This window comes from Megalobrama amblycephala, linkage group LG20, assembly GCF_018812025.1.
Source record: "Megalobrama amblycephala isolate DHTTF-2021 linkage group LG20, ASM1881202v1, whole genome shotgun sequence".
In the NCBI taxonomy this organism is placed as follows: Eukaryota; Metazoa; Chordata; class Actinopteri; order Cypriniformes; family Xenocyprididae; genus Megalobrama; species Megalobrama amblycephala.
The window spans coordinates 3,853,382-3,997,560 of NC_063063.1; the positions used below are offsets into that span (position 1 = coordinate 3,853,382).

Genomic DNA, 144,179 nt, shown 5'->3' on the forward strand with positions numbered 1-144,179 from the left:
TTCCTCAGCTGGCGAAGGAAGTACAACCTCTGCTGGGCCTTTTTCACAATGGACTCAATGTGGTTGTCCCACTTCAGGTCCTGGGAGATGGTGGTGCCCAGGAACCTGAATGACTCCACTGCAGTCACAGTGCTGTTCATGATGGTGAGTGGGGGAAGAGCAGGGGGTTTCTCCTGAAGTCCACGGTCATCTCCACTGTCTTGAGCGTGTTGAGCTCCAGGTTGTTAAGACTGCACCAGACAGCCAGCTGTTCAACCTCCAGTCTGTAAGCAGACTCGTCACCGTCCTGGATGAGGCCGATCAGTGTGGTGTCATCCGCAAACTTCAGGAGCTTGACAGAGGGGTCTTTAGAGGTGCAGTCATTGGTGTACAGGGAGAAGAGCAGTGGGGAGAGGACACAGCCCTGAGGGGCGCCGGTGCTGATGGTGCAGGTGCTGGATGAGAATTTTCCCAGCCTCACTAGCTGCTGCCTGTCTGTCAGGAAGCTGGTGATCCACTGACAGACAGAGGTGGGCATGGAGAGCTGAGTTAGTTTGGGCTGGAGGAGTGATGGGATGATGGTGTTAAAAGCAGAGCTGAAGTCCACAAACAGGATCCTCACATAAGTCCCTGGTCTGTATAGGTCCCATATTGACTGCATCATCCACAGACCTGTTTGCTCGGTAAGCAAACTGCAGGGGGTCCAGTAAGGGTCCAGTGATGTCCTTCAGATAAGCCAGAACCAGTCTTTCAAATGACTTCATGGCCACAGACGTTAGAGCCACAGGTCTGTAGTCATTTAGTCCAGTAATTTTGGGTTTCTTTGGGACGGGGATGATGGTGGAGCGTTTGAAGCATGAGGGGACTTCGCACAGCTCCAGTGATCTGTTGAAGATCTGTGTGAAGATGGAGGCCAGCTGGTCAGCTCAGGTTTTCAGACAGGCTGGTGAAACACTGTCTGGGCCTGGTGCCTTTCTTCTCTTGTTCTTTCTGAAGACTTGGCACACATCATCTTCACTGAACTGAATTGCAGATGTGGGGAGAGGGGGGTTGTTGGAGGTGTGAATGGTGATTTTTCAAACCTGCAATAAAACTCGTTCAGATCGTCTGCCAGTTGTTGATTCTCCACAGAGCTGGGGGATGGTGTCTTGTAGTTGGTGATAACTTTCATACCTTTCCACACTGAAGCTGTGTCATTAGAAGAGAACTGATTCTGAAGCTTATCAGAATAATTCCTCTTTGCCACTCTGATCTCCTTTTCCAGTGTGTATTTGGCCTGTTTGTACAAGACTCTGTCCCCTTTTCTGCGAGCATCTTCTTTGGCCTGACGGAGCTGGCTGAGTTTTGCAGTGAACCAGGGTTTGTCGTTGTTGTAAGTTAAATGAGTCTTTGTAGGAAGGCACAAATCCTCACAGAAACTGATATATGAAGTTACAGTCTCTGTGAGCTCGTCCAGATTGGTGGCAGCAGCTTCAAAAACACTCCAATCAGTCCATTCGAAACTGGCTTGTAAAGCCCGCTCTGTTTCAGTGGTCCATCTCTTTACAGTCTTTGCTACAGGTTTAGCTGATTTCAGTTTCTGCCTGTAGGTCGGTATGAGATGAACTAAACAGTGATCAGAGAGCCTCAAAGCTGCCCATGGGACAGAGTGATATGCATCCTTTATTGCTGTGTAACAGTGATCCAGTGTATTACTCTCTCTGGTGGGGAAAGTAACATGCTGTCTGTATTTTGGAAGTTCACGTGAGAGAACCGCTTTATTAAAGTCCTTGAGAATGATTAGAACAGAGTCCGGGTGTTGTTCCTCGCTCTCTGTGATCATATCAGCGAGTATCTGTAAAGCCGAGCTCACGTGCGCTTGCGGAGGAATGTAGACGCTCACCAGAATGAACAAGCAAAACTCCCACGGCGAATAGAATGGCTTGCAGTTAATGAAGAGTGTTTCAAGATCGGGACAGCACATCTTCTTTAACACATCTGAACACCACCTTTCATTGATGTAAAAGCACGTCCCACCGCCGCGTGATTTCCCTGTTGATTCTGCGTCGCGATCTGACCTAAACAGCTGAAAGCCCGGCAGACTTAACACGCTGTCCGGAATGGCGTCGTTCAGCCAGGTTTCCGTGAAGCACAGAGCAGCCGAGTTCGAGAAATCCTTATTTGTCCGGGAGAGCAGAAGGAGTTCATCCGTTTTGTTGGGCAGAGAGCGGAGATTCGCCAGATGGATGCTAGGCAGCGGCGTTCTTAATCCGCGCTGTCTGAGCTTCACGAGGGCGCCGGCGCGCTTTCCCCGTCTGCGCGTCCTGAAGCGTCTAAACAGCGCTGCCGCTCCACCGACTACAACAAAACGTCTGAATAATCGAAATCCGGTAAAAGATTTTGTGGTGTGTACTGCCGAATGTTCAGCAGTTCATCCCTGGTAAAACTGATGGTGTTTGAAAAACAAAAAACAGGAAAAACTAACAAAAACAGTACAAACACTAAAGAGCTAAGCACTGTGGCTGCCATGCGCGGCGCCATATATGCCGAGTTTCTTTTGGTCTGCCACGGTTTCTTTTTCCCTGTGGTGTTCAGTAGAGTGCTGTCCTGACTCCTGAGCAAAGAGTTAGGCGACTTTCTGCAGACGTGACAGAACCATCTCCAGCAGCGCAGATAAATAATTTGAGATAGTTATCATCCCTGCTCTGCTCAGTAGATCTTTGTTGGTGATAGTATTGGAACAAAAAATCTCTAATAAGCGCCTGAGGCATTTGCTTTGAAAGATGTCAAGCTTACTCTGGCAGTAGTAGTTTTCCAAAATTCTGAGCCACAAAAGAGTATGCTGAGCACTTTGCTCTTGAAAGTCTTACCTAATGCAAAGAGTTTAGAACCCAAGAGGCGACACTTTGATACTTTTTTGCTAACAGCCACTAGATGGCGCTCCGGTAGCGAGGCCGCCATTATGGGGTGAAAATACTAACTGGACCAGAATCCTTCACATCTTACGCACCCAAAATCGGCGAATTTCACTGCCAAATCAGAAGCGCAATAGAACAGCTTTTTAAATTAGGTCACCAGTAAATTGTGTGGCTCCTACAGTAAATGTTGTATTGGCTTATATATGTTTTATTTTACCAGTTGTGGAATCCAACCATTCAACCATCTGAGGTAACATAGTTAGCCTACTTTACTGAGTATTTCCATTTTATGCAACTTTACACATTTATTAATAGTAAATTAATAATTAATAAATGTAAGATTATCATGTTTGCAGCATGCGTAAATACCCTTCCAACCTGCACTCCTTTGTATGGTCTCGTCTCTATGTACACTAACAGACGCCTTCACGATACTAACCTGTGTACCTACTTGCCATTGTGGATTCCCGTCATCTGTCTTCTGTCATCTGCTGGTTTATCTGCCTATTCCACATTGTCCATGGTCAAACCTGGGGACTGACTTCAAGACTGACCTTCCACCATCTGAAAACAATACTGTTATGGTCAGTGGCTTGGTCTGTGTCTTGTTTTTTTCCTGTTTTGCCCCTCCCTTGTTTGTCTTGCTGTTGCTCTATCATGCTCTTTGGAGCATGTATGCTCTCTCTCTCTTAGGTGGACGCACCTGTTCGTGATTTGAGAAGCTGTGATTGAGCTGACTGAAATACACCAACGAGGAGGAGAAGGTTACAGACGACAGATTTTGTGGGCTAGCCATGTCTTTATCTTTGTTTTGCTTTTTTCCCCCCCTTTTGTTAATTGTTGTCTGTTCTGTTAAATTATTTACTTGGTGGTTATGTTTGTTATTATTGTGGTGTTTGTTATGAGTGAGTGAATAAATAGATTTGATTAATAGATTCCGCCATTAGATTCCGCCATTCAGTCGTTCTTGTTTATGTTACACACTCTCTCTTTGAGCTGATATTTTTCTGAGAGGTTGTAACAATACCTGTGTTCTTCATCATTGATCATTTTCCAAGGCTTGTAAACTCATCCCTCTGAAAGGTCTGCCTACTGCATTTGAAGCTGCAGAAGCCCTCTTCCAAATGTGTTCTTCCACTTCGGCCTACCAGAGGACATTGTATCAGATTGCGGTCCCCAATTCATCTCACGGGTATGGCAAGCATTCTTCAAACTCCTGGGAATTTCTGTGAGCCTCTCCTCCAGTTACCACCCACAAACTAACTGGCAGACTGATCGGAAGATCCAGGAGATCAAGAGGTAGGCCTACCTGAAGTCCTACTGCCACCAGAACCAATATAGTTGGAGCCAATTCCTCCCCTGGACGGAGTACGGCCAGAACTGTCAAACACTGGTTCCAGCAGAGCGAGAGGGTGTGGGACTCTGCTCACGTTGTGACGATTTTGTGTGTACTAAGAGGGATGCCAGCCTGGCAAATCATCCAGACAAATTTTAAGTTCTCAGCAATTAAACCATCCACAAAGGAATCTAATAAATGTCCATATCAATTTATATGATCCCTATCTTATCCTGTTTCTTTAGTTTAGTTTAGTTTAGTTTAGTTTAGTTTTTTTCACAAATTCAAATGACCCTTCACAACCCAAAGCAAGTAAAAAAAACAAAAAAAAAACATATATTCACATATTCAAGAAGTGCAATACAAAGTTCATAATACCCATACACATATTCCATCAGTACAATAAATCCAAACATAGCAAATGAACACCAATATACAAAGCATTTACAAATTCATAGCTACTCAGTCCCTTCAGCATACTTTTACGAATGACCATTTAATGTGTAGGAAATTTTTAGCTTGGATCAAAGTCTTTTAGGAATGCCCATGGAGCGTTTGTATTGTCCATAACTTGAAACATATCCAGTTCAAAAGAAAGAACTAAAACCCACCCATAAATACAGATAAATGAAATATAATTAGCACAAAAACAAAATAATAATTGAATTTACAACATCCCATAAAGATAAACAATAGCAAAAGAAAATTAAACTTACACTTTCCCTAGCATGACTGGTTTACCGTCAGTCTCCGTTTACATCAGGATAGGTGCACATTATCTCTCCGTACACGGCTTCAACAAGCATTTCAAACATTCCATCCACAGCGGGAGATTCAAACATTCCATACATATGCAGGATATTCAATTAGTCCACACACAGCGGGAGATTCAAAGCATCAACAAGTAGAATGCCAAGGTGTCTCCTAACACCGGACATTTTCTTTTTCCGCTGGGGAAAAAGTCACATGACGTCACATGTACTCGCTCCTTATTTAAACGGGAACAACCGCTTATTAGCGGAGTTCATCAAATGAAATTCGCTACAACGTGCATATCCAACAGGCAGTGCAGAGACACAAGAGGCAGACTGACACCCGAAGAACACAGACCCCTCGCTACCAACCAGGTCAGAAGGTGTGGCTCTCAACATGGGACAACTCTCTCCGCCTGCCCTGCTGTAAGCTGAGTGCCTGTTACATAGGTCCGTTCACTGTGCAGAGGCAGATCAACGAGGTCACCTACAGGCTCAATCTTCCACCACACTACTGGATTTCACCATCATTCCACTCACTCAAACCTCACTCTGAAACTTTGTTGTCTCCCTTCACACAATTTGGTGGCGATAAGGTACCGAGAAAGTTATTTACAGGTTCAGGGCCGCCCTCAACTTGCAGCAGCGGGGCCAGATAATTGAATACCTCATTGATTGGGAGGACTACGGCCCTGAGGATCAATCCTGGGTTACCCGTGATGACATTCTGGATCCGGCTGTTCTCACCCAACTTCACACCGAACACACAGATCACCCAGCTCCTAGGGTGTCGAGGTAGGCCCCCTCGTCGCAACATCCAGCCATCAGGAGCTGCCCGTGGAGGAGGGGGTTGAGTCGCAGCCATCTCAGACCACAATCAATCCATCGTCACCAGATCATCACGCTCCGCCCACTTGTTCACTCTCCCAGGAATTCTGATTCACCGCATCAATGCACACCATAAATACAGTCACAACCTGCACTTCTTTGTCTGATCTCGTCTCTGGACACGTACAGGCTCCTTCGCGATACTAACCTGTGTACCTACCTGCCTTTGTGGATTCTCGTCATCTGTCTCGTCATCTGTCCCATATGATTTATTTTTTTCCTAAAAACCTTTTTATGTTCATCTTAAGAAGGAAAGTCGTATACATCTCAGATGGCATGAGGGTAAAAGATGAGTAAACAAGCACATTTCTGGGTGTACTGTATTTTCTTTTAATACAGAATAGCAAATGGGATTCCCTCTTAAGATTCATCAGTGGAAAGAAAGAAAAAGAGGAACAAGAGGAGGAGATAGCCAAGCAAGAGAAACAAATGAGACGTTTTGTAACTTCAAAACTGTTCTGAAATAAGTTGTTTTTCAAATAAAGGTTTCCAAGTGATATCAGATTGTTTGTGGGTTTTTTTGTTTGTTTGTTTTTTTAACTTTCCCTGTAACTACATGAAATAAGAGGGTAACAAGTGTGACACTCACAAAATAAGTTTTGTTGAGATTATTACTTTTTGTTTCCTTTCCTTTTATTGCAATAGTATTTTATTTTATTCTGATTTATCTAATTGAATGAAAAGCACATAATGACATGTTTTTCATAAAATGGACACAGGGTGGCAGTAGCTGCAAGTAGCGTCACACTGGGGCATTTAGCGATGCAGAGCAAGATGAGCTCATAATCCGAGTGAATGGAGAATGAGCAACTGTTGTCCTGCGTCACTGATTTTCTGTGTAATATTTATAATATTTTCAGGTTAGTTACACACCTTTTATGTGACTACAAATGTTTATAAGCTAATATGAATCCCCGGTGATGTATGCTCTGTAAGCTAAAAGTATGTCAAAGGTGTAAACCGTTAAGTTTAACAGTACACAGTTGAGAGAATGGCGGCCGACGTCCTCAAATTGTTTATTTTATTTGTTCCTTACGGCTCCGGGGCAGTTGTGGGTTATTTAAGTGTGTGTGAAAAACAGCTATGTATGTTGTCCAATGTTAAGAAGATAAAAAGTTAATGTGAATGTACAGCGTACGACCAGTTACGGCTGCGGCCTTGTTTAAGGGCGCATGCATGTTAGTATTACAATTTACAATAATATAATAATATAATATAATAATAATATTACAATACGACTTAGTTCATAGAACTGAGCGCCAAGTTATGAGGCAGATGCTTATTATTGAAGTTTGTTTTCCTATAGTCTGAATGTAATACAGCTTAAATGCAAATGAGAATTATTCTGTTATATAAAGTGAATACTTATAAAATGTACAGTTATTACAAAAATACTCTTTTAATAAGAGGACAAAGATGACAGTTGTTTAAAGGAAGAAGTGCAGACATGATTGAGGATAGACCAAAAATGGGATTTAAAAGGAAAATGTTTGTTTTTGGTTTCATACAAACTTTAATAAGTTAATGTTTGGAAAATATGTGAGGATACATCTATGTGAAAACAGACCTTTGAAGAATATATGGCTTCATGTTATCCAAATGTGGATATCACCTGTGCTTCAATGCAAAACAGACAAAAATAACAGAAAATAATTCATGATTGCAGATACAAAGTTAAAATGAAGTTAAAAATAAATATAATCCGAGTGAATGGAGAATGAGCAACTGTTGTCCTGCGTCACTGATTTTCTGTGTAATATTTATAATATTTTCAGAGAACTCCTGTCAGAGGATTATCTATATATCTGCCAGCGGAGACCTAGCCGGGACCCGCTACACAAGCTCCACTTTAATTTACGGCCCGTAATGTCATACTTACCCTGTAACTACATGAAATAAGAGGGTAACAAGCTCCACTTTAATTTATGGCCCATAATGTCATACTTACCCTGTAACTACATGAAATAAGAGGGTAACAAGCTCCACTTTAATTTATGGCCCATAATGTCATACTTACCCTGTAACTACATGAAATAAGAGGGTAACAAGCTCCACTTTAATTTACGGCCCGTAATGTCATACTCAAAAGAGGTGCTGGTACTCTATTATAGCCTATTTGTTTGTTTTTTTTTTTGTTTTTTTTATGACTCCCCTCATTCCCTGAGGTAACAACAACTATATTGAAGGGGTTTTATATACAGCAGACAACAGACAACCTTTTATAAAAATAATAATTATAAAATAATAAATCCTTTTATTAGTTTAAGGATTTGCTTGAGCTAGAAAGAGCTACTGAACATAAATAAAATGTGCAAAAGGATTTTGAAAAAATACCCTTAGAAAGAGCTACTGAACATAAATAAAATGTGCAAAAGGATTTTGAAAAAATACCCTCAGAAAGAGCTACTGAACATAAATAAAATGTGCAAAAGGGTATTGAAATTTTTTTTAACAAAATGTACATAAAATAAATTATAAAACATAACATAACCATAGAACAGTAGAACATAAACAAGTCTTGAAGTCTTGAAGATGGTTCATTTCTTTACCCCTGAAAAATAAACAAAAGCAGATTCAACAAAATACAATCACAGTACATCAAATGAAAAATAAGAAGTACTGTACAAATAATTTTACCTAGAAAAGGCTCCAGCACGTTTTGGGCTCCACTTTCCTTGCACTTTGGGCTTCACAGTTTGTGGATGCTGCACTTCTCCTCCCTAGTGCCAGCCATGTCTGCACATATGTTTGTGCATTAAACTGATCAAAGGGTGGTCCGTTGCGTTTCAGGAATATCAGATTTGAAAGCCTTTTGATGTCGAGAGAGTTTCTTTTATCTGTCAAAGTATCATTCATTGAGCTGAAAGCTCGCTCGCATTCACTTGTTGATACTGCAATGGTGTGGACAGCTTTAAGAAGAGGCTTCAGGGCTTCTGGTGTCTTGGAAGCTTTTAGGTCTTTATACTCCCTAAATCCTAGGACACTTTCCCTCTCCCCAACTCTGAATCTCTGACATAAACGTCTGACCACTGCATCCCCATATTGAATATCTAGAGATGCAGGCCATGAGTCAGATTGGAGGACCTTGATGTCTGAGAGGAGGTGACTATCTGTCTTTTCAGATGAGGTTCTACTGACATGTGAGGAAGTTGTTGGAGTCATCCTGCACTTAACATTTTCAGCCAGGCTATGGAAAAATTGCCCAGGGTTGATTTTTATAACCCTCTCATTTTCATGCAGGCATACATTTCTGAAGATTTTCTTCTTTTCAGCTTCAATGGCAGTTTGTGTGTAGGGACCAGGTGTGGATACCATTGACTCAAACACCCGGATTTGTCGGTCCAGCTGCCTGTCGGCTTGATCCAAAGTCATGTCCCGTCTCTGGAGCATTCTTGAGAGGTCACTGAGTTCTGTGAGAGCGTCATACATGATGCCAAGATTGACCACAAAAGAAACAGTAGTGAGAACATCATTGAGTCCTTTGTATTTTGCTCTCTCTCTTGAATCCCTGCTGGTATCAGCAGCAGCACTTGTAAAGTGTACCTGCAGAGCTTGGTAGTTCTCCCATACTGCTTTCACTGTTCTTTCACTTGAAGCAACCCAACGCACTGATAAAACACGGCCTATCACAAGGAGACGCTGTCCAACATTGTGAGCACTCTCGGTTAACTCCCTTTGGTTTTTTGGGGATGCGTGGTAGAGGGAGTAAATCTGATCTAAAAATATTTTAAAGTGGTTGATTCCTCCTACCTCCTTCAAAACATCACAAACTGCCAGTTCCAGTCTGTGATTGGAACAATGCCAGACAAACAGGTAAGGGAATTTGGAACAAAGCTGCACAGCAACTCCTGCTTTCCTCCCAAGCATCACTGAGGCTCCATCACAAGCAAATGCCAACAAATGTTCCTGTAGGTAGTGAGGGTCAAAGCCATTGTTATGAAGACATCCTAACGGTGCTTCAGTGATGTCCTTTGCTGTGGTCCCCTGCAGCTCAATCAGTTCAAAAAATATTGTGTCTGGCTGTTCACTAGAAATAGCTGACCGCAGGCACATGACAAGCACAGACTTTCCACTTATTGTAGTGGATTCATCAATGAGCACACACAATTTTCTTTCATTCATCACTATGTCATTGACTACTTTCTTTTTCATTTCAGCTGCAATGTGATCCAGTATATTTGCACATGAGTTATTAGAGCGCAAAACTCTGCCCATCTTGACCCCATTTAAGACTTGCAACTGGACATCTATTGGCATGCCTGTTAAGGGACGCCCATGCTTGCCAATCTTATAAGCTGTTCTAAACACATTGCAAGTTGAAGCATATTCAGCCTTTCTCATATCTTCAATGTGTTTTTGCATTGTATTTTGTGTTGCCTTCTCTTTTATTTCAACTGCTTTCTTGTGATAAATTGAGTCTCTGTGCTCTTTTATTTTCTTTCGTAGTGAGTTTTGTTGTGCAGCCTTGTCCCTTCCAAAAGACGATATTAAGCACCCACTCCACTCCTGCGACACTCTCTGCCCTTGCTGCATGTCCACGCGAGCACAAACTTGACTACACACACTACAACCCAACTTTTGATTTCTGCTCATCAGCCACTTGTAATTTGTGGAGAAATACTGGACTTGTGCTTGGGACCAACATTCAGGCCACTCATGATCGCTAACGCGGCTGTTGTCATCGGTAGAAGTGATGTCATTCTCGTCCTCATTCTCGACCGCGGCACAAGTGCTGCTTTCATCATAGCTTGCGTCTGACCTGCAGCGATATCATTCTGGCTTGGTGGGGTGTCAGCCAGCGAGTCATCTGATTCTGACCGTGTTCTTTTAGTACTCAGAGTCTGAAGCCAGGAGAGCATATTAAGTGTTGTTCACTGTATTTGTATTTTTACAGAGCCGAGTGTGCGCGTTTCACACACCCTCTCCGGCCACGTTGAGTTGTTGACACTGACAGCGGCAAAAGCGACGCATGCGCTTTTCACTTGTAAAACTCAAGGGTGTATGGGTAATGTAGTCTTTGCTCTCAGTGGGACGAATTAGGAAGCGTGCATTGTGAAGGGCGCTCTGAAAAGCGGCAGCGCAGGCAAAGGATTAAAACCTCTATTAAAACAGATGTCCAAATGAGTGTACCGGTACGCTAAAAGCACGTTCTGGGCGCACGGAGAGGTGGCGGTACGCTCAAGAGCTATATTTGGAAGTGGCGGTACTGAGTACCGGTGTGTACCGGCCCACTTAAAGCACTGACTACATGAAATAAGAGGGTAACAAGCTCCACTTTAATTTATGGCCCGTAATGTAGAGCTGGGCGATATGGCTGAAAACTGTATCACAATATCAGTGTTTCATATCGGTCGATATCGATAATTATTGATATTTTTTATGACCCATTTAAAATAAGGACCAGGAGAAAAATATATTACATTTAAACATTTTTATTTTAAACTTAACCTTCCTCTTATCATAATCCCCTCAGTTACTAAGACAGAAATGTCAACAACCATGGAAAACTCAAATAATTAAAATGTAAACATAAGTCTAAAGTAGGGTGACCGTCCCGAAATTAGGAGCTTTGTCCCGCAAGACTTAAGTAGTGTCTGTAATTTTTTTCATCCCTGAAATTACAATACCACAGTAAGAAATATAATGAAAACTGTGAGCATTTTGTGCAGCCGTCATATTCTAGCTGTGAAAATAACCAACCAGCGCAATCATAGAGAGAGGTTTTCCCGCTGATGACAACTGAGTGGAGAGCGCAAAGAGCAGGCCTCATTAAAGTCAGTAAACACATCTACACCAGCAAGGATTTTCATCTTCCATACTGGATAAGAACCTCAAGAGCTGCTCAAAGCTGCCCAAATTGATGATTTAAAGCATGTAATCATCCATCCTGATGTTAAATATTTCCAACGAACGGCGGCGATCAAGCACCACACGGAATGGTCGAGCACCTACAGAAAAACGAGATATTCTCCATTTGTTTTAACCAATACAAAATTGCGAAATTCAGACACGACTTTCTTCTCACGTTAATATTTCATTTAATGCGGGTTCTATGGCGTTATTATATTGAAAAATGTCAAGAGCGCATCAAATGCGCGAACAATCTCTCCACTCACAGGCGGATTCCCTTACACAAAACTGGACGCGTGCGCTCAAACTTTTGTCCTCCTGCATATGCAGCCGTGAATCTAGAATTGTCTTCTCTCCAGGATTTAATGTTGCCATAAGCGCAACATTATAGTGTGGGCACCCACCGGCAGAAACATTAATCGGCACATGTGCCAAGTTTGCCAACAAATGTAAATCAATATTTACATAGCGTAATAGTTGTAAATTTAACTGTCTAGTGTGTCACTCCCTACGTTGCTAGGTTACCAGAGAGCGAGTGCCTTTGTTAATGCAACCAAACTTGCTTCGCAACCTCTGTTTTCTTCCGACGAAGAATAAAAAATATTGAACGTTTTATCGAACATATTTTTTATTAATATCGATCACGTGTCTATCGCGATACATATCGTTATCGTTTTATCGCCCAGCCCTACCGTAATGTCATACTTACCCTGTAACTACATGAAAAAAAGAGGGTAACAAGCTCCACTTTAATTTATGGCCCGTAATGTCATACTTACCCTGTAACTACATGAAACAAAAGTATATTTCCCCATGTATTAAAAAAGATTGCAATAGTTCTTTCTACTTGAAACAACTTAATCAGTGCACTTTCTCGCTAAATTGCTCCCAAACATAAGATTGTTGTCTATCATAACATTGTAAGTACCCCTTAGTTCTAAAATACTTACAGTATAAATAATTTGATAGTTTCCTGGTTGTTACCCCTTTATTCCCAATACTTTACATATTGTTCCCCTATACTTACTGTATAGGTACATTATAATTATCGATAGTTACGCTGTAAATTCGTTGTAATTATGCAGTACTTTCCGGGCTGTAATCTAAAGCGTTACCCCTTCTTTTTTTTCTTTTTTTTTCTTTTTTTTTACATCAGTGAACCACCTCTAGGACTCATCTTCTCTTTCATTTATTGGCTTCTACATTTGACAGGTTACAATGGACCACAAGTTCTGTATCAGATTGTGCATCTTTTGTGGTAAGATATTAACTTATATTCTTCTCTATCTTTTATTACGTATTTGTTATTTTGTAACACACGGTGTGGTGGTGTGGCCAAGAACAAGCTGGACAGGAGTAGGCAAAAGAAGAAGGGTTTATTTTTCCCAACAAAAAAAAATTAAATAAACTTAACAAGGAGGTTGAAAATCATTTCCAAAGTATATACAAAAAAAAAAAAAAAAAAAAAAATCAATCAAGCAAAGGGAGAAAAAAATAAATAACCCTCCCGTTAACCAAAATAACAAACTACTACAATCAACTGCCCATGATGTTACTGTGGCTGGACAACCCCTGACTAACTCTGCTCATCTTTTCATTGCTATAAATACCCATTTTAGCACATACCAACCCAAATAAAGGTAAATATCAAATAACAACTCTACCAAACAAACAAACAAAATTACAAAATATACACTATCATACATAACATAATACAATCATTTACCTAAAATACAAGAAAAGAAAATACTCAAACCAACAAAAATTAAATGACATAACAAAATAACATAACACAAAAGATCCCCTCCAACTCAGAACATGATGGTACAGTCCAACTTCCTCTGGCACAGGACAAAAGAGGGAATTGAAACACCGCCTCTCCCTTTGTCTGCTGCCACATGGAATGCGGCCGTCACTCCATGGACTCAGGTAATCTAGGACTCAGGTAAAATTAATCAGCAAAGAATATAAGAAGTGTGCACCCTTCTATACATTCAAGATTTTAATAAACTGTTAACTTATTAAACTTGTCATGTGTTTTTCTTATAATAAGGGGGTTAAAATAAAAGTAACAAACCATATTGAACTAAACTAAATTAAACATCAAATCAAACACAATGGTAAGGCTAAACATGTGAGGTGGGCTACGCACCCGTCACAGTCTCCCCCACCTCTGGTTCCTCACTCACGTGACGGGAGAGGAAATCAGCAGCAAGATTCTCTTTGCCTGGTCGATGGAGGACTGTAAACTGATAGGGTTGCAGAGACAAGTACCAGCGAGTTATCCTGGCATTAGAGTCTTTCATTTTATTCACCCATAGGAGGGCTCTATGGTCAGTCTCCAACGTGAAATGCCTGCCCAAAAGATAGTATTTAAAAGAGTCCAAGGCCCACTTCACAGCCAAGCATTCCTTCTCAATAGTTGAATAACGCATTTCCCTAGGAAACAATTTACGGCTAATGTAGGCCACAGGGTGACGATTTCCCACTTCTCCCTGGAGTAATACTGCTCCAAGTCCAACTCCTGATGCATCAGTCTGTAAAACAAATGGTTGATCAAACCTGGGACTGTACAACACTGGGCTTTCCTGTAGAGCCCCTTGAATATCCTGGAAAGCTCTCTGGGCCGGCTCAGTCCACTGAATCTGGTTTGGGGCCTTCTTTTTAATCAGATCTGTTAGGGCAGCAGCTCTAGAAGAAAAATTGGGTACAAACCGACGATACCACCCAACTAATCCGAGAAAAGACCTCACCTGTTTCTTTGTCTTTGGTAGAGAACAGGACTCAATAGCTTGCACCTTCCCCACTTGAGGCCGAATGACCCCATTCCCCAGGACGTAACCAAGGTATTCAGTCTCTTTCTTTGCCAGGGCACATTTACCAGGGTTAATCGTCAGTCCTGCTTCTTGAATACGTCTTAAAACCACCTGCAAATGCCTCAGATGCTCTTCCCAAGTGGTACTAAATATCACAATATCATCAAGGTATGCTGCAGTAAAATCAGACAAGCCATGCAATACCTGATCCATCAGTCTTTGAAAAGTGGGCGGAGCCCCATGCAGGCCAAAAGGCATATTCTTAAAATGATGTAGGCCCCAAGGAGTCCGAAAAGCTGTGAACTCTTTGGATCTAGAACTCAAAGGCACTTGCCAGTAACCTTTACATAGATCAACAGTGCTAAGATATTTTGCACTACCCAAGCGTTCAATCAGATCCTCAATACGAGGCATTGGATAGGAGTCAAATTTTGAAACTGAATTCAAATATCGGAAGTCAATGCAAAATCTTGTAGTCCCATCCTTTTTAGGTACTAAGACCACAGGACTGCACCATTCACTTTTAGAAGGTTCAATCACCCCCAAGGAAATCATCAAATCCAATTCCTTCTTTAGAGCTGGAAGGAGTCTTTCAGGTATACGATAACTTAATCTCTTTGGCACGGCATCAGCTTTTAAAACAATGTCATGCTCTACCAGCTCTGTTCGACCAGGCTTCTCTTGGAACAGTTCAGGATGGCAAAGAGACTGAAGTTGCTGTTGCTGGGACTCTGTGAGATGATCCAAATTGAGCACCGCAGAATTCTGAATAGGAAAATACTGCTCTTCCACCTCTTCCTCATCTTTCACAGACCGAATCAGCAGACATTCCTTCCGAGGGGACCACTCTTTCAACAGGTTTACATGCAGCATTCTGCTTGAACGGGCTTGACCTGGGGTTAAAATTTCATATGTTGTTGGTCCTACTTTCTTCTGTACCTTAAAAGGCCCTTGCCATTTGGCTAAAAGCTTACTGGATGCTGTGGGTAACATTACAAGCACTTTTTGACCTGGCACAAATGTACGAGTTCTGGCCGACTTATCATACCAAGACTTTTGTCTCTGTTGAGCTTCTGCCATATGCTCTTGAGCCAAACTTGTCATTTTCTGCAATTTCTCATGCATGGCAACTACGAAGGAAGCAACATCTTTTTCTTCCCCCATTCCCTTCTGGCCGGCCCATGTCTCTTTTAACAGTGACAATGGTCCTCTCACATCATGGCCATACAACAATTCAAAAGGGGAGAAACCTGTTGAGGCCTGGGGGACTTCACGATATGCAAAGAGCAAATAGGGCAACCACTGATGCCAGTCTGAGCCAGTCTCATTTATGAATTTCCTAAGCATATTTTTAAGGGTTTGATTGAATCTTTCAACTAGTCCATCCGTTTGAGGATGGAACGGTGTAGACTTTAAGCCCTTAATGCTTAACAACTGATAAACTTGCTTTAAAAGCTTTGAAGTAAAATTTGTCCCACAATCTGTAAGAATCTCCCTAGGAAATCCTACTCTAGAGAACAGCTGAATCAAACAGGATGCTACTTGCTTAGCTCCAATCGCCCTCAATGGAAACACCTCTGGATACTTGGTAGCGTAATCACTCACCACTAACATAAACCTGTGGCCTGCTCTACTATTCTCAACTGGACCGACAATATCCATAGCAAGTCGTTCAAATGGAACTCCCATAACTGGAAGAGGTTGCAGGGGAGCTTTAGCAGGTAGTCTATTGGAGGTCAACTGACACTCTGGGCACGTTCTACAGTATTTTATCACATCTCTTCTAATGCCAGGCCAATAAAAATGTTTCCTAATTCGGGCCAAAGATTTCTGCCTACCCAGGTGGCCTGCCCAGGGAATGGAATGACCCAGAGATAGGACTATATTCTGAACTGCCTTAGGCACCACCATCTGCAAACTATCTCCCTGTTGCCGATATAACACCTCCTCCTCAAGGACAAACCTCTCACCTACTCTTCCTCCCACTGACTTCTCACCTTCTCCCTGACTTATAATAGCTTGCTGGTACAACAAAGACACAACCGGATCTTCTCTCTGCATTTCAGCCATATTACTGGGAATCTTAAATCCAATCACTTCATCCAGCTTACCACCCTCTTCCTTAACATCAGCTTCCAGGTATCTATACTTATCTTGCCTTCTCTGCCTTCTAGATTTCCTTACCTTAATTGGTCCAGCCTCCAATTCAGAGTCAAAGAAAGGGAAACCTTTAAGTGTTTCAGATTCATCAGCAATCTGCTTAACCTGAGCCCGGGTCATCACCATACTAGAAACAGAGTTAAAAGGCAACAAGTTTAGCAATGAAGGAAAATCTTGACCTAGAATAACAGGATGAGGTAATTTTTCTACTACTCCTACTTCCAATAAATAGGGTAGCTCATGTACTACTACCTGCACTTTAACTGTAGGGTAAGTCTGCTCCTCACCATGGACACATTTAATGATCACCTTCCCTTCAAACTTTCCTACGTGCTCTGGGACCAAACGACTTTCTACCAATGTCTGCATACTACCAGTGTCTATCAATGCAGTTACAGTTTCCCCATTCACTTCTACAGGAATGGTCAGGCCTTGCGGCGGAGGCAACAACTTCCCTACCCCTGTTTTTGGTACAGAACATATTTGGGACATTTTAGCCATTAACTTTGGACACATTGGCTTTTTATGCCCTTCCTGTCCACAATAATAACAAATGGGCACCTGACTAGCCTGATGTAAAGGCCTAGAGAACTGATTTTCCCTTTTGGGCTTCTTACTAGAAGAGGAACATTTTGAGTCTCCTCGACTATAGGTTGATGAACTCCTATCTTCCCCAATTCTCTTATGAGTAGCACCCCAAGAGTGTGAACGAGATCGGGCGGCTACAAAAACATCAGCCAAGGAAGCAGCCTGACAAGCTGTGCTAGGGTTGTGTTCTCTTACCCATACCTGTAATTCTGGTGAAAGCATCCTCAAATACTGCTCTAAAATAATCACTTCCCCCACAGCCTCTACAGTCTTTCCCTTGGGTTGCACCCATTTTTCATAAAGTTCTCGAAGTCGTACATAGAGTTCTTTTGGAGTCTCAACAGGCTCAATCTCTAATGAGCGAAATCGTTGACGGTAAGTTTCGGGATTAATGGCATACTTGCTTAAAATAGCAGATTTAACCTTTTCATAGTCTAAGGACTCCTCAATGTCCATGTGCACATAGGCACCCCTAGCCTTACCAGTCAATAAAGGAACTAACCTAAGGGCCCAATCACTCTTTGCCCATTTACAGGCCAGAGCCATTCTTTCAAAAGTGGTGAGAAAATGTTCAATGTCATCTGAATCTTGCAATTTCTGCAACTTAGGCTCAATCATACCTCGAGCTGGATCTGGAACAGGGGACACAGAGGCATTGGACAGATTATCAGGCATTTCAGCAGGTTGATCAGGTCTTGACAAACCTCCAGGATCAGGGTTGGTACGAAAATCCACTTCATCCCTTAGAAGGTTGAATTGATGTTGCATTGATTTCCAACGTTGCTCTTGCCGAGCTGCCTCCCGCTCCATCTTAACTTCTTGTCGTTGTTGAACCTCCATGTTTTTGCGAAACATATCTGCCAGGTCCTGCAGAGTCAGTTGTGCTGGGTCATCCGCCACCTGAGGAACTCCTCCAACTGCTGCAGGCTCATCCTCCAACAACTCCACCGAATCTGCTTCATCTTGTTGTTTGAACTTTGCCACTTTCTTTGGAGCCATATTGCCACTACTCAACACTGTCCTTTACTGGCCAATCCCACCGCTGCCACCATTTGTGGTGGTGTGGCCAAGAACAAGCTGGACAGGAGTAGGCAAAAGAAGAAGGGTTTATTTTTCCCAACAAAAAAAAATTAAATAAACTTAACAAGGAGGTTGAAAATCATTTCCAAAGTATATACAAAAAAAAAAATCAATCAAGCAAAGGGAGAAAAAAATAAATAACCCTCCCATTAACCAAAATAACAAACTACTACAATCAACTGCCCATGATGTTACTGTGGCTGGACAACCCCTGACTAACTCTGCTCATCTTTTCATTGCTATAAATACCCATTTTAGCACATACCAACCCAAATAAAGGTAAATATCAAATAACAACTCTACCAAACAAACAAACAAAATTACAAAATATACACTATCATACATAACATAATACAATCATTTACCTAAAATACAAGAAAAGAAAATACTCAAACCAACAAAAGATTAAATGACATAACAAAATAACATAACACAAAAGATCCCCTCCAACTCAGAACATGATGGTACAGTCCAACTTCCTCTGGCACAGGACAAAAGAGGGAATTGAAACACCGCCTCTCCCTTTGTCTGCTGCCACATGGAATGCGGCCGTCACTCCATGGACTCAGGTAATCTAGGACTCAGGTAAAATTAATCAGCAAAGAATATAAGAAGTGTGCACCCTTCTATACATTCAAGATTTTAATAAACTGTTAACTTATTAAACTGGTCATGTGTTTTTCTTATAATAAGGGGGTTAAAATAAAAGTAACAAACCATATTGAACTAAACTAAATTAAACATCAAATCAAACACAATGGTAAGGCTAAACATGTGAGGTGGGCTACGCACCCGTCACACACGGTCACTACCTCAATAGCTGTCTATTTCCTCTCTGTAAGCCTTCTTGTGTTGCAAATCTTAAGCCTTTTTTTTTTCTTCTTGTACAATTGTAATCAGCGAGTGGCAATAAGATACTTTAAATTTAACTAGTTACATGATCTAGCCAGGTAAAAGCTGCTTTAGATTCTCTTAATATTTTTTTTTATTTGTTATTTGTTAAAAACTAAAGCTGTGAAAAATGCATTGCAATAATCATGTTGTACATGAATAGATGGATGAGTGGTTTAAAAAGAAAACTGTCATACGAATTATGTTTAAAGCTTTTACAGTTTTGTTTTACTGTAGATTTACAGTTACTCAGAAACACTGTTGATCATAAGACATTAGACACATAAAATTTTAGACAGCCTTGTGAGTTAAAAACCTTGACAATCTTTCAAATGTTACAGCATTTGTAATATTGTGAACAGACATATGATAGGGATGAAGATAAAAAAAATGCCCTTTTTAGGCAAGAACAAACATCAATAAGTGTGAACTTTTTTTAAATGCTCTCTCATCTAATTCTGACTCATATGTTCACACATATGTTGCACACATTCAAACATGCATCTACGAAAATAGCACTGCAAAAACTAAAACTCAACTCAAACTCAACTCAAATGCACTTGACAGCTTTTCATATATTAATATGTTCCTAATGAAAAACAATTACATTTAAGAGGAAACCAAATAAACTAAAGTTTTTTTTAAGGCACAATGCCTAAAAAGAATTTTGAGTTTTTCCTTTTTCCTTTCCTTTCCTTTCCTTTCCTTTCCTTTCCTTTCCTTTCCTTTCCTTTCCTTTCCTTTCTTTCTTTCTTTTTTTTTTTTCTTTCTTTTTTTTTTGCCTTTGGCTATAAGGTGATACAGAAAGACACAAGGTGAGAGCAACATAACCACTGATAATGTTTTGTTTTAAAGTGATAAGAAATAGATGCTACTACATTGAGAAAAACCCAGATTATAGATTTCGTGCTCCATTGTCCAAATTGAAGAATTATACTAGTTATTGAAGTGTTTAGTTTGTGTGATTTCTGAATCATCATTGTCAAATTGTCTCTTTTGTCGCACCCCATGTTGACAAACATTGAACTTACAGATTTACAGTAATTTTAGACAGCCTCATAAGGTAAAAACATTCACAATCTTTCTAATGTTATAGCATATGTAATATTGTGACCAGACATATGATATGGATGAAGATGCAAAATGTCATTCTAAGGCAATAGCAAACTTCAAATGTGAACTTCCTTTAAATGACCTCTTGGTCTAATTCTCTTGGTCTCGTATGAGCTTTCTGCTTTCACACATTGCCCACATTCAAACATGCATCTGTGAGAAAAGCACTGCAAAAAAATAACTCAAATACACATGACAGCGTTCCGCATATTAATATATTCATAATGAAAAACAATTACACATTTACACACAATTACAGAGGAAACCAAACAAACTAAAGTTTTTTGTTAGACACAATGACTACATTCACAGTGTAACATGGCCTTGTCCCACCCACATACAATGGTTCCAACACCCATGGGTTCTGAATATGTGAAAATTTTAGGAGGATCTATTGACAGAAATGCAATATAATATACATAACTATGTTGTGGTGTAAAAAGAACTTATACAATGAGCCATTATGTTTGTATTACCTTAGAATGAGCCATTTCTATTTCATACACCTACAGAGCGCATTTGCTTGACTGGCTACTCTCTTCTGTCTCAGATGACGACAAAATTTACACTCTGCACCTTTAAAGCAATTTCTCATTGCCATTTAAAGAGAGTTCATTCAAACATTAAAGCTGCAGTAGGGAGTTTTTAGAAAACGTTGACTTAGCCTGAAAATTTGAACAAACACAACTCACAGGTCACTCCCCCTTGCTCTATGCTGCGCTACAGCCCTCCCTCCACAGCTCCTTCTCCATCACAACGGAGCCTGCCGTGAACGCGCAGGCTAGTAAGGCAGATAAACAGTTATGGCACATTCACTGGTACAGACGAAACATCAACAATATGATTTACATTGACTATGGCCTGCCCATACTTTGACTACAAACTTGGTCCTCAAAACATTACATATTTTGCAATACATGTAATGTAACTATATGACGTTGCACTATTTCTATAAGTAATAAACAGCTAGTATGATAATATAACGGTAACTAACGTTACAGTATGCAAGTAATTATTCTATCGATATGTAATTCTAAATAAGGTTTGCTAGTACATTATTTCAGCAACAAGACAAGCCAGTGAATTAGTAGGTTTCAATAGTTGCTTTGCACAGTGCGTGACATTTTATCTGTATGTTATGCGGCTAGAGTTTTGACACTGAGTCAATGGGCTCCGACGAGGAATTCACACCCACAGCGACTTAGAGGGGTCAACGGGCGGGGAGAAGAGGAAGCCGTGGTGTGCGCGGAGCATCAGGCAGGGGACGGGCAGGCCTGTTTTGAAATTATGTTCTTAAAAAATGAAACAAATCAAGCAGGGATACTTACTTGTCAAGCAGAAATGTGGCTGACTCTGCATCGATTTTTAATCCTTTCAGGACACGTAGCTCCCTCCACCTCGGAAAAGCCGCTCCGATATTTACCCCCGTTTTATTTCGGGCTCTATCTAATTCTTTCTTTTTGGCTTTTTTATCAATCGTCATGTGTCTTTTTCCGTTTACCCGTCTTTATTTTATGAGCAGGTGCCACTCGAGGAATTGGCAGTTTGGATTGTTTGTCTGGCATAAGCAACGCTGCGGCACACTGGTAATCTTGAATTTGAACGCCTGTACACGCTGGCGCTGTGCATGAGAGGGGTGTGATCAGCGCGCACGCGAGCTTGATTGACACTGCTAAGACACTCCTCCTGGCTCTGATTGGTTGTTTCTTACCGGGAGCGGTGTATTTCTGCAAATGGCAGTAGGACCACTGGGAGGAGCCAGAGGAGCTTGATTTTTTCACAGATTATCTGTCACATATTCTACTGTCAGGACATAATGAAAGGTTTAACAAATATGTAAAAAATACATTTTTACAAAAGTTACCTACTGCAGCTTTAATGTCATCATTCACTCACCCTCATGCCATTCTAGACCAATACTCCATCTGCTGTGGAACACAAAAGAAGATGTAAGACAAACTCAGTCACCATTATCTTTATTGTATGGAAAAAAGATGTAAAGAAAGTGACTGGTTACTAAGCCTGTCATTCTGCTTAACATCTCCTTAAAAAAAAAAAAAAAAAAAAAAAAATGAATAGATTCATCATCCGTACATTTCTATAAATGTAGAAATTCATAGAAACTTCATTTTAAAATGTGAACAATAAATCAGTCCTTCAGTTCTCCAGTTTTGCCTGCCTACTCTCCAGCTATGTGGCATCTCTGACTTCCTCATAGATCTGAAACAAGTCGCCCTCAAGCTGATCTCTCCTGTCATCCTTATCAGAAACTGAAAAAAATGCACAAAATTAGTGACATTCACAGTCCTAAAGAATCATGCATATTGTATTAATATAATAAAATTAGTGAACCAGAAGATCGGAAAAAGGTTTAATAGATAGAAAACTGAAAGTATAAGAATATGAACTGTCACCAACAAAGTGTAACAATGGGTTTGGGTTTTGTTTGTTTTCATGACTTTTATTTTGTAGTTTGCCTTAGCCATGTTTCATGATTTCCTTGCCCTCATGTGATCATGTCTTGTGCTTCCAATAGGCTTGTTCGAGATGCATCTGCGCTGCGAAGACCGATCGGCGTATGACATCAAAGTACCGCAAGAACATTTGGAGAGCATACGACTCCTTATACTTTTGAATCACTCTCACAGTACTTTGATGTCATCAGTGCAGCACAGATGCAACTTGAACAAGCCTCTTGTCTTATGTGTCATGTTTTCATTGGTTTGTCTCGTCATGTGATACTCTGCTCTGTTCTCATTGGTTGCTATCCTTTCATTACCTATCCTTTCACTACCTTTAATCCCTCTCCATTGTAGCTTATGATACTCTGAGTAATGTCTGAAACTTTCATTGTGAGCACTTCTTGTTTATTTGCCTCTTCATTCATGATGACTTGCTTGTTGTATTCCTCACTTGTAAGTCGCTTTGGATAAAAGCGTCTGCCAAATGAATAAATGTAAATGTAATCGGCTGTCAGTGAACATGTCAAACTAGCGATCAAAAGCTACAGATTTTTTCCTAGGATTATATGAATCTTTTAGGATTCTCAAAATTTGTCTCAGATGACCAAATCATGGCCAAAATCGCTCAGTGTGCACCCGCCTTAAGTCTTGTGTCAAGTCTATGTCAATCCTGTTTTGGATTATATTTTATGTAACTTTGTTTCAAAAACCTGCACCTGGGTTCAGCAAACTTGCCTACAGTGGACTATGTTACACAAAGCTAGCTGGCTTGTTAGCTTAAGAATACTTACCTTCAAAGTTGTCAATATTGAAACATCCAATTTAAAGCCCTTCTCCAACCCCACAATTTCTTTGACAACATTCATCGTAATCTGTGGAAGACACTGCGTATCACTCGCCTTCAACCACATTGATAATATTGGATAATATTCAGGAAACTTGTATAATATTCTGAAAAATAAAAACAAATTTTAATTGCAGTAGCATACGACGTAGCCTGACGTGCACCTCTTCAAAAATGTAACAACGCGTCAATTCTAAGCGGACCGTAAGAGCTCTGATTGGTCTGCTAGAACCTCTCCCTCGGGTCAAAAAACTGGCACGGAGCAATAGGAGAAGCGCGAGCACTTTCAACTTCCATATGAATGAAAAAACACTGTCAAACTGCAACAAAAGTCATTACCTATTTGCCGTTTCTGTTTGTAAGCTTCTCTGACAACGTACATGACGAGCTGCTTCTTCTTCGGCTTTTGCCTTGATCTTCAACATGAATGCGTACACTGCCTCCTAGTGGTCTGCATGCACATCAACATGAACAACAACACAAAAGTATAAATGAAGACAGACTCATAGCCTACAGCGCAGAGGCTCCGGTGTAGGTCTGAGGCAGAAGTACAAATCAGCCTTTAGGAGGAGGGCTATGTCACGATCACCTGTAAGAGTGCCCATAATTTTCTGTTATCCTGCCTGGTATCTGTTTTGGACTGCTTGCTTGTGTTTGGACCCCTTTCCTGTTTTTTGGCTGTGTTTTTGGATTACCCTTCTAATAAACTACTGCATGTGGATCCTCAATCCTCGAGTCTCGGAGCAGTATCATGACATTAAGGTTTTCATTAAGACCCAGAGGAAACATATACTTCAACTGATGCATCCAGTATCCATTGTAAACATTTGTTTTCTACATGTCCACCTCTTCTTTGCTACTTTTTCAATTCCTATATGAATTAACTGTTTTATATCATGATTACAGTCATGAAAGTGTCTGGCAGTTGGTGAACTGACGTTTTTCTGATGTATGTTTTTTTCTGTACTATAAGATTTTAGTTTTAGTTTATTGATTTATAAAGCACATTTCAAAACAACAGAGGTTGCAACCAAAGTGCTGTACAGAAAAAAGTTAAACAAAATTTAAACACACAAACACACACACACAAACCTGGAGGACAATCGAAAAATTCACAGCTGCAGGAGCTTGGTACCTATACCAAACACCAAAACACTCATAGAATGAAACATTTGACACCAGTGTTCCATTCTTGGGCTTGTTCAAGTAGCACAAAAATGTGGTCAATGCAGAATTTCTTTTCTGAACACAGCTTGATCTTGGCAAAGAATTGTATCTACTGCTTCATTGATTCATTGGAATATAATATGACTAAAGTCTTTGTTGGTGTGCGATGCCAGTGATAGTAGTGTAATATCTCTCCATCTGCCACAATCGCCAAAGTCCCCTTTCTTTGGTATTTTAACTATTATACCAGTTCTCCATATGATGAGGGATTCTTTGCTATCCCATGTACCTTGTAAAATGTCTAAAAGATGTGTGGTGTTTTTGAATCTCAGCCTTCAACATCTCAGGACATATTATCATCACCTGGTGCTTTACCTTCTTTTAGCTTACGGAAATCTTCCTTGATTTCTTCTATGGTGATCGGGCCCGTGATGATCTGTGGTTCTTTTTCTGTCTCTGAGATCTCAGCTTGTATATGTGGTTCTGGGTGGTTAAAGATTTCAGTTTAATGAGCAATTACACTTGCACACCTGCAGGTGATAGGTGTGTAGGAGAAAGGACAAAACAAGTCAAAAATTAAGAGAAAGTCCTGCACACTATCAGAGCTTACAAAAGTATCAAAAAATTTATTTATTGCAATGTTAAGATTTCGGTGAAATGTTGTTTCCAATGGCCTAGTTCAGCTTGTTCTTCTGTGATAATTGTTCAGTCTTCTAATTTTACAGGGAGATCATGGATCTGTCTATAGCAGGGATGTGCAAACTCAGTCCTGGAGGGCCACTGTACTGCAGAAATTTGCTCCTACCCTAATCAAACACACCTGAACCAGCTAATCAATGTCTTTAGGATTACTAGAAGGCTACAGTCAGGTGAGTTTTATAAGGTTTAGAGCTAAACTCTGCAGGACAGTGACCCTCCAGGACCGAGTTTGCCCATCCCTGGTCTATAGTCACCTTTTAGTGATCTGGTAGACTTTTTCATTTTTGTTTTGTGGCTGTCTCAGCAGCCTCTGGGAGCTGGTCAATGTATTTCCATTTGTCTCTTGTTGCTGAAGATTTTACTTTCTTATCTTTTTCTCTGAATTGTGCTGTGATTTTTTTTTTTTTTTAGCCTTATTGACTAAGTATCCAAGAGTTTTTTAGTTTCCTCCTTTCTTCGATGGTTTTCTGTGTTGTTTCTGAAATCCATTTTGCTTTTGCTTTTTTTTTTTCTGGGAACTAACATGGCTTTTCTGGCTTCTCTTATCACTTGATTTAAAGTATTGATGGATATTGCTGTTGTTTTGTCTTCAAGAATGGCGAAGCAGTTCCTCAGAGCGATGCCAAATTCTCTCTTTATCAGGGGGTCTTTAAGCTTTGATATGTCAAAGCATTTACACCTACTCCAGTTATCACCTTTCTCAGCTTGAGAGTCAGCTTCGCCATAAGGAGGTTGTGGTCAATGCGTTTTGCGTTTGCCAATGACAATGACAGGATCTGTTTTACTCTGGGTTCTTCCGTCTGGAGATGTCCATGTTAATTTGTGAACATTTTTGTGAGTACAGAGGTGCTGCCGATGACTTATTTATTTTAAAATATCCAAACAATTGTTTATTGTATGCAAGTTATTTCCTAAACAGAAGTTGATGAGGTGCTAGCCATTATCTGTGCATTTGCCCAGGGCATGCTTTCCCATTGTTCTTTCTGTGTCTTTATTGTTGTTGCTAACTCTTGCATCCAAATCCCCTATGATGAGTAGTATATCATGTCTTGGGATAAGAATGGAATTGGCTGTAGAATCCCTCTTTAATTTTTTCATCTGCATCATTGGTTGGTGCATATGTAATGATAATGGGCACTTGACGTTCATTCTTACCTACAGTAAACATTCATTAATTACTTTCCATTGTAATACTGACTTGACCTTGTTTTTGCTTATGATGATGGCTACTCCTCTTGATGATGGCTTCTCTCCCTGACCAGATGATATTTTCCCCTGTGCTGAGTTTCCCTTTTCTGACATTGAGTCTGTATTGCGAAGTAGGCTCAGATTGTAAAGATTCATTTCAGTCACTGTTTATGCCAACTTTCCAGAGTTTGTACATTCCAGCAGCCAATTCTGATGTAAGATCTGAGCATCAAAAGTACTGCTATCAGGGTGGGAGCATCCTCTTGGCTTCAACCCTGTCCTTTATTGGTTTATTTATCTAGTCTGCTTTACTTTGGCATCCCTAAATACAGCTATTTTCCCTTGTTGGCATTTTCATAGCACATTTTCACTTAGGGGAGATCACTTTGCTGAATTCGTGTTCAGCACAGGGAGAGGGAAGTTCCGGCCTAGAGGGTCATCTCAGCCAATGAGGACAGAGGGGCAGTGGCTCTAGCCACCAGGCCACCTCCTGTGCACATCCTTGTTATGTATATCTATAACTTAGAACACTTTCCAAAGTCCCATATTTCCTTATATTTTAGACACAGTTTTGTTCAAGACTTGAAGAATGTGCAAAAATGTGTCCTGAATGTGTATGAACAGCTTCTGTTGCCATGTAACCATGATGATGTGGAAGTTTGTGCTGCTCCTAGGAGTGGAAACTTCTAAAGAACTTCAATAGCACATCAACATTATAGGAAAAGTGCCTAGTCATGCAAGTTACTGGAACTGTGACAGTGGAACTGTGTAACCAGTTTCATCCTAGTGTGTCATCTGCAGATGATTGCGATATTTATGGCTTAGGGTATTTGAGAGTGTGCTAACTTTGGTCTGTTATAGAGTTATTTTTAAACAGGCTGCTGTATTCTTTGTGGTTGTTGGAATGATTCAGAATCAGACTCAAACATTTGGCTGAATTTGACTGGTTGCTATTATTCACCATGGAGCTTTCAAAACATGTATACATGCGACAAGGGCGTTGTTTTTGCAAATAAAAAAATCATAACACATCAAAACAGTGGGTGTTTACTGACGTCTTAGAATTAGCAACAAATGCGTTTCAATCAGATGATCAGGGACAGAGGGAAATCAAGCGTTGTATTAGTTCTGGTAGGTCACATTAGTCAAGCTTGACACTCATTTGATCCACATTGACCTATAGGAATACAACACCCATCACTGCATTCCTATATATGGTCCATTCAGTATTATCAGCAGCTTTAACGTGTTGCTCAGAAGCTAATACCCTCCTCCATCCCCACACCCTCCTTTGTCCAGTCAGGACTTGCCCTGCTGACATTCCTCTTGATCAGACTCATTTCTTCAATTATGTTGTTACATTTAATTATTGTCATTAAGAAAATGAATGATATTGCAATACTTTGGGGGATTATCGCTGCTCTCCCTGCTCTTATCCATGCTAGGCTGCATGGATGGGCTGGGAGTTCTTGCCAAGAACAGAACCATATCACCAATCCAAACTGTATGTTAACTGTGTCATGATCACCTGCTGGAGTGTCCTTGACAGCCTCTAGAGGGCACTCCACCCCCGACTATTGTCACTATCACGGACTCCATTTCCCATCACCCTCTTCCCGGACTCCTTATTGATGTTACACACAGCTGTTATCAATTTTTCAATCGATTTTGCAAGTATTTTGACTGTTTGCCTGGCTTATGACATTGATGTTGGATTCCCAAATAAACTGCAATTGGATCTCACCTAAATCTCACAGCATTCTGTGACAAACTGCCAGTCATCTTTGATGATAGTGATCCTGACAGAAATGGTTTATTATTAAATGTTATGAAATTATTACCTAATAAAATGATGTTACTTATGACCAATCTAAAAACGTATCTAAAAAATTGAAATAATTAAACTTTTTAGTTAGTGTTTTGTATTTACTAGGGATTCATAGCCTATTGGTATCGACGGTATGCGTGATACTTTTACTCATTAAAATGATCCGATACCAAAAACCAGTGCCACACACCATTTGTACAGTGTTTGTGTCCAGACAAAGAGAAACCGAAACGACAGTATAAAATTTGTTATAATATTAAAGTTGTCTATGAAGTAAATGTATTAAAAGTAATAGAAAATAAAGCTCAAATTTGATATTCACACCTGTATAGCTGCTGTGCATGAGCTGATAAGTGAAGCACGCAAGTGGATTGAGCGTGCAGCGACATAGACACACAAGTGTGTTGAACGTACATTCCTTTCTCACAGACATCGCTGAAAAGTTAGTAGTTTGGTTGGATATGTCAATAGCAAAGGAAGTAAAATGATGCACCTATTACTAACTTTACTGATGTTAAGGAGAGAGGGAGAGAGACACACTTTTGTTGCGCACTTCATTGCTGATTGCTCACTCAGCACACATGAGTCAGTTGGATTAAAACCATATTGTAGGCTACATAGCCTAAGTAAACCATGAACTGTTACATGATTTATGTATAACATGTGGTTCCCTACATTATTACAGAAAAACATTGTGTAGCTTAATTACTGTGCTGCTGAACTGGAGTGGCTCTAAATGTGCGCTGTAGATGAAATGGTACGATAGAGCAAAATAATGAGCAGTGAACGGAACAGAATATTAACGGAAGCGGGTCTAATACATTTTAATGGGCATTGTCACAAAGATACTATGTACGGACTATGGGGCACGTTCCCTCATTTCACATGTACACATACATATACATTTACATTGACTTCGGGGATTCTGGAAAGATATATGTTGGGCGCAATATATGTGGAGTTATTGTGTGTAGTGTGGAAGCCTGTACATGTTTGGTTACAGGACACAGTAATACAGGTTAAGACATTTTATTGAAATAAGTATCACAGATATACAGGTGCTGGTCATATAATTAGAATATCATCAAGAAGTTGATTTATTTCACTAATTCCATTCAAAAAGTGAAACTTGTATATTATATTTATTCATTACACACAGACTGATATATTTCAAATGTTTATTTCTTTTAATTTTGATGATTATAACTGACAACTAAGGAAAATCACAAATTCAGTATCTCAGAAAATTAGAATATTGTGAAAAGGTTCAATATTGAAGACACCTGGTGCCACACTCTAATCAGCTAATTTAACTCAAAACACCTGCAAAAGCCTTTAAATGGTCTCTCAGTCTAGTTCTGTAGGCTACACAATCATGGGGAAGACTGCTGACTTGACAGTTGTCCAAAAGACGACCACTGACACCTTGCACAAGGAGGGCAAGACACAAAAGGTCATTGCAAAAGAGGCTGGCTGTTCACAGAGCTCTGTGTCCAAGCCCATTAATAGAGAGGTGAAGGGAAGGAAAAGATGTGGTAGAAAAAAGTGTACAAGCAATAGGGATAACCGCACCCTGGAGAGGATTGTGAAACAAAACCCATTCAAAAATGTGGGGGAGATTCACAAAGAGTGGACTGCAGCTGGAGTCAGTGCTTCAAGAACCACTACGCACAGATGTATGCAAGACATGGGTTTCAGCTGTCGCATTCCTTGTGTCAAGCCACTCTTGAACAACAGACAGCGTCAGAAGCGTCTCGCCTGGGCTAAAGACAAAAAGGACTGGACTGCTGCTGAGTGGTCCAAAGTTATGTTCTCTGATGAAAGTAAATTTTGCATTTCCTTTGGAAATCAGGGTCCCAGAGTCTGGAGGAAGAGAGGAGAGGCACACAATCCACGTTGCTTGAGGTCCAGTGTAAAGTTTCCACAGTCAGTGATGGTTTGGGGTGCCATGTCATCTGCTGGTGTTGGTCCACTGTGTTTTCTGAGGTCCAAGGTCAACGCAGCCGTATACCAGGAAGTTTTAGAGCACTTCATGCTTCCTGCTGCTGACCAACTTTATGGAGATGCAGATTTCATTTTCCAACAGGACTTGGCACCTGCACACAGTGCCAAAGCTACCAGTACCTGGTTTAAGGACCATGGTATCCCTGTTCTTATTTGGGCAGCAAACTCGCCTGACCTTAACCCCATAGAAAATCTATGGGGTATTGTGAAGAGGAAGATGCGATATGCCAGACCCAACAATGCAGAAGAGCTGAAGGCCACTATCAGAGCAACCTGGGCTCTCATAACACCTGAGCAGTGCCACAGACTGATCGACTCCATGCCACGCCGCATCGCTGCAGTAATTCAGGCAAAAGGAGCCCCAACTAAGTATTGAGTGCTGTACATGCTCATACTTTTCATGTTCATACTTTCAATTTTTTCAAATCCTTTCTTTGTATTGGTCTTAAGTAATATTCTAATTTTCTGAGATACTGAATTTGTGATTTTCCTTAGTTGTCAGTTATAATCATCAAAATTAAAAGAAATAAACACTTGAAATATATCAATCTGTGTGTAATGAATGAATATAATATACAAGTTTCACTTTTTGAATGGAATTAGTGAAGTAAATCAACTTTTTGATTATATTTTATATGACCAGCACCTGTATGTACCAGTTAGCAGCATTATTGGTTTAAACTCTTGTGTATATATATATCTGATTATTTTGATGATTTGTTTTAGGAGAATTTATAGGAAAACTGTATGTATTGTGGCTTGTGTAAACATGTAACTATTTGTGGTGAATGTGAATGTGTTATGTTAGACTTGCCTGCATCATGGTATGTTCCGTAGGCGGGGCCACGACTGTGATATGGTCACCAGAACATTCAGTAGGCAGGTGTGGTGAGAGTGGCGTGAGCGTGGTCGGAGTACCACCTTTTTTAGTCTGTTTGGTGCAGCAATAGAGCGTTGTCACGAACATGTATTTTGTATAATTTTTTTTTTCCGGTTTATTTATTTATTTATTTATTTTTTGCATCATGGGATTTTTTTCTACTGTTTTGGTAAAATTAATTTTTGCATCAAACGGATTTCCTGCTGTCCTGGTTACCTCATTACCTCTAACCGCAAGGTTTATCCACAAAGCTTGAAAGTTTTGGTGCATCCCTGGTATTTACTTGATTTTGCTATTATTTTACTATTACAACACTGTGAGCAACTACTAGTATAAAAAGTGCTCCACAAACAATTGGCTGTTCACTTTACAAAAGCATTCACTCATGAAAGAGACAGTCACAACATTATTTTGGACATTTCATTTTTTCCTGTTTGTATGTCAGAATAGCTGTTGGTTTTGATTTCAAGTTATTTTGGGTATACGGGAGTTTTAAACCATCTCAAACCAAATGTGTTTTTTCCACAAAATAGTACTTGTGATATACTGAAAACTATTTGTCATTTATTTTTGAATCATAGCAATGATTTTAAAAAGGAGATTGAGGAAAAAGAGGTTTTGTTGGTAAAATCTTGTTTCCCCTGTGGGAGTTCCTCTTCAGTCACATGAGTCAATCTATTTTCGCTTGATTTATTTCTCATTCCCACCAAAGACTCTTCACTCAGTCGAGTATCGGTCCCTGTCATTCACTGTTTGTACCGCTGTCTGTATACAGAAATGGACTGGAATTTACGATTGCTCTTGTGTTTGTTTTGTGGTAAGATCTGTTTTTTCTGTAACTAAACATGTGGCATAAGCTATACTAAAATGACTTTACCTAATTTTATAAAGAAAATAATTATACAAGAGACAACTCCTCAATTATATACTTAATGTAAAGTGAACAAATTGTGTATTCCATGCGGTCTTTTTCTTGATGAAATCTAATAGCCTGATGTCAAATATATCGTCATTAGGTAGCACTTTATTTTAGGGTCTTTTAACTAGTTGCTTATTATTAGCATGCATATTATTAGATTATTGGCTGTTTATTAGTACTTATTAAGCACATATTAATGCCTTATTCTGCATGACCTTATTCTACATTCTTAATCCTACGCAAAACCCAAATTTAACAACTAACTTACTAGCTATTAATAAGCAGTAAATTAAGAGTTTATTGAGGGAAAAGTAGTAGTTAATAGCGAATATGTGTTCCCTATACTAAAGTGTTACCAGTCATTATTACAAGTAATTTTGTCTGATCTGTTAGATATGCAATGCTGTAAATCTATTTAACCCTATAAAGCCTACCGTATCATATTTGATGCACACATTTCTAAGAACTCTAAATGATCAAAATGTACAAAACTTTGCTGAAAACCCATCTACTACATGCTTCTGCCATCTAAATGATCTGTAGTTCATACTTTTTCAGTGAGTAAAGGCCTTTTAGAATATTTGTAAAAAATCTCCACCTTCTGGTTGTTGCACACGTGTCTTTTTGCTGTGAAATCTTTACTTATTTTTAGAAAGTGTTCACAATAATGAATTTTATATTGTCAGTGCTATTTCAAGATGAACATTTACTGGACTGAAGAACCTTAGGTTTACTTGATTATCCATGTATGCTAAAATTTGAGTATCAAAGTATCAAAAAAAAAAAAAAAAAAATCAGGCTTTTGAGGAACATTTATTTGTAAATCTGTCAATCATCATTGTATTGCATTGCATAATATGTTATTCTATTTAAAGCATTTATTTAAAGACTTGTCATTTTCCTTTCTTTTGTTAGTATGGCATTCATTAATGGCCTTCAACATTGATCCTGTGTCCTGGAAGTACTTCACAAACAATGCAAACAGTGGCTTTGGCTATAAAGTGATACAGAAAGATGGAAGGTGAGCTCACCCAGTTACCACAGATCACTCAACCGTTGACCATTTAAACTGATGCTGTTGAAAACAAATACTTTAAGAATTACTTTAAGAATTACAGAATATTTCAATCCAGAACCGATGTGGATATTAATGCCACTAATAAAAAGCTTTAATAGCTAAAACATTAAAGAATTGTTGTACAAAGTTGCAATTTAGTACAGTTAAAATATATTAACTTTAGTAAATAACACACTAAAGTTGAAATCATAATCAAGCACTTTACATGTGCTTTAGTATGGGAGTCGACACATCAAAATAAATGTACTTCAAAGCATGACAAAAATGATTAAATCATAATGATTTAAAATATATTTTAAAGTAAAACTTTTAAGGTGATGTTGTTAAAAAGTGCACTTATAAAATTTGTACCTAAGTGAGTTAAGAAACATATAAGGTAACACTTTACTTTACAGTAATAACAGTAAATAATGCATAATTACATGCAACTAACCTTGAACCAAACCCAAACCCAAACCTTAATCATATATAAAGTACAAGTTGTTAATTAAAATTACTTTGTAATTAAATATATAGTTGCACTGTAACAAGGATACCTTAAAATAACCAAAACATAGTCATGGAAATTCTTGCTTTAAGTATACTTATTATTTCATAATCATGTTTATTTCATAATCATATTTCATAATATTATATTATCTGCAAGTACAGTTTTTTTTTAACATATACTTTTAAGATTTGAAGTACACATACAGTTAAGCACATTTCTTAAATTAACAAAGCTCAGACAATGTACAGAGCTTTGGTTTTCAATTCCATCTAATGCCATGTTGGTATTTTTAATTTCCTCTTTCTGTGATTTTCCGTAATATAAAAATATTTTGCAACACTAACTAAAAATAACTTAAAACTATGCTGATGTCCACACTTTTTTTTCGTAATACGTTCATAGATTATTACCTCATATAACAGCACACCCAACCAGGAGTGTGCGCCACAGATTTCTCCTTTTTTTTTTACATGTTCTCATATTCCTCCTGTCTTCTTCCATAGTCTGCTTGTGAGTGATCCTTTAATACAACTCAGTCAAACTCAAAGAGGACAAATATATCGCTGTGCTGTGACTGAAGGAAACTGCAAGCCACTGCCCATTCCCGGTACTTAGTTTTTATATGATGCTTTCAAATATGTAATATAAGTTACTAGTTTTATTATCCATGATAGTATTTCTTCCACTTTTTATTCAACAGACACCAATGAGGCTGTCAACATGTCTCTTGGACTTTCAATGTCTATTGATCCTCAGTCTACAAGTGCAGTGGTAAGTTTCATATTCAAGGGTTCATGAACTGCATAATTAAAAAAAAAAAAAAAAGTATTGTTCCCTTTCAGTCAGTCACGTTCGACGTATGTCAGAAGTGAACCGACGAATTGGGATATCGCTAGAGAGCCCTATCACCTTCGAGTGTAACTAAACGAGCCAATTCCATTGGCGAGCGGTATTTGCATAATGCGCACCACAAGGCGGGTATAAATAAGGAAGCAGATGCAATCGCACTCTGTCTTTCACTTCGTAGCCAACTATCACATGCCTGGGCGTTCAGCATGCTGAGGCAACGTTTGTGGATAGCTCATGTTCTCACTGCAGGAGTGTTGAGGTCTAGACTCTAGTTCCTTGGTTCTCAGGGAGCGGGGGTCCCCTCCCCTATGTTCCATTCCTCCATTTTCTCTGGCTCTGGCCAGTGGGATGGCGTGTCGGTGAGTAGGAAGGGTGATTTGAGGATTACGGTTAGGGCTTCCCCGCCGAGATCATCTCCACGGGCCCCTAATCCCTCTACAACACTGCAGCCAGTGGTGTTGCCGGAGGATCATGGTGGTCCCTCTGTTGAGCGACCAGCCGTTTCCTTCGGTGTGCCTGCGGACAAATAGATGTTGATCACGGCATCGGAAGGTGAGCTAGAGTCCTTGGGAGATGTCCGAGTCTGATCCTGAATTGATGGCTATGCTTTCCCGGGCCGCCGAGAAGGTCTTTATTTAGAAATAAAAGGCCATTTCCTACCCTGATTTTAGCCCTCTGATTTGAATGCTCTGTTGGAAGGAGTGTGTCTGCTGTGAGACCTCAATATAAGCACCCACTGCAATGATTGGCTAAAATCTTTGCATATGATATAAAAATAACATGTGGAACTCTCGAAATCTTTTATTACTACTATTACAGCTTTTGAGAGTAATTAATAGTGAAAAGTGTTAATCAAGAATACACAATAGTCAATGTAATTGAATATTAAACACTTAATAGAAAAATAAGTACAAAACAAATATGGAAAATAATCCAAATAAAGCTAAACAAAATAATTAAATCAATAAAGAAAAACATACAATGGACAAAAACAAAACCCACAGAATCACGCCAACATGCGTACACGAAGCTGGTAATTTAACTGGCTTTTGAGGGCAGGCCAGAGCACACCGTCCAACACATACAATGGTGAGAATCGGAGCAGCTACTGCCACAGCCACCGGCTTCAGCGTGGGAGAAACAAATACACACAAATCAAAAACAGCAGCACAGCAAAACAGCAGCGCCGTCTTAAGAGTGTTCATGCAGAAAAGGATCGCCCCAATTTCCCCGTAAGAACAGCACGCTCTCAAAGGAACAATCTTTCTAGTAAAAACAAAAACTTAGTTAACTTAAAGTAAAGTGTGTATATTATATATATATATATATATGGCATAATCGCAGTCTTTAAATAGACAAGAATCGAGTGCTTATAGGCTGCCGCTCTAAGTATGGGGGAGGGAACTTATTAACCCTACCACAATAGCATTATATTTAGATATACTCCCATGACGCATTAAAGGTTGCAGTGATGAACATTGTAGCCGATGACAAACATGTCTGTTAAAGTGCATCAGTGCAGTCATCTCATCATTGCAGCTCAATTTCTGCTCTCTATTATGCTTTCATAATAACATAATGACATGATGTGTAGTCAAATATGGTGTCCCATTTTATTTGTGCTATGCATTTCACCCATCCAAGTGCACAAACACAGAGCAGTGAGTAGTGAACACACACCCAGAGAAGTGGGCAGCCTTTTTGCTGTAGCACCCGGGGAGCTATCAGGGGTTAGGTTAGGTTAGGTTAGGTCACCTCACTTGTGGGTAATGAGAGTGGAAGAGAGCGCTGTTCATTCACTCCCCCACCTACATTTCCTGCCGGTACTAAGAATCAAACCCAAAACCTTCGGGTTACAAGTCAGACTCTTTACCATTAGATCACAACTGCACTAACTATAAAGACAAATAAATGACAGCATCATTGATTATAACAGGAGTTTAAGTGAGAGTGACTGTCACTGATAAACTCATGCTGTGTGATTGACAGCTCCAGTGATTATTAAGGGAGTGTTCTTTGATCGCTTTCTGAATGTAATTTAATCTCTGTTTAAATAAGAAAATATTTTTATGCTAATATGAGAAACAATGGCTACATTTACATGTGCACCAATAATGCGATTATTTCTCATAATCAGAGTAAGGTCTTAGTAAGATGTTAGAGGTCGCAGTAAGATGTTTACATGACACGAGTGGAACTCTTCACTCAAGTTTACACGCCATTTTCATTACTCTGATTATTCGCTAATAAGTGGTTGTTTTAATCTACTCAAATTAAATTCAAAATACATTTTTATGGACGTAGTGGATATTATTCGACGCTGTGATGAACATCGAAATGTCGGGGTTGTTTACGCTACCATCACATTCTTCGTGCCTGAATGAATATACGGAGCAGAGACTGAGCAGCGAGTTGTGTTGAAGCAATTTGGAGAAGAGAAAACGTCATAATATGTCACGGAGTTCATTCAAGAAGTTGTGTAAACAACACACAGCATCCGTGTACGTCCTTTGGTCAGAGTGGGAATAATGCGATTAAGGTGTTTACTTGCCTGTTTATTGTGATTAAAATCAGCATACACCATCTAGTTTATAATGTGATTATACTTACTACGATTAAGAGCTTAATCGCATTCATTTGATCAAAGTATTGCGTTTACATGAGGTAAAGTTTAATTGCAATATTGCCAAAATCCCATTATAATCACATTATGAGGATGCATGTAAACACACTCAATGTGAATTTGTCCAATTAGTCACTGGATTGATTTACTGACACATAAAAAGCAATAAATGATTTTAAAACAAAGAACATCTGACTGTACGTGAATCATGCCATGTCAGAAATCACTGATCACAGATTAGGGCATTAGAATTAACACGGTTACTTACATGCAGAGCTGGGTAGTAACAGATTACATGTAATCTGGATTATGTAATCTGCAAAAATCAAGTACTTGTAATTAGAGTAAAATACTTAAAATATACTCGTAATCAGACTACAGTTACTTTTTTATGGATTACATGATTACATATTATTTACACAGTGGCAGTAAGTTTGTTCACAATTCATTGATTCTCCTAATTTTTCATTTTTTTAACATTTATATTGTTTTCATAATACACCTGCCGCATATATACGTTTGTGATTCTTCGAGTTTTTCCGGCGGTGAGGGGGAGGGGTGTGGAATTGTGCACAGAAACCAGCAACAACAAGAATATTTGTTTTTGTAATGTTGCTGTTTTCTAAATTTACGTAATTTTAAGTAAATATGTTTTAAAATCATAAGATGTGATTTTGTTTTATTCAGTGTTACTATTCAGCAAACACTAACAGGTACATTAGTGTTAGTCAGTCCCTCCAGGATTTCGTGATTCTGCAATCACTGAATTTATTGCAAAATCAAGCAAACTCCGCAATATTCAGAGGAGCTTGCATTTTTTCTTAATTGCCATTTTCTTAATGTCATTTCAACATGCATTTATGCTGCGTTTCAGACGAGGTTGGACGTGGGAATGTCCCAATTTAAATGTCCCACTTCCGACCTCAGTGTGTTCCAGCAAAGAATATACGCTAACAAGAACACTCAATAGAACGCTCTATTGAGACACCGGCGCCCAGCAGCGGCCCTGCGTTTCCGCCATTTTGGGGTGAAAGCGACTCGTCGGTCCACTAGTTTCTATGGCAATATCAGCTGCTTTGTTAAAACAAAACACACATTAAAGCTGAAATCCAACCTGAATGATGACAACACAGAATAAAATACTATCACTAGTGATCATCAAATCCTTTTAACAGTTTATTTTACAGACTTTGTGTTTAAGTCTTCCACTTTTTCACAAAACCTTTGCTCTCAAGAAACCCAGTCAGTCTGGGTTAAAATTATTTTTTAGTTTAAGTATTAGCAGTATAAACTCTGAATTACTACCAACATCTGAAATTAAGGACATGCATCAGAAAAATTGGGAATGTTGGACAATAAATATAACAGCTTGATTTTGCAGTTTTGTCTAATGTCCGTTAAAGCAAAAGTGTCCAAAAGTGGGAATTATGCGATAACGGGCACAGCAATGCATCATTATAAGATCATTATGTTTGATTAAAACGTACAGTATATATATTTCAATTCAGACCTAGTGGAGTGATACTATTATTACTATTATTAATAGTATTATACTATTATTACTGTAGGAGCCATACAATTTACTGGTGACTTAATTTAAAAAAAACTTTTCTATTGCGCTTCTGATTTGGCAGTGATAATTCGTCGATTTTGGGTGCGTTAGATGTGAAGGATTCTATGGTCCAGTTAGTATGGTATTTTCACCCCATAATGGCGGCCGCGCTACCGGAATGCCATCTAGTGGCTGTTACCCAAAAAGTATCAGAGTGTTGCCTCTTGGGTTCTAAGCTCTTTGGTTCCAGTCAATCACACGTCACGTTCACATGTTGACCATGTGATGTCGCCACAACACAAGGAGAGCATATCGTGTTTTTATGTCAGTTATGGCAAAAACAGAATAAAAATAAAAATTATTTCCTAGAAGGAGGTAAAAATCCAAATAGCCTACCCATCTGTCTGGAACACAGACAACGCAACATGAGTTCAGAGCAGGGGGCTGATCTCGATCACACAACAACATTTCTACACAGCGCTGTGAAGAAAGAAATCTTGTGAGAAGCATTTGTCGCAGAATTCTCTGTTAAACCACAGGTATCAGATAAAACAGTCTGTATCAGATAAAACAGTCTATGTGGAAACTGTTTGATATCTGTGTCACAGATCCCTTGTTTCCCTGGACTCTAATTCCCATGATCCTCCTGTTTCTTCACCTGCACTCACTTCCCTCGTCAGCTCCTCATCATCACGGATCACCTGCACCTGGACTTGATTATCTGCACTCCCTTTATATTGCACTCACTCCCCTCACTCCTTGTCGGTTCTATGTTGTGTAAAGTGTATGTGTGGTACTCCTTGCCTGTTGTTCATTAAATATATTGTATGATTGTGGAAATCCGGATCTGCCTCATCCTTCCACCAGCTACACGTAACAGAAGAACCGACCTCAAAAAACTGCTGGATTTCCACTACTACATGGAGTTTTCTTTCACCTCCCGGGCTCCAGCTTCTCCCATGCCTCCATTTCCCAGCACGGCCGGCGAACGCCTCATCGGGCTTCTACAGGTTGGTCGTTCACTGGAGAGGTATGTGGAGGAGTTTGTTGAGCTGGCTTATCTGACTGACTGGCCCGAAGCTAATTTAATCGCCCTGTTTTTGGACGGTCTGGATGACAACACTCTCCGTTTCCATAAACCAGATTATCGTTTCTCCTTAAGCGAAACTATCAATTTTATTTTGTTTTTGAATGATTCCAATTTCTATGTGGATAAGGTTCAGGATGAGCGTTGGTCTCCAGTCCGTCCAGAAACACGGTCGGCCGGGCCAGTTAGTCAGCCTCCGTATTCCTCCGCTTACCCCTCCGGTGAACTTCCTTCCTGTCCCACGCTGGGCCCACACTCTCCCGTTGGGTCCAGAAGGCGGAGGAGGAGGAAAAAACCTGCCGCTGAGCCCTCTCCAGCCTCCACCGAGCCCGCTCCCGTTCCAACGGGCATTTTAATTATATTTGAGGGAATGAACTCCGAGCCCGCTCCAGTCCTCTCCGAGCCCGCTCCAGCTCTCTCCGAGCACGCTCCAGTGGCAGAAGGGATTCTGGTGGAGTATGAGGGGATGAACTGGCCCTCTGCTCCAGCCGCCGCCGCCGAGCCAGCCGCTCCAGCCGCCGCCGCCGAGCCAGCCGCTCCAGCCCGTCACGAGCCCTTTATTATGATGAACTTTGTTTTAAAAGTCTCTAATTCAAGGACTGTTTACCCTCCCTGCCTCCCTCTCCCGCCTCCTCCCATGTGTGTCTACATCGCTTCTCCACCTCAAGCCCCTTCATCCTGCACTCCACCTCGGCCCTCTGCCCCATTACCTCCACCTTGGCTCCAACCTCCCTCATCTCCACCATGGCCCATCAGTCCACCAGCTTCACCAGCCTCCATCCTTCCTCCGGTCAAGCATTGGTCCCTCATCAGCCCACCCTCACCTCAGGACTGCACTCCTCCATTTTCACTCCGTCACTTCGTCCCTCTGTTCGCTTGGCTTCTTCACTCCCTCCTGCTTTCCCTTTGTCATCTGTCGTCTTGGTTCCGCAGCGGCCTTCTGGAACCCTGCCTACGCCTCAGTCGGCGAAGCCGTCGGTGTCGCCATGGTGCTACGGACCTGCGGCATCACTTGGACTCCAGGCCTTTTCGGCAGGCCGCTGCACCTGACCCGCCATGTCTGCCCGCTGCACCTGACCCGCCATGGCTGCCCGCTGCCCCCTGACCCGCCATGGCTGTTTTTGGACCCGCCCTGGAGACCTCCTCTCCAGTCTGCTCCTCCTCCTGTTCCGGCATGAGGTCTCCAGGGCGCCCGGTTGTTCCATCTACGGCGCGAGGACGCGCCTACCGGGAGGGGGGGGGTAATGTCACAGATCCCTTGTTTCCCTGGACTCTAATTCCCATGATCCTCTTGTTTCTTCACCTGCACTCACTTCCCTCGTCAGCTCCTCATCATCACGGATCACCTGCACCTGGACTTGATTATCTGCACTCCCTTTATATTGCACTCACTCCCCTCACTCCTTGTCGGTTCTATGTTGTGTAAAGTGTATGTGTGGTACTCCTTGCCTGTTGTTCATTAAATATATTGTATGATTGTGGAAATCCGGATCTGCCTCATCCTTCCACCAGCTACACGTAACAATCTGTGGTTTAACAGAGAATTCTGCGACAAATGCCTCTCACAAGATTTCACAGCGACGTTATTAATTCTGTGGTGAATTCAAGTGCTTTCTTCCCAGAGCTGTGTAATCTGGAAAGCTTGATAAACATTGTGCCACTGTAACACTAACAGAAATAACTCGTGGCAGAAATGGTCTAATGTTTTCGAGTGCTTTAGTTTTAAGTGCTTCACACAACTTTTCCCAGCACTTCAATATGAATGTTATTTTTAACGTGATGTCCAAAACATTATTTGTTCATCATTCATAGTTTGTCTCCATTTGTAAAATTAAAGATTTCACGATGTAGGAAAGCAAAGACTTATTTAGACATAAAAAAGACAAATTACCACTGTAGTAGATGCTGCAGAGGAGCACTTTTTGGCTTATTAGCCACACCCTAGTGTATAGCTTTAATATTTTTTTTTTTTAATAATAAAATAAAAGTTAATATTATCTGCATCTCAATTCAAGCTCAGTGCTTTTCTGTCAGCCCTCACAGCACTGTCAAATCAGGGGCTGGTGCCACCTTAGAACTTTCAGTTCTAAAATTCAGAGAAAATTCAGTCATTAATTACTCACCCTCATGTCATTTCACACCTGTAAGACCTTTATTCATATTCAGAACAAAAATTAAGATATTTTTGATAAAATCTGATGGTTCAGTTCATTTTAGCCTGAAAAAATCTGAAAAAAGTTGCATGAAATCCTGGAAGGACTGGTTAGTGTTTTGAAGTATTAATATACATTGCACTTTAAAAAGAATCTATTGAGGCTCTTGTTGGTGAATAGAATATATTCTTTGGACTATATTTTTTCTTTGTATCTGTCAAAATAGTACAAGACTATCCTGCAATATATGTGACATCAAATAAGGGTTAGCACAAAAGTAATCTAAATGTTATCCAAAAGTAGTCCGATTACGTTGCCAAAAATGTGTAATCTAAAAATTTTGTCATGTAATTTGTAATCAGTAAGTGATTACAATTCATAAGTAATCTACCTAGCTCTGGTTACATATTCTGGCATTACTGTCAGGTCCATATCTTACAGTAAAAGTCTGTTTGCAAAGCCTGCGCTGAAATTGCAACTGATTTACCAAAGATTCCACAGTGAAATATACAAATATTGCTCTAGACATTCACATAGTTGAAAATAAATAACCACATTACTAACATTAGGATCCTTTGGTCCAGTGATCTTTTATCTCTCTTCTCTTCTTCTCATCTCACTAAAGTGCCAGTGGGTGGGGCAAAGACGTGATGATGTAAAGTAGGCGTTGATCTGATTCTGCAGAGTTGGTCATAATATGACAAAATCTGAAACGAGTCATTTTTGGAGTTTGGTTTCAATAAAAACTGTTTTTAGACTAACAAGGAAGTTTTAAGTTCTGAAACTTACAGGATGTTTTTATAGTAGCCTACTGCTTGCATGTTAAAAGACTGAAAAATTTCTCAATTCATAACCCCTTAAATAATCGCTGTTTTTGAGAGAATTTCAAGATTTTCCAGGGCGGAAAAATATCTTTTTTAAGATTTTTTTGCTGTTTTTCTGTATTGTTTAATAATGCTTACAGTTTGTCATGTTGAACATAAAATCTTAATTTCTCTCAGGTTTGTGGTCCAACAATACCTAAGAACTGTGATGCAATAACCACTTACAATGGAATGTGCTTTAAAATCAATCGAGATAATACTGTGAGCAGTCCTGTGCCAGAGACTCTGAGAGGTACATTTATGGCATTCTACCAAACCAAAACAAATATTCTTCATACTGTATATACTATATGACATGGTTATTCCGATTAAATGAAAATATGATGCTATTATTCATTTCTCCAACTTCAGAATGCCCAACATCACAAATTGACATTGCTTTTTTACTGGATGGATCTGGAAGTGTAGGCTCTGTGGATTTTAAAAAGATGAAGTCTTTTGTTATAGAAATGATCAAAAGTTTTATAGACCGTGATACACAGGTAATCAATGCATTTATTATGATTTAGCTTAGGCATGATTTTTTTTTACCCCTAACGTTCATAGCATGAGTTACTAAATCTATCTCTCTGTCTTACAGTTTGCCATTGCACAGTTTTCTACACAAAGTGTCATTCATTACAAGTTTCAACAAGTAAAAAGCACAATGGCATGGCAAGATGCAGTGAATCAGATATCTCAACAGAGAGGATGGACCTACACCGCAGCAGCTATAAGAAAACTTGTGTGAGACATGTCTGCTGATATTTCATTGGATTTATTTTATCTATGGCATTAAAAGTAATATTACTTCTGACAGAAAGATTTGGAGTGAAGATGAATTTAACATGATATTTAGTGAGGGCTGAGGAGCACATCCTAAATATATTACCCCCAAAAGAAAAACTAAGACAATGGATAATACAAAAAAAAAAAAAAAGGACCATGCAATCATGAATGAATGGATACCCATACTACTACAAGTCTTTTGATTTTTTGAAATAAAGATTTTACAGCATTTAATTATTTGAACAAGTTTCCAAAGACAAGCAATGTAAACTAGAAATGTCTCTTAAACAGTTGCATAATTGTATTGTTCATTAAATATTTGTACTATTTTCTTTTTCATTAGGAATGAGCTATTCGTCAGTAGTGGAGGTGCAAGACCATCAGCCAATAAAATTTTGGTTGTTATCACGGATGGTGAATCAACTGATCCAGATGATTTGACTGCAGCTGTTCAACTAGCTCAAGCTAAAAATATAATACGATATGCTATTGGGGTAAGATGTAATTTGTACTTGCCTCTGCTAGATTCAAAAAACTATATTAACTATATTAGTGTACAAAAACTGCTTTAATTTATACTGATTCAGATCAAGACACTTAGGCAAAATCAACATGTATCCTTTCCTGGTGTGATTTGTCTTGGAAAATGTTTTGAAAGATTTGAAGTTTTCAGTTAAAAAAAACAAAAACAAGATGGCCATTGTGAAAGTACTGTGCAGAAAAATACTGTTCCCCTTAAAATGGCAATTCATTCATCACTTTTGAATTCCAAACATTACTTTCTTTCTTCTGAAAAGATGTCCTTACAATAAAAGTCAATGAGGTCCAGTGTTGTCTTGTCATTGTATGGACAAAAACAGTAGAAACATTCTTCAAAATATCTTCCTTTGCATTTAATAGAAGAAAGACAGCCATATGTTTGGAACAACATGGGGGTGATTGAAAGATGACAGAATTTACTTTTTTTTCATTCATTCATTCATCAATATAAAGACTTAAAATTTAAATTTAAAATTAATCATATTAAAAATAAAAATAAAAGTTATTAAAATGATTACATTTATGAAGTGTTACAATTATCTCCATTGAATTTTTCTTAGGTTGGCAATGCTTTTAATAGTGACACAGCAAGAAGGGAGCTGGAAATTATTGCATCTTTACCCTCCAATAATCATGTGTTCAGAGTAAATGATTTCGACGCGCTGGAAAGCATTCGTGAAAAACTCAAAGAGAACATTATCGCCATTGAAGGTATGTTTGCAGAGGGAATGAAAAATGACAGACAGAATGTTTACATTTTACATTTATCACATTTGTTATGTGAGCACAGTTACTTTGTTCATTGTGTTGATTTAAAATATTAAATTTATAGTTAACTGTTCTGTTGCTTCTTTACTATAGGAACCCAGACCTCTGGAGATTCATCTCGAATGGAGTTTGCACAGGACGGGTTTAGTGCAGCATTTACATCAAATGTAATTCTGTGTATTTAACTTATTTAACACCAAACTAATGAAAGAGACATTGTATGGAAATGAAAAAGATGAAATACTGTACATGGGTTAGAATACTTTTACTTGAATCAATTAGGAACCATTGAATTGCTCTCTTTACTGTTCTATCTAATTTAATTTATACTACTGTTGAATGCTTGAATCTGATAGGTTGACCAACGTTCTAAGGTGTGCAGTTATTTTCAGGGAAACGCATGGCTAAAGAAGTTCAAGCAATTCTTGCCCAAATTGCAGTTCCATATCACTTCGCCACAAATACGATGAGAATGACAAATTATTGTCTTGGATTTTGCCACAAAATATGTTTTATTGTGTCCTGAAAGCTCTCGCACTCTCTATCTCTTTCAAACGTACACACATACTGTATAGTACGGACACACTCGCACAAAAACGTTTGGTCAGCGCTGCTCTAATGAATTAATCAAATAGTAAAATAGTTTAGCAACTTGATACATGACTCACCAGTGAGGTAATAACTGTGCAGTTCTTATAGTTTCACTACTAGTAGAAACATTGCTGCTGTTACAGACGCACAGATCAGGTAGGCTAATTCACAAATGCTGCTATTCTCTCTCTCTCTCTCTCTCAAGTGCGTTAATAACTGTATCAATGGTATTATTCTGCTATCAAGGCTCAAGCCTTTGTTACTAGTTCTGAAATTATGTTTTGCAATTGGGATGAGATGCGTAAGAAATTAGTCCCACGCACAAGAGTGTTTTAAGGATAAGAAAGCTGAGAAATGTCTTGAAATACAACATCGGAACAGTGTCTTGAGGTGTGGTAACCGTAGTATAAGTGGAATAATTGACTCTGGGTCATTGAATTCTTAGAAAATAATGCACACCCGAAGAGGCTTTGTGTCGTGGCCGCATTACCACCTCGGGTGTGCATTATTGAATTCAACGGCCCACCATCAATTATTCCTTACTTAATTCATGCCTTTGCATGCTATCCATGCTTTTCACACTATAGTCATTTTAGATTTTTAAGTTGACATTTATTTTCAGTTTTATATTTAATTGAACAACAATTCACGTAATGTTATCATTAATACAATCTTACATCAGGTTAAATTAACTGCTAGATCTTGTAAGGTGCCATTCTTTGTAAAGCTGCTTCGAAACCATAAGTATTATGCAAAGTGCAAGAAAAAAGTAACCTGGAAGTACACTTGCATCAAGCAAATCTAGGTGTTTGCATTAATGTATCAAGTTATTATTATTATTATTATTATTATTATTTTATTTTTTTAATTATTATTTGCAACCATAGATATCCATGAGGTAAATTAAATGTTTTCTTAAATATTTTTTTCTTAAATATTTTAATTTATTCCTGTAATATTGTCTGCATCCAGACAGATATGATAATGACTGCAGTGGGAGCTTTCCAGTGGAAGGGTGGATATCAGCTGTACAAACCAAATGATAATTCAGCGGTCTTTCAAGCTGGAAGTGAGCATGACAGTTATTTAGGTGAGATCTCTTCGACTTTGTAAATCAGTATTAATCAGTCAAAATACATTAGAATATTTTCAAGTCTATTTTCTTCACAGGTTATTCCTTGGCAATAGCAACAATGCGGGGAGCAAAGTATGCAGTCATGGGAGCACCAAGACACAAGCATAAGGGACAAGTTACTGTTTCAAGAATTGATCGAAGTGATGTAAAACAACTGGATCCTCCTAAGGTTGTAACACTCAAATTTGTGTAAAATATTAGCACTTCACACATTAATGTATAAGCGAGTGAAAGTAAGTGAGCTCAAATTACATATTACTTTTCTTCCTCTCTTCTCAGCCTCAGATTGGCTCATATTTTGGAGCTGAGGTGTGTGTGGTGGATTTGAACAAGGACTCCAATACAGACCTACTTTTGGTATCGGCACCAACATACATGGAGTCTGACCGGGAGGGCATAGTGTTTGTTTACATCTTCACACGTCGGGTCAGTGATTATTTGGAGATTCAATTAAGATTCAGTTAACATTTTTAAAAAGAGTTCATCGAGATTGAATAAATGTACATTTGTGTCTATTTGACCGTTTCTGCTCTCTCTGTTATATCTTCATAGGCAAACTCAATTTCTACGGATACACTGGTGGGCATGGCAGGTCAGAGGGGTCGGTTTGGCTCTTCTCTGGCCAGTCCAGCAGATCTGGATGATGATGGTTTCATGGATGTGTTGGTTGGAGCTCCTCTAGAGGAGAAATGGACAGGGCAGCATCTACATCTTCAATGGGAGAGATGGAGCGATCAATTCAAAACACTCACAGGTGAAAAAGATGTGGGCTGGTGGCAGTTTAAAGGGATAGTTCACCTAAAATGTAATTCAGTCATTATTTATTCACCCTCGTGGTTCACCTTTCTTGCATTACCTTTCCTTGACTCACTTCATAGACTCTAATATTCTAATATTTTTGTTATCTCTTTCATTCCCTCTTGAATGAAACAGAGGATTGTTGGATCGTCTGTGCGACCAGGTTTGCGGGTTCTTTGGGATTTCATTGAGTCAGTCTTCTCTAGACCAGAGTCAAGACAAGCTTCCTGACATTGCTGTTGGGTCCAAGGGAGCAGTTCTGCTTCTCAGGTCTGTTTTCTGTTATAAAGAACTAAAATCTATACAAATACAGTTTCAGCCGTAATCATTCATATGTGTTATATGTGGATCATTCAGGTCCAGACCCATCGTGCGCTTGGAAACCAAAGTAACTTACAACCCAACCAAAATACCAACCAGTGAAACAGACCAGTCACTGGAAAACACCATGAAAGTGTGTTTCACCATGCGTCCATACAGTTCCAGCCTAAGAGGTTTATCCAAAACTAGAAATATTCCTTCATGTTGTAGTTAATATTGAAGTGTGTTGCTGGTAGCACAAACTATAGCTTTAAAAGCTTCTCTCTCTCTCTCTCTCTCTCTCTCTCTCTGAGAGAGAATTCATGTAAATTTAGTTAAATGTGCTGTAAGGTATTTTTTTATTCCACATGAAAAACATTTTAACATTGATAACAATAATAATAATAATAATAAATGTTTTGCTGAGCAGCAAATAAGCATATTCGAATGATTTCTGAAGGATAATGCGACACAGGAACAAAATTGTATATTTTATACATTTTATAATTAAAATATAAATAAAACATATTTAAATATAAAACAATAATTTTAAATTGTAATAATATTAATATTACAGTATTTCTGATCAAATTAATGCAGCCTTTGTGAGCATAATTAATTTCTTTCAAATATTTAAATCTTGAAAATCTTGCCGCTCTCAAACCTTTGAATAGCAACGTATTTATATTAATATGATAGAAATATAAAAAAATTCTATCTTTGATTTACAGAGTACTACACTTAAAGAAAAAATAAACATTTTGAAATGTAAAAAACTGTCTTCCATTTATCACTTTTTATATGTCTGTTTGATGTTCTTTATCTAGACCTATCTGCAAATATTAATTACACCATAATGCTGGATGCCAAGCGACAGAATTATCGAGCAAACTTCTCACCCAAAAACCGGCTCCTCAGTAATGTGTTGAAAGTTGCAATGAATGCAGAAGCTTGCAAAAGTCATCGTTTCTTTATAGACGTAAGTCTGAACCAATTTTTGACAATACTTTTTTCTTATCTCACTCTTTTGTCAGTTATTCTAGCTGTAAGAATGAAATCTCAATGGGAATAATTAAATCTTGTACCTTCTAAGATGCAACAATGTGGCAATACAAACTGAAAATCCTGATTTTATTGTAAATTATTGTCATTTATCTATTCTTGCCCACTCAGGCTTTCTCAGAAGATGCTCTGAACCCAGTGTCCAATCAGCTGATGTTCACTTTTGAGGGTCTACCATCCAGATCAATGCAAAACATAAAGCCAATACTGCTGCCAGAGATAAAGACCACCACAGACCACAATGTAAGAGAAGGCAAAACAATGTTTGTTTTAAAGTATGAATTCATAAAGTATGAATTCATGAATTCATTCAGATGTAACAATAAAGGGAAGGCTATGAAACCTCTGTCATCATTTACTGCCTGTCACTTGTATGACTTTCTTTTGTTGAACACATAAATAGATACTTTGCAAAATGCTATGCTTGTCCATACAATAAAAGTCAAAGTAGTTCAGTGTTGTTTTGGACCTCATTGACTTTCATAGGACAAGTTGAAACATTCTTCAAAATATCTTCTTTTAGGTTCTTCCATAGAAAGAAAGTCAGAAAGTAATTTTAAATGACACAAGGGTGAGTAAATGATGACAGAGTTCTTGTGTTCTTTTTTACTTGAATCAATGGGGAGGTGAACTATCCAACTCTTGGATTTAAGAATGTACTGTATATATACTAAATATCTCACCTCATTCCACAGCTGGATTTTGAGATAAACTGTGGACATGATGAAATTTGTGTTGATGACCTCAGGATGGATTTCAATTTCTCTGGGTGAGCGAATATTTATGATTAGTTTTTTTCTGTATTACGTTAAAGATCAGCAAATAGAGTAAGAATGGAGATTCAACAATGACTTTCATCCTTGTTATACTGTGAGAATCTCTCTTTGGTTTCTGTTATCCAGGGCTACAAACATAGAGGTTGGGATAATGCAGGAGATCAACGTGAGAGTGTTTGTAGAGAACAGAGGAGAAAACTCATACAACACTCTCTTCACCCTCAAATACCCCTTTGGACTTTCCTACAGAAGAATCACATCTAAACAGGTGACACCAGGATGATTGTATTAAAGAGACTCACAATTTGTCCACGAATCAAGTACAGTTTTTCTGAAAGGCAGTTTTTTTTAGGCATTGGAATGTTTATTGCCATTGAATTTGTTATGAGTTTATTATTGAATTAATATTTACGCATGATTTTCTGTATGAGCAGGGCAGAGTGGAGTGTGAATCTCTTGACACTGAGCAAAAAGGTTCATTTGGAGAAACCACCTGCCACATCAGTAAACCCATCCTCAAGGGCAACGCTCAGGTGAGCTCACTTTTTCAACTGTCTTGTGAGTTTTTCTGTTCAAGCACTCATCGTTTCCTCTGTGTCCACTTCTAGGCTGTGTTTCTTATTACATACAGCATCGATAAAGAAAGCACCTTTGATCAAAGTGTGAAATTCACTGCTCAGATCAACAGGTATTACATATTTACTGTGAGATGCACTCAATGTGTACAGATACATGACTTAAAGGGATAGTTCACCCAAAAAATGAAAATGTTTATCTGCTTACCCCCAGGGCATCCAAGATGTAGGTGACTTTGTTTCTTCAGTAGAACACAAATGATGATTTTTAACTCCAACCGTTGTGGTCTGTCATATAATGCATGTCAATGGGAACTTCGTCTATAAGAGTCAAAAAACATGCACAGACAAATCCAAATTAAACCCTGCGGCTCGTGACGACACATTGATGTCCCGGGACACAAAACAATCAGTTTGTGTGAGAAACCGAACAGTATTTATATCATTTTTTACTTCTAAAACACCACTGTCCAACTGCCCTCCACATCCGATTAGTGAGGTCTGAACGCGCTCTGACAACAGAAGTGATCTCTCGCACTCATTGAAGCAAAGCACGAGAGATCACTTCCGTCATCAGAACATGTTTTCTGAAACTGGATGTGGAAGGCAGTTGGACATGGTGGTGCTTTAGAGTTAAAAAAATAATATAAATACTGTTCGGCTTCTCGCGCAAACAGATCATTTCATGTCTTAGGACATCAATGTGTCGTCACGAGCCGCAGGGTTTAATTTGGATTTGTCTGTGCATGTTTTTTTTACTCTTATAGATGGAATTCCCACTGACATGCATTATACGACTGACAGACGGCAACGGTTGGAGTTAAAAATCATCATTTGAGTTCTACTGAAGACACAAAGTCACCTACATCTTGGATGCCCTGGGGGTAAGCAGATAAACATCAAATTTTCATTTTTGGGTGAACTATCCCTTTAACCATGATCTGTTAAGAAGTTGCTCACATGTGATAAACTGATAACTGAAAATGCTACTACTAATCAAAACACTTCATCACTTACAGTGGGAATAACCAACACTCTCAAACCAGTCAGTTATTCAGAGAGAAGAGCATTGGTGTCAAATATGCCATTAGCATTGCCTTAATAAGGTTAGTGCTCTTGTTTTTCTTGTCGTTCTCATCTGGTTTTGCTTTAACTTACAGATTTAACAATACACATTATTTTCACTTGATGTTCAGTGTAAACATTCTGGGGTTCTAAAGCAAAAATAATTGCAATTTATATATAAATTGCAGATGGTTTTGCTTTAGAAGAATCATTAAGATTTTGTAATGTTTTCAAAAGAAGTCTCTTCTATTCACCAAGGCTGTGTTTATTTAATAAAACAGTAAAACAGTAATATTTTGAAATATTATTACAATTAAAAAAAAAAAAAAAAAATATATATATATATATATATATATATATATATATATATATATATTCTACAGAGTCGTTTACACTGTGCTCTCTCGTCTCATATCTTGTATCTTGTTTTGGTGCATAAATCTATTTAATTAAAAATCTTTTAGGCACTTTATTTCATATTTTATCACATTATTCACAGGGGAATAAAAAACAAAAAAACAGATGTTTTGGCTCACAGGCCTTCCTTAGTGTGTTGAATGTTCTAATCCCTCCACCCACTATTTCTCCACTCACTCAATCTTCAAATATATGAGTAGCATTTGCCTCAGCAGTGCAGTGTGCTTTCAGAAACCCTCCACCTTCCCCAGCTCCACCTGTATAGATCTGCTATGGGTAATTCATGTACGCTATATTGTACAGCAGCAGCATGTCTTACGTGTCGTGTATGTATTGGCAGTAGCAAGTCCTGTACTTGCTCTGCAGCAGCAGCGTAGCAGATCTATTCCACTAGGACCAAACATATTGACATTGTCATACCCATTACCATGCCAAACTCTCTGTGAGTTGTCATGACAGAACTATTATTGTATAAAGTTGCATTTATATGAATCACTTTCAGATATGAAGACTATAAAAGATTTGAATTACTGTCTGACACATTTTCCCTTTATTTTAAATAAGACATGAAGATTCAAGCCTCCACATTAATTTTACTGCGAAGAAAAATGATTCTGATAAACCAGTCAAACAGATCCTAAAGGTACTGGAGTGAAATACACACACTTCCATGAACATAAAAAATATGGCTTATGGCAAAAATGGCATTTTAATGTCCTTCTCTCTTTCAGGTTGAAAATGACTTTAGAGAATTAACTTTCAAAGTTTTCATCAGAGTACCAGTGATTCTGGGAGATAAATTCATCTGGACTGACAAAAACATAGAGGTATGTATATATGAATGTGTTAGAAAAACCCTTTTAATTTGTCAAATTAAAAAACAACCAATCACTAGAGTTTGTGTTTTTAGATTCCAGACTGTGTGAAACAGAGGGATGAGTGGCCAATTGTAACTGATTTTGTGGAAGTAATTAAAAAGGATCGTGTGGTGGTGAGTGTTTGAGTATCATTTCCTGATCTAACTAAAACAAATCCATAAAATATCATGTTCCATTCGTGTTTCATCTTCTTTGTGCATTGACCTCTCTGGATGTGTGTGTGTCAGAACTGCTCTGTGGCGGTGTGTGCCGTGTTCAGCTGTGACATCAATCTCATAAAGAATGAATGGAAACTCTATTATATATCTGGCAGTGTGAGCTCTGGATGGATTGAGCAGGTATCTGACTTATAAAGCAAATTCATATCACAAAACAGACCATATATATTTATAATTGTTTGATCATTTCTTATTCTCATGATCTGTGTCTCTCTCTTAGACTGGACTCAGAGCTGCTGTGTTTGAGTTGATCAGTTCAGCGTCTCTGGATTATGACAAGAGCAAATATATTTTCTTTTCCTCTGATTCTCAAGGCACTGCACCATCTCTCCAGGTGATTAATTTTCTTCACAAATTAGCCAAAAATAAAATTTTAATAAAATAAAAATAATATAAATGATTTCAATGAAATTTTATAAAATTAAACCTAAAACAGTTATTAAAAATAAAGTTATGCACTGTACAGTTACATATACTAGATCTTACATTTTTCAACCCATGCATATCTAGAAATCCTTGCATGTTTCAGGCCTTAAAGATATTATGTTTATATGTGAAGGTGGATTGTCAGAGGTTATATTGTATTCATGTGTGTATGTAGATTAACACTCAAGTGGAGGTGTATGAGGAGGTGAACCTGACCAGAGAGATCACTGGAGGGGTGATAGGAGGACTGCTGCTATTGGCTCTCATCACTGCAGTCCTCTATAAGGTGTGTATGTTCAACTTTGAACCTTCCATTTTCAGCTGTCTAACTTCAATGTTATAATGCATATGCCTCAATTATCATTTCCTTTCAGGCTGGATTCTTTAAAAGCCAGTACAAGCAGTTGCTGGAAAATGCAGAACAAAGTGGTGAAGATGAGCCAATCACTGAAAAATTAGGTTAACAATAATAACCAACCACAATAGCGGTATATTAAATAATCAAATATGGCTTTACATGCAAATATGTAGTGTATAGTATGTGTATGTATGCAGATATTATTGATATATTGCTAGTACGATCATCATAAGCTTTTCGTTAACAAATTCTGTAATGTGTTTATCAAATAAAAGGGCCTGCTGTACAGTTAAATGTGCTGATGCTTCAAATGTAACAACTACAATCACTGACATCTGAAGTGTGTGCTTTCAAACAGGTCTGCTGAATCACATATATGGACTCCATTTTTCAGTAGATTTTAACAATTAGGGGAACACCCAGGAAGTGTGAGGGGAACTACTTGAAACGAGAAGTGAAGGCAGTGCTAGTCAGCAACTTCACTCATAAGCCAGACGACATGCATTGTGTCGATGAGGATTTTTTTTTTTTTACTCAATCTCTTTAGACTTCTTAAATTATTGATTGCCTTTCCTTGCATTTTCTAAAGACTTCCAATTTAGTTTTTTTTTTCTTTGCCAATTATTGCATAAAGATTAATTTTTAGAAATAACTTTCAGTTCTGAGATCTTAAAGGTGCCCTAGAATCAAAAATTGAATTTACCTTGGCGTAGTTGAATAACAAGAGTTCAGTACATGGAAATGACATACAGTGAGTCTCAAACACCATTGCTTCCTCCTTCTTATGTAAATTTGATTTGTGCAAAAGACCTCCGAAGAACAGGCGAATCTCAACCTAACACAGACTGTTACGCAACAGTCGGGATCATTAATATGCACGTCCCCAATATTTGCATATGCCAGCTCATGTTCAAGGCATTAGACAAGGGCAGCCAGTATTAACGTCTGGATCTGTGCAAAGCTGAATCATCAGACTAGATAAGCAAGCAAGGACAATAGCGAAAAATGGCAGATGGAGCAATAATAACTGACATGATCCATGATATTTTTAGTGATATTTGTAAATTACCTTTCTAAATGTTTTGTTAGCATGTTGCTAATGTACTGTTAAATGTGGTTAAAGTTACCATCGTTTCTTACTGTATTCATGGAGACAAGACTGTCGTTATTTTCATTTTTTAAACACTGTATAATTCATAATCACAACTTGATTCTTTATAAATCTCTCCAACAGTGTGTAATGTTAGCTTTAGCCACGGAGCACTATCAAACTCATTCAGAATCAAATGTAAACATCCAAATAAATACCATACTTACGCGATTAGACATGTTGCATGATGAACACTTTGTAAAGATACATTTTGAGGGTTATATTAGCTGTGTGAACTTTGTTTATAAGTTTAAGGCAGTCGCGAGCTCGGGGGCGGGGAGCAGGAGAATTTAAAGGCACCACGTACCCTGAAACGGTGCATATTTAATGATGCCCCAAAATAGGCAGTTAAAAAAAAAAGAATTAAAAAAAATCTATGGGGTATTTTGAGCTGAGACTTCACAGACACATTCAGGGGACACCTTAGACTTATATTACATCTTTTGAAAACACATTCCACGGCACCTTTAAAGGGCACCTATTATGCCCATTTTTGCAAGATGTAATTTAAATCTCAGGTGTCCCCAGAATGTGTCTGTGAAGTTTCAGCTTAAAATATCTCACAGATCATTTATAAATTCATTTTGTAAATACCTATTTCTGGCTACAGTCAAGAACAGGCTGTTTTTATGCATGTGCCTTTAAATGCAAATGAGTTGCTGTGCCCCACCCCCTCTCTATGATCAAAGTTCCTCAATCAGATTCTCTGCGAAATATTAACAAGACATCTGCTTGGTTTTGATCCTTATGGATATCATAGTTCTTCTTTCATCATTAAAGTTTATTATTTCCACGTTTTAAAGCTATATCAGTTTAAAATTCTAATGAATGTTAGATCTGTGGCGCATTCCCTTCAAAAATAAAACTAATCCACTGCATTCAGCGGCTCAGATGTAGGTAAATGAAGACTGTTATTTTCACTCTTACATCCAACAACAAAACATCTCAATTGACCCTTTGCAGGGAGTTTGATTGACAAGCGATCTAACCAATCAGAACGCCGAATCCGCCATTTTGTCCGACAAAGCAGTCAGGAGTTAGAAGATTAACCTCGGTGGACTTAAACTTGAAAAATGATGTGTACTGATGTCTTTTCGCGTTTGAAACAACATTCCTTCTGATGTTCATTCATGTTTATTTGACACTATAAATAAACTAGTAGGAAGAGATGATCGGTTTACGAGCCTCTTGAGCTGAGGCTATACAGCAATCTGTCACGACACATTAAAGAGCCACAAAATGTTTTTTTATTATTTGAATTTCTTAAATTACACGGTTTGAAAGCTGGGACTTTGTTTAATATCATAAGTAACCTGCTCTGTCTTGTCTGTCGATGTGTTGTCAGTATCCTCTTTGCTCCGCAATGTATTTTTCACTGTGTGTGGCGTGACAGCACCACGGCTTGTTGGACAAAGCAACATTAACTAAGGCGGGTCTTTGCGAAGGGTCAATTACTTACCAGACACTTTTGTCACTACAGCTGCTCAAGAAAATGGCGGACCTTGTACAGCTTGCTAATGCAGGACTGTCAGTCAGCGATCGTGGGCGGGGCCTGTGGCTAATGTGACGTCACATTAGCACCATGGCTGAAAACAGGTTATTGGGAGACACTGTTTATGATTTATGGGGATTAAAAAAAAGGAGTGAGTGGATTTTTATCACTATAGGGTGGTTGTGTACACACACTGCCTACACACATTTATGTCCAAACACCATGCAAAAGTGAATTTTGTATAATAGGTCCCCTTTAATATTAGAAACACAAGTTACACTTTGCATTATGCAATAATGCCTTTTATAGGCCTGTATATCACCACAACCACAATGAATTTATTATTTCTAAAAATCTTTTCATTGTACATGTCCTTTAAAAAGTATTGTAAATGTATTACAAATTGTATTTAATATTTACACCCAATGAAAGGATATAGACAGAAGATAAAGATAATAAGTTTGTGCCAAAATGCAACAAAAGTCTTATCAATCCAGTCAGTCTAACAGTACAACACTTAATCAGCTGAAATCGCATTGATCCTACTGTCCATATGTGATGTCATATGTGGAAAGTACTTTAAACTATTTCCTTTGGGAAAAAAAGGGTACATTATGGGGTGTAAAGATAAATAAAACATCAGATTACAAAACTGATTGTGAAAAATTATATTGCTATTGCATCAACATCCAGTAAAATAAATATAATTTTGTGATGTGTGAAACACAACATGCAACCGTATTTAACATATAAATATAGTAGCCTATTCACAGCAATACAAGATAACAAATTATCATTCCACAATATATAGAAACTGATGGGATGCAGGATATGGAAGTAATGAATTAACTATTTAAAAGTCAGGGACTTATTAAAATTGTGTTAGTTTGACGAAGAAAAAATATTGTGAGATCAAAACTCTAGAAAAAGAAGTCTATTATGTTATAATATATGTAATCTAAATAATCTATTAGCATTTCATTTTTTATTAAAAATACAGTAAAACCAATTATATTGTGAAAAATTATTTCAATATAAAATAATTGCTTTCTATTTTAAAATGTCATTTATTCCTGTCACATCCCTATCATATTCTTTGATGGACAAAAATATGAAAAGAACAGCATTTGTTTTAAATAGTTTTTAAATAGTTTTTGTAACATTTTAATAAAAGTAAAAGTTTTAATAAAAAGTATTAATTTCTTTCAAAAAAACCAAAAAAAAAACCCTTACTGACCCCAAACTTTTGAGTTTATCTTTAGTGGTGTATTGTTACACATAGAATAAGAACAGTATTGCTATAAGCAACAGAAAACATGGCAGCAAAGAATTTTGTGGAAGAGATGCTGCAGAAACTAGAACTTTAGATTCTATATTCACAGATGAGTAAGAAGGAGGAAGATCAGGACAGGTGTAACTGTTGTCAGAATCATTTCCAGTGGAGGTAAACTGCACAAAACCTGGAGGATCGCTGCACATGAAGGAGGTGATCCATTCCTGATAGCGGGATACTCTGGTGTAAACACCGGGATATTCAGGTCGAGCACAGCCAAAGCTAACGATACCGGACTGGACCCATACAGAGCTCTGATTGCTCACCATCGGACCTCCTGAATCTCCCTGAAAATACAAATCAGTGCAGCCATAGAATGAGACATGCAGTACTGTTTGGGTCAGTAAGATTTATTTAAAGAAATTAATACTTTCATCAAGTAACACAACTGTTTTATTTTTAACATTGATAATATTACAAAATGTTCCTTGTGCAGCAAATTAGCATATGAGAATGATTTCTGAAGGAACATGTGACACTAAAGTCTGGAGTAATGATGCTGAAAATTCAGCTTCTCATAACATAAATTAAATTTAAGTTGTTTTGAGGGAATGAGACATTGCATCCCTTCTGCCACAACACTGAACTACCTGCTGAAATGTCTAAGTCACTTCAGTACAAACCTGAATGAGTGGAGCAAGCCACTTTCTTTTATACCCATAGGTCCGGAAAAGTGTCATGCAAATTCCATTCCCTAGTTTTCAATGGCTTTTTCATTGTATATGGGGATCTCAAGTGTGACCCCTACTGTCACTATACTGACACAACATCTCATTTCCTCAATCAGGGAACAGAGGATACAACAGTAACCAAGACGTTTTGTGATGCTAAGTGAACTAGACAGGGTTTGTGTACCTGACATGAGTCCTTGCCTCCCTCCAGTAGACCAGCACAGATCATGTTGTCTGTTATATTTCCAACTCCATAGAGGCAGTTGCACTGTCTGTTACCAATTACAGGAACCTCCACTTCCTGTAGATTAGAGGATGGGAGGGACACTGTAGGAAAGAAATAGGAAGTTATTTAAAATATGTTTCAAATGGGATTATGAATAGTGTTGAGTGGTGTTGAGTTTAATGTAACTAAGTGAAACAGGTATGAATTCTCACCTCCTTCATCAATGTTTCCCCATCCAGTGATCCAGCTCTCTGTGCCGCTGTTAAACACACTGCCATCAGCTGCTAGACACACGGGTCTGATGTAATCAGTGAAGTTGATGGGAGAGCTCAATTTGAGAAGAGCGATATCATTGTCATTCGTAACATTGTAACTAGGATGTTTGACAACTGCTATCACATCTCTGAACTCTTGATTGGGGTTGATGCCTTGCTGGGTCTGACGTCCCAAAACCACAGTTAAGGAATAGATGGCATCACTGGCGAAGCTAAAGAAATAGACAGAAAGAGTAGTCAGTAAGAGTTTTAACCCTGTAAAGCCTGAAAAAAATCGGACTGTTATTGTTTTTATTTTGTGTGTATGTGTTCTAATTTAGCATCATATTTGATACATCAGGCTTTTATGGCTCATATGACATAGTGAGAACACGGACCTCATACCCGTGGAGGGAAAAACAATAATTTTATTAAAAGGCTCAAACTGAGAAATAATCTTGTCACGATCATTGCCCGTTCCTGTTCACTCCGGACTCCATTTCCCATAATCCTCCCTGTCAATCACATGCACTCATTCCACCAATCACCTGTTGCCACATACAGCCATGCACACTCCACACCAATCACCACACCCAGCTGATACTCATTACCAGGACTATAAAGGACTCACACACACACCACCTCACCGTGAAGTCTTGTTTCCCCAGTGTATAATTCCGAGCGTTTATATCTTGTCTGCCTTTCTGTTACCGTTGCTGCCTGTTCCTGTTTCTTGACCCGTTGCTGCCTGTTCCTGTTTCTTGACCCGTTGCTGCCTGTCCTGACCCTTGCCTGGTATACTGTTCTGTGTATGATATCCGCCTGCCTCGATCTACTGCCTGTACCCTGACTACGATTCTGCCTGTTCCTTACTGTTCCTGTTTGTTCCTGTTTTGACCCTGCCTGTACGACCACTCTACTTTAATAAAATGCTGCAGATGGATCCCTGCCTGAGTCTCCATTCGTTACAGAAGACTTCGCCAACACAACGATCCAGCAGCTTTCCTGGTGAACCCTGGTCTGGTAGGAACATTGCACTATTATTATTAGGGCTCAAGCAGGGCTCACGGTCGCTGGAGAATTACATTGAGGAGTACTTGGACATTGCATATTGTTCAGACCTGCCGGACTGTGTGCTCATAGACCTTTTCTGTGAAGGTGTTAATCAGCCCCTTAAGTCACAGTTGATTCGTGAGGGACCCCGTTCTTCACTTAGTCATTTTCTGGAGTATGCATTATTGACTGTGGGCTCTCCATTTACTGTGGGTGTCGCGGAAAAATGTGATGCCTCGCTTAATCATGTAATGGCCGCCGTACCAAAGGACACTCACAAAATGGCGGCCACCATCACAACAACGCCAAATCAAAACAGAGCTGATCGCCCAGAGCAACGTCACGTCTCCGCTGATCGCCCAGAGCAACGTCACGTCTCCGCTGATCGCCCAGAGCAATGTCACGTCTCCGCTGATCGCCCAGAGCAACGTCACGTCTCCGCTGATCACCCAGAGCAACGGCAAGTCTCCGCTGATCGTCCAGAGCAACGTCACGTCTCTGGATCAGTCAGAGAACGGCAAGGATTACGTTCCAGTGTGATTGACCCACCGCTGATTTCAGCACGAGCGGCTGGCATTCCCAGGCATCAACCGGCCGCTTCGCACTCAAGCTCGGTGGCCGCTTCGCTCTCAAGCCCACCGGCCACTACGCTCTCAAGCCCGGTGGCCGCTTCGCACTCAAGCCCGGTGGCCGCTTCGCACTCAAGCCCGGTGGCCGCTTCGCACTCAAGCCCGGTGGCCGCTTCGCACTCAAGCCCGGTGGCCGCTTCGCACTCAAGCCCGGTGGCCGCTTCGCACTCAAGCCCGGTGGCCGCTTCGCACGCAAGCCAGCCGGCCGCTTCGCACGCAAGCTCGCCGGTTGCAACCCTCTCAAGCTCGCCGGTTGCAACGCTCTCAAGCTCGCCAGTTGCAACGCACTCAAGCGCCCTGGACGCGATTCACAAGATGGCTGCTTTGCCAGTGCCCACGGGCAAGATGGCCGCCCCCTCGGTGCATAAGGATGTAGGGGGTGTTCCAGTCATTGAGTCCGCTCCAGAACCCGCTCCAACCGGAGAACCCTCGCCTCACCCTCGGAGGAGGAGGAGGAGGAGGAAGAAGGCTTTCTCCATTCTTCAAGGCGCAGAAGCCTTTCAAGAGCCTGCTGTGGGTCCGGAGACCACTCCAGAGGTTTCTCCTGCGCCACCTAAGCGACTTGCTTTGCCTGCGCCGCCCAGGCTTCTTGCCCTGCCGGCGCCACCTGAGCTCCTTGCCCTGCCGGCGCCACCTGAGCTCCTTGCCCTACCAGCACCACCCAAGCGCCTTGCTCTGTCAGCGCCTCCCAAGCGCCTTGTTCTGCCAGCGCCGCCCAGGCGCCTTGCTCTGTTGGCGCCAGCCGAGCTTCTGACCCATGAACCCGTCCTGGCTCCCGTTGAATTCCCCAAGAACTTTTTTGGGGGGGGCAGTATACCTGAGGGTGGGGAGCTTGTGGGTGGGGACCCTGCCCAACCACTCCTGTCGTGGCCATTTATGGACTGTAGCCCACTAGGGCCATTTATGGACTCATTGCTGCGGCTGCCCAAGCCACCTGACCTGCCGTGGTTGCCCAAGCCACCTGACCTGCCGTGGCCGCCCGAGCCACCTGACCTGCTGTGGTTGCCTGAACCACCCGACCTACCGTGGCTGCCCAGGCCATCTGACCTGCCGTGGCCGCCCGAGCCACCTGATCTACCGTGGCCGCCCGAGCCACCTGACCTGCTGTGGTTGCCTGAACCACCCGACCCACCGTGGCTGCCCAGACCATCTGACCTGCCGTGGCCGCCTGAGCCACCTGACCTGCCGCGGTTGCCCGAACCACCTGACCCACCGTGGCTGCCTGAGTCCCTGGGGCTGCATTGGAGATTCTGTCCCCGTCCGCCGTTAGATCTCCAATGCACCCCCCCCCCCCCCCTAGCTGTTCCTTTTACGGCGCGAGGACGCGCCTTCCGGGAGGGGGGCGTTATGTCACGATCATTGCCCGTTCCTGTTCACTCCGGACTCCATTTCCCATAATCCTCCCTGTCAATCACATGCACTCATTCCACCAATCACCTGTTGCCACATACAGCCATGCACACTCCACACCAATCACCACACCCAGCTGATACTCATTACCAGGACTATAAAGGACTCACACACACACCACCTCACCGCGAAGTCTTGTTTCCCCAGTGTACATTTCCGAGCGTTTATATCTTGTCTGCCTTTCTGTTACCGTTGCTGCCTGTTCCTGTTTCTTGACCCGTTGCTGCCTGTCCTGACCCTTGCCTGGTATACCGTTCTGTGTATGATATCCGCCTGCCTCGATCTACTGCCTGTACCCTGACTACGATTCTGCCTGTTCCTTACTGTTCCTGTTTGTTCCTGTTTTGACCCTGCCTGTACGACCACTCTACTTTAATAAAATGCTGCAGATGGATCCCTGCCTGAGTCTCCATTCGTTACAAATCTGAAATTTTGAGCAGCTGCTGATATTATATTATATGGCCAAATAGTAAGATTAAATTCTGATAGCTAGTAATTTGATCTTTATAACAGTATAACAGACTACTTACATAAAATTCACAAACATATCAGTTGTCACTCTATATCCCCCAATATGTCTAAGTCAGATGATTTTTAAATGCTTGGATTTATGATCAAACCTCTCTAGTTTTTATTGTGGGGGCAAAACATTTAAAACAATACAGTACATGGATGATTGATTGATTATTTATTTGACAAAAATTAACAAATAAACATTCCTCAAAAACCTGATGGATCATGTTTGATACTCACATTTTGATTTTTCTAAAAATATTCAAGTAAACCTAAGTAGCTTCAGTCCAGAAAATGCTCATCTATTTGCATCTACAAACCCGATTCCAAAAAAGTTGGGACACTGTACAAATTGCGAATAAAAAAGGAATGCAATAATTTACAAATCTCATAAACTTATATTTTATTCACAATAGAATATAGATAACATATCAAATGTTGAAAGTGAGACATTTTGAAATGTCATGCCAAATATTGGCTCATTTTGGATTTCATGAGAGCTACACATTCCAAAAAAGTTGGGACAGGTAGCAATAAGAGGCCGGGAAAGTTAAATGTACATATAAGGAACAGCTGGAGGACCAATTTGCAACTTATTAGGTCAATTGGCAACATGATTGGGTATAAAAAGAGCCTCTCAGAGTGGCAGTGTCTCTCAGAAGTCAAGATGGGCAGAGGATCACCAATTCCCCCAATGCTGTGGTGAAAAATAGTGGAGAAATATCAGAAAGGAGTTTCTCAGAGAAAAATTGCAAAGAGTTTGAAGTTATCATCATCTACAGTGTATAATATCATCCAAAGATTCAGAGAATCTGGAACAATCTCTGTGCGTAAGGGTCAAGGCCGGAAAACTATACTGGATGCCCGTGATCTTCGGGCTCTTAGACGGCACTGCATCACATACAGGAATGCTACTGTAATGGAAATCACAACACGGGCTCATGAATAATTCCAGAAAACATTGTCGGTGAACACAATCCACCGTGCCATTCGTCGTTGCCGGCTAAAACTCTATAGGTCAAAAAAGAAGCCATATCTAAACATGATCCAGAAGCGCAGGCGTTTTCTCTGGGCCAAGGCTCATTTAAAATGAACTGTGGCAAAGTGGAAAACTGTTCTGTGGTCAGATGAATCAAAATTTGAAGTTCTTTTTGGAAAACTGGGATGCCATGTCATCCGGACTAAAGAGGATAAGGACAACCCAAGTTGTTATCAGCACTCAGTTCAGAAGCCTGCATCTCTGATGGTATGGGGTTGCATGAGTGTGTGTGGCATGGGCAGCTTACACATCTGGAAAGGCACCATCAATGCTGAAAGGTATATCCAAGTTCTAGAACAACATATGCTCCCATCCAGAGGTTGTCTCTTTCAGGGAAGACCTTGCATTTTCCAACATGACAATGCCAGACCACATACTGCATCAATTACAACATCATGGCTGCGTAGAAGGAGGATCTGGGTACTGAAATGGCCAGCCTGCAGTCTAGATCTTTCACCCATAGAAAACATTTGGTGCATCATAAAGAGGAAGATGCGACAAAGAAGACCTAAGACAGTTGAGCAACTAGAAGCCTGTATTAGACAAGAATGGGACAACATTCCTATTCCTAAACTTGAGCAACTTGTCTCCTCAGTTCCCAGATGTTTGCAGACTGTTATAAAAAGAAGAGGGGATGCCACACAGTGCTAAACATGGCCTTGTCCCAACTTTTTTGAGATGTGTTGATGCCATGAAATTTAACATCAACTTATTTTTTCCTTAAAATGATCCATTTTCTCAGTTTAAACATTTGACATGTCATCTATGTTGTATTCTGAATAAAATATTGAAATTTGAAACTTCCACATCATTGCATTCTGTTTTTATTCACAATTTGTACAGTGTCCCAACTTCTTTGGAATCGGGTTTGTATATTACTAAAAACAGTTATTCTTACATTACTTCATAAAATCAGTAAAGAGTTCACAGCAAAAAGTATTATCATGAATGTGTACTCCAAGTTTTACAATTATACTTGTTTTACTTCCTAAAAAAAGTCAGAATGCAGAAGGCATGAAGTAAATTGTCTGCAACAGATTTTTACCAAAGTTTGATCATGTTAATAATTTAGAGGCCTTCGAAATTTACATATCAAATATGATAAAGTAGACTATACAGGGTTAAATAAATTCTTTAATTAAAATGTAATCTACTCAAACCATTTATGAAAGCTGAAGTATTTAGTTGAATGAGTTTACCTATTAACACAATAGGCAGCAGTCAGCACCCATTCTTTGTTGATGAGAGAACCTCCACAGATGTGAATGCCGTCCAGAAGAAGGCTAGCCTGCCATGGCCAGTGTCCAGCTGAAGCGTTCTGACCTCCTTCTATCCTGCTGCTGGTGGTAAATGTGCTTCTTCCACACACCTGAGCACTGGGAAGATTATCTGAGGCTGCAAATATAGAAGACACAATGTTGTTTTACCCCAAATCTTCTGAAGAGGTACAACAGCAGACGGTGTCATGGACATCAGTTTTTAAAAGGGGTCCACATATAAATCCAGATCCAATATGTACATTTTATGCGATTACTCAAGTAAAATTCTCAAAAAAATGATGAAAAAATAAATATAAAATATAAATATTATATAAAAGATAAATAAATATTATTAATTTGAGTGAGCGAGTTTTTAGCACTCTGATATTTCACCATTAAAATGAATAAAGTAATAAAATGTTTTGGAAGTTGCATTCAAAATTGTGCTGCCTAAGCAATCTGAAGGGACACAAGCCAGATAGAATATACATTCTGTTACAAATATCTTATTTGCACAATGATTTCAAGAAAAACAGAGATATCAATTATTTTACTATATTTAACTAGAAACCAAATTGTCAATGTAAAATAATGTACCTTGAGTGTCTGTTTCATCACAAAGTCCTGAAAAACCAAACAGAGGCAGATATCCCATATATATCTATATTACACACACTATTTAAAGAAACAAACAAATGCATGTTTTGAGACATCAGTTTTCATTAATACACATATATACCATTTCTTTTTGATGAATTGTCGACACGAAATACCCATCTACCCATGACGTTGACATTGCTTGTGTATGCAAGGTTTGCGATGTTAGAAACAGGAATCAAAAAGAAATTAGTAGAGCAAATTGCGTCGTATCCAGACTGTTAATGAAGAAAACAGACACAAAAAAAATCCATTAAATTCAAAAACATTTCACACTACTAAAGATCATAAACTATTAATGCATTTCCCACACTGCTTTACCTTTACACCATAGGTGGGGGTAATGTAATCATAATGCATGAGTGTAAATGACAGATTTTTTCCAGACACCAAAACCACTTGGAAGGTCGACTCCTGGAAGAGACCGGGAATTCCTCATTAATACAAGCATCATTTTTGATGATACATTTTTGATAAATTTCAGTTCATGAAAATACTATGCAAGTGCATGCTAACTGAAAGAAAAACGTACTGCCTCTCTGTTTCCATAGTAGGGTACTTTATCCCATGTAGCAATAAAAACCCACGAGGCAGAGAAGTTCAAGTTGGGAAAATATTTGTTTATGTCTCTAGAAGCTCGATTCAAGAGAGGACCATCTGTTACTTGTCGGTAAGAGATGGTTCCTTTCCTACTATTATTAATGTCTGTCCACAGTGGAGCGATGATGTCTTTAGTTGAGCATGCAGGAAAATAATTGGGATACCACTGAGAAAGTGGCTCATCAAAGGTCAGGTCTCCATTATTATTTACCTGTAGGATCAAAATATGTTATGTGGATTTTCAAGTAACATTATATATCTGTGAAATATATATTAATGAATGTCATTAATGAATGCTTCTTACAAATATTTTGTTATATACATGGCCAAAATACACAAATGGTCGCAGCAAGGGGATCACTGGAGAACTTCCATCATCCGACTGTGGGTTTTTCTCATCCTCTACACCTCCATATGGGTAGAATATTCCTAATATTCCAACAGTATTATTAGTGTGCAAAGTTTTGAAGGAGGAAATCTTTTAATGCCTACATTAATTCCATGTTTCCTTTTCCATTATATTTATCAAACAATGTGAAATTATTTATATTAAACAGTGACATTACCCTCCTCAGGCCCGCCATCAACACGAAATACCCATCGTCCCAACACATTGACATTGCTGGAGTTGGAGAGTTCATTTTCATCAGTAACAGGAATTGAAAAATAATTTGTTGAGTTTATTGTGTCATAGCCAGCCTGAGTAAACAACAACAAAAATAATAATAATAATTAATCGGCCTGTTGACCAAGACATTTATTTAAGGTCCCATTATTATTCTATTATTATTATTATTATTATTATTATCTTAGTCTTAAAGATTTGTAACAAGATACTGTTCAACCTGAAAACTTTGATCAGTTGAGGAGATATTTCTGTAGTTCATTATGACAAAGGAAAGAGTCCTGCAAATGACTAGAACGACTTGGAAGGAAGATTCCTAGGAAAAGTTAAGTAAAAACATTGGGTTCCAATGAGAAAACACAGCTAAAAATTGTCTATAAACATTAAATTCATTCATTCAAATAAATTTATTTAACAAAATTATGCTAAATGTATGCAACCCTTTCAAAATTATTTCAATCTCTGACTACATTTATTTATTAGTGTAATCATTCAATCTACACACCGTCAAAGAGCTGTTGAAGTAGGGCACTCTATCCCAAGTAGCAATGAAGACTGTATGTACTGAGAACCCAAACAGAGGGAAATACTGTTTGACATCATTTCTCGCCCAGTCCAGAATACGTCCTTGAGTTACCACACGGTAAGAGACGCTTCCATTGACACTACAGTCAAACATTGCCCAGAGTGGAGCTATAATGTCTCTAGTAGAGTTGGCAGGGAAAGCCTTGGGCAGTCTTTCATAAAATGGTCCATCAAAAGTCAAATGTCCATTATTGTTGACCTATAGTAAAGATTTGACGTTTTAACTGAAGCAACATGACTTGTAATACACCATTGTACTTCAAATGTAATGTGTTTAACATAACATCTCACATATATGTTCTGGTATTTGCGTCCAAAGTACAAGAAAGGATACTGCAAGCGCACAGGTAAGCGTGCATTACTTTGACAGGGATTCTGAGAAACCAAAGAGCCAGTTGGATAAAACAAACCTGGAAAAAACATGTCATTGCATATTATGGCCTTGGTACAAAGATTCAAATTTGATTAAGTTCCAGAAAAGAAAGAGAAAATGCATTACCAAGTTTTGTTGGAAAAGTGTCAACACGAAAAGCCCAGCGGCCCATAACATTGACATTTGTGGAGTGGGTTGGATTAGCGATGTTAGACACAGGAATTGTATAATAGCTGGTTGAATCAATAGTGTCATATCCAGCCTAAATAATGATTACAAACATGCTTGTTACATGTCTATGGATAAGAGGAGCTGTAGCTAATTCTACCAAAATCAATTTTTTTATTGTATATCTACAAATACATTTGAACTGTCTGGAATATTGCAAAAGTTATTACATTTTAAAATAAAAATACAGGGCTTTGAAAAGGTTTCTCACCACTGCAGTATGCTTAGTTTGTGGAATATTGCCATAATTAAATACAATAAACGACAAACCAGAACCTGAGATCAGCAGTACTTGAAAAGAGGAATTCTGAAGAAAAAAAAAAACACAACATCAAATGATCACAGTCACAAGACAACTGAAAACAAATAACGAAACAAATCTTACCTCTGCTGAAGTGTTATAATATCTCACATTATCCCAAGTACAAACCAAAACTGAGTCGGCAGTGAAATTTGTTTGAGGAAAATATTGACGAATATCATTTGTAGCTCGCTGTAGTACTCGGGTGCCACTGAATTCTTGGAAGTAAAAGTCACTGTTGTCAATATCTGTCCATAGAGGAGCAACAATGTCTCTATTTGTGTAAGCTGGAAGAGTTCGGGGACTTGATGGAAACAATGGCCATTTGAAAGTAAGAAATCCATTTTTGTAAACCTAAAAGGAGTTTGAAGTAACAGATAATGCAACAGACAAATATTTTTAATGGCTAGTAAAATGGCTAATAAAATGCTTTGAAAAAAGCAGAATTGCATTAATGAGTGTCCTCACATTAATATAGCTGTATGTGATCCCGAAGTAAGTAAATGGTGTCTGCAAATAGAGATTGATGGCAAATCCAAAAAATCCAAATCCATAATACTGTTGAAGTGTGTGCCCATTCCTAAATGGATAGAACAGTCCTGAAAGCAAACACATTTATTTTTTCAGCATTTTAATTTATTTGCAACTCTCAACAGTACACAACATATTAATTGCTCAATAAATTGTCCTACATGTTTTGAACAATAAACAACTATTAAACAACTGGGTCATTCCATGTCAAATCAAACAAATTTCAGAAACTTCTTCGGCTCAAATATTTGATTTTGTTAATTTTTTTTCTGTAGAAAGACTAACATAAATAGTGATGAATGCCAAAATACAAAATATTTACTGAGTAATCCACTATTGATTGATTGATTGATTGTTTGATTGACAAATGACAATTTTCACCTGAGATATAGTATATAATAGGCTATAGTAAAAATGACTTTAGAAAGATGGCAGCATCATTATTTTATTTTTACAGATTACTGGTAGGTCTATTATTAAAATCTGTTGACTTTAGCAATCTTTGTTTCATTATGCCAACGGTGACAGTTCAAAAATGGCAAAAACCACTTCTTGTGATTTTTTGCCTCAAGTTTGCATGCCTGTAACTAAATTTGTTAAGAACCAGAATCTAAAAGGATATTAAGATATCTTAAATACTTCTTCAGTTACAGGCATGCAAACTTGAGGCAAAAAACACAAGAAGTGCTTTTTACCATTTTTGAATTGTCACTGTTGTCATATAATGAAACAAAGAGTCAACAGATTTTAATAGACCTACCAATCTCTGTGTAAAAATAAAATAATGATGCTACCATCTTTCTAAAGTCATTTTTACACCCCTTTAATTTGCCTCCAAATCTCAGGTGAAAATTGTCATTTTGACCCCCTCTACAAAATAGTGGATTACTCAGTAAATATACATCTGTGACATTTAATATTTTGGCTTTCATCCCTATTTATTTTTGTCTTTCTACAGAAAAAAATATTAACAAAATAAAAAAAAATTGAGCCGGGGACCTCTGGTTGATTTGAAACGGAATGACGCAACTATCCTCTGGTCTCTTTTCGTTCTAACTTCCGCTCTCTCTCCCCTACAGGCTTTTCCTCTGTGGTCTAGGCATCTCTCCCCCTCCCGCCCCCACTAACCAATTCACTTCTCTTGACGTCAACAAAGCAACGGACTCTATGCTTCACATTAACATTCTGCTTTGATAATATCTGTCCTCTTTCCTCCATGACCATCGAACCAATCTCAGAGCTGCTGAGAGGAAATGCCGCAAGATTGAACACCCTGCTGACCTGAGCAATACCAATCTCTCCTGGGGGCATATTACAGAAAGATCCTAACTTTAGAATCCTATCTCATCTGTTTGGTAACAATGGCAATTTCAGTTAGAACCTCATGTAGGACAAAAGCTTTTACAGAATGACATTTCTTAAGGGCTTTAAATGATACCAGACGAGGAATAGAGGGTATGCACATGACGTCACCGTCGACCGTTACAGCTGCGGTCACGCCCACTGGGTGGCAAAAGGCTGAGCGGCAGCATTGGTTTTCAGAGTGAATGCCGCGAAAAACACACAAAACACATCCAAAACGGGAAAGAGCTTTGTGATTGACTGTACAAATAGCTTTGAAACAAAACCTGAGGTATATATTTACAGACTGCCGAAAGCTACAGAAAAAAAGCTAATGCATCACTGCAATTCACAGAAACAACTGGACTCCAGCAGCGAAACATGTTTTGCAGTTATCATTTTGTGTCAAAATGTTGGATTTTGAGGTAAAATCATATCCAATATATTGTATTGTTATATATTATGTTGACAAATCATCAGTTAAATATTTTCCATCTTATATTCTGAATAATTGTGTGTTTTAAAATAAACACTGACAAAAACTATACTATAAAACTATATATGTTTTAGGGCTGGACAATATAACATTGATATAAGTGATTACGCGGATTTAAACCTACCTATATTGTAGTTATATAAAATAATCACAGGCAGATTTGCTTTATGTATTTCCCCGCCATCAAATCAGGCACATATAAATGTCAGGATACACAACTCCTGGCTGCATGTCAATATCCATGGATTAGGTTTATTTGACAAGTTGTAAGAAACACTTTCGAGTCCAACCTTTAGGGTAATTTGTTTGTTTCACTCGCGTTTTCACAGTTTCCTCTATTAAATCCAGTCATGCAGCAGGTTCTTTTACCACTCAGTCCAGCTGAGGGAGCGCGTTCCGGCAGGAAAGTGACGTCAATGCATACCCTCTACAGGGGTCTTATCTAGTGAAAAAATTGGTCATTTTCAAAAAAAAAAAATATATATATATATAAACACAAATTGTCGCCTTGCATGTGCTTCCACTTTCCGTATTCTTCAGAAAAAAATTACACCATATGTCCTATGCCTTCCCTATTCTATTTATGGAAAAAAAAAAAAAACGAAACTGGCGCCGCATTCATTTTGATCTTGTCTGGTATCGTTTAAAGCCCTTTGAAGCTGCACTGAATCTGCAATTTTGACCTTCAACCATCTGGAGGTCATTGAAATCCACTGAAGTCCACTAATAGGGAGAATAATCCTGGATTTTTCATCAAAAATCTTAATTTCTTTTTGACTGAAGTTCTCCACTGATCACCCTGATGCAGCCATTTGCCTGCTTTGGCAGTAGTTACAGGCAGCCATTTGCTTACTTAGTTAGTTTTCGGTAATCAACTGTCAGGTCTGTTACCAAGCAACCAAACTGCAAACTGCTTCTGAGATAAACCTAAAATTAAAATGGAGAAACAATAGCGTGCTTTTAATTCCAATGCGGCAGAAAAGTTCAGTTGAAAAGGTAATGTTACGAGCAGGGCGGGCAAGAGCCGTGAGAGAACGGTGCAAGACTGGTGCAATGCACAGCTGACGCTCATTATCACTCGCACCACCGGCCTCGCGCCACAGTTAAAGCCTGTTTTATTCAGCAAGTTTTCACTTTCACTCATTCACGAAGATAAGGAAATATTTTAGCATTAAATTGCAGCACATCCTCTGGGTCATTCTGGACATTCTGTAATAGTGTTTGTCCTAAATGAGGTCCTAACTGAAATTGTCATGGTTACCAAACAGATAAGATAGGATTCTCAAGTTAAGATTTTTCTGTAATATGCCCCCTGGTCATCAAACACTACCCCAAGTTCCTTGCTGTCCTGGGGTGCGTTTCCCAAAAGCATCGTTAGCCAACTAACATCGCAAGTTCTGTCGTTACTTACATAGTTCAACGATTTGGTGTTTCCCGAAACCATCGTTCAAACGAACATTCGCAAACTGCAACGCAAACTTGTGTGGTTGGAACGACAACTCTCGACCTGTGGTTAGAAGCATAGTTTCCTGTTTTTATGACATGTGAACTTGATAAATCATTATCTTATCTAATCACAAGCTGATATCAAGTACAATGTATATCTTTTATTTCGAATATATACAAGTGTCATTTATATATTTTAGTTTGTCAAGAGATTTAAAGCACCGTTTTTGGAGAGTGCGCATGTGCGTACGTGCTCTAGTACGTAAGAACAAGCATTTGATTTAATCTGGAAATAAAGCAAAATAACTGAGGAAAATGAGAATTAGTCCTCTAATGGCATGTCTGTAATTTATAGCAGAAATTCTAGCATTAATTCTATCTCAAACGGATTCATTTAAAGAAGTTATTACTCCATCTGGTTTGCGACAATACGGTTTCAGGAAACAGTCGTGACTAGCTAGTTGATTTGTTCAATGATGCATCGTAGTATGGTAATTCAGCAGCGAGTTACATTGTTGTTCGGGAAACGCACCCCTGGTTGGTGTTAGTGTTGTGGACCCCAGTTGCACAATGACGTTATGGTCAACTGATGGGTTTGCAGTGTTTACAAGGAGCTCTGTCTTTGCAAGGTTAAGCTTCCAGCTGAGCTTTTCTATCCATATCTCAACAATGGCCCGGTCATGCAGGTTTGCGCTCCACAACATTAGGAAAATCAGTCCCTATGTGGCACAGCTACTTGTTCAAGCCCTTGTAATTTCAAGACTGGACTTCTGCAATGCTCTACTGGCAGGCCTTCCAACCAGCACAACTAAGCCTTTGCAGATGATTCAGAACACGGCAACACATCTATGGCGCTTTTCCACTGTGTGGTACGACTCGGCTCGGCTAGGCACAGCACAGCTCGGCTCGCTTGACTTTCGGTTTGCTTTTCCACTACAGTTTAGTACAGCTTCAAAGTGGGTGGGGTTATAGACTGATTGTTATAGTTGCGTCGCCTCTACTGCCATAGAGGTCCACTCCAATGAGAGGAACATCTGGACCTCGTCTACTGACCACGATACAGAGATCACATTTTTTTTCTTGGCATGCAAGGAACCTCAACTGAGTTGGTACTATTTAAGCAAGCCGGACTGTGCAGTGGAAAAGCGCCAAAAAGTGAGCCAAACCGAGCCGTACCATGAAGTGGAAAAGCTCTAATAGTCTTCAATCAGCCAAAGAGAACCCACTTCACACCCCTCTTAATCTCACTCCACTGGCTCCCAGTTGTGTCCAGAATCAAATGTAATGTTTTAATGCTGACTTTAAGGAATACCATTGGAACAGCTCCTCCCTACCTCAATCCACAGCTACAAATGTGTGCTCCCTCCAGCCAGCTCAGGTCACTGAATGAGCAATGCCTTATTGTTCCCTCACAATAAGAAAAGTCACTCTCCAAAACTTTCACTCTCTCTGTTCCTCTCTGCTAGAATGAGCTGCCAAAGAACAGCTGAGAACATCACATCTTTCAAGAAGCAGCTGAAGACACACCTTTTCTGCAAGCTTTTCCGTAACCACACTCTTAAACCAATGCACTCACACACACACACACACACACACACAAAAAATGTATCTAATGTAAATGAAAATTAAGCAAGATATGCAATACATGCCATGTATTTTTTTTTTAATTATTAAATTATAGTACCATTGTGTTCCGATGCAGTGTCAGTTCGAAATACCCATCGACCCATGACGTTGACATTGCTTGTGTATGACAGGTTTGTGGTGTCAGAGACAGGAATTGTAAAGAAATCAGTTGAATCACTTGTGTCATATCCAGACTGTCAATCAAATAACAAGACAAAAAGTTTAGTTCACACTTATCATAGTGATAGAAATATTGATTTCAGTGTATTTTTCAAATTACTTTACCATAACAGGATGTATGGCTGGGGCAATATTACCAAAGTGCATGAGTGTGAATGACATGTTTTTGCCAGACACTAAAACCACTTGAAAGGTCGACTCCTGAAAAGATAAAGAGAATTACTACATAAATACAGAGGACATTGGAAACTGTTTCCTTATCACAAATTTCTATGCAAGAAACAGCTGCTATTTTAATCTAAACAAAAAAGCACTTACTGTTCGCCTGTATCCATAGTACGGTACTTTATCCCATGTTACAATGAAAGCCCATGAAGGCAGAGAAGTTTCAAATTAGGGTAATATTGGTTTATGTCTCTAGATGCTCGATTTAAGAGATGACCATCTGTTACTTGTCTGTAAGAGATGGTTCCTTTATGTGTAATGTCAATGTCTGTCCACAGTGGAGCGATGATGTCTCTAGTCGAGTATGCAGGAAAATTATTGGGATACCACTGGTGAAAAGGTCCTTCAAAAGTCAAGTACCCTTTGTTATTCACCTGTTTTGAGACCAAAACAGTGAAATCTCAGTCATCTGGACTTTCAGTTAACATTCTTTATGTGGAATATACATCTACTCATGTTGTTTCAATAAAACTAAGATAGCATACAATGTCATGAATGTGATGATGCTGCTTACGTATAGTTTCATTATAAACAAGCCCAAAGAAGTCAAATGGCTGCATCAGGTTGATCAGTGGAGAACTTCCAAAATCCTCTGCAGGGTTCTTTATATCCTCATCTCCATATGGGTAAAAAATTCCTGCAATTGAAAAAAGGACCATCCTAATATTAAATGATTAAACAATTTATTATTTATTATAATTATGGTTGAGTGCTTTAACAAAATCCAACTACAAAAATTCCTAAATTAAAATTGTACAAAAAATATCAGAGACATTTTATACGTTGTATTCCAACAGTTTACTGTCATGATCACCAGTGAGAGTGCTCTATCAGCCACTAGAGGGCACTCCATCCCGGACTCTTATTTCCACCCGTTACATACACTACATATCCCATAACACACTGCCCGGACTCGTCATCACTTCATTGCACCCAGCTGGATTGTATTATGTTATTAGTGTCTGTCTATTTATACTGAGTTGTTTCTGTCTTTGGTTGTGGTTCGTTGTTTAATGTTACATGCACTTTTGGTATCCCTGGTTTTCTGTCTTTTGCGTGTTCTGTTTGGACTGACTTCTGGATTTTTGACCTTTTTGCCTGTTCTTGGATTATGATTTGGATTACCCATTAAACTTCTGCTGCTATTGGATCCTATCTTCTTGTTTTTGTGTGCACCGTGACACTTACAGCAACTTTAAATTTATACTTATTTCACTGTTCACAAAGATTTTCTACTTCTTTTGTAAGTTGTAATTGGTCTGATTTGTTCAGATGTGGTATTAAAAAAATAAAAAATAAAAAAAATCACTTCACAGAGTCAAAGGATTACCCTCTTCAGGTCCACCATCAACGCGGAATGCCCAGCGTCCCGGGACATTGACATTGCTGGAGTCAGACATCTTATTTTCATTAGGCACGGGGATTGAAGAATAATTTGTTGAGTCTATTGTGCCATAGCCAGCCTGAGTAAACAAAAAATAATCGATCATTAAAAAAGCTTTGCGGCGCAAAGTTCTCTAATGTTCCAGAGATACAGGTTCTAATTCTTTCAAACCTGAAAGTGTTGATCAGGTAGAGGAGATATTTCCGTAGTTCATCATGACAAAAGACAGAGAACCACCAGAGACCAAAACAACTTGAAAAGATGAACTCTGTTACAGAAACAGAAAATTATCCTATTAGCTCATAGAGTTATCCTGTCTTTATGCTTGATTAATTCTGCAGTGACTTAAATAAAAGCTAAATTATCTTCCCATTTACGTGCTTCAATGATCATAAATAATCAATTTAATAAACAGCTTTCCTGTTTCTTTCACCCAAATTATGAGTAGCGACATTTCAGCAAAATTAGCGGGCAAAAAAGGTTTATTGTCTATTGTCAGTAGCATAGCAATGGATAAAGAGAAAACAAAACTTTATCTTTCAAATCAATCAACTTAAAAAAGATAGATGTCATCTGTTTGTGTTTAGAGACACCAAAAGATATTGGAATTAGACATGTCAATAGAACCCATTAAATTACTTGTTTAAATGCTTGGAGCACAAAAATTCAACAAGACATTTTCCATTGAGAGGCTAGCTTACCGATTGTGAGTTGTTAAAGTATGGTACTTTATCCCAAGTGGCAATGAATAGCCATGAGGCAGTGAAGTTCAGATTGGGAAAATACTGGTTTATGTGGTTTGAAGCTGCTAGTAAGAGTCCGCCTCTAGTGACCTGACGATAGGAGATGGTTCCATTCACAGTGTTGTCCATGTTTGTCCAAAGTGGAGCAATGATGTCTCTGTTGACTTGCGACAGTAAATAATTGGGTACCGGCTCTGAAAGAGGCTCATCAAATGTCAAATGCCCATTGTTATTAACCTGAAGCAGAGGTAAAACAATATTATAAAGAGATTTGGCAGTATAAAACAGGCACTGAATTCTTAAAAAGCCAAGTTTGTTTTCTTTCAACAAATGTACTGTTTTATTTTACATTCACTTTATTATATGAGGTTTACATTTTTTACAACTGTCTTTGGTACATGTATAAAATCCAGTTTTAAATGCAGTTTTTAATAATTACAAAAAAATATATAACATTAAAAATGAGCTTAAATGATTCCTCAAAAAGGTAATAATATGTAATAATACAATCAAAACAACGATAATATTCCCTTTTATTCAGCTTTTACACAAATTACATGTTGATTATATTTCTTTACGGTTTTAAATGATTTTTGTTATTTGTCATTATGGAGTATGGATTGAAGTCTGACTATCTTATAATTGCACTGTACGTACACTCATACATGCACAGAATTTATAAAGACAATGTTCTTACATAAGTCTGTTGATAAACACGTCCAAAATATACAAAGCATTTTTCCAAGAATACTATTGGTGAGCTTCCATCATCTGCAGAGGGATTCTCTATGTCTTGATTTCCAAATGGGTAGAAAAGGCCTGAAACTACAAAATATTGCGGAAAAAAACTACAATAATCTCCAACAGTATTTCATGATTATAATGTAGGAAAAGTAATGTCACATTTTGTTACATGGCATGAACTGGCTGGAATTGGCACTTTCAGTCTGTTAACTGGCTACTACACATTTTTCAGAGGTTGAGGTGCACAAGTTTAATAAGTCTGCCAGGAAATGAGATACTAAGAAGTAAATAAATATTTTTTAAGTGCACATGTTTATAACTGTTTTTTAAGTTTACCTGCTCCTAAATATTATGTTTAAAAATTAATTATATTAGTATATGTAGAAATAAACACTATCCACGTTTAATAAATGCTGTAAAATTATTGTGCATTGTTATTTCATGCTAGCAATTATATTCACTTACATACAGAACCACAGAAACACTTATCCAAACTCGGCAATATCATATTGACCGGCGACAGCCCATGACATCATAACAATGCGACCCGCACGTATATAAGGGGCGCCCAAATAACATGTCATCCTCTCATCATCTTCAGGGACTGTCATGTGTGAAGCACTATCTGGCAAAATGAAATGCACAGAGAGGTTTACTAAGTGTGTGGATCCATGTCCTCTATCTGACACTAGATGACGCACAAGCTGTGGGTTCTCTGTCTGGGGGAAGAGCACGCATGGTAAGTTCTCGAGGGAACTGCCTATCAAACTGTGAGTGCTGTCCTTTAAAGGAACACTCAACTTTTTTTGAAAAAAGGAGCTCATTTTCCAACTCCCCTAGAGTTAAGCAGTTGAGTTTTACCGTTTTCGAATCCATTCAGCCGATCTCCGGGTCTGGCGGTACCACTTTTAGCATAGCTTAGCATAGTTCATTGAATCTCCAATAGCATCTCGCTCAAAAATGACCTAAGAGTTTAGATATTTTTCCTATTTAAAACTTGATTCTTCTGTAGTTACATCGTGTACTAAGACTGACGGAAAATGAAAAGTTGCAATTTTCTAGGCCGATATGGCTAGGAACTATACTCTCATTCCGGCGTAATAATCAAGGAACTTTGCTGCCGTACCATGGGTGCAGCAGGCACAATGATATTACGCAGCGTCTCTCACAAATGTCTCCATGGTTGCAAGGCACGCTCCCTGTGCAAATAGAGGGTCACAGCCGCTGAGTAATATCATTATATCAGTATAGTTCCTAGCCATATCAGCCTAGAAAATATTGAAACTCTTTGGTCATTTTTGAGTGAGATGCTATTGGTTTCATCAGATTCAATGAACTATGCTAAGCTATGCTAAAAGTGGTACCGCCAGACCCAGAGATCGGCTGAATGGAACTCAACTGTTTAACTCTAGGGGAGTTGGAAAATGAGCCTATTTTCAAAAAAAGTGGAGTGTTCCTTTAAGAATGCTCCGTTCTCATCTGGGTCTCTTCTCAAGGGAAGAGAGTTCAGCATCTGGGCTTGGTGGTTCGGGTCCCACGCGTGCTGAGACTCTCAGATGGAGCTCACCGAACAGTTTGAGAGGGTTGTGACCGGCGGCTCGCGAGAGGATGCATTGTCATCTGCATCCTCAGGTCCAGCGGCGAGTGCACTTCCAGCCAAGCAGGAGATGACTGAGAAGGATAGAGAGAGTGAGTTTACTGAATCCTCTCAGCCACCCTGTCCCTTGTACGTTGAGCTGCCAGGTAGATTTATGCTCTGTGGGCTGGCCCTCACCAGGGCCGCCCTGACAGCTGGCCTAGGCTAAGTTCTAGGGATAGTTAATCTGCTAAGCTTTCCTGCATTGTGAGTTTGGGAGAGAGAGCTCTGTCCATTATTAGGTGATCTCCATCCTCTTCCTTGTGTAGGTCCCCTTTTGCATCCCTAGTACTGGACTCCTCTCAATAGAAAGTCGTATGGCCAATTGCCCACCCCCTTCTGCATTGGGGCATTATGCAGGTTGGTGTAGAGGCAGAATAGATGGGTTCCCCCTTTTCTATTTGTGAAGAATAAAATGCTTTGTGCTGTAGCCTGCATTTCAGAAGCTGAGCTACCATTTGGCCTCGCTAGGCTCCTCTAGGCCCGCTGAACTAGCGTTCAAGTGTTGGGTTGAGTGTGGGTGGTATTTCTATGAAAGGCACCTATTCCCCTATGCCTGAGTACATATATCTTTTCTGTCATGATAGAGTCTTTGTGGTTGGCCTCCACCCTGTAGCTTTCTCAGGTTAAGTAGTTAAGTAGTAGATAAGTAGGTTATGGCCTTAGCAGGCCTCCCTGTGAGCTAGTCCCCCTTTGGTTGGGTACTACTAGCTAGACTTGCTATCAGTTAGATGGCCATAACAGGCCTCTCGGAAGGCGAGCCCCAAAATTATGGGTGCTGTATTTAGCCTCCCTAGAACTGGCTACCAGGCAGCTGGCCTAAACAGGCCATCCTGGAGGCTAGTCCCGAGCAGTAATCGGGTATGCTGGTAGAGGTGCATGACTTTGCTTCAGATTGCAGGCCTTAGCAGGCCTCTCTGAGGGCTAGTCCCCAGCAGCGTGGGTATCTGGCAAACAGTTATTGCTTGTTTTCAGTTTGTTGGCCTTAGCAGGCCGCTGTGAGAATTAGCAGGCCTCCCTGTGGGTGAGCCCAAGGTTGCAGACTTTAGACAGCTAGCTAGACTTGCTATCAGGAAGCTGGCCTTAGCAGGCCTCCCTGTGTGTTAGCAGGCCTCCCTGTGGACGACCCCCAGTGTTGCAGGCCCTAGACAGCAAGCAATCGGGTAGCTGGCTTTAGCAGGCCTCCCTGAGAGCCAGCCCTTAACAAGTGGGTGCATGGCAGCTAGCAATTACTACATTCAGCCAGTGAACATTTGCCATCAAGATGTTTGGCCTTAGTAGGCCCCTCTGAAGGTAAATTCCCCACAGTATGGTTACTTCTCTGCCAGTCAAAACTCGATACCAGGTAGTTGGCCACTGTTGGCCTCCCTGATGCAAATCGGTTAGCAAGGTCTTGTTAAGGTCAGGTGGTTGGCCGCTTTGGCCTCCCTGAGACAGAACGCTACTACGTGTTGTTGGCTTGGCTAACCTTGTTCACCTTTGTTTTCTAGCCTACAGCCTGATCAATCTAATAGGTCGAGCTGGTACTCTCCTCACTCTGAAAGTAGGTTTGAGTACTTAGCTTCCTAAGTCTGGTCAGAGGTTCCCTCAAAGCCTCCCAGTTAGACCAGCCCTTAGGCTGTGAGCATTCCCCTCACAAGGTTTCCTTTTTAGAGTGCACGACATCCTTAGTGCCTTGAAACATAGAGCTTTGTAGATCCTAGGATCGAGCAGAGTAACTCCCTTTGCTTGCAAGGGTCGATAGCACTTTGCTGAGCCCTGCTCTCCAGGATGCCTGTCTCTAAGGTCCAATTTGAGTTGGTTTACTGCTCTTTCTGCAGTCCCTCTTTCTGGATGTCTCTTTAAAAGACTTCTGTGTCTAGAGTCTCTGTTTCTGAGGAAACAGACAGGTTGTTGGCAGACTTGGCTACTAGTTTAGCTATAAGCCAGGTCAGCTGCATATTGTAGCCATGCCACAGGGCCCACCTGCTTACAGTCCCTTCAGACGATAAGCGGATGACATGTTATTTGGGCACCCCTTATATATGTGGGGGTCACATTGCTATGATGTCATGGTCGCCGGTCAATATGATATTGCTGAGATTGGATCAATGTTTCAGACACCGGTTCACATGGAGGCGTTCCCCTAGCGCTTTGTACGCAGAGTCTCATTCCCTGTTCTCAGGGAACCATGGTTACATGCGTAAACTGAGACGTATTACTCTTACCTGTCTCATCTCCATGGCACAGGAATCTGCTGTCCTTATCTTCACCATCAGATTTAAAAGTCACAAATCCAATGTCTGATCCATTAACATTCTTTAAGATCCAGTTTTGGAATTGAGATACTCTTGCATGACTGTCAGCTGTAATTTCAGTGAAGCATGAAATACCCAAATTAGTGACACCAGCTAAGATCCATACAGAACCCTGCTTACACTGTAATGGACCACCAGAACCTCCCTAAAAAATAAAGAGATGAAATTGAATTTATAATATTAAAATATGGAACAGATATTGTCTGAAGAAAACTTATATGATGATGATAATACATGTACATGTTATTTAATATATTAAAGTACAATATTAAGTGATATTAAGGTACAATATGGTCATGCTGGAACTGCTTCATAGCCGTGCATGTTAAAGAAACCCCCTTGGAATATGTGTCATTCAATCACAATCAAGAATTCAACAATGTTGTGGGAACTGTTGTAACTTACAAAACATGTTCCTTTGCCCGTCTCTCCTCCAGCACAGATCATTTTCGGAGTGATTGGCATTTCCCAAAATGGTAAGTCTTGAAACCTGCAGTCACACTCCTTATTGCCCACCACATTTATCTGCAGTTCCTGCAGAGTTCCAGAATTGAGCTCAGCGCCTAATTGTCATATCAAGAAAACAGGATTTTGAGACAATCTGATGAAAATATAAATTACTTTATGATTCACAATAACATATCAATAACATAGTAAAGAAAAATGGATAATGGACAATCTGGACTTTGATTTTGACACTTCTTAATCTTGCATCTCTTTAATCTCTTGTTTTTGACTAAGATGAGAAACATTCTACGCTTTCCATTAAGGTATAATGTCAGGTTACAGCATTTGGTTCCTAATTAAAAGTATAAAGAAAATAAGTGTCACACTTTACCAATACAACTACTCATCATCATTACCTTCGAAGCCGGTTTCTCCCCATCCAGTGGACCAGCAGGTGGTGCCAGTGTGAAAGACACTATCATTAGCAGCCAGGCAGATTGGGCTGATGTAGCTGGTAAAGTTCACTGGCTCACTCAATCTCAGCAAGGCGATGTCATTGGTCACCTGTGAAGGGTCATATTCTGGATGTGGAATAATGGATTTGGACTCCTCGACTCACCTCATTTGGGTTAGAGACTGAAATGTTTTGGCTGCCCAGATAAACAGTCCAGTAACTTGCTGAGGGTCTGAAGGTGGAAGCAAAGACTCTCAGTTTGTTTGCTCTGAGAATAACAACTGCACATTCACATTAAATCGGATATTATTTGATTTATACATCTATTTTGTGTTCTTACGAGAAGGAAACGCAATGAGCCGCAGTGAGCACCCATTCGTGGCTTGATGAGGGATCCTCCACAGATGCGATAGTCAAAAAAGTGTAGACTGACATGCCAAGGCCAATTCCCTGCAGGAGCATCCTCACCTCCCACAATGTCAGTGCTCATTGAGGAAACACCACAGCCCTGTGCTGAAGGGAATAGTGATTGTAAATAATCACTATTCCTAAGAAACTGTAAATAATTCACCAAATTATATATATATATATATATATATATATATATATATATATATATATATATATATATATATATATATATATATATACACACACACACATATTAGTTTAAACATATTACCTTTTACAGCTTTTCTTGTGTAACCTAAAAAGTAAAAGGAGAGATAGTAAAATAAAATTCAAACTAGGGGTGGGGGATATGGAAAAAATATCATATAATTTTTTTTTTTTTTTTTTTTTCAGGCAGGATCATGATCCACGATTTTATCATGATTCCTTTTTGTGTTAGTTTTTAAGACTATTTTGCAAGTCACTGAGTAATATAGCCAAACTAATTTCCCTATCTTAAAAAATTAGCGATACAAGTTAACAAAATAAATATAAAAGAAAAAAAGAATGATAGACCATTTTGGCCAAAGTAGAGGTGGGCCAAAATTTAATTTCACTTTATTTTATTTCATTATTTTATCTTTGTTATTAAAAATAAGAACAAAGATGCAAATGAAATAAACAGTGCATTTCAGCTACAGTAGGTGTATTTAACAGTAGCATTCATGTAAGAAATTGAATAAAAATGTAAAAGTAAAACATTACATAGACTTCACTTTATGAATTAATTCAGTGTCACATACATTTTAGCAAACGTGTGGTGTAGGTAGACAGCAGACGAAGAGGATAAATGCAAGAAGACAAACTAAATGGTAACGAGAATCGATAAAGGGAACAGAAACACAGGCAAATATATACTAAGTGCAAACAAAGGTGATTGTATCAACACAGGTGTAGCAAGGGAACTGATGAGTAACCATGGTAACAAACAAGCGGCGGTAAAAATTGTCCTCTGCTTTTAATGCTGGCACTGTTACAGATTGAAGAACACATTGAATTAAAGCTGCAAGCAGTGCTAAAAGAGCCCTCGCACCCGGGGCCACCGCCACCTGGTGGCCTTCGGAAAACAGTGAATAATGGGTGACACACATGTAAGCGAGCAAAGGAGAAATACGGCAAAGTCATTTCGACATGTCACACTTCCTGCTGCCAACAGGTGGAGCTTTGACTATAACTGAATATTGGCATGTAGAAGTGTCTTCAGGCCAGGGGTGCGTTTCCCAAAACGAACTATGGTCGTAAGTTCCGTCGTTACCAATAGAGTTCAATGGGACTTACGACCATAGTTCACCAACGATGCTTTCGGGAAACGCACCCCAGGACTGTTATCACACATGTGAAGTTAGAGCAGATTGGACATTATATGCCTGAGTTACAACAACATCCTATTTCGTGGCGTTAATCACATACTTTATCACTTAGCCAAGTGTTTAACATGATTTAACATGTTTCTTAACAACACTTCATGGCATGTTTAAATGTGTTTCTGGGAGTGAATTACAAAAAAACTAGCCTGGTAATACCAGACTCTGCTACTTCACTTTGCTTCGTAGACAGAGTCTGGAATGGCATAATAGAGAAGTGTTTTCTCTCTCGCTAGGGGGCGCTTGTCTGAAGTTTAAAATCATTGGTTACCCGTAAGCCAATCAGATACGTTTAGTTATGACGTATGTTATGGGCCTGTACAGCCGCATCGAAGCACAGACATCATGCATCGAACTCAAATCTATGATTGAACTTCCACTGTAAACCTGTTGTAAACACATGATGATGCGAGCGAAATACCGGAGTGAACATGGCTGTAAACGACTTTTGCAGATTATGCGAAGTTAATGCATCCCGAAGTTTGCATCCCGTGTCTCGTTTCCCATTTCCGCGGTCGTTTCGGTTTTCGATTTCTCTAACCTACAATGTAAAACTCGGCGCTTAGCATTACGTCACGGCTCTCAGCCCGCCCTCTGTTCGTTGATTGGCCCGGCTGTTTCCAGACCGGTGGCAAACACAAAGCTCTGACGCTGTATCAGACTGAGTACAGAAGCGAAATGAAATTGAGCGGAAGTAGGAAGTCTGACGTAGTCAGGCTACAAAAAAACTGCAAAAACTGCAAAACTTTTTCAGAGAAAATTCAAAATATCTCACTTCCTGTTGGGTTTTCAGATTTTGCATCTGGGACTTTAGGTATTGAGCTGTTACATGCATGTACCGAATTTCATACTTGTCCGTGAAACTTGGGGCGAAGGGTGCTTAATTGAAACTTTGTAGGTGGCGCTATCGAGCCATTTTGCCACACCTAATTCTGCAACCCATATTAGACATAAATTTTCACCACTTCTGATGCATGTGCAAAGTTTCTTGAGTTTTCACACCATCGGTGCTCGGACCCTAATAATGCAGACTAAAATAGAGGGATGAGCCGAAGCCTGCCACGGTTTTAAAGGAGAGCAAGGCCCTTTTACAATTGGTGTACATATTACAGGGTTAATCGGTGAAAATAGCAAAGGGATAACATGGGTAGGGACATAATGTCTGCATGACCTTAAAATGTCTTGAAAGGATTGAAAAGTCTTGCCTTCTAATTCCACTGAAGTCCTGTTTTATAATATAACCCTGTATATATAAATAAACCTATATTGTAACATTATCATTTAATGATATGTCTTTGAAATTTATTCAGTGGGAGGAAAAATGCTCACCATACCTATGCAAAATACTTCAATGCTTTGCATTATAACAATTTTTAATTGTTGGATAGCCTTAATCACTGGTAATAATGCTGCCATTATTGATAAATTGATTATTGATTACATTGTTAGATATCCATAATACAACAAGAAATATACATATATCAGCCTCAACACCAATAATGCTTAGAATACAACTGATGAACTGTACAACCAGATGACCTAGGCAACCCAGAAAAAAAAAGAGAAAAAAAAGTTTCCAGCCAATTTCACAAACAATTACAAGGAAGCGGCAAGTAACACAAAGTGAAAACGTAAGTTAAACATTAAAAGTTTAAACTAGGAAGATTGAAATAGTATTTTCTTGTAAAACATACTGCAATAATCATTGTTTTATTTACAACTTCTAAAAATCATTTCTTCAAGTGTATTTGTTTAGAAACTTTAGGCTGTCATGTATTAAAATATATCATCTGAGATCATTTAATTTTTATAAATTTTTATTATTAAATTGTTATTTTCTTTGTGCTTAGTTAGTTGCCCTTTGAACTGCATGAATTAACACATTTTTGCAACCTAATGCTTTTTTAAACACCTGTTGTTTTATTGTCATTATAGGGAATACTAATTGCAGTCATTTCTACTCTAAAAATGCCATGAAATTGACAAACTCATTTAAAACAGACTTGTTTTAAATACTGACAAAAACTGAAAAACACTTACTGATGAGAAATATCAGCATCAAATACTTCAGATACTCCATTGTAATGAAAGCAGATTCAGTTGGCTTGGTCTAAAACTGGAGAGGAGCTGAGGAGGAAATAAATATAGAAATATACAAACATTAATTATTATATAGAATATGCACAGTGATAAATTGTGAAAAAATTACGAACACTGATAATTCATATGTACCAAACAAAGTCAAATAATTTCTGAAAAACCCTTACATACCTTGCAGTATGTTCACAGCTGTTTTTGTGTACACGCGTCTGTTCTCTGTCTGCTAATGACACCTAAACAAATCTAGAATTTGAATGTACACTCCAACTGTTTTCCATTGTATTATATGAATATACATATTAGCATGCAAAACGTTTCCTATACAGAAGGTCTCTGTGTATCTGTACCCCTAGGAAATATTACAGCACATATAAGCAAATGATCTATTCCTGGATAAAAATGACTTGGTATTAATTGAAAAATGATTAAGTTAAAACTTTACCTGAAACACTTTTCATTTGTTAACATTAATTAGTTAACATGAACTAACAATAAATTATACTTCAATAAATTATATAATTTTACTAACAAACAATACTTTTAAGTTATTAATCTTAGTTAACATCAGTTAATGTGAACTAACATAAACAAGCAATGAACTTTTATATTTTAATAACTAACTTAACATTAAGAAAGATTAATAAATGCTTTAAATTGCTCATTGATAATTCATATTAGCTTAGACCTTATTTACTAACTAAAACCTCTCACAGTGTTATTGAAATGAACTTTTGCAGGTGTGCACCAGCTGTCATGATCTCATAAGTAAACAGTGAACAGCAGATTATTTCCTTTTAATTTCAGCTATAAGCAGCTCTACAGAAAACATTTTCATTTTAATTTAAATTAACTGAATTAGTGATTTTGTTGTATCTTTTGTAATTTTTCATTTTTTACATCTATATTGTTTTTATTCTTTTAGTTTTAGTTGTTTCAGTACATCAAGTTAAAATTAAAATAAGAAATGCAACTAGCTGAAATAAAACAAGTTATTTTTTTTTATATTTATCTTATTTTAGTTAATATTTTATTTCAAGCACTATATATATTTATTTATTTATTACGGTTTTAGTTTTACTTTTAGTATCAGTTAACTAATGACTCTGCTGTTCAGTCAGAAACAAGGTTATTTTTATACATGGAAAAAGCAGCACTAGTTCCCTCTCATTTTCCCATCTTTTCCATGCAGGAACTCAGATAACTTCCCTATATATTTCCTCAGCCTAGCAGCTGTTTCTGCATTTTGATCCTTAACTGTTTACTGGATATTTGTATTTAATTTACATATATTGGGAACTGTGGTACATGATTCCATAAGGAAAAGAAGTACTTGGTACACACTAAACGATGCATTTGTTTATTCATGTCAAATATATAATGCTACAATGACACGAAGGCCCTTTAAGCTTTTGTGAACTATATTTGATACTCACTGGTAAAAGGAGATCATTTCACCTTGGACAAAAGCATTTGCTAAATTTATAAATTTAAATGATGAAAATATTCATAAATACTCTGACTATATACCTGACTGCATATAGTCAGGGTCATCGCTAGCGGGGCGAAAGGTGGTGACATTTCTAGGGGCCCCCAGACCTTTGGGGACCGACACTTTTGGCAGAGGTCTAATGTTCAGCCTGTGCAATGAGAATACATTCAGAACAAAACCATACAGTTTAAAAGAGAGCGTCAGCATCTTTAAGTCTCAGCAATGTCACTTTAAATGATCTTTTTTTGTTAAAGTCACCCTGTGATCAATAATTTTATCACTTAAAACTCATCTTTGTTTACCAAAATGACATCTTTAAAAAAAAAAATTCCTGTGAAAAAAGGCTTCGTGCCTTAAAATAGCTTTAATGTAACTCTACACCCTCGCCTCATTTAATATACAGGATCAATGAATATGCAAACTAGCCCCGCCTCCACTTGCTCACGCATCTCAGAGATGAACTCGCTCAACTTACTGAGGTAAACGCTGCACAATGGTATCGCTCTTTACAACATCAGACACATAACGGTAATTAATATGATTAGCCTTTGCTTGATTATCAAACAGCTAATAATGTGTTGCTAATGTTACACAAACCATGTTCCTGTTCGCCATGTGAGAGTCAGACAGCTGCCTTCTAACAATCAGTATCCTTACAAACGCTTTGAACAACTCAGAACTTCAGTGGAGAAAGGCATATAGTTCATCATAAAATCATAATAGGCCTATACATGGGTTTCATGTGACGTCACTGTATTCTATCGCCGCCATATTTGGGACCGGTCACAGCTGCGCGCCCTGTTTAAGTCTATGGTGACAGCAGCTACAACTACCAGAGGAAGGCCAACGAAACGCTTTCAGAAGGTTCACAACAAGTTTATAATATATCTTGGATATGCGGTGCTGTTAGCCGTTTCAACAGTCGTCAGAACTACAAATTTATTTGATCCCAATGTAGTTAGATCGGCAGAATTATTGGCTTCATTCAGAAGGGACCACACCACTGGCAGCCAAACAGCAATGCACAACATTAATAACTGCTGGGACTGTCATTTACGTAACATTATAACGAGGACACTATTGTAATAAAATGTTGTGAATTCTCTGTGTTGTTGTTTCAGCGTGTTGTTGTGGTAAGAGCGCGTCGACTGAGTTAAACATTGATTACATAACTTGTTCAAACTTCACTTGTGCATTCGCGTCATTTTGTACAGATAAAACTTATTAATTTTATTAAGTATAAATATCTGATTATTCTCATAAAGGATGTGTTTCGTTGAGGTAAATAACCCACAGAGCTGATGATCATCTATAGCTTCAGTGCGAGCGCTCAAAAAGACAAAACATTAATATGATTGGGACTGTCTTCTTCTTATACATGATATTATAATCGTATATACTTGTAAAATAACGTTGTGAATTATTTGGGCTTATTTGCTGTGTTTCGGAGTTTCAATGAGGTTACTTCAAGTTCATCTGTGCGTGATTTTGTGCAAATACTAGTTGTAATATTATTTTTATTTTGTATTAATATCTGGATTATTTTATATAGGATGTGTTCCGTTGATTAATTAAAAAGTTGAAAGTTAATTAACTTTCAGTTTATGGGTTTTTTATTCTCTTCAGCTTCAGCGTGCGCAGCTCAAACAGCAATGATTAAGTCATTAAAATGTTTAACGTTACTACACAGTATTATTAAAACTTTAATATTTCTTTTAGAAAACGAATGCATTATTTTTAATAACTAGCTCTTATATTCTAGTATTATTTTCATCAACACATAGTTTGATTAATAATAAGGATCATGAACAATAACAGATTTTTTTTTGTATACAATAACATCAATAACAGATTCATTTTGATAACAGTATTATTTGAGCTGCGCGCGCTGAATGAACACCCGTAAACTGAAGCGCTTTGCTAGAAGGTTAATTAACTCAACAGGACACATCCTATGGTAATTCATATATATTTATACAAGCTATACATAAAATTACAACTTATATTTGCACAAAATCATGCACGCATGTACTTGAACTAAGTAATGTAGTCAGCTGGTGTCGTGAATTTGTTCATCCTGTAACACGCCGAAACACAGCAACTAGAATTCATAATATTTTCAAATAAATCAAATAAATTTGAAGTTCTGACGACTGTTGAAACGGCTAACAGCACCACATATCCAAGATCTATTATAAACTTGTTGTGAACCTTCTGAGAGCGTTTTGTTGGCCTTCCTCTGGTAGTTGTAGCTGCTGTCACCATAGACTTAAACAGGGCGCGCAGCTGTGACCGGTCCCAAATATGGCGGCGGGCATAGCGGAAGTGACGTCTTTGAAACCCATGTATAGGCTACATTATAAAACCTGGCTTCTCTCAAGACTCCCCTGCTAGTTCGCTGTTAATAATATGCTAAAGCCCGCCCACACGTTGACGTGATTGGTTACACAAGGTAGTTTTTGATGTCACAGACACCAGCAATTTTCAGTTTGAAACAGTCTCTTTTCAGTCTTTTTTTCACTGCAGTTTTAAAGAGAAAATACTCAGCAATGGTATTGACATATGAATTTACACATGGTTTGTCTTAAAGCATATTAAAAACTCTACATAGACACATAAACAACATTAAAATCTTTAATTAGCCTACTTCAGCGTGACAAGAGAAAACTTACTCAGATCTCTTGTTTCTACAGTTACCTGTACAACCTTTAATGGAGGCTGTAATCTGAATGAATTGGCATGTACTCTTTTTTTTTTTATGACATCATTGATTTCAAATATATTTTGTAGGTACACCAGGTCTACTGACTGCCTCGTTTAGCTTCTGTGAGACATGACTAGACCGCAGACAGTTATGGCTGTCCTTTTTTTAGGACTCACACCTTTTTTGCCTTTCAAATTGTGGTTATGCTGTGTGCACAATGCTAAAATTGTGGTTTTTATAATAGTTTGAAACTCTGCTTCACATGACATCTTCTTTTCATAGATATGGGATGTTTTTTAATCTTAACTTTCAAAAACACAAAACGTACAATTTTGTACATTTGGATAGGTGCTGAAACTAACAATATGGACGGCAGCGTAATCACATTTATTTATTGCGAAAATACCAAAAGTAGTTCAAATGATGATGAGTTGCAATCACAGTCCTCTCTGGCGGTAATAGATTTCTTATGCATAAGAAGGGGTACAGAGCAGAATTTAAGTTATTATGACAATATGAATCCGGCATGTCTCCGTGAAGTCGTGCACTTATTTCAAATGCACTGAAACACGACATGTCGCAATCACAATCTGGAGCAATTTAGAGTACAGCGAACAAATAAAATTGATGTGATTTGTGAATTTAACTTATCTTATGGTTGTATTGTCGGTCGCTGCATAGGAGAAAATGCCTTTTGTGTCTCACAGGAAATACTAAATATTACAAAATGGTTAAACAATTACAGACATGTTCTTCATTTTAAGCTTTTAAAGTGTAGTCTTGTTTTACATTGTGTAATCCTCCAAAAGGAGTTTGCAGCACAAGTCACAAACAGAAATGTTATTTCATATTAAGTAGGCTATGAGTAAACTGCATTTAATACATGGTATCAAAAACAAGTATTGATATGACAATTGAATACAACACAATCAAAACAATGTCACGATTTAAATATTAATACATGGGAATTCATACGCATTCACATTATGATACGTAAATAATTTACGTTTTATTGTTGTCAATATGCAAGTATTTTATGCTTTAGTGCTACAAATACATCAATATTTTACGATTTTGTGTGTATGAAAATGTAAGTAAATGTAGCCTACGTGTGGTAGAACCACACCTTATGTAAAAATACACACGTATTCTCATGAGATCGTGTTGATTAATCTTAGTTCTTAATGTTAATTTCAACATTTACTAATAGGCATACATTATCTTTTAATATTATTTAATGACATATTTCTGTAGGTAATTATTTATATGAAATATATTTATAGTCAGACAAACTCTCTTAGTAAGTTAGCTATAGGTTTAAACTTGCTATTACTTCACTTGTTGTATGTCTGTATTTATGTAAACATGTATGTCTATATTTATGTAAATATGTAGCACCGTGGTCCTGTGAGGCATGACATTTCATTCCACTGTATGTTCCCATATATAGCAGAATGACAATAAAGCTCAACTTGAACTTAACAGGGTTCGTACGGTCATGAAAAACCTGGAAAAGTCATGGAATTTTAAAATGGCTATTTCCAGGCCTGGAAAAGTTTTTGAAAAATTAATTAACCCACAAAGTTTTGGAAAAGTCATGGAAATTTGTTTCACAATCTCCATATATTCGAATATAGTTGATAATATTAGTTAAATTACAATAGTTAACGTTCGCACTATCCGTCACGTGACGTTCTCTGCGTGGGGTAACGCAGTTTCAGCTAATAGTATTGTGTAAAAATGCCAGGGAAATGCAGATTTAAAAATGTATGGCTTCATGATGAAAAGTATGCAGCTGCGTGCTCGACTGCTTCCAACCCAATCGCTGGCTTTTTCACCCGTGCGACTGACGTGACACCCGCTCCCAGCTGCGGTGCTTCCCTCTCATCCACTGTAAAACAAGGGACCATTTTGAGTGCTTTATCCCGAAACGAAACCCTAACTGCAGAGGTAGGCTACTGTGCAGGAACAGTGTTGCTGGACACTTTTATTTATTTTTTTAGTTTAACATTGTTGCTTCCCCTTGATTTATGTTAATTTTCTCCCATGGATTACGTTAATCCATTTCTAAGCGGTTCTCAGGGTTTTATGTAGCCTATGTTATGAAACTTTGTTGGGGCCGTTCACACAGAACGCGTTTTTCTATTCCAATGCGCTACTTTCCTATTGTTTTTCTATGTAAACACGCGCTTGACGGATGTGCATGCGTCTTTTGCAGCGCCTCACACATGAGCGCCGCGTTTTTAAGACGCCATGTCAAGTTAAGAATTTCAACTTTTACACGCAGCGCCGCTCATCAATGTCAGTTCTAAATCAGTGGACCAATCAGAAGAACTCGGAGGCAGGGCAAGCGTTGCGAGTTGGCATGACAACTGTTTTATATAATGGCAACATGGAGGAGGCGCTCATTATTATCTTATTTTCTTTTTTTCCATGTCAAAACTTGTATCTGTAAATTCTGCAGTTTGCCTATTTCTATTATTTCCATTATTGCATCACGTCTCAAAGGCGCGTCTCGAGACTCTCGCGTTCTATGCTGCGCTTTTTTAAAAACCACTCCTGAGCGCCACGTCTCACGTTTTTAGACGCAAAAACGCGTTCTGTGTGCAAGCGTTATTTAAATAAATATTTCATATTCTACTGTACACTACAAAGCTTGTCATTTATTTTAGTAAAAATATGCTGGGTGTAACATGGATTTTCTTCTTATTTAACATGTATACATAGACATTTCATGAAACATTAGGTCATGAAATCTTACTTAAAGTCATGGAAAAGTCATGGAAAAGTCATGGAATTTTATTGGTAAAAATGTGTACGAACCCTGACTTAAAGAAAAAATATGCAATTTGGTGCAGTTGTTGATATTTATATGGCCAAAAAGTAAATTCTGCTTGTTATGTAACGGGTTAGTTCACTAAAAATGAAAATTTCTGCCATTAATTACTCATGTTGTTCCAAACCCATAAGACCTTTGTTCATCTTCAGAACACAAATTAAGATATTTGTTGATGAAATCCAAGAGGTATATGACTCGTCCATAGACAGCAATAACACTTTTAAGCTCCAGAAAGGTACTAAAGACATCATTAAAATATTCCGCATGACTGCAGTGTGGTTCTGCAAAGTTCAACCTTAATGTTATGAAGTGACAAGAATACTTTTTATGTGCAAAAACAAAACAAAATTTTCATTTTTGGGTGAACTAATCCTTTAAGAGTTAAAAATAATAATAATAACAAAGAATATAAAGTGAAGTGCATTGTACTGCGTTGTGTTTCTTTCGTGGCTGGTACGTTTTCTTCAGAAATCAGCAGAAATATCTATTTATATATATATATATATATATATATAAAAAAAAAAAAAAATATATATATATATATATATATATATATATATATATATTTTTTTATATATATATATATATATTATAGACAATACCAATTTCATTGGTATTGGTATGTAAATATCTATGTATATTTTTATGGTATATGCCATCAAGTGTTTATTTCTGAATGTGATTGTCAGTACATTTTACCAGTATTTACCATACTTTCAAAACAAAAAATAAACATTAAATGAAGAAAAAATATGCAATACGAAAATTATTTTCAAATAAAGCACTTTCTTTATAAAAGACAAGATTTGGTCTTCTAAAATCCTTTTATATTTATATGCATACATTTATATACATATTATATTCAAGGTCGTCTTATATTTGGAACAATAATATTCTGGAGGTTTTCACACAGGAGTTTGTATATCATTTGACTGATTGTATGCAACATTTTATGCCTAGAAACATGGTGATTTTTTAAAAAAAAAATCTTTAAAAATCTTTGCATAGCCTATGTGTTTTTTCTTTTCTATCAAATTTTATACATCAGGGTTTATGGCTCATATAGTGTGATATAGTGAGAAGCTACACTCAAGGAGGCCTAAACTGAGCAAAAATACGCAATTTGGTGCAGATGCTGATATTTATATGGACAAAAAGTAAAAAGAAATTCTGCTTGTAATGTAAAATAATGAGACTTGGTAACATTATTTACATAAAACACACACACACACACACGTTTGTTTGACTATATTAGTGAAGATACTGCATAGACTTCCACTTATTTTTATGTCAGGTTAATTATATTTTAATATTTAATAATAATATCCATGTGACAAAATAATGCTGTAAGCGCATGACATATTCTGACCACAAGATGTCGCCATTTGATCACTAATTATATAGACTAAAATGACAGGCATCAGGTCAAAGTGCATGTGCAATATTTACTAAACAGTATGTTAGAATATTTAGGATGATCTTACATAATTTAAGTCACCCCTTAAGAAGTTAAAAAAATAAATATAAAATGAAGTGTATTGCATTGCATTTCTTTCATGGCTGGTACATTAGCTTCAGAAATCAGCAGATATAAGTGGACAAGATGCTGAAAATTATATTATCTGTAAAATTAACTGCATCTCTTTAAAAACCTGAAGGCAGCAGCATTAAAGGGAAACAACAAATTCAAATACACTTAACATTTAATAGAAAATCTGACTTTATTCATCACAGAGCTTTAATCAAATGTTGATCAGATCTCAGTTTCACATTAGGCTTCTTGTACATGTAACAGTCTGACCTGGATATAAATCACATGATCGTCAGCATCCTAAAACATACTGTCTGGATGTTCTTTCATCATTCTGATAAATAATAAAATTGAAGCTTCCTCGTTTATTTGTGTTCATGAACGTGACGTCCAGATCATTGTTACCATACTTTTTTCTTTTCACTACTACCAGCTTGCAAATTGCCAGGATTTTCAATCAGCTGTAAAATGTTTTATTTTATGTAGGTTTCTCTTTTCCCCCCAGATGTTAGAGGCAGCTTAATCCTTAATATCTTTCAAACTCAAAAACAAGTACAGATTTTATTTGCTCTTCGCTTTCTTCAGGAGTCCCTCCAGTCCCGTCCTTCTCTTTAGGTTTGTGTAGAGAAGTGCAAAGTTTATGATGTAGGTGGAGACACACACCACACAGAAATCACCCAAGACGAACGCAAGAATGGCAGCTAGATACACTGATCCGGCCACTGACACCCAAGAGGACATGACGAGGAAGAACGCTGATCGGCTGGACACTAGCTGACCTGTGACCAAAAAGACCAAAATTACATTTGAACATCCCCTTCAGACAATAATTCATACACCGATCAGGCATAACATTATGACCACCTTCTTAATATTGTGTTGGTCCCCCTTTTGCTGCCAAAACAGCCCTGACCCGTCGAGGCATGGACTTCTCTAGACCCCTGAAGGTGTGCTGTGGTATCTGACACCAAGATGTTAGCAGCAGATCCTTTAAGTCCTGTAAGTTGCGAGGTGGAGCCTCCATGGATCAGACTTGTTTTTCAGCACATCCCACAGATGCTCGATTGGATTGAGATCTGGGGAGTTTGGAGGCCAAGTCAACACCTCAAACTCATTGTTGTGCTCCTCAAATCATTCCTGAACCATTTTTGCTTTGTGGCAGGAGCATTATCCTGCTGAAAGAGGCCACAGCCACAAGGGAATACCGTTTCCATGAAAGGATGTACATGGTCTGCAACAATGCTTAGGTAGGTGGTACGTGTCAAAGTAAAATCCACATGGATGGCAGGAGCCAAGGTTTCCCAGCAGAACATTGCCCAAAGCATCACACTGCCTCCGCCGGCTTGCCTTCTTCCCATAGTGCATCCTGGTGCCATGTGTTCCCCAGGTAAGAGATGCACACACACCCGGCCATCCACGTGATGTAAAAGAAAACGTGATTCATCAGACCAGGAAACCTTCTTCCATTGCTCCGTGGTCCAGTTCTGATGCTCACGTGTCCACTGTTGGTGCTTTTGGCAGTGGACAGGGGTCAGCATGGGCACCCTGACTGGTCTGTGTCCATACGCAACAAACTGTGATGCACTGTGTATTCTGACACCTTTCTATCAGAACCAGCATTAACTTCTTGAGCAGTTTGAGCTACAGTAGCTCGTCTGTTGGATCGGGCCACACGTAGGCGCCTTCACCGTGCATCAGTGAACCTCGGCCGCCCATGACCCTGTCACCGGTTCACCACTGTTCCTTCCTTGGACCACTTTACTGACCACTGCAGACCGGGAACACCCCACGAGAGCTGCAGTTTTGGAGATGCTCTGACCCAGTCGTCTAGCCATCACAATTTGGTCCTTGTCAAACTCGCTCAAATCTTTACGCTTGCCCATTTTTCCTGCTTCTAACACATCAACTTTGAGGACAAAATGTTCACTTGGTGTCTAATATATCCACCCACTAACAGGTCTTGTGATGAAGAGATAATCAGTGTTATCCACTTCACCTGTCAGTGCTCATAATGTTATGCCTGATCGGTGTATATACAATAATTACAAAAAGAGCAAAATTAGAATTTATTTGCAGATGTCACTTGATTTGATATTTTGTTATTGTTGAAATAGTTTTTGGGGTCCCAGTATAAACATTAGTGTCCTAACAGCGCTTACCCAAACCCAGCTGCAGCATATAGAAAATGATTCCCAACACACTGTTCGGCTGATTCAACACACTGTCTTTGGAAGTAAAGATCTGGACGAGCCCAAATCCACGTCCCCATCTGAAAGAAGGATCAAAGTTTCAGGGGTTGATAACATCATTTGCCTGTAAATATTCACTATTTGCAGGTTCCATAAAATCAGAATAATTATAGATAATCAATATCGGCTGGTAAAAGCAAATTTTCACACTATCGGCCAATAGTTTAAAAACAGCCGATAATCCTGTCAATCAGAAGAGAGCAGGAAAATGCATTGAATTTGTGTTTTGTGTAAAGAAAGTGCGAAGAAATCAGTTTGTTGATCAATATTAATAGAAATTATATGATTTAATAACATTCAGAAAGTTAATAAATATTCATTTAATCTTGAGAATTTAGTTAATGTGTGTTAATATTAATTTGAGTAATGTGTTTGTTTATAACTGATAACAGTTACTCTGAAACAAGCTGAAGAAATGGAGAGAATAACGTTTTTATTTGCATTTCTTTCTAAATATAATCATTAAAAATATAATGATTAATTAAGAATTATCGGCTATCTTGGCTTTTCATAACGCTTTTCTTCAGACTAGTGGAAAGAAAACATACAAATTAAACTTTTAAGTGTTTGATTTATTGTATTTTCAATTACAATAGGCCTACACATATGTTTTTGTTTTCAAAATTACTCTTTTTCTTATGAACAGAGTCAGAAATCTCCACTTAAGCAGCAGCAATACCAAACACTGCATTTTCATAGCTATAGATATTCTGAAGGTTTTCACACAGGGGTTTGTTCATATGTCATGTGACTAATTTTATGCAACATTTTATTCCTAAAAACATTGTGATTTTTTTTTTTTTCTGGCTGTATTCAAATATGTGCAGATTTAATTAGATAATGCCTTATTTGCATATTTAAACATAACATTTTAGAAAACGTGAAATGTTTGTGACTCTTAATGTTATCAGTCAACTGGGGAAATGAGGAAATATGGTGCATGAAAACTGCCACGACTGAAATGAATGCATTTACCTGGAGGTGAAGACCTTAGAGCAGCTCACGGAATGGCCCAGGTCGCACATCGCGCGATATTCGGGATCGTTCTCCCGGGAAAGTTCTACGTGTAGCGCGTAAACCGACAGAACTAAACCCAGAAAACAGAGGATGAAACGAACGCTATATTCCCATTTAGGAACTCCAGTAGTTGAATTGCTCGAGGACATTGCAGTGACAGTGTCAAGAGGTTTTATAACAAATTATTACCTAATTTACAAAAGCCTGTTTTGCAGACTTGTAGACTAAAGTTGCTACTCTTACGTGCAACGTGTAATTGTAGAATATGTAAGTTCGACTCCCACCTTGCCACAATGTATTGCAACGTGGAAAAGCCTGGAGCGAGAGCTGTGATTGGTCCAAAGTACTCAAACGCGTGGCATCATGACCGATTTTACTGCTATAACGGTTCCCAATGGGATGATGCGTTTTGTCCTCCAGGGGGCGCTTCGCGGCTCAGAATGTCTAAAGCCCCATTGATTCTAATTCATATCTCAGTAAAACCATTAGTATTCATACGCTAAAAATGTAATCGTTTTAATCTATTATGTGCAAATATTGGTTACTGACATGACATTTGAACTTAAATCTATCACAACACTCTAATACATGCCCAATCACTGATTAGTCTGTACTGATCAGTGCTGAGAAAAGTCTGATGGGAGATAACGTGCACTGACTAAAAAAGCTTTAAAGGATTAGTTCACTTTCAAATAAAATTTTCCTAATAATTTACTCACCCCCCATGTCATCCAAGATGTTCATGTCCTTCTCTCTTCAGTCAAAAAGAAATGAAGGTTTTTGATGAAAACATTCCAGGATTATTCTCCTTATAGTGGACTTCAATGATCTCCAAACAGTCAAAATTACAGTTTCAGTGCAGCGTCAAAGGGCTTTAAACGATACCAGACGAGGAATAAGAGTCTTATCTAGAGAAACGAACATTCATTTAAAAAAAAAAAGTAAATGTATATGCTTTATATAAACAAATGATCGCCTTCCAAGTGCTTCCGCCAAAACCACACTTCCGTATTCTTCAAAAAGCTTACGCTGTATGTCCTACGCCTTCCCTATTCTACTTACGGAACGAACGCGGTGCCAGTTACATTTTTTCTGTAAGTAGAATAGGGAAGGTGTAGGATATACAGCGTAAATGTTTTGGAGAATTCGGAAATGCGGTTTTGGAACATTTTTGTTTATAAAGCATATACATTTACATTTTTTCGAAAATGACCGATCGTTTCTCTAGATAAGACCCTTATTCCTCGTCTGGTATTGTTTTAAGCCCTTTGAAGCTGCAGTGAAACTGTAATTTTGACCTTCAACCGTTTGGAGTCCATTGAAGTCCACTATAAGGAGAATAATCCTGGAATGTTTACATCAAAAACCTTTATTTCTTTTCGACCGAAGAAAGAAAGACATGAACATCTTGGATGACATGGGGGTGAGTAAAATATCAGGAAAATTTTATTTGAAAGTGAACTAATCCTTTAAGAGAAAATTGAAAATACAAAGTAAATATTTTGCTTTGTATGTACCGACGCGAGCACGTTGGACGGATGGTGCAGAAGGTTCGCACGTGGACGGACGGTCAGTGTCCAGTTAGATTAATACGTTTGGCAATGTAAACAATGATGTAAACACTGTCTGGCCCTGTCCGGTTTGGAGGATTCATTCCACGTGTTTGTTAAATTTTCGAATATTGTGAACAAATGTATTTTTGTCGTATGGTGGCACCAAATATGAAGAAATTAAAAACAAATAAGTAAATAAATAAATGCAATAATGGGGAATTAATTAATGGAATAGGAATATATGACTTAATAAACAGTCAATTCCTTTTTAATTACATGTATTCCTTGAATTTACTTTTGTATACGTGTAAAAAATTATTTTAGTTTTACACACACACACACACACACACACACACACATATTTATTTCTATATTTAATCGATATTATATATATATATATATATATATATATATATATATATATATATATATATATATATATATATATATATATACATACAGTACAGTCCAAAAGTTTGGAACCACTAAGATTTTTAATGTTTTTAAAAGAAGTTTTGTCTGCTCACCAAGGCTACATTTATTTAATTAAAAATACAGTAAAAACAATAATATTGTGAAATATTATTACAATTTAAAATAACTATTTTAAAATATCTATTTGAATATATTTCACAAAGTAATTTATTCCTGTGATGGCAAAGCTGAATTTTCAGCATCATTAAGCTGCATTCACGTCACCTCGTACTTACCGGAATCTTGAAATGACAACACGTGACGTTATACTCGGAGCTGTTCACGTCCTTTTGGTCCTTGGACTGGGAATTATGCGTTTCCATGGCACCACTATCAACGCCTAATAAATCAATCTACAGCGGTCAGGTGGTACAGTGGCCACGTGGTACATCTGGGAGCTTTCAGAAAACTCCCAGCTTACAAGCTGTAACTACGATCTCTACGAGGACGTGAACGCTTTTTACAAGCTAGAATCTCGTAACTACAGGAATTACAAGGCCGCGTGAACGCACCTTTACTCCAGTCTTCAGTGTCACATGATCCTTCAGAAATCATTCTAATATGCTGATCATCTGCTCAAGAAACATTTAATGTGTACAATTGTACAAAATATTTGTGTACAATATTTTTTTCAGGATTATTTGATGAATAGAAAGTTCAAAAGAACCGTGTTTATCTGAAATCTAATCTTTTGTAACATTATAAATGTCTTTACTGCCACTTTTGCTTGATTTAACGCATCCTTGCTGAATACAAGTATTCATTTCTTTAATTTCTTTAAAAAAAAAAAAAAAAAAAAAAAAAAAAAAAATTCTTACTGACCCCAAACTTTTGAACGGTAGTGTATAATGCTACAGAAGCTTTGTATTTCAGATAAATGCTGTTCTTTTGAACTTTCTATTCATCAAGGAATCCTGAAAAAAAAAAGTACACAACTGTTTTCAACATTGAAAATAATCATAAATGTTTATTGAGCAGAAAATCAGCATATTAGAATGATTTCTGAAGGATCATGTGACACTGAAGACTGGAGTAACGATGCTGAAAATTCAGCTTTGCATCACAGGAATAAATTACTTTGTCAAATATATTTAAATAGTACACAGTTATTTTAAATTGTAATAATATTTCACAATATTACTGTTTTTTACTGTATTTTTAATTAAATAAATGTAGCCTTGGTGAGCAGACGAAACTTCTTTTAAAAACATTAAAAATCTTAGTGGTTCCAAACTTTTGGACTGTACTGTATGTATATATATATATATATATATATATATATATATATATATATATATATATATATGTGTGTGTGTGTGTGTGTGTGTAAAACTAAAATAATTTTTTAGAAAATTATATATATATAGAAATTAGAAGAAAAAAAATATATATATTAATTTTATTTATGTTTAATTTCTGCGGGTTTGGGTCTCCATTTTTTGTGTTTAGAAATGACTCTATAGTAGTTTAACATGCTAAAGCAAGTGCGCGTCTTTTTTATTTACACTCGATTCATCAGTGTCGACGCCGCCCAAAGAATGACCCTATTCCACACTTCAAAAGAGCCCGCCCCTCGAGCATATTGTCTAATCCCATTGGTTAATCCACTTGCAAGCATACAGCCGATTGGCAGCTTTGCTGCCGTTCAAACACAATACGGAAGAATACAAGGAAGTAAAACAGGGGCTTGTGCTAGCGAAGAATAGACATGCTTTGAAAGAACCGCTCCGAATTCCCACTGCTTCCATATATTAACAGGTAATTATTACCGCTTTCATAACCCAACATTTGCTTTTATTTGTCTTTGTTCTGACATGAAAAGAAAGAAAGGGTGAATATATTATCTTTAAAGCTGTTTTGGGGCCAGTAGGCTCTCACGCCCCTGCGGCAAATAAGCAGGATTAATTGCTCACAAACGACAGCTACGCCCTGCTGGACCTGTAGTATGTTAGCCCATAGTGAGCAATTACAAAGAAGTGATTAACAGTGTGTGTTTCTGTTATTTTATGGCTTCACGTCTAAGCTACTCACACCTCTATGTGCACCTTGCATTGTTGTGTTTCTTAAAACATTAAATACACAGAGCTTGTTTTGTTTTTTGTTATTTTATTATTATTATTTCAAACAAATGGTTAAAAATGTGCTCCATGAAAGTGGTGCTGTTTTTGAAATAGGCTACTGTAAATTATTGTCTGTTTTGTTACTGATTAAAAGGAAAGGTTAGTTAGATTGTCCATTAACTGTTTGGAACTTTGAAATTGTCCAAGAGACGTTTAGAGTCCATTAAAATACGGTGAACAGAAAGCAAAATTTACAATCTTGACTCTAGAATTGATCTCTGAATGTTTTGTTTCAGAATGTCATCCAATGAGAGGGACGAGACAAATGACACTCAAGCAGTGCCGGCCTGTAAAGCCTCAGAGGGCAACAGCAGGAGAGAGGGCGACACGGACAACAACCATCACAGAAGCGTTACAGAAGGACCCCCTCAAACTAGCGATGACACGTCCATTGTAACGGATACAACTACTGTTGCAGATAAGAACTTGGCTCTGCTCAAAGCCCACTCCTTAGATGTGAAGTTTGAAGTTGGCGAAGAATATGACGTTATTGAGACCATTGGCACAGGTGCTTATGGTGTGGTCTCATCAGCCCGAAGACGAGACAATGGTAAGGGTGCCAACGTGCATATCTGTGATTTAAAATAATCGGACTAAATCTCTGATGTTAGAATCCATTATTATTATTACTATTACATCATTATTATATTATTGTTATTATTATAACTACAGCTTTATTAATACATGATGTTACGTCCCCCCCCCCTTTGTCTAGGGGTGGCGGGAGAGTAACATAGAAATAAAAAATTAATAAAAACGTATCCCTACGAAAAACAGAGCCAAAAATGAGAGAGTTGGTTCTGTCTGCACTTCCAAAAAACACAGATGAACTCTTTGAAAAGGGTTTATTCAAAATAAAGTCTCTTATAACCATTAAGAATAAGGCAAAACAATAGAGAACTCAAACAAATAATGATAAATAACGAGAAGATGCTTCTAGCTTCAGGAGGGGGTTAGAAGCCAAAATAACAAACAAAAGGAGTAAGCTACCTGGGAGTAAGGGAGTCTAAATAACCTATCAAATAAACAACAAATCTCTTACCTGACTACTTTACTAACCGAAAACAGGGGTTAGTAAAAACAAAAGGCACCCACCTCTCTACTGCGTCTGCAAACAATGATAATGGGGCAATTACACACTGCCACAACGGCAGATACAACAGGTTTTCTTAAAGAAGCTTTCACTACAGCAGATACAGCAAAAGTTCTGGAAGGGAAGACAGGCCATGCTCTCTCTGTGTAAATGCAAGCTCCTCTCCATACTCTAACAAGGAACAGGTGGCATCAATTAGGGTCCTGCAAGAGGACAGGGAGGAACAGAGGAAAACGGGAAAAAAAACCTACACTTCCCAGCAGGCAGTTGGCATCAAGAAGACTCTCCCTGCGTTCCATTCGGAAGGGCTCATCCCTATGCCCTAATCCCTTCAAAGGGTTTACCCTCCGGAGTGAGAGCTTCGAAGGGATGAAGGGTGTAGGGGTCAAAAAAACTCTTTTTTTGGAACGCACTTCTGCGTCATCTTAACGAGACAATCAAGGAGGAGTAGATTGTGCAAGCTGCGCCCTTTATTTAACGTTAGTTTATTTATTTATTTATTTTAGGTTTATCGCATATAGGCTATATTGTATATATGTATTTTAAACATTTGAATGGACTGATAAAGGGAGCTGTAAAGTTTTTTTGTTGAAGTACAGTGTCGTTTTGACCATAATAATGTACCAAATCTAACTCGTATAAATATTACAGTAGTACATAAAAATATTATATATACCTTTATAGTTAAAATCGAACTCCTAGCCTCCTGTACCCATTCTGTGACGTCAAACTTCCCTGTGCAAAGGATCATGGGGGCCAGAAGTGTCCATCAGTTGTTCCCTTCGAAATCCTTCATTCCAAAGGGCCCTTTGAAGTGGCCAGTTTTGAGCACTTTGGTTTGGAATGACCCTTCAATATGGCGGCCATGATTATTTTCACTCCGAAGTGCCCTTCGGAGGGCGATATATCCCGTTTGGAACGCACCGACAGTCACATACACATTGGCTGCGTCCGAAAACCTAGGTAGCTGTCTTGCTGCCTCGCTGCCTTATAAGAGAATGACTTGTACGGCAGCGTTTGTGCATGAAGGCACCTCACGAAACTGATTTCGGACAGACTTCTGAGGCAGCGTAACAGTTTAATGATCTACAGCAAAATAGCGCGAGCTTTGGTGAGAAATAAACAAATAATTAATTATTACAGTAGTAATTTCTCGATAGAAATTATATCAAAAGTGGAATATGTTGGTCAAAATCGTACATTTATACACAAACTGAGCAGCAAACGCAACTTTCGGACTCCATCTTTATTTTCTAGCTCAGCTGTCACAGAATGGAAAGCACAGGATTGTGGGATATCAAAGGCAGCTAAGGATAGATCTATGCTTCCTTCAAAAATCGATCTGAGGAAGGTATCTCAGGAAACAGGAGCTGAAGCTAACATTGGATTCGGACGTGCCTTGATGCCTTCCTGCCTTGAAATGTGTCCTCCGAAGGCAGCGTTTTCCAGTTTTTGGACGCAGCCATTCACAAAATTAAACAACAATGAATGGCATGCGTCCTGGGATGTAACAATGATTATTACATATTAATACTGTTGTTGTAATAATAATAATAATAATAAAAATATACTAATAATGCTGTAATAATAATAACAATAATTATTGTTGTTATTATTACCAGGGACATTATTTGCCGTTTATTAAAATGCAATAAGTATATTTTGTATACTTATTTTATGCAAGTATTATATTTTTAAGATAATGTATTATAATTAGGGCTGTGAATTGATCATGTTAAACTAGTGAACGATTAAAGGGTTAGTTTGCCCGAAAATGAAAATTCTGTCATTAATTACTCACCCTCATGTCGTTCCACACCCGTAAGACTTTCGTTCATCTTCGGAACACAAATAAAGATCTTTTTAATGAGATCTTAGTGATTTCTGACCCTCCATTGACAGTCCACGCAACTACCATTTTGACGCTTCAAAAAGTTCATAAAGAGATTGTAAAACTAATCCATATGAATTGAGTGGTTTAGTCCAAATTTTCTGAAAAGACACGATCGCTTTTATATGATGAACAGATTAAATTTAGGTTTTTCATTTTGGGGTGAACAAATGTAAAGGGATTAGTTCACTTTCAAATAAAAATTAGCCCAAGCTTTTGTCACCCTCAAGCCATCCTAGGTGTATATGACTTTCTTCTTTCTGATGAACACAATCGAAGAAATATTAATAAATATCCTGACGCATCCAAACTTTATACTGGCAGTGAACAGGGTTCACGAGTATGAGCTGAAGAAAGTGCTTCCATCCACATCCATGCATCATAAACATATTCCACATGGCTCCGGGGGGTTAATGAAAGGCCTTCTGAAGCAAAGCGATGCGTTTGTGTAAAAAAAAAAAAGACCATATTTAACAAGTTATGAAGTAAAATATCTAGCTTCGGCCAGACCGCCTTCCGTATACAACATACAAAGAAAGTGTAAAACACTTGCAGTTCAAAAAGCTTACGATACGTCTTACGCCTTCCCTATTCAACTAACAGAAAAGGTGTACCTGACGCGACGCCAGTTTACAGGAATCTAATGTTATTTATGCATTCAGGCCAGCAGGTGGCTAATAAAGAAGATCCCTAATGCCTTTGAGGTTGTGACGAATGCCAAACGCACGTTGAGAGAGCTGAAGATTCTGAAGCACTTCAAACACGACAACATCATCGCCATTAAAGATATTCTCCAGCCTGTGGTCCCTCACTCGGCTTTCAAATCAGTGTAAGCTTGAGTACGAAATAGCATGCACTGCATTTTCTCTCTTCATATACGATGTGCTAAAAGTGTCTCTCGTTCTTTAGGTACGTGGTTCTCGACCTCATGGAGAGCGACCTGCATCAGATCATTCACTCCCGGCAACCTCTGACTCCAGAACACACACGCTACTTCCTGTACCAGCTGTTAAGAGGCCTGAAATACATTCATTCGGCCAACGTCATTCACCGCGATCTCAAACCGTCCAACCTGTTGGTCAACGAAAACTGCGAGCTGAAGATCGGTGACTTCGGCATGGCACGTGGATTGAGCGCGTCCCACTCCGAAGAGTCACGTTCCTTTATGACCGAGTACGTGGCCACCCGCTGGTACCGTGCGCCTGAGCTCATGTTGTCCCTGCACCACTACAGCTTGGCCATCGACCTCTGGTCTGTGGGCTGCATCTTCGGCGAGATGCTCGGCAGGAGGCAGATGTTTCCGGGGAAAAACTACGTGCATCAGCTGCAGCTGATTCTTTCGGTTTTGGGCACGCCGCCCGAGAGCATCGTCAGCACGATAGGGTCGGACCGGGTGCGCTCTTACGTACGGAGCCTCCCTTCAAAAACGGCAGAACCGCTTGCAGCACTGTATCCACAGGCCGAGCCCAATGCGCTGGACTTGTTGGCCGCGATGCTCCGCTTTGACCCTCGTGAAAGGATCAGTGCATGTCAGGCGCTAGAACACCCCTACCTCGCTAAGTACCACGACCCTGACGACGAGCCGGTGTGCGTTCCCGCCTTCGATTTCGAGTTCGACCGGCAGCCCATGGGCAAAGAACAAATCAAAGAAGCTATACTAACAGAAATCGGGGACTTCCATAAGAAGAAGCAGGGTGTTAGGAAGAGGATCCAGTTTAAGCCGCTCCATTCTTCTGGTTCGGCGGTGGTCGGCGTCTCCGGTAACACCCTTTGCACGGCTGCACAGTCTCAAAACCTGAATGATACAGCACAAACTTGCCAACAGCACAATCTCAACTACAAACCAACAGACGGTACACAAACTCAACTTCCAAGCCCGACATCATCTCGCTCAGATTTTGCCACATTTAGCTCAGTCGGTAAGCTGCCAGGATGTGGACATGCTCAGCGCGAACTCCGACGGCCAGCCTGAAACCATCGATCTGACCACTCCCACAGACAAGGACACGTCTTTTACTGAACCAGTGACGGACTGCGCAAAAAAGGAGCTCGTCTCGTCCAATCGCGCTCTTCCCAAACAAATGCCTCCGTCCCATCCCATCTCTCAGACTCCACCCACTTCAAGTCTTCCGCAGTCTATGCCTTCACTCTCGCTCACGCAGTCCCAAGCTCAGTCGCTCTCTGAAAACCTCTCTCGTTCCCTTGGAAAAGGAGGGAAAGTGACGACCGGGGAAGGCACAAAAAAAGAGGGAGCAATTTCAGATAACACAAAAGCAGCTCTCAAAGCTGCTTTGCTCAAATCTGCGCTAAGGCAGAAGGCTCGAGGTGAGAGAGTTTACAGTGTGTGTGTGGCCATAGACTACTTAGCAATTATGACTACTTTACATATCTTTAAATATGTCACTGCCATTGTTTTGTCTCAAGATGCACACCAGTAATGTTTCTTTCTAAGGCACGTTTATAAAAGCGAATTGTCCTAATTGAACTAAGGCTTAATCCTGGCTTAATCTAAGCCCTGTCTATGAAACCAGGCCTAAGAGTTTTTCGAACTTTGATGCCACAGACTCCATATATGACGATCCCCATGTGATGGATGCCTCTTCCTAAAATATAAAATCTAACTAATTCATGTATAAAAATCCATTTTACAGAGAATTTAAAAAAATATATATTTTGTATTTAACACACACACACACACACACACACACATATGTGTATCAGCAAATTAGCATATTCGAATTTAGATTTCTGAATACTAGAGTAATGATGCTGAAAATTCAGCTTTACCATCACAGAAATAAATTACGTTTTAAAATATATTCAAATAGAAAACAGCTATTTTATATTCTAATAATATGTTACAATATTTCTGTTTTTACTGAACTGTACTTTTGCAGCCATGAAAAACGTATTTAAAAAAAAAAAAAACAATTAAAAATCTTACGGACCCCAACAATATAAATATTATGCGATTATAGATATTAATATTATATAAATATTATAATTTGATCTGGTAAATATTTAGTTTCTATTAAGTTGACTCTTTTTTTTTTCTTGAAAAACTTATTTAAACTCTTTTTTTTTTTCTACCCACCAATAGAATACTGTTATAAACCCAAAGAGAAAACTCTGTAAACTTTGTAAACGTCCCCCTGTAGTCAATAATATTCACCTTTGAGACCAAAATGACATTTAAAATTGTATTTCCTGGGGAAAAAAAATTATTCATGCCTTAAAATAGCTTGAATGTAACTCTACACCTTTGCTTCAGGTAGTATACATGGAACCATGAATATGCAAATTAGCCCCACCTCCACTCACTCACACCATCTTAGAGATCCACTTTTCTGTAGTAAACACTGCACAATGGCAAAAGGAAATACTGGTTTAAAGGGTTAGTTCACCCAAAAATTAAAATTCTGTCATTTATTACTCACCATCATGTCGTTCCACATCCATAAGACCTTCATCTACGGAACACAAAATGAGATATTTTTGATGAAGTCTGAGAGGTTTCTGTCTCTCCATAGAGATCCAGCGCAACTACCATTCCAAGGTCCAGAAAGGTAGGAAAAAGACATTATTAAAATATTCCATGTGACTCCAGTGGCTTAAACGTGAGTGCTTTGTTTGCGCGAAAAAACATAATTTACCACTTTACTTACAAAAGTATTGATCTGGAATGCGCAATCACGAGAGCATCACGACGCATGTGTTTTGTGTTCACGCGAGAGCTGGCACTGTTGCATGAACATGCTTTGGATAATATTATTTTGTTTAAATTATGTTTTTTTTTTTTGCACAAACAAAGTACTCGCGTTGCTTCATAAAATTGATTTTAAGCCACTGGAGTCACATGGAGTATTTTAATGATGTCTTTTTCCTACCTTTCTAGACTTTGGAGTGGTAGTTGCATTGGATCTCTATGGAGAGACAGAAACCTCTCACATCTTCATTTGTGTTCCGAAGACAAGCAAAGGTCTTATGGATGTGGAGCGACACGAGGGTGAGTAAAAAATTAGAGAATTTTTATTTTTGGGTGAACCAACCCTTTAATTCAACAATATATGTTTGAACCAGAAACTGATTCGGAAGAAGTGGAAGAGTGAATTACACAGCCTCATCTACAAAGTCGATGTATCAGAATGGCGATGTGTTTTATGTATCTCTCTCTACAATGTTGGACACATAACAGTAATTAATATGATTAGCCTTTGGCTTGACCACATTATCAAACAGCTAATAATGTGTTGCTAATGTTACACAAACCATGTTCCCGTTCCCCATCTCTAACAATCTAACAATCAGCATCCTTAGAAACGCTTTGAACAATTTAGAACGTCAGTGTAGAAAGACATATAGTTCATCATAATAACGTCAAATGCATCATACACATAATTCACTAGCTATATTGCTAAATGTACACAATTTTTCATATCAACAGGAAAATATTCCAGGATAACCTGGCTTCTCTTGAGATTCCCCTGCTTCAGAGCGATCATAGTTAATGATATGCTAAAGCCTGCTGACACGTTGACATGATTGGTTAAGGTAGTTTGTGACGCCACAGACACCAGCGATTTCAAATCGCGTTTTTGAGACTCTTTTTTTTTTTCACAGCAGTTTAAATGAAAAAATACTCAACAACGGTGCTTGACCTATGAATTTGCACATGGTTTGTCTTAAAGATTATTAAAAACACCACATAGACATATTAAACATTAAAATGTTTTTTTTTTTTACTTGCCTTGTCTTAAGATATTAATTTATTTTTCCCTTATCCAAGAAAATGACAAGTATGATCATGATAAACATACTGATTTTTTCTTCCCCAGATGGAGGCTCTGCAGCTCATGGTATAGATTTACTTAGAGAAGCTGCTGGAAGTTTATCCTCGTCGCTCTCCTCCTGTAACTCTGGTCCTGAGCATAAGAAGCCAGTCACGGCTCAGGAGAGACAACGAGAGAGGGAAGAGAAGCGGAGGAAGAGGCAGGAGCGTGCTATGGAGCGAAAGAGGAAGCTGAAAGAGAAGGAGAAAAAGGAGGGGAAACGAGGAGAATCTTTGGGCGGCGTTTTACTCAGCGACAACGACAAGAAGCTGTTGGAGCGCTGGGGACGAATGATGGACAACCGAGCGGACAAATCGCAGACCGCAGAAACCAATGGTGCCAAAAACAGTGAGAGCAAGACGGTCCAAATCCAGCCAACGACAGGAAGCAACCTCGTAAAAACAAACTCGGTCGGGGGGGAATCATTGCCGCCAAAACAACCCAACGAAGTGCCACAAATTCTGCCTCAAATGGGACAGTGTGTCGCAGCTGGAATATTCCATCCAACTCCGAACCATGACGCAGCACCTGTCTCTTTAGGTCCTGCTCAGAACGGAGACGTTGGCATAGTTGCAGTAGGAGGAGGCGGAAATGTCGGAGGTTTAGGTGTGGTAACGGCCCCATGTGCCTTCGCCAAAAACAACATATTAAAACCTCAGTTTCTGAATGTTGGAACAATGTTCACCGGTCTTGAGAACTGGACAGGGACACCTCAACACAAAACCCACCAGCCTCCACCAGAACTGAACCAATCCCGCTCACACAGGCTTTGCACACTTGCAAACCCAGCAGAAGCCCGTCCCACAGTCCAACGCTCACATCCAGCTGCTGCCGCTGGAACCCTTTATGACTAAACCACCAGCCCTGAACCCCAGCATTGGCATTTCGAACACCAGCACGAATCCAGAGACCGGCGATGGTCCTCAAACCCTGGACAAACTTTGCGTTTTGGGGGACCGACAGAATGGCTCTCATTCACAGGGCCCTTTAAAACAGCCTCCAGCAGCTGCAGCTCAACCCTGCCTTAGTCTCACTGACACGGGACAGTCGACAAACAGCATTCCTGATATCCACACCGTCACACAGCAGCTCTCAAAGTCACAGGTGAAGATTTAGCCATAATATATGACTGTGAGCCTTCTTTTTATTTTTATACAGTTTCGTTGTCCGCCAGATCAAAATCCAGTCTGATCGCTTGGAAAAGTGACACCTGATCTCAACACGACATTTAATTTGAGTTATCGCGGTCATGGATAACCTGAAACCATTAGGAAAATTTTAAATGGATATTTCTAGGTCTGAAAAATAAATGGAAACGAGTCAAATCTTAAAATGTCATGGAAATTTTGGTAGTTTCTAGTTGTTTTCTGCTCCAAAATATTACATGAGCTAGATATAAAGTAAACGGTGACATTATTCGAATTATATATCATTATTATATATATATACACTACCGCTCAAAAGTTTGGGATCGGTAAGATTTTTAATGTTTTCAAAAGAAGTTTTGTCTGCTCACCAAGGCTTAATTTATTTAACTAAAAATACAGTAAAAACAGTAATATTGTGAAAAATTATTATAATTTAAAATAACTGTTCTTTTTCTATTTGAATATATTTTACAAAGTAATTTATTCTCATGTTGGCAAAGCTGAATTTTCAGCATCATTACTCCAGTCTTCAATGTCACATGATCCTTCAGAAATCATTCTAATATGATGATTAGTTCCTCAAGAAATATTTGTTATTATTATCAATGTTGAAAACAGTTGTGTACTTTTTTTTTTCAGGATTCCTTGATGAATAGAAAGTTCAAAAGAACAGCATTTATCTGAAATACAAAGCTTTTGTAGCATTTTACACTACCGTTCAAAAGTTTGGGGTCAGTAAAATTTTTATTTAAATTTTTTTGAAAAGCAATTAAAGAAATTAATACTTTTATTCAGCAAGGATGCATTAAATCAATCAAAAGTGACAGTAAAGACATTTATAATGTTACAAAAGATTAGATTTCAGATAAACACTGTTCTTTTGAACTTTCTATTCATCAAAGAATCCTGAATAAAAAAAATATTGTACACAAATATTTTGTACAATTGTACACATTAAATGTTTTTTTGAGCAGCAAATTGACATATTAGAATGATTTCTGAAGGATCATGTGACACTGAAGACTGGATTAACGATCCTGAAAATTCAGCTTTGCCAACACAAGAATAAATTACATTTTAAAATATTTTCAAATAGAAAACAGTCATTTTAAATTGTAATAATATTTCACAATATTACTGTTTTTACTGTATTTTTAATTAAATAAATGTAGCCCTTGGTGAGCAGACAAAACTTCTTTTAAAAACATAAAAATCTTACCGATCCCAAACTTTTGAGTGGTAGTGTATATATATATATATATATATATATATATATATATATATATATATATATATATATGATATATAATTCGAATAATGTCACTGTTTACTTTATATCTATACTTTATATGTATGTATATATATATATATATATATATATATATATATATATATATATATATATATATATATAACCTATACCCCTATATTTAGTGAATTTTATTATTTACAAATATATAGAGGCCTGTTTCTACATCAGGGTAATGAAGAAAAATGTAATTTTGAGATGAAGTTAAAAATAATAATTCACATTGTGATATATAAAGTCACAATTGGGAGAAATAAAGTTGCATTTACCTTTTATTTTTACTTTGTGATTGAAATTGGCTTCCATATTTATGTTTATATTTATGTATCTTTATTGTGTTTGGAAAACATAATCACTACTTTGCACACTGCACTATATTTATTCTACATTTATATTTGACTTTGAACTCATTCACTTGTTTCATTCTTCTTTTTAATCTCAACTTTGTCCTTTTCCCTGCCAGGTTGAAGACATTTTGCCGCCGGTTTTCTCAGTGACCCCGAAAGGCAGTGGAGCTGGATACGGTGTAGGCTTCGACCTCGATGACCTCCTCACTCAGTCTCTTACTGAACTCCAGCACTCCGACCTCAGGGAAAGGTCAGTTCAAATCTCAGTGACCGCAAAGTGCACACTCTAGTTTTGAACTGTATGTCACTGCAAATTACAATGCTTGACTCTTGTGTACAGTACCGGTCAAAAATTGGGAAAAATTATTATTTTTTAATGTTTTTGAAAGAAATATGGAAGCTTGTTTCTGCCGTGAAATAAAACATAAAAAAGGTAATTGCGACTTTTATATCACAATTCAGACTTTTTTTCTCACAATTGTGAGATATAACATCAGAATTGTGAGATATAAAGTGAGAATTGTGCAATATGAACTCGCAGTTGCGTTATGTGCAGTTGTAAGGGGGAAAAGGAGTGACAAACAATTGTGAGAAAAAAGAATTATTGCAATTATTGATTTAGTGGCGGAAACAAGCTTCCATGCTTATCGAGGCTGCATTTATTTGATCAAAAATACAGAGAAAACTGTAATGTTGTGAAATATTATTACAATTTAAAATAATTGTTTTATATTTTAAGATACTTTAAAAATATAATTTATTTCTGTGATGCAAAGCTGAATTTTCAGCATCATTACTCCAGTCTTCAGTGTCACACGATCCTTCAGAAGTCATTCTAATATGCTGATTTGATACTCTGTTATTATCAATGTTGGAAACAGTTGTGCTGCTTAATATATTTATGGAACCTGTGATACTTTTTTCATGGTTCATTGATGAATTAAAAGTTAAAAAGATCAGCATTTATTCAAAATAGAAATCTTTTCTAACAATATAAGTCTTTACTATTTAATTAATAGTATTAATATATTATAATTAATATAGATTTATATTTGAAATAAATGTTCTTTTTAAACTTTTTATTCATCAAAGAATCACAGAAAAAAGTATCACAGGTTATAAAAAATATTAAGCAGCACAACTGTTTCCAACATTGATAATAAATCAGCATATTAGAATGATTTCTGAAGGATCATGTGACACTGAAGACTAGAGTAATGGCTGATAAAAATTCAGCTTTGATCACAGAAACATTAAAAATAGTAATGTTTCCAAAGTTTTGACCGGTACTGTACATATTGGGAATATCATTGGCTCTGTGGTGAATTGCTAATGCTCCTCTATTGTAGTTCACTTAGGATAAAAGCGTGTACTCATTGTATTAAAGTAAATAAATGTACATTTCAGTGGTCTCGTTTCTTGTTTTCATTAGCCACAATGACTTGGCCCCCCTGTCTGCATCCCTGCTCTCTGATTGGCTCGAGGTACACCGCATGACCCCTGCTGACATGGAGTCACTTCAGCAGGAGCTCCAGCTCGGATCTCCCATGATCCTCTCGGACAACTCAACGCTTCCTGATACCTGATCAGTACATGCATTTCATCTCCATCACCTCATAGAACCGGTTGCGGTCCGTGAACAGAGGAACTCGATAGCTGTATTGTCTACCAGTGTACTAGACCTAGAGTGGGTAGAGAGAATATCTTTGAGGCTCCAAATTATTAAGGTCTTACCCAGAAAAGTGCCTTTATCTTTAATGGGTTCACATACATTATTTATATTTGTGCCAACATTAAAGTATGATGCTGTTCGGTTCTTAAGGGGGCTTCCATTCTCGGAATTTCAGTGCCATTGTAAAGCATTTCAGAATCATTTCAGGAAGAAGAGTTCAGCTGTGCTAGTGCCATTGATTCACCCTGGAATTATTCAGCTGATTTTAAAGAACATTCAAGCCGACAGCAATGAAATAGCTGTTGTTTAGCAGACCAGTGTTTAAAGCTATTTTTTAGTACACTACAGTAGGAGTCGCCACCAGGGCAGCAGTATTACTGTGATGAAACACAATAAGGGCAGCAGAGCACAATGGCATAGTTACTGGAGACTGTAGAAAGTAGTGCAGAGTAGAAAAACATTTCATTCGATGTTGCATGAATGCCTTGTAGAAAATAGTGACATTTGCTGCACCAACATGCAGATTTGTTCAGTTTTACACCAGCAACGGAAAAAGTATTGTTGTCTTGAATAAAGCTCTCAAAGGGATTTTGTCGTATTCTTTTGCAATGTTCTGTTGTTTATTTACACAGAAGGCACTTGGTAGTAATAGCAAATTCACCTTGACTAAGCCACGCCCTTTTGTTATTCTTGCAAAATTTAATGCATAATTCAAAGCATTTCTATTTGTTGTTTTTCATTTTAAAAAGCGGTTATGCAATAACGAGATGAAAAAGTCAAAAGCTTTCTGTAAAATAAAAACGAGAAGCATCATTTGAGTCATTACACCGAATCAATACATACATTCAATTATGTTAAAGGGATAGTTAACAGGGAAAGTTAACACATGTCGTTCCACACCCGTAAGACTTTCGTTCATCTTCAGAACACAAAATAAGATCTTTTTGATAAAATTTCGAGAGATTTCGGTCTCTCCATTGACAGTTTAAATTTGAAGCTTCAAAAGCTTGTAAAACTCATCCATATAAATTAAGTGGTTTAGTCTAAATTTTCTGAAACTCGATCTATTTATATCATGAATGGATTTAATTTAGGCTTTTGTTCACATATAAACATGGATCAGCGAACATAAGCTGAAGCTCAACTGAACCTGCTTGACGTGCGAGAACAAACCTCTTGCAGAAGCTCAAACGTGCTGCGTAACATGAGAATGAACCTCATTGGTTCTTGCATGCGTCAAGCAAGCATGCTTGAGCTTGTTTACCACAACTGATATGCGAGTTGACGAATGTTTATATGTGAATAAAAGTCATCATATAAACCGCTCAATTCATTTATTAACTTTTTGAAGCGTCAAAGATTCAGTTGAGTAGCCGTCTATGGAAGGACAGAAAGCTCTCAGATTTCATCAAAAAGATCTTAATTTGCGTTCCAAAGATGAATGTCTTATGGGTGTGGAACGACATGAGGGGGAGTAATTATTGACAGAATTTTCAATTTTGGGTGAACTAACCCTTAAATTAGTAAGTACCTTGGAACAAATGTAGGCGTTTTCTCTTATGTTGCATCATGCACTTTTCAAGATTTGGGAAACAAATACTGCTTGTATTCTTTCTGGGTACCTTGTGTCACTTATAATTTTGATCATATTTCTGGATAACTTCTATACCTTCTGTAGACTTACATTAGACAACACAGAAGCTCTGAGAAAAGGCTAGATAGCAACAGTTGCTACGATAGGATTTGTCAGTAATGTTTACCTCAACAATAAATAGGCATACAAAATATCAAATACAAAAATCACTTTATTACAAGGTTTTATTTACAATATTTCAAGAGAAACAGTCACCAAGAGATAAAAAAGACAACTGGCTGACTCTAAAAAAAGTATTACATTTTTAAACATTTAATTGTTCAAGAGCTAAAACATTTACATGTCCTGATATAAAGGTAAATAACATTTATAATTACTGTGCAAAAGGCTGGCTCAATATTTAATTGTCCATTTATATTTTAATATGTCATCTGTTTTATGTGGATGAGTTGTTTCAGTTGAAAAATTGCATTTTTGCAGTTTAATCATTACACTTGCACAAATTTCAGATAGTTAAAACATGATTATAACAATCAAGTGAGGAGGTAAAAAACCATAATTTTCTCTCATTTCATATCATTCAGTGTGTCTGTTTGTGTAACTTTGGTACAAACAAAGTAGGAAACTACATAATATAAAGTTGTTTAAAAAATGATTAAAAAGCCTCTTATGGCATTGTAATCCCACTTTATGTAGGACGGTATTTTGGGCTGGGCTTTCTGCTTCTCTGTGCGTCTATCTCAAGAGCTGTACCAATACCAGCAGAGTTAGAGTCCTGATGAGCACCATGACCCGGTCAGCCCAGTTGTGACTCGACGCGCTCTTGAGCTGGACTCCTCCAACATGGTTTTGGATGAAGTCACTAAAGCTGGACACTTTGGCATAGACTCCTGGTCGGTTTGCTTGAGCGCAGCCGAGACCGAAGCTCACAATTCCAGCTTGGACCCAACTACCATCACTGATCTGACACACCAGAGGGCCACCGGAGTCACCCTGAAAAAGCATGCATGCATGCATGCAGAGACGCATGAGAACAAAGGTATTATGACCATAAACAATGCACATATAAAGTGCATTTGCATTTCATACACCAGCACTCGGTGCTCCTCACCTGGCAGGAGTCTTTGCCCCCTACTTGGAAGCCAGCACATATCATGTCAAAGCGGATGTCAATATTTTCTGTGGGTTTTATCAGAAACATATCCTGACAAGTCTTGGAGTCAATGATTGGCACTTGGACTTCCTGCAATGGCCCGACCCCCTGTAGAGCAACTAAAAGAGACGAGAAAAGATAAGACTAAGCACTGAAGAAAAAAAAAAAAAAGATGTTTGAAGTTGCTTTTGTGTCTCCTCTTTTTATACACACTGAGGCGATGAGAATTTATTTATTTATTGTCTGTGGTAAATTGCCAACACGATACGCACACAATGCATAGATACTGAGTCTGACCTTGAAAGAATTGAATATTTTCATTCAGCAAGGATGCATTAAATTGATCAAAAGTGACACTAAATACATTTATCATTTTACAAAAGATTTCTGTTTCTTATAATCGCCACAACACACCAAGCCGTCTGTGCTCATCCGTCGGGTTCATTTTTGCAGTGCGTTTCACACATCGTCGGGCCGTCTGTGATAGATATTGCTCTGACTGGCTGTTCAGTTTAGCAAATGAGTCAGCGCACGAGAGCGAAAGCAAAAGTGATAAAAGCGAGCAAAGAAATCAAGATGGTACAGACAGAAGGCTGTTCTAATTTTACGTCATCTTACCTGAGAATTTCAATATGCAAATATTTGCCAAATAACATGAGCTGAGAAAGTGATAAGCATGATTGATATTCAAAAGGGTAAGTAAGCACTGCTTTGTGTATCTGCAGTCCTAGGTTGGGTTTCTCTTTTTGAACGACGAATTAGACTATTGATACCTGCTGATATAGATAGTTATTTTCTTACACGCAGAACGCACATTCTAGTGTGTGTCGTGTTCAAGTGCAGCTTTTTGTCCCAGACGCAGCCGAAGCTTGGCGACAACACAATTGGCTTTTGTCACCGCTGGTTCTTTGACATTGGCTTGGTGTGTCACAGCCTTTAAACTTATTTATTAAAGAATCCTGAAAAAAAGTATCATGGTTTCCACAAAAATATAAAGCAGCGCAACCGTTTTCGACATATAATGATAATAATCAGACGTTTCTTGAGCATCAAATCAGCATATTAGAATAATTTCTGAAGGATCATGTGACATTGAAGACTGAAGTAATGATGCTGAAAACAATTCAGCTTTGATCACAGGAATAAATTACATTGTAAAACAATCAAATAGTAAACACAGGTAATTTAAATTGTAAAAATATTTCACAATATTACTGTTTTTACTGTCATTTTGTTCAAATAAATGCAGCCTTGGTCAGAAGACACTTTTAAAAACATTAAAAAAGATCCCAAACTTTTGAACAGTAGTGAATTTTAATAAGAGATTATGAATTTTCTGTGTATTAATGTGCACCAACATAGGCTTGGCTTGAGTATATTTTGCCACGCCCCTTTTCTAAATGACCCTGTTATAGCTACCCAAAGGGTAAAATTTGATAATTATCGATCTAGAGAGTTCAGAAAATTGTACTGCACTGGTTTGGTTCTGATCAGGTGAAAAACCTAGGACTAGTTCACAAAAGTAGGTTTTTTACATAATTGCGAATATTTAATGAACAATTTGATTGACAGCAGTTGATCTTGAGGTTGTTCAGCATGAGGAGATCTATCAAATGATATGAATATTATGTAGATGTGTGAAACACGACGTGATTACAGAGGCGTAAAACTCATTAGCGCTTCTAGTGGCCGATTGCTTTAAAAATTCTTACAGACCTCTAGGACCATGAATCGAACATGCCCACAAAGTTTCGTTCTGATCGCCTCTTTATCTTGTCTAAATAGGTGCTCAAAATTCATTGGCCAATGGCAGCCATGTTTTTCGAGCTACGCCAATGTCCTCACATACAATCATGGCTCCTTGGACCAAGAAACTGCATGCCAATTTTCAAGTCAATCGGACTAACGGTTGCATAGTTATTGCTGTTTAAGTTTTTTTCAAGTTATAGCGCCGCCAAGTGTCCAAACGCCACAATTTCTTTACTGTGACCGCAGATTGAGCCCATACACAAGTTTGGTGAAAATATTCCTCATTCCGTTCAAGAGTTATAGCCATTTTAGTAAAAGTGGCCCCGCTCATTTCGAACCTTTTGGCCCTGCTTAGCGACCATAAATCGAAAATCGAACTTTTTTTTGATCATTTTTGATATTCAGTCTCCAGAGAACATTTCTGCACTTGTTTGGTTCTGATCAGGCGAAAAACCTAGGACAGTTTGCCAAAGGAAGTTTTGGACAAAATTCAAAATGGTGGAAAATTTTGTCCAGTACAAATATAAATATGGAGCCAAGGATTCCAACGATATAAGGCACTTGAGTCTACGTCAAACAAGTTTTGAACAGTTTCACGTTTTTGATCGCTGTAGAGCCACCTATTGGCCAATCAAGGTCATAGCTTGTCAGTCTCTCCCCAATTTGAGGCGAGAGAGAGTGTTATAGGCTAAATAACATGTTACAGCCAGATGTGATTATAATGGGATTTTGGCACTATGGCGATAAAACTTTAAATGCAATACTTAGATTAAAGTAATGCGATTAAGCTTATAACTGTAGTAACCATAATCGCATTAAACTAGTGTAAACAGGCCCATAGAGAGGTGTCCAATCAATTTAATTTACCACAAGTAGACTCCAATCAAGGTGTAGAAACATCTAAGCAATGATCAAGAGAAATGGGTGGCATTGAGTTAAATTTCAAGTGTTGTTACGAAGGGTCTGAATACTTATATAAATGTGATATTTCAGTTTTTTCTGTTTAACATTCACAGACATTTCTAAAATTTTGTTTTCACTTTGTCATCATGGGGTTGATTAATGAGAAAAAAAATAATAATTTAAATGATTGTAGTATCAGGCTGCAACATAAAACTAAAAAACAAAAAAAACAAAAAAAAGGGAAGTGGGTCTGAATACTTTCTGAATTCACTGTATATCGCACACCCCTATGTGCACAAAGGTAATTTTAGGGTGCACTAAACACTATTGGTGTGTATCCGAGTTCAATTGACAGTTTGTTGAGTTCGGTTTGTTTGGATGATGTGAACGCTGAACCGTAACTAAGTCCATTTAAAAATGGTGGTCTGTGGCCTGTTGCACAAAGCCGGTTTCAGTTTCTACCCAGGTAAGTTCAAGATTAGTTTGAGCAAACTCTGGTTTTTCGGGCTTATGAAGGTGGATTGGTTTTTAGCGGGTTTCGTTGCTATGGTAACTTACGCAACACGGCTAACATGCTCCGGAGCAGGTTTTATTCTGGGTTAAAGATCACAAACCCAAACTGGACCAATCAGCTGTGAGTAAAGTGACATTTATCTGATGCAATAAAGCCACTCCCCCTGTATCGCGCTCCAAATTAAATCAGTTTATAGTGAAAACATTTTAGAGACAAAATTGCTCAACATTTGCTGTTAATTATTTATTATATTTATATAAAATAAATTAATATTATGAATAATTCATGATATATTCATATAAATTAGGCCTATTATATAAATTGACAATATTAAACTTTGCTTTTAAATTAAAATAAATATAATATATGCATAAAATATAAGGCTTTTAAACAGATTAAGCTTACATGTATTCTTTTGAGCTCTTTGTGAAACTATATTAATTATTCTGTCTATTTGATTCACATGCAATGATATAGTCAGATATTTTTTTTCAGCAGCCTTCTCAAACTTTCACTGCAGCAGCGTTTATTCTTGCTTTGTAAATGCGTTTAATTTAATATTTTTCATAACGATCTCTTAATCTTCGGAAGAGACATGAATTGAAGAGAAGTGAATCAAACCGACGTACTCCTTGTACACTTTCAGGTGCACGCGCTTTGCATTCTCTGGATTAAACCCGAGCTGACAGAAAAAGTTTATACCGAGCGTTGTGCAACAGTTGATCCTGATCTAAACCAGGTTGGATTTATCTGGATTTGTCAACTTCAAACCTACTCTGAAACTGGCTTGTTCAACTAGCTTCATGCAACAGGCCACTGGAGTATGCTTCATGTGTACTAAATCATGGAAGTGTAACAGCTATTGATGACATATGATTCTGTGACAAAACTGTGTTTTTGTCTGTGTTCTCAGTTCTCACTCACTTTCCTGACAAGTGTGATTGACGCACTGCAAGAAAAGAGACAATGGAGAATATAACTTCTGCATTCTTTAGAACAGCTGCAGTACTTTCACAGCAGATAGACGGAACTGGCATTATGTGCTGTTGACGCTTTGGGGAAAAAAACCCCAAAAAGGTGCAAAAACCAAAAGCGAGGTGAATAACGCTATGCATTTTGCCGCCTTCTCCTCTGTCCTCGATACCAAGCAACAGCTGCTTTGAAGATGAAAACGCTGCAGTTTGAACCCAAATAATACAATCCAGTGGGGGGAAAAGGGGAGCAACTGAATTTGGGTTTGGACCAGGCGATCAAACCAAGTGTGAAAGCACCCTTAAATAAGTGAACTCACTCACCTCCATCTCTGATGTCACCCCATCCAGTGATCATGCACTTCATGTCGCTGTTAAACTCCGCACTGGCATATGGCAAGCAGACAGGCTGAATACGGTCAGACCACACAACAGGTGTGGCTAGCTCTACTAGAGCAATATCCTGACCTAACCGAGGGTCTGTGTAACCCAGTGGAACCACCACGCGACGGATCCTATGGCTCGTCAGGTCCGAATTCCAGCCATTCAACTGCTGTCGGCCCGCATAAATCATGTAGGAAGAGATGTCTTTAGGGCTAGACAGAGAAGAGAAATTGCTTAAATATATATGTAAAGCCAAAAAAATCAACAAACAAGGATTATATGGGTGTTAAAAAAGGTGCATCCAAACTTACTTGGGAAAACAATGTGCAGCAGACAAGACCCAGTTCTCCGCGATGATAGTTCCTCCACACACATGTCCTTGACTGTCAGTCTAAATGTACACATGAGCCAGCGATCAGGGGATATCGATAAGAAACCAGATTCGACAGACAATAGACCTTAAACAATGTAGCACCATATTTAAAGGATTAAAATTTCCTGATAATTTACTCCAAAATGTTCATGTCTTTCTTTCTTCAGTCGAAAAGAAATTAGGGTTTTTGAGGAAAACATTCCAGGATTTTCTCCACATAGTGGACTTCACTGGGGTACAATGGGTTGAAGGTCAAAACTGCAGTTTCAATGCAGCTTCAAAAGGCATTGCGTAATAACGTTGGAAAGGTCACGTCATTTTCACCTCCACCTTCAAAATCGTCCAACATTTTTGTTTTACCTTTTTCTGTAAAAGGCTTTTGACTTTGCACATTCCCTTTGTAGACACTGGATCAGTACTTCCGCCTACATCACGCGTGAAATTTCCAACGTGATTACGTAATGTGTGGCGCATCGCAGAGCAGTGCAAGAAGAGCATTTGTGGTTAAAGAGTATATACATTTTTAGTTTTTTTTTTAGAAAATGACCAATCATTTCACAAGATAAGACCCTTATTCCTCGTCTGGGATCATGTAGAGCTCTTTGAAGCTGCACTGAAACTGACATTTGGACCTTCAACACATTGGTAGCCATTGAAGTCCACTATACGGAGAAAAACCTGGAATGTTTTCCTCAAAAACCAAAATTACTTTTTGACTGACAAAAGAAAGACATGAACATCTTAGATGACATGGGGGTGAGTAAATTATCAGGAAATTTTAGCTCTGAAGTGAACTAATCCTTTAATTTGACAGGAATGAAAACAAGGCTGTGAGGGATAGAACTGTGCTTTTATTTAACAACATAATGATTGTCCAGCTGACAAAACAGCTGAAATAAATTCAGTAGACAAAACCTCCATAAAAGAGTTTTGAAAGGTGTGAGTTGTGAAAATTATGTGATATAGGACCTTTATACAGTGCTTGCCGTGAACACGGTAAGTCTATCCCTCACAGCCTTGTTTTCATCTGCGTTCAATTCAATATGCTGCCTAACCTGACTAAGGTCTATTCAAAATGTATCCAAAACCTTGCCTATTCAGTAATTAAAGAAAACTGGTTTGACTGATATTTGGATCAAGTCAAGATCCAGAGGCTGTTTTTTATTTAAAAGGTGCAATATGTAAGATTTCTGTCCCCTAGAGGTCAAAACAAAGGCGTAGGTTGATGACGGCAAGTTTGAGCGCAGAATCTTGGGACATGTGGTCTTCACCTCACAGCCAGTGGAAACATTCGGGATAGGACTCAGGAAGAAATCATGTTCATGGATGCGATTATTAACGTTACTGTAGTATGAAGCAGAGCAGGAGCGAGTGTTGTAGGAGCTGAACGAGGCCGCTGGAGCGATTGATCAACACGCCTCACGAGCAGCAGGACTTTTATTATGATACAGTTGCCGGCGCCGCTTCTGCTTTTTCCGGTCATGAGTATGAGGTAACGCAGCTCTGTTTATCATATTAGATTCATTTGAGTGTGTTGAAAATGTTATAACGTTACTCTGTGCGTTCGCTCGGCGGCTGCTGTGAGACACTGTTACACACTGCAGTAAGATAGATCGATTTTAGAATATCATATTAATAAATGCTGAATGGCTTTTGCTGATAAATGGCATGCAATTAATTTTAACATATTGTATGATGAAGAAAATGCTGTATTACTTTTACTATAAATAAAGCTGCATCTGATTATGCTATGTTAGCTACTTGACAAAACAGTGTTTTTCTCTGAGGCATGGTAAAGCATGGTACTCGCAAAAAAAAAAATCAAAAAAAAAAATCAAGAAAATGAGATTTAAACAATAAGACTAAACGTGTTGAGCTATGTAATAATAATTAGTTATCGGTCTATAAATATATCAAAACAGTTTGTCTATTAAAATGTGTAATATATTAAAGCATCTTTGGCGTTTCCATGGTTTCTACAAAATAAAACCGGAAACCGAGGGTAACGCGGGTATGATGCTGTGATGGAATTTTTGAACTAATTAATAATGAACTAACATTTATTTTCTTTACAGGCCTAATAATAATCTAACTTTGAAATAGAGAAATAGTCACTAGGACTGAGTGTTGTGATTCAGAAACATTCTGCTGTGCTGGCTAGACAGCATCCTTCTCAGGATAAAAAATAGTCTTTGAGGAATTGTTTTAACCTATTGAGTAATCTGAACTATTAACCCTGAGACATTTTTTTGATGATCTTGTGATTCAGTTGTTCTAAATCTAAATTTATGCAGGACAGAGGAACTGAGATGTTTTTCTTAAATCTAAACTAATCGTATTAAGACTGATGATAATGAGTAATAGATCATGCCATACTGACTGTGAAGTGTACCTGAAATCCTATAAAACCTGTTGTATTCCTTTGTTCGGAGAGAGATTCTCTGGAATTGATGAGAACTCTCCCGGCCGTGATTAAAGCATATTCTGAGGCATAGTCTGGAGTCTGTTTGGTTTTTAGGCTGCGCAGCAAAATAAGCACTAGAGATCTTACTTCTATACTATAGTGATAGTGTTTAGTGAAGGTGAGGAGCACTAAAGAGCTTAGTATCAGGTGATAGTGCCCCAAAACAGGCCGAGACGTCAGCCGACTCGAACAGGTATTGAAGTACGCTTAGTAGAGTATAAATTTATAGATTTATGGGTGTTTGGGACACCCGGTTTAACTAAGTCAGGTGCGTAGGGAAAAATCTACCACAACGCCATTGACAGGTGACTCCTCACATGTCCCAGAGCCTTGGTTAAAATTGCAATTTTCTCATGATTTACAAATAGTTGCAAATACTTGGGATATAGTACTCAAGTGAACAAAATATATAACACTGGCCTAGTGGTTTTTGGATATTTTACTGCAAAAATATTACCTATTGCACCTTTAAACAAATAAATAAATAGGGCAAGGACAAATATATAAAGAAAGTAGATTTATATTTGCCAAAGAGGTGGAATTGTGGAATAACTGTGACAGGGAATTTAAAATTTGTAGTTCACTTTGCAAATTTGTATTTGTATAAATTTATGAAAAGTTTGTTTTGTTTTTGTATCTTTTGTATGGTTTAAATTTAGCTGTAGAACTGAAGCCTTATTTTATCTACACTTATTTCATAATACGCATGGAAAAATACTAAGGAAGTCAATGGCGTCCATCAACTGTTTGGTTGCCAGCATTCTTCAAAATATCTTCCTTTGTGTTCAGCAGAATAAAGAAAATCATACAGGTTTGCAACAGTTTGAGAGGTTTTTGGGTGAAGTATCCTATTAATTAATCCTATTAATGTGTCAAATTATGTATTTTTTATAGAATTGTGTATGAGGTTTAAATTAATACATCTGATCAGTTCATGCATTCCATGATCTTGCTGTTGCTCAACTGTCTGAGCTACGAGAATGTGTGCTGTATGTAACCAAAGCCTGTGAACTCTGCCTCAGTTTTTCAAAACTTTCCTTTCATAATGCCAGCCATTCTTACCTGAATATCCACCTGCCAAGGCCAAGCACCTTCTGACGCAGAAGAACCTCCAACTATCCTGTTCGTCATTATTGGCCGACCACATTCTGAGACAAAGACATGATTCTGGTGAATTGTTTGCTTTCCTCTCACAAAACAACGCTAGTAGTCAACAAATTAGGTCAATTTCTCTTACCTTGAGCCTCGCCCATCCATAGCCCTGAATGGCGCCCAACATGAAATCAAAACAATGATGTTACAATCAAACATTAATTGTAAATCCATTAGAAACATTTAGCCTATTATTTTTTAGAGAGAAAATAACTAAAGTTGTTCACCTACCAATCAATACGACGAAGACAGTCCAATAACATGAGGTGTACCGCATCTTATCAAAATACCTGTATTCCGCGGCGCCTTCAGAAAAGCTCAACTTTGTTGATAATTCAACGGCGATCGACGCAGCTCTTTAAAACGCTTTTGTTTCTAGAAAGATTCAATGCCTTGGTCGACGGGGTCGAGAGAATAGTCGATACGACAGCGTCGGAAGTTTCGCTCATGAAAAAAACATTAACCGAGATTATTTCTTCAAATGGTCTTCCTACCTGTCCTACCGTGACCAATCAGGAGCGCCCAGAGTGACTATAGACCCCGCCCACTTGTTCACATCAAGCAGTTTTGGTTTCTCTGTTTTGTTTCGGGAATTTGTCCGAGAATGTGGTAGGGCAAGGTCTCAGTAGAGGACAAATGAATAGCCTACAAGTTTCAAAATAGTACTTAAACAATGTGTGCTCTTAACATCATAGTATTAGTAAAGCTTCAAGGTCTAACAGTTCTGCCTTGTAGTGGCTTTAAATCGTTGATTTAATCGTTTTCCATAAAAGCTACTAGATTACTTCAGTTTTAGACTTTGTCATGTCATCTAATACTGCTGTGTGGTTTGAAGGGACATTGTAAACGAGTTTTAGCAATTAGTCCCGTCTCACACGCACAATTGCACATGACTGAGAAACAGGTATAACAGGTTTAAAGATCTTCCACACATAATGCCAAGGAAGTTATTTGGCGGTCATGGCTTTGTCATTTTGTGGTGGGCACATGTTAAAGTGTTAAAATCAGTCAGTACTTCGCAGCTAAAAATGCAATTATAAATGATTATTATTAAAATCTAAACAAAGTATGTAGCCTAAACAAAAAAGTAAGAATAATTTATGATATTACTGTTTCTTTTTTAATCAAAATAAAGCCTCACAGGGTGATCAGGACCATAGAAGCACTGAAGGGCTGCATTAATAACCAGTTGACTGTACATTATCTCTCTTTATGACATGGCTATGTATGCACTAAACAAGTATAAATAAGAATGCAATCAGTGATCTATACAGAGATCTGGATTGCTCATGACGTCATAAAAAGTAAAGCCGCCGCACCGCCATATTGGTATTCCCTCACGTTCTATTGAATTAATAGGAAATCATCTGATTTTAATGAGAAAACAACTTTTATATCTGAAGTCTCCCTGTACATTCTCACAACGCAAATGTATCTGTTGAATATTTTGAAGAATATGGGTAACCAAACAGTTGATGGACCCCATTATGGAAAATACTATGGAAGTCATGGGGCCATCAACTGTTTGGTTACCCATATTCTTCAAAATATCTTCTTTTGTGTTCAACAGATAGGCTACGTTTGAGCTTACAATGAGCTAAAGAATAAATATGGCATCTGAAAGTGTGGTTGGTGTTCAGTTTGTGTGTAAACAGCCTATGTTTTTGACCTTTTTTTTTTCTTTTCATTTTCAATAATGGGGGCTCTAGTAATAAATTAATATTGTAGTAATTAAATATTTGCTTAGTTATCAAAGCTCTTACTTGATCATAAATTCTGCCTCAGAAGTCTGTTCAAAATCAGTTTCAGCAGTTTATGCAACAAGTTATTTGACGCTTTCAGAAGCAGCTAATCATTTGCAGTGCTTCATGGGAGTGGGCAGATTTTTAAAGGGTTAGTTCACCCAAAAATGAAAATTCTGTCATTAATTACTCACTATCATGTCGTTCCACATTCGTTCATCTTCGGAACACAAATTAAGATATTTTTGATGAAATCCGAGAGGTATATGACTCGTCCATAGACAGCAATATAATCAACACTTTCAAGGTCCAGAAAGGTACTAAAGACATCGTTAAAACAGTCGATGTGACTGCAGTGGTTCAACATTAATGTTATGAAGCGACGAGAATACCTTTTGTGCGCAAAAACAAAACAAAAAAGACCTTATACAACGAATCTCTTCTCTTCCCTGTCAGGTGACGCAGTAAGCACAGTGAAGGTTTCCATGTTTGCGTCCGAACGCCAGCTCAGTCTTGGCCAAAGCTGATCATGTGAGCAGCACGACGCATGTGTGTGATGCTGACGCAGGAGCGTATGAGAATGACACAGAAGAGAAGATATTGTTGAATAAAAGTCATTATTTTTGTTTTGTTTTTGCACACAAAAAGTATTCTCGTCACTTTAGTATCTTTCTGGACCTTGAAAGTGTTAATTATATTGCTGTCTATGGACGAGAATATACCTCTTGGATTTTATCAAAAATATCTTAATTTGTGTTCTGAAGATGAACAAAGGTCGTGGAACGACATGAGGGTGAGAAATTAATGACAGAATTTTCATTTTTGGGTGAACTAACCCTTTAATGCTAAAGAGTTCTTTTGGCGCAAATTCCTTGTTTCGATTCTCTGATTGGTGGAGATTCTTTGCAAAATCATGGGTAATGTAGTTTTTCACCAGGAATCCCACTGTTACACACAAATTTTTATTAAAAAAAAATAGTTGAAATAATATGGACTGATGGCTTTAAAAAAAAAAAAGCATACCACTGATTACCAACCTTGACGCTCACATAGGTCTGTCTTAAAATGGAAAACAAATTTTTACCTCTACAACCAGTCTGTTGCACATATATGACAAAATAAATAAATAACAAATGACAGCAAAAGTGCAGTGAAATTCGCATTTACTTTGAATTCACACACACAAAATGATTGCTAAAGGAATGTTTTCTGTTGGAAAATGTAGGAACCGGCACAAGGGGGCGCTAACACTTTCATTTAATCATCCAAGCGGACAGACGCCGATCCTCTTCTGTTGTGCTTCTGCTGCGTCTGTCTCTCTTGTGTTCCTCCCTCTCGTGCTCTCTCTGGCCTCGGGCGCTGTGTCTGCTTTTACAGCACGATTGAAGGTGACAGGGACAGAGAGGAGGGGAGAGAGAGGAGGATGCACCACGGTGTCGCCAGGAGCAACAAACACTAGAGGAAACTAGAAAGTAGAGTGTGCGTAACAGAAAAGAACAGGATGTATAGACACGCCAAGAAGGTGTTGAAGGAAGCCTCGGTTCCAGCAACCATCAAGAACACATATAATAAACAAAAAAGATGGGAAACTGTCTTTGATGACCAGAAGAAACCCTACAGGCTGAAATCTATTCATTCTCTTAAGCTTGAGTGTTGTAGATCATCTCTGCTTACTGTCCCAGGATGAACTACACGAGTTATTGGATAAAGCTGCTCCACTCGGCTTTGTTTTAAGGACTTGATGAATATTTGTCTTGGCATTGTTGCTATGGTGACCACCCCTTCTCCCTTCATAGCCCCCTCCCGCCCCACTTTTAACCCCCAGCGCTAAAAAAAAAAAAAAGAGGTAGAGAGGGATGGAGAGATGGTTGGGGGGGGGGGGGGGGGGGGGGGGGGTCAATGCATGTCCTAAAGCTATATGAATCTCTGCAAGAAAACACACACACATGGTCACATGATCACACAGACTTGTTCTCACAAATACACGCATACACAAGATGCACACAGTCACACTGTAGACAATACACAACTGTACATAAGACATAAACCAAAAATCTAATTCTAATTTGTATTATAAACTATAAACTATAAAATTGAATATGTATTTTATAGGCTTCTGTACATCGTGACATTGACAGCCAAAATGTTGGACACACTTGACTGGATGTTTCTTATGATAAAAACATTGATTTAAAGACTTGTGCTTAAATAATAATAATAATGATAATAATATTTATATTTTTTATAAGTATTATTATTAATAGTAAAATAAAATAAAAATAAATATATGTTATTATTTATTTACTTCAATTTGTATTACTTATTTAATATTTAGTTTATGATTAAATAAGTATTAATTTTAATATTATTGTATTAATAATACTAATAATAAGAATAACACTACTAATAAAATAAAATATTGAATTAACAGTAAATGAATAAATATATTATTAATATATATATATATATATATATATATATATATATATATATATATATATATATATATATATATATATATATATATATATATATATATATATATATATATATATTCAAAAGAGGACAATGCACATTAATTAACACAAGTAAACAAGTCTCCTATGTAAATTATTATTATTATTATTATTATTATTATTATCAAACAAATTATTATTTTTATTTACTTATAAGTAAAGTATTTCTGAGGGGGATCATACCCCATGTATTATATTGTACATACATCATGACATTACCATATACAGTCAAATGCTTAAATAACAATAATAATAATTATTGTTATTAATAATTGTTGTTATTATTATTATTACTACTTATAATACAACACATTTATTTATTTGCATAGTTAGTTAGTTAGTTAGTTATTTCTGAGCAGGTCATCTTACCCCAACCGTCTAACTTTAATTTTCCACTTTAAAATAATAATTTTAAAAACTTTCCTATTTGTTGTCTTTATTCCCTTCACAGCCTCTCTCTTCTTACTTGATCATTTACAACACATTTTATTTTATTCTTTTTAATTTATTGTTTATTTTATGTTTTTACAACATATGATTCTAATAAGAGTCTAAATATGTAACCGCTTAATAAACAATTGTGTGTATGAGAGAGACAGTGAGGTAGGGGATGTAAAATCTTGTCAACTGGAAATAAAGTAATGTGGCATTCCCCTGTTCCCCAACCTAAAGTCACACACACACACACACACACACACACACACACACACACACACACACACACACACACACACACACACACACACACACACACACACACTGGTTTATTTATACCCTCATCCAACTCATTGCTCTCTCATTATTCCTCCACAACATACAATTTATTGTGTTTATCACAATAAATATAAATTAGAAATGAGAAATATTTGTGCTTTTTTGTTTAATTCAGAACACACACACATATATATATATAGTTTATATTGTTTATTTAATGTATTCAATGAGAAAGTTCAAGTAATTTTTCCAGTTATCAACATCTAGGAAAAAAAACTAGTAAAGTTTTTCATATTTTCATTTTTTAAAAAATGTAATATACAATTATAATGAATAATGACACTTATATTATAAATTATATAATTATACGTTGTGTTATACTACCTTGATTACAGTAAATTACAAAAAACAAACAAACAAACAAACAAACAAAAAACGCTATAATTGTTTTTATTTTATTTATTTATTTATTTTTTTGCTATTGGACCAAATGGGAATACGAAAATAATATTTGTTGATTGTCTCCCATTCATTGCTATAGAAGTTTACCCAACTGATTATTTCCGCTTTTCAAAATCCTGGAAATGTAAAGTGTCCATTGTAACACATATGATGATACAGGCATCATCTTTCAAAGGGGTAAAGTGGAATTGGACTGAACTATTTGCAGCACCATTTCGAAATGTTCACATTAAATCAGTATTTTCTTACTAAAAACTGCAGATTCAGCCAAGCTGAAACAAACAGACTAACATCAATGATCAAAATGAAGAGCAATGAAAACATTCAGGCCCATGTCAATGACCTTACATTTCCCTCCCAAATCCCATTTTTCTTTTAACGTGTACAGGCTAATTAATATTAAACTGTGCTCTTTGCTGCCATTCCCCTCTTTGTCTTTTTCATCACTCCATTATCTCTCGTGGGTTTTTTTGCTGCTCTCTCTCGCTGGCATTAAGTTCAAACTTGACACTGATGTTGACTCGCTGTGTCACTCTTCTCTCTCTCTCTCTCTCTCTCTTTCTCTCTCTCTCTCACTTCCAGGACAATTGTGCCTGCAGATGCATTCCTCTCTCTCTCTGTGTCACTCCATACACACAGGTCATTGTTAACAAAGCAAGTGGGAAGGAATCCTTTAATAACACTTCTAAAAGAGGGCTAATATTGTATTGCTCCCTGGACACGCTGCTCGTATAATGTAACAACTGGTGAGTCAGATTTGTACTATCTTCTTTGTACTTCCTTATAATTTTGTAACTGCTGCATTGAATCCACATTTCTAATTTACCAGCGGTATTATCATGTATTATTTTAATATTAAAGGTAGCAGGTAAAAAGGAGGTTTTGGTACTTCAAGTAGTTTGGTTTATTAAAATATTATTAAAATTAATTAAATATATGGTTATAAGTTGTGACAGCAATATTAAGATTCTTATTAAGTGGGGGTCATTTTTTAGGATTCTTTAGCTAACCTAAGTCTCTGAGATCCTGACACCTCGCACTTCTGGAGACTCCAGGTAGGTTGCAGCTCTGGAAAATGGTGGCGATGCGACTAAAGGGTTCCTTGATGGTTTCACACTTAATTCTTCACCTTAATTCTTAATTCTTTTGCAGTTAACATGTTTTGTTTCTTCTCCACCTGTTTTTGTCCCAATGAGCATTTTGTTTTTGTCCCAATGAGCATTTTGCTGTCCATTGGTCATGCTTTAACTTTGCAATTTCTAGTATTGCATTAGCACTGCATCCTTCTCATGGGCATTTAATCATTTTTAAGAGTTAAATCTCTTTTTTTTTTTGGCTCATTTTACCTGTAAAAGAAAACCTGCCTATTAATTCTGCACACCTGAATATACGGCGTTTTTCATTTCCAACCTTCATGAAAATTAATATTTAAAAATATTAAAATTAATAGCAGTTATTAAGATTGATGTGATTTGAAATTGGTAAAATGTGCTTGGAAAAATATATGATCAGAAAATTATATGATCAACTTACATAATAATTATGCATGCAGTGTGTTAGTAAATGTTGACATGCTGTATTGTTCATTATTAGTCCATGTTAATTAATGTAGCAAACTAATGTTAACATATGAAACCTTTAATTGTGAAGTTCTACCAAAAGTCCACCGGACTCAACACCGAAACTAAACTTTACCCCAATATGGCAACTAGCCACAACCTCCCCTAAAATCAGCTTCTCAAACATTAAACATTCCTAATGTTCAAATATTGAAATATTTAGATAATATATTATAATTATATCCGTCTGTGATTTTTATCAAATGATGTTGCAGTAGGTCGAGTATTGGCACTCTCAGTTTCACTTATGAAACATTTTTCCTGAAAGTCATAGACAGTGAATGGATTATTTTGAATTCACATTCATTTGTTTCTAATGTACAAATCTGAACTGTACGCCAGGTCAAACACATAATTCTTTAAAGAACGACGCTGCTGTAATTCACTTTAATGTGTGTTAACTCATGCTTCATCCTCACATTATTTGATTCTCTGTCACTGCTTTTCCTTTTAAATCTTCTGTATAAAAAAACAGGGGCAAAGGCCTTAGTGTGTCTTGGGGAGTATAAATTCAATTAAAACAGTCTCTTCTTGTCTCTTTCCATTCTGAGGCTGTTGTGGGCAAGTGCATGATGTTTGAGAGGTTAACCATGCTGAATCTCCAGAGCACTTCAAACTGGAGTGGATCCAATGACTGGTACCATCAGCAGAGCAACGTTCCCACGCAGCAGCACAGCACCGGTGAGCGGACTGAGGCCTGTTTGACCTTGTCTGGCCATATGAGACATATTAACAAGGCATTTGTGCGTACAAATGTTAGTTTAAAAATAATAAACCTTTCTACCAGTCAAATGTTTGGACACACTGGACTGAATATATGTTTTTAATGATCTTTAGGGAACAAGTTGTATCTGCGTGACGATATTTACAAAACTAATATGATATGTTATTATTAATATTTGTATTACGTCATGGTTTCATAATGTAACATTATTGTAAAATAGTAAAATATTTCTATGTAAAAGTCAAGTCACATTTATTTATATTGCGCTTTATACAGATTGTTTCACAGCAGCTTCACATGAATAAACAGGAAAATAACTGTGTTAATGTTGCAAAATTCATCAATTGTGAAACCAATTCAGTTTCAGCTGTAGAGTAGCTCTAAAGACAATGTCATTATTCAGCTTAATTTAAGTTAATGTTGATTCAGTTCAGTCAATAATTGGGACAATATTGCAAAGTTCTTCAATTATGAAACAAGTTCAATTCAGCTAAAAGCAGCTCAGAAGACAATAGTGTCATTATTCAGCTCAAGTCAGTTTCAAATCACAATGTCAGTGTTGCAAATTTTGCTTGTTTCTGCCACTAAATAATAGTAATAAAAAAGGTAATTGTGACTTTTTTTCTCACAATTCTGACTTGTTTTCTCGCAATTGCAGGTTTGCATCTCACAATTCTGACTTTTTTCCTCAGAATTGCGAGATTTAAACTTTGCTTTTTTATCACGCAATTCTTGACTTTATAACTCCCAATTCTGTCCTAATAATAATGTAATTCTGACTTAATAGCACGCAATTCTGACTTTATATCACGCAATTCTTGACTTTATAACTCCCAATTCCGACTTTATATCTTGCAATTCTGACTTTATATCCCAATTCTGACTTTATATTACGCAATTCTGACTTAATATCATGCAATTCCGACTTTATATCATGCAATTCCGACTTTATAACTCCCAATTCTGACTTAATATCATGCAATTCCGACTTTATATCATGCAATTCCGACTTTATAACTCCCAATTCTGACTTCATATCATGCAATTCCGACTTTATATCATGCAATTCCGACTTTATAACTCCCAATTCTGACTTTATATTACACAATTCTGACTTAATATCATGCAATTCCGACTTTATATCATGCAATTCCGACTTTATAACTCCCAATTCCGACTTTATATCATGCAATTCCGACTTTATAACTCCCAATTCTGACTTGATATCATGCAATTCCGACTTTATATCATGCAATTCCGACTTTATAACTCCCAATTCTGACTTTATATCATGCAATTCCGACTTTATAACTCCCAATTCTGACTTTATATTACACAATTCTGACTTAATATCATGCAATTCCGACTTTACAACTCCCATCTGATTTATATCATGCAATTCCGACTTTATAACTCCCAATTCTGACTTAATATCATGACTTTATATCATGCAATTCCGACTTTATAACTCCCAATTCTGACTTTATATTACACAATTCTGACTTAATATCATGCAATTCCGACTTTATAACTCCCAATTCCAACTTTATATCACACAATTCTGACTTTATAACTCCCAATTCCAACTTTATATCACACAATTCTGACTTTATTCACACAATTCTGACTTTATATCACACAATTCTTGACTTTATAACTCACAATTCCGACTATATAGTACGCAATTCTGACTTTATATCATGCAATTCTGACTTTATAACTCCCAATTCCGACTTTATACGCAATCACATAACTCCCAATTCTGACTTTATATCACACAATTCCGACTTTATAACTCGTAATTCTGACTTAATATCACACAATTCTGTCTTAATATCATATAATTATGACTTTATAACTTGCAATTCCGACTATATATCACACAAGTCTGACTTTATAACTTACTTTTTATAAAATGGTTAGTTCCTGTCCTTGATTCTGATTGGTCAATAGCTGTGTTTTATTAACGATAAAACATGACTATGACCGCTTCACCCAACAGTTCTGTGTATCACTACACAACACCCTTAGCAACCACTCTTAGCAATGTAAACTGTTTGTTCTCGATATTGTTCATTGAAGCTCACTGTATTAAGTAGAAGAGTGTTGTGAGAAAGAGATTGAGTGAGCGAGTTTATAACCTGCATTCAGATTTAGCATTTTCCTTCAGGTCAGTCCTATGTTCATAATAAAAAAATCTGTTTAAATGTCTGATGTATTATCTTGTCCTTTTAACAGTTAAGGGGCTTTCCTGTGACTGACAGCACTAGTCAAAGCATTTGTCAGTTGCGTTTTGTAACGTGTTCACAACAACAATTCAGTCTTTTCAATGTAAAAGTCTTCGCTACTGACTGACTCACTCATAAAGACAGTCTTTGCCGCCATCTAATGGCGTAATAATGTAACTTCTGTTGCTGTTCATGGTCAGGGACTATTTTTTCTGGTGGAAGGAAGGCTTTTAGTAAGAGTTTACTTCATGAAAGTTGCATTGTTACATATTTTTGGCTTTAATATTTGTATTGTGTGGTAACCGTTTTATAAAAGCAATAAGGTACTCGAGTCTAGTGCTGTATCGTGAATAAGTCACGGCTGAAGGGCCTCTCATACCTTATTGCTTACTTATACCTTAATGGAAGAACCTTTGTTCATAACTTTGAGAGAACATTGCCACAACGTTAGCCAAAGTTCTGAGAATGTTCTCTGTTAGCTGGGTCAGTTCAGTTCAAATTTTGCTCTCATCCAGTAGTGTCAGTGCCGTTAAATTACTGAATATTATCTGTCTTTTAAATCCCAATGGAGCAAGCCAAAGGCAACAGTGGCTATAAACTAATGATTATTCATAAGAATAATTCATAAGAACTCATGAATGGTTCCAGCTACACTTTCAGCTTTCTGAAGTCAGCAGTGTCTTAGGTGTTTCTAAACATGTATGTGTATGCATCCTCAGTCGGTTACTGTTTTTATTCAGTTTCAGATGACTGCCTGGTGGACACGGATGGGAGGATGGCAGGAAGAGGAGGACATGTAGAAAGAGATGAAGTAGAAGAGTCTCAACTGAGGCTGCAGTTGAAGAGGAAACTTCAGCGCAACAGAACCAGCTTCACAACAGAGCAGATTGAGGCCTTGGAGAAAGGTATGAAAATAGACGAAAAAAGCTTAAAAATCAGTATTGCGATAAATGACAAAAAATAAAACCAACTGGCATTTATTTTATAGAAAGATTTAAGTACTAATAAACTTCATCTAACAGAGTTTGAGAGAACACATTATCCGGATGTTTTCGCACGAGAGCGACTTGCAAACAAAATCGACCTTCCAGAGGCACGAATACAGGTAAGTTACTGTCATAGTTATTATGTTAACTTCGAAAATGCTGGAAGAGATCATATATTCTTTCTCTGGACCTTGACTGTCAGGTGTGGTTTTCCAATCGAAGAGCCAAATGGAGGCGTGAGGAGAAGCTGCGAAACCAGAGGCGGTCTGGAGGCGGGACTTCCTGTTCTCAAACACACGCTCCACTGAACACATCCTTTAATTCAGCTGTCTATCATCATCCGCATGGCAATAGTGCAGGTGAGAACGGAGATTTACAGTGGAAAATTTGCATGGTGCTTAGAATATGACAGAGTATGTTTTTTATCCCTTTCTTGTGTTCTTTGTATGAATGAATTTGTTTCTAATAAACAAATATATTTTGAGGTAAAAGCTTATTCTTAAATGTTTAAAAATAATAATGAAATTGTACCTGTGTATGAATTTTAACTAAAATGAAATAAATTCATACTTGTATTATTTAAAGGAATGGATTATTTAACTAAATTGTAACTAAACTTCACCTAACTAAATTGTTATTTATTTCTCTTTAGAATTTTAACATTTTTAATTGTTAAATTTAAGATTTTTTATTTATTTTTTAACAATTTTGGTTAATTCTCATATTCGACTCGTTTCATGATTCTGATGCTTTAATATTAATTAAAATGATCTAAAATAGTCCATTTATTTATTTATTTTTAAAAAGGTAAGCTGTACAGCCTACTGCACTCCGAATTTGATGTTTTTTATACTTTTATTGTAATGACTTTGAATAAGCTAAAATGTAAAGCTAAAATTTATTTACATAATTCCTACTTTCATTTGCATTTTTTCAGGGGTTTGATGTTTAATGTACTGCATACTGTACTTGGCACTGAGAATATAATGCTTTTCTCTCATCTTCTTTATTTGTGTGTTTAGCATCCATGATCAGTCAGAGTGACACAGCTCTGCCCAGTTATAACTCTCTCTCAGTCTATACTGGGGTCCAGGTGAGATTCCACTGCTCATTTTATGAAATTCATATTTCTTTTTAGCAAATCATTGCAATGCCATACATACTGCACATATGTACATCTGTGTTGCTATGTATTAGTGCCCTCTAGTGGTGACAATCGAACTGTCACTAGAAAATCTGTGCTCAGAACAGAATACTAGCTCACTACTGAATATGCGCAGCCTATAATAATATGCATTATATATATATATATATATATATATATATATATATATATATATATATATAGCAATATAATATGCATTATTCAATTTTTAACATTTCAAACAGTAGTACACTTCATTATCACATGGCATCATCAAGCATGTGAGTTATTTTTTATATAAACATCATTATTTTACATTTTTCTTTCAATACTGTGTAATGGTGTATTAATTTTTAGCAGTCTGGTCAAATAATGAGCAAAGAAAAAGATTAACCTGTTAACCTGTTTTTTTTTTTTTTTTTTTTTTTTTTTCAACTGCTTACACACATTTTCAAAACTGTGCCTCTTTTTTTTCTTCAAAACTTTACATACAAATCCAACAATCACACACACAAAATGCAAAATGCCTCACATCTCTTGCAAAATGAAGCACTGCATTCAAAATATCACAAACACATCTCAAAAGCAAACATTTGTCTTTTGTTGCAAACACCTTTGCCATAATCTATTTTTGGATATATCATATACACACAGTTATTCAAAACCTAAAGCTCTTCTTTCATGAGCTCCTATGTACATTTCTGTACAAGACTGAAAGTAATTGGCAGAGAGATGTTGAAATATTCACAGTAAACATGAAAGTAATATTGAAACCATACTATTAATTTCTTTATTGTAAGCATTTGTGGTTGTGAATGCAGTATTACGCAGTACGAAAGACAAGAAATACATCAACCATGTGTAGTTGGACAGAAACACTGGTTGTGTTTGAAAAAGGAAATGAAGATACTTCCTTATAGAGTTTTGTGTGTTACATAGAGAATTGTGTGTTGTGTTTTGAAAAAAGTGTTTTATGTAATTGAAAAATGAGTCGAAGGCCAAAAATTACTGTATGGTTTTGCAGATTTGGTGTGTGGTTCTGGTGTTTGAGTGTCAGGTTTCAGAAATATATAAAAATAACTTGTTCTAAAATTGCTAGAAAGCAAAGCCATATGTCTAACCAAGTTGTAGCCTATAGCCAAGTGTCCCACTACTACCGGGACAATGACAGTTAACAGACTAATTAATCTCACTGGAGATGGATTGGAAGGTCAAGTTGAGTGCATTACATTATAGTTGTACATTTTGGCAAATATATTTGTATAGTGATATATTATGATATTTACTGCAAAAATAGGAAGAGGTGGTATGTTAGTACTTCTGTTCTTCATTGCATTTCAATACTATTTTAAATGATTTAATTGTTTTATATACAAGCTGTCTGGGTGTTCTTTATTTCTTTATTTTTTGGTCTTACTCACTATAGACTTTTCTTTGCAGTCTGCTCCTTCTCCATCTGCCTCATCGTACTCCTGCATGCTGCCACCGTCCCCGTCCGCGCCTCGCTCGTTTGAGACATCATACTCCTCTTCTCATCTTCCAGCTCCTCCTTCAACTAACACCAGCACAGGTCAGTCTATAGCAGCTCTTCAGTGACTGTCTATATGAGAGCTAATGGCCAGTGTTTTCCATCACAACTTTCAAGATCCTAACAAGGTCCTTTATATTTATTATGTATTATTTATTTACTTATTATAAATATACTTTTTACTTATTATTTACTTTTTATTTTTTATTATACCATGATCTGTCTGAATACTCGAGTCTGATTGGTTGGAAGGTGTGCAATAAAACCGTTTAATGCACATATAACCCCTCCTGTTCACTGTAAGTGGGACTCAAACCCAGGTTCACTGGCATGAGAGGTGGGCACTCTAACAAGGAGGTTAAAGGGTTAGTTCACCAAAAAATGAAAATTTGGTCATTAAAGGTGCCCTTGATTCAAAATTTGAATTTACCTTGGCATAGTTAAATAACAAGAGTTCAGTACATGGAAAAGACATACAGTGAGTCTCAAACCCCATTGTTTCCTCCTTCTTATATAAATCTCATTTGTTTAAACGACCTCCGAAGAACAGGCGAATCTCAACATAACACCGACTGTTACGTAACAGTCGGGGTGTACGCCCCCAATATTTGCATAATGCCAGCCCATGATGTTCCCAACATTATAAAAGGCATTAGACAAGGGCAGCCAGTTAACGTCTGGAGCTGCACACAGCCGAATCATCAGACTAGGTAAGCAAGAACAACAGCGAAAAATGGCTGATGGAGCAATAATAACTGACATGATCCATGATAGCATGATATTTTTACTGATATTTGTAAATTGTCTTTCTAAAAGTTTAGTTAACATGTTGCTAATGTACTGTTAAATGAGGTTAAAGTTACCATCGTTTCTTACTGTATTCACGGAGACAAGAGCCGTCGCTATTTTCATTTTTAAACACTTGCAGTCTGTATAATGCATAAACACAACTTCATTCTTTATAAATCTCTCCAACAGTGTAGCATTAGCCGTTAGCCACGGAGGACAGCCTCAAATTCACTCAGAATAAAACTTTAACATCCAAATAAATACTTTACTCACATAATTCGAAGCATGCATGCAGCATGCATGACGAACATCTTGTAAAGATCCATTTGAGGGTTATATTAGCTGTGTGAACTTTGTAAATGCGCTGTAATATAGTCGAGAGCTCATGTGGCAGGGAGCACGCGATTTAAGGGGGCGGCGCCGAGTGTAAATCAGTGCATTGTTAATGATGCCCCAAAATAGGCAGTTAAAAAAATTAATTTAAAAAAATCTATGGGGTATTTTGAGCTGAAACTTCACAGACACATTCAGGAGACACCTTATATTACATCTTGTGAAAGAACGTTCTTGGGCACCTTTAATTACTCACCCTCATACCGTTCCACACCCGTAAGACCTTCGTTAATCTTCAGAACACAAATTAATATATTTTTGTTGAAATCCGATGGCTCCGTGAGGCCTTCATAGGGAGCAATGACATTTCCTCTCTCAAGATCCATAAAGATACTAAAAACACATCTAAATCAGTTCATGTGAGTACAGTGGTTTAATATTAATATTATAAAGCGATGAGAATATTTTTGGTGCACCAAAAAAATAAAATAAATAACGACTTATATAGTGATGGCCGATTTCAAAACAATGTTTGACGGGTTTGACGCGATCCGAATCATGATTTGGATATGTAGGCCTCACTGAGCCATCGGATTTCAACTAAAATATCTTAATTTGTGTTCTGAAGATGAACGAAGGTCTTACGGGTGTGGAACGGCATGAGGGTAAGTAATAAATGACAGAATTTTCATTTTTGGGTGAACTAACCCTTTAAAGACCGCAGTCTCTAGAGCGCCTCTTGAGTTCAGGGGAGTGAGATTTACATGCACAGCTCTTACTAGCCTAAGTCTGTCACACTCACCCCCCTAACACCGTGCCCTAACCAGACGCGATAAGATTCCGGCGATGAGCAATTTGACTGTCCACACTAGATGCGAAGCGAAAATGAGAAGTGATAGAATCAATCAAAAACCACAGCCAATCAGAAGAGAGTGTGGGCGGGCTCTCTCGGCAAGAGCACAGCAGACACAATGAAATGGGCAAGTACTTAGTAAAATTCATAAATATTACACAATTTAAACAGTACATACAGAGTGACTAGGGTGACCATATGCGCCATTCTCCCAGGACGCGTCCTGTCCAGGATTTCTAAGTTGCATAAAATGTCCCAGTTTAGGTTTTGTTTTCATATTTGCGGAAGGTAACTACTGAAAAATAATTTGACCAATAGCATGCATTATACATAATCAACCGATCGTGGTTTGCAAGAAGGCTGGATCTACAGAGAACGGTCAAAGCATTGCAAATACGACAACATTTTAATGCATTGCATGAAGAATGTCAATAAGAACAGTGGCTTGCACAGACCTCCGTGTAGAAATCGCGTTCCGGGGGCACATCGATATGACCACTTTCACAATTAAAGAGGCAAGGGCTCAAGCCATTTTAGGCAATTTAGAAATCCTGGACAGGACGCGTCCTGGGAGAATGGCGCATATGGTCACCCTAAGAGTGACTGAACCAATCTTTGTCGTAGAGTACACATTTGTTCACATTGAGTTGACAGTTTGAACGTTCTTGTGCCCATTTATTTATTTTCAAGATCTGAGGTGAATTAGCCAGTGTTGTTTTCATTACAGCTAAGAAGCTGGTAACACAGAATAATATTCAAACTCACGTTAGATGCTTTTAACATTAAATAAAGCACATAAACAATACCTGATATTGTCATTGCCATACTTTGTGTTGCTGTTTCAGCCGCAAAACCGTTTCTAAAACAGAATATTCGCACATCGCCGTCGCGGCTGATCCGGACAAAAACTCAGATTAAAATGGAAAAAATACATTTTATCGTGTGTTGCTGTGTCGCGTCACATCTGGTTAGGACACGGTGTAAGCCTCACTCACATTCGAGTCATGCGTCACGGCACCATTGTAACCCCTCTTGTTCGAACCGTCCACTCTAAGCAGGACTCGAACCCGGGTCTGCCTCTTGAGTTCAGGGAAGTGAGATTTTACACGCACAGTTCTTACTCGTACTGTTAACACACAGGTTGTTCCAAGTCATTTGCTCTGTATTAGTTTTTCTCGATTGCTTAAACACATTTCTTGAAACTATGCCTCATATTCTCAAAACAGTAAACACAAATCCATAACGTCTCACCAAATTCCCCAAACATCCTATTTGAGTTCAAAATGAAGCTCTACACTCAAAACCATTCACTCTTGCTGAAAAACCAAACTTTGCCCTCAGACATCACACACAAGCTCTCAAAAACACACACACTACAACATAGTCTTACAAACTGGTGAGATAAATTCAAAACAACACTACAAAAACCAAAAACAAAACCAGTAATAAGTTGTGTTGCTTGTGGTTCTCCCCCTCCAGGAAGTTTTCACATGATGAACACGTATGTATACATTTGCACATTTTTTATTCCTTAATGTACTGTACAGTACAATACACCAAACAACAACAAAAAATATTCTGCCCCAGCATCACATCTTTGGTCTGGGACAGGCCAGAGAAGCTCATCAACATCACAGGCTATACTCTTGATAGGGCCAGTATATTACCTTGATAGGGCCAGGATTTTACATCTTGGTAAAATCCTCTTGATCCACCCCAGGCACGCATCAACTGAAAAGTCAAGTCAGGCTTCTTCCATTCCATCATCTCCATGTCCTACAAAAGTAGAAGTACACCTACACCTGTTTCCTCCCTCAGAGTTCTTATGATTGAGGCGATGGTGAAGCAACTTAAGTTTGGCTGAACTCATTGCTCAGCCTCCCTCATAGGCATACCATGGACATGGACATGGTCAACTAGTAACACGAATTTCATCTGAGACTCCTTGCCCCTCCTCCTCTTCCTCTTCCTTCCCCTCTTCCTCCACTCCTTACTGCTCTTGCTCATCCTCCTCCTCCTCTCTGGTGTCCTCAACCTTTTCAATCACGTCTCTCTGGATTCATTGTTCCAAAACTGAATGAACTGACTCTGGCTCTTTTATCTCTCTATTGAAGGTTTTGATTGGTGTGCGATAAATTTTGACTCTTAGTGTTTCCACATGGGTAACCATGTGCTAACTGAGCTCAAGCTATGCTGACTTGAGTGAACAATATTGAATGCTAGTGCTTGCTAATTGACAACATGGTGTAGGCAATGAGAAATGAAGGGAATTGTGTGTAGAGTTTTGCAGTGACAGTTCAACAAATCTGACTCATGTGTCAAAAAGGGGAATAGTGTTTATAGTTTAGGGAATTGTGCTTTTTGATAAATGGCGTTATGGTTTTGAAATTTTAGTTCAAAAGCCTGGTTATAGTGTTTAAGCAATCGAGAAAAAGTGTAATGTGCCGATGTGTCAAAAAACAAACAAACAAACAAAAAAACATGCGTCACTTGTGCTGTATTCACGTTTCACTGAAGCACATGAGCATACGTCACTCGGAGATCGTGCTCCGCACACACAGAAACGTTCAGGAGCACAGATCACTACATTATATTTCTCAGCAACGAGAGAGTAACATCACTGGTTTTGAAGTAATTAAACTCAGAGCTTTGATAATAGAAAGAGACAATGAACAGATGCAGGTAATTCACACATGCTTCTCTCATTTCTTTCTCTCTCTCTCAATAATGAATTCAAATAAATGCTGTAATTCATTCATTGAAATAAATGTAATTTTATGCACTACTTTATGTCTGTCTGATTCAAAGTGAGAAGAATGTTGTGATGTGAAAAACTACAAGACAACCACTTAAAATAGAAAGACCAAAAAAATGTAGTTTGAACACCTACTATTGTTGACATGCCAACAACCGTAACATTGAAACTGAAATGACATAAGCTTGAGCTAATTATTATCATTATTTAATTATTTACTAATTACTCAATTATTGTTTACTAATTTATATATTTGATTACTTATTTATTTACTTATTTATATTTGATTGCTGTTTTTACAGATAATAGTGCATTAAATTTTCCTGCTTTTTCTGCTTTAGGTTTGATATCTCCAGGTGTCTCTGTACCTGTCCAGGTACCAGGAAATGATCAAACTCTGGGCCAGTACTGGGCCAGACTGCAGTGAAAAGGGGAGGAAGCTTTTGCTTTAGAAAACTAAATATGTTTACAAAAGGTAAAAACCCCTTTAGAACAAATTGTTCTAAACTCAAAGGAAGGTGATCCTCTGATGGTTGAACGTAAAGAACAAAATTCCTTCATTTGACATGCACATTTATCCATATTTTTCAATCAGGATTGTATATGATTTATATGACGATGCATTGCACAACGACAATCCTCTTTTCAAGAAATCATAATCATTGACGTG

General features: G+C 38.0%; 5 protein-coding genes, 1 long non-coding RNA gene and 1 pseudogene across 7 annotated transcripts in view; 3 read left to right on the plus strand and 4 right to left on the minus strand.

Moving 5' to 3' along the window:
* Nucleotides 1-22,138: 22,138 nt before the first annotated feature.
* Nucleotides 22,139-24,062, minus strand: LOC125255474. 2 transcript variants are annotated; one of them, XR_007181910.1, is made up of 4 exons: nucleotides 23,996-24,062; nucleotides 23,604-23,763; nucleotides 22,445-22,591; nucleotides 22,139-22,278 (listed from the first exon to the last, which is right to left on the minus strand). It is a non-coding gene; the product is annotated as an uncharacterized LOC125255474 (long non-coding RNA). The 2 variants fall into 2 exon arrangements; XR_007181909.1 differs by having other exon boundaries at nucleotides 22,147-22,591; nucleotides 23,996-24,058.
* An 8,024-nt stretch (nucleotides 24,063-32,086) lies between these two features.
* On the plus strand, nucleotides 32,087-54,026 carry LOC125255469 (annotated as a pseudogene).
* A 2,601-nt stretch (nucleotides 54,027-56,627) lies between these two features.
* si:dkey-32n7.7 lies at nucleotides 56,628-86,065 on the minus strand. Its single transcript, XM_048171575.1, is given in 33 exon segments — nucleotides 56,628-57,994; nucleotides 58,563-58,705; nucleotides 58,817-59,091; nucleotides 64,702-64,897; nucleotides 65,359-65,385; nucleotides 65,501-65,636; nucleotides 65,740-65,832; nucleotides 65,951-66,229; nucleotides 66,323-66,447; nucleotides 66,585-66,717; nucleotides 66,864-66,959; nucleotides 67,149-67,427; nucleotides 67,520-67,638; nucleotides 67,728-67,863; nucleotides 68,041-68,136; nucleotides 68,215-68,484; nucleotides 68,599-68,729; nucleotides 73,629-73,764; nucleotides 73,856-73,951; nucleotides 74,069-74,136; nucleotides 74,490-74,612; nucleotides 75,306-75,438; nucleotides 76,061-76,339; nucleotides 76,800-76,927; nucleotides 80,690-80,924; nucleotides 81,185-81,342; nucleotides 81,643-81,829; nucleotides 81,831-81,912; nucleotides 82,021-82,064; nucleotides 82,066-82,193; nucleotides 82,363-82,386; nucleotides 85,535-85,621; nucleotides 85,766-86,065. Coding segments are annotated over 32 exon segments (4,743 nt in total). The 5' UTR covers nucleotides 85,575-85,621; nucleotides 85,766-86,065; the 3' UTR covers nucleotides 56,628-57,646.
* Nucleotides 86,066-94,328: 8,263 nt separating this feature from the next.
* Nucleotides 94,329-97,780, minus strand: vkorc1 (vitamin K epoxide reductase complex, subunit 1). Its single transcript, XM_048171438.1, has 3 exons — nucleotides 97,382-97,780; nucleotides 96,317-96,426; nucleotides 94,329-94,936 (listed from the first exon to the last, which is right to left on the minus strand). The coding sequence occupies exons 1-3, from the start codon at nucleotides 97,570-97,572 to the stop codon at nucleotides 94,719-94,721; spliced, it is 519 nt and encodes a 172-aa protein (XP_048027395.1). The 5' UTR covers nucleotides 97,573-97,780; the 3' UTR covers nucleotides 94,329-94,718.
* A 3,272-nt stretch (nucleotides 97,781-101,052) lies between these two features.
* On the plus strand, nucleotides 101,053-114,447 carry mapk7 (mitogen-activated protein kinase 7). The gene is given in 10 exon segments (XM_048170473.1): nucleotides 101,053-101,208; nucleotides 101,807-102,120; nucleotides 105,217-105,230; nucleotides 105,232-105,383; nucleotides 105,464-106,417; nucleotides 106,419-106,879; nucleotides 109,390-110,132; nucleotides 110,134-110,487; nucleotides 112,304-112,437; nucleotides 113,620-114,447. Coding segments are annotated over 9 exon segments (3,279 nt in total). The 5' UTR covers nucleotides 101,053-101,208; nucleotide 101,807; the 3' UTR covers nucleotides 113,774-114,447.
* Nucleotides 114,448-115,646: 1,199 nt separating this feature from the next.
* zgc:92313 (uncharacterized protein LOC436869 homolog) lies at nucleotides 115,647-125,599 on the minus strand. Its single transcript, XM_048171091.1, has 7 exons — nucleotides 125,348-125,599; nucleotides 125,202-125,225; nucleotides 125,027-125,112; nucleotides 121,439-121,518; nucleotides 121,068-121,339; nucleotides 116,565-116,725; nucleotides 115,647-116,446 (listed from the first exon to the last, which is right to left on the minus strand). Exons 1-7 carry the CDS (start codon nucleotides 125,391-125,393, stop codon nucleotides 116,189-116,191), a joined length of 927 nt encoding a protein of 308 aa, XP_048027048.1. The 5' UTR covers nucleotides 125,394-125,599; the 3' UTR covers nucleotides 115,647-116,188.
* Nucleotides 125,600-131,162: 5,563 nt separating this feature from the next.
* The window catches only part of LOC125256052 (paired box protein Pax-6-like), a 13,337-nt gene continuing 320 nt past the window's right edge, over nucleotides 131,163-144,179 (plus strand). Inside the window, exons 1-8 of the mRNA XM_048171702.1 lie at nucleotides 131,163-131,296; nucleotides 132,721-132,850; nucleotides 135,862-136,026; nucleotides 136,144-136,226; nucleotides 136,310-136,466; nucleotides 137,130-137,200; nucleotides 138,692-138,821; nucleotides 143,851-144,179. The exon at nucleotides 143,851-144,179 is cut by the window's right edge and continues 320 nt beyond it. Coding sequence (XP_048027659.1) covers nucleotides 132,739-132,850; nucleotides 135,862-136,026; nucleotides 136,144-136,226; nucleotides 136,310-136,466; nucleotides 137,130-137,200; nucleotides 138,692-138,821; nucleotides 143,851-143,936 — 804 coding nt within the window. The 5' untranslated portion in view covers nucleotides 131,163-131,296; nucleotides 132,721-132,738 and the 3' untranslated portion in view covers nucleotides 143,937-144,179. The remainder of the gene's footprint in view (nucleotides 131,297-132,720; nucleotides 132,851-135,861; nucleotides 136,027-136,143; nucleotides 136,227-136,309; nucleotides 136,467-137,129; nucleotides 137,201-138,691; nucleotides 138,822-143,850) is intronic.

Coding starts and splice junctions, on each gene's coding strand:
- zgc:92313 (XM_048171091.1), bottom strand. CDS start 125,393: ATGCGGTACACCTCATGTTATTGGACTGTCTTCGTCGTATTGATTG. Junction 121,519..125,026: donor CTTGGCAGGTGGATATTCAG/GTAAGAATGGCT, acceptor GTGTACATTTAG/ACTGACAGTCAAGGACATGT. Junction 116,447..116,564: donor GGGGCAAAGACTCCTGCCAG/GTGAGGAGCACC, acceptor ATGCTTTTTCAG/GGTGACTCCGGTGGCCCTCT.
- vkorc1 (XM_048171438.1), bottom strand. CDS start 97,572: ATGTCCTCGAGCAATTCAACTACTGGAGTTCCTAAATGGGAATATAGC. Junction 96,427..97,381: donor TCTAAGGTCTTCACCTCCAG/GTAAATGCATTC, acceptor TCCTTCTTTCAG/ATGGGGACGTGGATTTGGGC. Junction 94,937..96,316: donor TATGCTGCAGCTGGGTTTGG/GTAAGCGCTGTT, acceptor TTTTGGTCACAG/GTCAGCTAGTGTCCAGCCGA.